The sequence below is a fragment of the Felis catus genome, chromosome X (assembly GCF_018350175.1).
Source record: "Felis catus isolate Fca126 chromosome X, F.catus_Fca126_mat1.0, whole genome shotgun sequence".
Taxonomy (NCBI): domain Eukaryota; kingdom Metazoa; phylum Chordata; class Mammalia; order Carnivora; family Felidae; genus Felis; species Felis catus.
Window position 1 is genome coordinate 93,878,430 of NC_058386.1, and position 144,179 is coordinate 94,022,608.

Sequence of the window (144,179 nt, forward strand, 5' to 3'; positions counted from 1 at the left end):
TTTATCAATCTCTACTCATTTTTTAATTGGATTATCAGGGCCTTTTTTAGTGTTGTGTAAGTTCTTCACAGATTTCGGATATTAACCCCTTATTGGACATTTGTAAGTGTCTTCTCTTGTCATTAGGTTGCATTTTTATGCTTTCCTTCACTGTAGAAAAGTCTTTTATTTTGGTGTTGTCACAATAGTTTAGTTTTGCTTTTGTTTTCCTTGCCTGAGGAGACCTATCCATAAATATGTTGCTAAGGCCGGTGTCCAAGAAGCTATTGTCTATTTCTTCATTTCGGAGTTTTACAGTTTTATGTCTAACACATTTAGGTCTTTAATGCATTTGGAGTTTCCTTTTGTGTTCGGTGTAAGAAAGTGGTCCAGTTTCATTCTTCTACATGTTGCTGCCCAGTTTTCCCAAAACCATTTGTTGAAGACAGACTGTCCTTTATCCATTGTACTTTCTTCCCTTTTTTTATCATAGATTAATTAACCATATAGGTATGAGTTTATTTGGGGCTCTCTGTCTTATAATTCTGGGCCTCAGCTTCGTAGTATAAACAATGAAACAGCAGCAGTACACAAATTGTAAAAGCTTTTATGGAATTAAATTTTTTATGATTATACCTAGGAGTGTATCATGAACTATTTCTTATCTTGTTACATAAAACACCTGGAAATTTTGGTGGCACACAATAACAAGAAATTATACCAGTACTTTGTATATCGGTACATTTGTACATTTGGTATATTTGTACATTTTATTTAAAAAAATGTATACGGCATATGGGGCGCCTGGGTGGCGCAGTCGGTTAAGCGTCCGACTTCAGCTCAGGTCACGATCTCGCGGTCTGTGAGTTCGAGCCCCGCGTCAGGCTCTGGGCTGATGGCTCAGAGCCTGGAGCCTGTTTCCGATTCTGTGTCTCCCTCTCTCTCTCTCTGCCCCTCCCCCGTTCATGCTCTGTCTCTCTCTGTCCCAAAAATATATAAACGTTGAAAAAAAAATTTTTTTTAAAATAAAAAATAAAAAAATGTATACGGCATGGATGTTGTTTCTTCACTAATAAGCATGACTATATGCAATTAAGTACGATTTTATAATTTAGGTTACACCATAACACTAATTTCTAACACTAAATCAATCTTAATTTTATTATTTAAAAAAAATTCTTTTAACGTTTATTTATTTTTGAGACAGAGAGAGACAGAGCATGAATGGGGGAGGGTCAGAGAGAGAGGGAGACACAGAATCCGAAACAAGCGCCAGGCTCTGAGCGGTCAGCACAGAGCCCGACGCGGGGCTCGAACTCACGGACCGCGAGATCATGACCTGAGCTGAAGTCGGCAGCTCAACCGACTGAGCCACCCAGGTGCCCCTCAATCTTAATTTTAAAGATTATGAATAAGAGACAAACTTCAGTAAAAGTATATAGATTTCATTATTTGTAATTCAATTAATAAAAAAGCATCTAGTACAATGTTTCACATGATTCTGCTCTCCCTTTTTATATTTAATTATTAACCTTCCCATATTTTCATCAGAGTAAATGAGTCATCTTGCCCCAGAAGACATTCAGCTGCCCTTGGTAATTCAGGCTAACTTGTATTTTAATTTGATTTTTAATGGACAATTTACCACATGCTTTGGGAGGCACTAAAATAAGTGAAATGATTCCAAATGTTTTAAGTCAATATAACTTACTTTACCATAAAAAAAAGGAATGAAATAGAGGCACCTGCGTGGCTCAGTCGGTTAAGCCACCAACTCTTGATCTCAGCTCAGGTCATGATCTCACAGTTGTGAGATCAAGCACCACGTTGGGCTCCACACTGACAGCATGGAGCCTGCTTGGGATTCTTTCTCCCTCCCTCTCTCTGCCCCTCTCCTGCTCATGCTCTCATTCTCTGTCTCTAAAAATAAATAAATAAATAAATAAATAAACATCTTTAAAAAAGGAATGAAATAAATAAATACCTTTTTCCATTTGTTCACAAGGGATGTAATCTGTAACTGAAAGTGTGAACTCTAATTAAAAAACCGTACATTGGGGCGCCTGGGTGGCTCAGTCGGTTAAGCGTCTGATTTCAGCTCAGGTCATGAGTTCACAGTTTGTGAGTTTGAGCCCCGCGTGGGGCTCTGTGCTGACAGCTCAGGGCCTGGAGCCTGCTTCGGATTCTGCGTCTTCCTCTCTCTCTGCCCCCTCCCCCACTTGAGCGCATGCTCTCTCTCTCTCTCTTTCTCTCTCAAAAATAAATAAGCATTAAAAAATTATAAATATTTAAAATTAAGTATGTATTTGTATGGGGCCCAAATTTTGTATTCATCATGGTAGCCTGAAAGAGTAAGTATGCTTTGAACTTCAAACCAAGAATTTCTGCCTAGCAAGAGGAGAATGGACTAACATGAACACCATGAAAAATAAGTGTAGTTTTCTTTCTAAGCATTCCAAAAGAGGAACATGCTTTGCGTTAATATTTGCTAATTTAACATTATATGAACTTGAGTTTTATAAATACTTATATTATTCTTCATGTGACTAAAATCACATGGTCATGTGTGCTTAAAATAGGTTTTAAAAGAAAATTTAAAAAATAGTATTAATCAGAGCATCAAGCACATCTCTTTTTTTTTTTAAGTTTTTAAAATTTATTTTGAGAGAGACAGAGACAGAGGGACACAGAGAATCCCAAGGAGGCTCTGCACTGTCAGCACAGAGCTCAATCTCATGAACTGAGAGATCATGACCTGAACCAAGATCAAGAGTTGGAGGCTTAATCCACTGAGCCACCAAGGCGCCCTAAGCACACCTTTTAAAACCATAAAAGAAGGGGAAAGCGTTGGTGGGGAATGGGTTAAATAGGCAATGGGGACTAAGGAATGCACCTGTCGTGATGAGTACCAGGTGATGTATGGAAGTGTTCAAACACTATATTGTTCACCCGAAACTAATACAACACTGTATGTTAACTAGCTGAAATTAATATAAAAACTTAAGAAAATAATTAAATAAAACCATAAAAGAAAATCCAAAAGTTCTTAATAAAGTAGAACACATTTCAGAATAGAGACCTATTAAAAAATGCTAAGTACCTGTTACCAAGACCTTGAATCATCACTTAAAATATCGAACTACTATTTGTATAATAAACTGATACTGACATAAAGCTTGAACAACCACAAAGCCTTATTACTAAAACTGGTCACTCAACCAGCAAGATCTGCATCACTTGGGAGCTTGTTAGAAATGGAGAATCTGAAAGCCCACCCCTGAACTGTTGAATCAACTGGTATTTGGTTAATAAGGTCACTAGGTGCTCCACATGCATATTAAAGTTTCAGAATCACTGTTCTGTATCCTATAGAATAATATTATTACTTCATAAATTATACAGCATTACTTGTTATTTCTTTGCATTAGAAGTGACTGAGGTATCTGAACAAAGTCCTAGAAAATTCAATTTCCTATCTGAAAAATCTATTTCTATTTATATATTTACATATGTACATACCTAATATATTTTTTGCCTATTTAGGTAGACCCTTGATGAATATTAATAGCATACAGTAAAAATGATTAACTTTCCTTAATCTTCAAGTGGCAGGATAATATTATGTATTTAAGAATCAAAGAAAATAGCCTGCAATAGCTTCTTCAAAATTTTTTAAAAGAAAAAATTTAAAGAATTTTAAAGAATCTTCTCTTTTACAAATTGTGGTAACTTTCAAATGATTCAGTCAGCAACTTCCCATCCTAAACTACTGATGTCAGAATTCTCACAGCTTGTAAAAACTCTGATTTTCCAATGCAGTAAGACTCTCCTTGGCTACAACAGACGAAGCCTTGCTTAACACATGCGTGCGTGCGTGCGTGCATGCACACACACACACACACACACACACACACACACAGAAGCCTTGCTTAACACATGCGTGCGTGCGTGCACACACAGACACACACACACACACTCACACACACACTCTCTCCCTCTTTCTGTGGAAAATCTAAGCTATTTTAACACCATAAGCACAGGGATTTTTTTCATGTTTTAAAATGCAGAAATAAAAAAGACTATGCCTGAAGGAAGAGAAGACATCTAGGCATTTCCAAATTAACTTAATATACATTAATGTATCAAAGGGCACCCAGTCTGTTACAGCACTCTGGATGCTGAGACAGGTTCCTGACAACCTTAGAACCACTCTTTGTATAACATCAATATTTATTAAAGCAAATAAAGACAATTCAAAATTCTGTGATAAAGTTAGGATACTTTTTTAACAACTTACGCTAAATGTTTACTTCTTTTCAAAAAAAAATTTTTTTACATTTATTTATTTTTGATAGACAGAGACAAAGCACAAGTTGGGGGAGGGGCAGAGAGAGGAGGAGACACAGAATCCAAAGCAGGCTTCAGGCTCTGAGCTGTCAGCACAGAGCCCGACGAGGGGCTTGAACTCACAAACTGTGAGATCATGACCCGAGCCGAAGTCGGACGCTTAACCGACTGAGCCACTCAGGCACCCCACTGTTTACTTACTTCTTAAGCACATCTTTAAATCTCAGACTTTAGGGTAACTATAAAACAGGGGCAATATCACCTTTAATAATAATATTTACCGGAATAAGCTTCCACTAGTAGGATGAATAATAATTATGAATAAATGACAGTCATTTTAATGAAATAGGTGGAGCTTTTAAAAACTGGAATTACTTGAAAATGAAAGATTTTTGGCACAAAAACAGACACATAGACCAATGGAATAGAATAGAAACCCCAGAACTAGACCCACAAACGTATGGCCAACTCATCTTTGACAAAGCAGGAAAGAACATCCAATGGAAAAAAGACAGCCTCTTTAACAAATGGTGCTGGGAGAACTGGACAGCAACATGCAGAAGGTTGAAACTAGACCACTTTCTCACACCATTCACAAAAATAAACTCAAAATGGATAAAGGACCTAAATGTGAGACAGGAAACCATCAAAACCTTAGAGGAGAAAGCAGGAAAAGACCTCTCTGACCTCAGCCGTAGCAATCTCTTACTCGACACATCCCCAAAGGCAAGGGAATTAAAAGCAAAAGTGAATTACTGGGACCTTATGAAGATAAAAAGCTTCTGCACAGCAAAGGAAACAACCAACAAAACTAAAAGGCAACCAACGGAATGGGAAAAGATATTCGCAAATGACATATCGGACAAAGGGCTACTATCCAAAATCTATAAAGAGCTCACCAAACTCCACACCCGAAAAACAAATAACCCAGTGAAGAAATGGGCAGAAAACATGAATAGACACTTCTCTAAAGAAGACATCCGGATGGCCAACAGGCACATGAAAAGATGTTCAGCGTCGCTCCTTATCAGGGAAATACAAATCAAAACCACACTCAGGTATCACCTCACGCCAGTCAGAGTGGCCAAAATGAACAAATCAGGAGACTATAGATGCTGGAGAGGATGTGGAGAAACGGGAACCCTCTTGCACTGTTGGTGGGAATGCAAATTGGTGCAGCCGCTCTGGAAAGCAGTGTGGAGGTTCCTCAGAAAATTAAAAATAGACCTACCCTAGGACCCAGCAATAGCACTGCTAGGAATTTATCCAAGGGATACAGGAGTACTGATGCATAGGGCCACTTGTACCCCAATGTTCATAGCAGCACTCTCAACAATAGCCAAATTATCGAAAGAGCCTAAATGTCCATCAACTGATGAATGGATAAAGAAATTGTGGTTTATATACACAATGGAATATTACGTGGCAATGAGAAAAAATGAAATATGGCCTTTTGTAGCAACGTGGATGGAACTGGAGAGTGTGATGCTAAGTGAAATAAGCCATACAGAGAAAGACAGATACTATATGGTTTCACTCTTATGTGGACCCTGAGAAACTTAACAGGAACCCATGGGGGAGGGGAAGGAAAAAAAAAAAAACAGGTTAGAGTGGGAGAGAGCCAAAGCATAAGAGACTCTTAAAAACTGAGAACAAACTGAGGGTTGATGGGGGGTGGGAGGGAGGAGAGGGTGGGTGATGGGTATTGAGGAGGGCACCTTTTGGGATGAGCACTGGGTGTTGTGTGGAAACCAATTTGTCAATAAATTTCATATAAAAAAAAAAGAAAATGAAAGATTTTTTTTATCAAATTGCTTAAGGGTAATTCAATCATATACCTCACACTAAATTCTACAATATAAATAACCACATATCCTATCTTTTATTTTACGTAAAAGTTTATCTGACATTTATGTATCTGAAGAGTCTAACTTATATAAAGGTGATTTATTTTGTGACGGTATCTTAGAACTGTAAAGAGAAATCTGAACTCTTAAGCAACTTACATGAAATATCCTCTTGAAGTCTATTTTTCCATAGTAGAGAATATAGACACAAGCTATCAAATACCTAGGAAAGATGGATGCTGTGATGTTGGGAGAAGAAGTAAAGAGAGAGAAAAGAAATCTCAGACTTTAATTTTTTCATTCAACTTTATCCACAGTTTGCATCGGTAATATACATTTAGTGTTCCATTTATTTTTAAATGCATCAGAAAATCAATTATGATAGATCTGTGACCAATACAAAGATTTCTGAATTCTTCAAAAAATTCACTTAGAAAAGTCGATAAACTAGCATTCTGTAAAGATAATTATTAAACAAATGGTAATGCATTTTTACTCCTTATTTCAATTCTAACATATCCAACATCACTTCTTTCTTGTGCCATACAGTAATAAAATTTAGCAGAAGTAGCTATCTACTACATTTTTTAGGGCCTAATAAAATATTTGCTTGCCTTATTTAACCCCTTCAAATCACAAATCCAATTCAAATAATTATAATCATTCTTAATTCAATAAGTGATGAAGTAAATATAAAATAACCATAAAAACCATTTAGAATAAAATTTACACTTATTTTAAAAACTACTAAAAGAAATACATCAGAGCCTTGATAAAATGTGTCCTTGGGGACTATGCTGAGAAACTGACTTAGACGTGGTGTTGCCTTTTGGCACTAGAGTAAATAGACTGACATGATGTGAACCTCAGATGGACCCATCTTAAATGGAATTTTGCTTTGCGGCGAAGAATGCTGTGAGTGAGGTTCTGGTGTATTTTCCCTTTAAAGCAATAACTGACAAGTAAGTGAAATGCAATAAGGAAATGGCCTATAATTTCAATGAGAAACAGGAAAATACCTGTAAAATAATTAACATCTAGACTGACTGAGAAGAGGAATCCTACCGCATGGGAACTATGAAAGCAGTATGAATGATTGCTGTAGCTCTTAATGGTCACTTGATTTGTAACGTTGTCAGATCTGTACAATAAAAACTAACAACTTGAGATCTTTATTTGCCATTTCTTACCTTTATTACCCAAGTTTTCACTAGGGAGATTGATTATGCCAATGAAGTTTTTTTTTAGATCCAACTGAAAAATAGTAACTAATTAGCTGAAATATTTAAAGTAATAAATTACTAATAATTTAATTTTAAACCTTACAGTTATAAGAAGCTTTAGTTCTTTAAAAGCTCCAATTTCACACTTGGGAAATGTAAAGAACACGTGTATTCTAATGCCAAAATGTAATTATATGGCTTCATTGCCAACTGATCAATAAAAGTAGAGTTGTTTCTAAACCAACCCTTATTATACCATTTGGCACACTAGTTTTTACCTTTTATATATACCCTTTGAAATACCCAGGCCAACACTTTTAATAAGTTGCATCCATATTAAGAGGTAACAAGTGCAAATAATCACATATTTAAGATATGGTACTTGCTTGGCTACTACAAAAGTAATTATACTAAGGTTCTTCTATAGCAAACTGAGTTATTACAGTAATGTTTTTGAAAAATTCCTGCACTCCTACCAACGTAAATTCACCCAGCTCCAAACTAAACAAGGACTTTAGGTAACATAGCACACTTAGGAAAATATTTATAGAATGGTCTGTGTTTAATTCAACATCATGTTCATTGAGGATCCTAAGATTTACAGGATCCACAAATGGCCAGATTCCAAATACACACCTATTCTTCAATGGCTGCTCTACGAATCTGAAAAAAAAAAAAAACAACCCAGCTAATGGCAGCATGCCGACTGAAAGTCCAGACACAGATCCAAACTTTGGCAGTTTTATCAAAGTGTCCTTGATAATGAGTACTTGGCTACTTCTCAAAAACCTTACTGCTTTGTGTAACATTTTCAATACAGAAATAAAATACTCTTCAAATAATACATATTAAAAGATGATTAAGTTTTGCAAAATTAAATAGCATAAATTAAGCATATTAACATTGTTTTTTTTTTTTTTTTGACAACATGACATAACCAATTTAAGGAAAACTGCAATGGACTAAATAAAAAACCACAAATGTCACCGTGTGAGGCACATTTAAATCCTCACATATAACTGACCTTACAAAATCTACTAAAATATTTTAAAGTTCCATTGATTCCATTAATACATAAAAAGAAATTGCAAAAATGCTTAAGACTATGTAAGAGTCATCAATTACACAGGCACTTCACATGTAAACAGTCTACAGTACAACTGAAAATATTTTGGCACTAACCTATAATACTAAAAGAATTTAATATAAAGCCAGAGTTCTGCATTTTCTACTCATTTTTTTCTAGAAAACTAAGACCAAAGATTGAAGAAACTGTGTATAAACTAGAATTAGAAGTGTATTCAATAACTCAAATATAGAATAGTTTTAAATCGGTAAAAAAATGATTACCTCATCCAGGTGTTTACTAGTATGCTCTGATATAAAAAAGTAAACCTAATGTGATTATTAAATTGCAACCACATCTTAAATTTAGTATCAATCTGGTTTTTGAAAAATAATGAAGGTTATCAACTGACTCAGTAAAAGGAGAATTTGAATTTATCAAAAACTCTTATTAAGTTAATCCAGTTTTTCCCCCAAAAGAAGTTTGGGCAATTCGAAATTTAACTTTGATGTTTTACCATGATTTTTTTTTAAGCTATGGATTGACCTAATAAAATTATTAATTTGGATTAGACATTCTTATCACGAATTTGAGATTTTTTAAATCACTTCAAATAAATGAAACTATACACTTATAATTTTGAAATGTTACATCAAGCTGTAGAAAGCTGAGATGCCTTGGTTGTAGGTAATTCAAGAAGAGCCTGCACTGTGACACCAACTTTCACAAGACCTCTCTCTTCCAGAATATGATGAGGCAAACAGAGTCTTTCCTGAAAAACAAAATAAATGATATCAGAACATCTGTTTTTTAATAGTGCAGTAAAGCCTGAACAAGTCAGAACTGGATTTTTAAAACATGTGTCCTGTAAAACTTCAAGTAGAAAGTACACAATTTTAATTAAATTCTAAACTTTTTATTCTCTTCTGGAGGTATAATTGCCACGTAACATTATATTAGTTTCAAGTGTAAAACATAATGATTTGAACAGCATTCTCTTCTCTGTATCTATAATGTACATTTTATTTTGTTTGTCTACTTGGGTTTTTTTTAGAGTCTACATGTAAGTGGAAACATACAGGATTTGTCGTTCTCTGTCTGACTTAATTTTGTTTAGCATAATTCCCTCAAAGTCCATCCAAGTCACAAATGGCAAGATTTCGTTCTTTTTTATGGCTGAGTAGTATTCCGCTGTATGTATACCACATCTGTGTCCATTCATCCACCAACGGTCTCTTCGGTTGCCTCCATATCCTGGCTATCGTAAATAATGCCACAATGAACACAGGGGTGTGAATATCCCCTTGAATTGGTATGTTTGTTTTCTTTGGATAAACACTCCGAAGTAGAATTGCTGGATCATATGGTATTTCTATTTTTAATTTTTGAGGATCCTGCATACTGTTTGCCACAGTGGCTGCACCAATTTACCTTCCCATCAACCTGACGCAAGGGTTCTCTTTTTTCCACGTCCTCATCAACATTTTGTCTTTTGGACAACAGCCATTCTAACAGCGGTCAGGTGGCATCTCATTGTACAAATTCTAATTCTAAAATGGCTCTTTCGATAGACTTTTAGGGTATGGGATTCTATTTTACGGGCTCTGTTCTGATCTGAGGTTGATCTGATCCACATAAATAAGCGAGTATTTTAAAGTGAGACGGTCATGCTAGAAGTTCCCTAAGCTCTTGTGCTGGAGTAGAAAGAGCACTCCATTTCCAGTCAGGAAATCTAAGGGCCATGCAATACGAAGTACTAAAGGTACTAAAAACTACCCAGAGACTCAGTTTCTTCAACCTGAAGAAAGGACCGTGTAAGAAACAAACTGAAGAGTGTAAACTCTTCAGTCCTGTACAAAATTGGCCTCTCTCGTTCATTCTACCAGTTCTGAGGTTCCACGGTCTCTACTATATGAAATGATTCAGTACTTTTTTTTTGTCTTACTGTTACTTCTTTCCAGCTGCTAGTGATCTTTGTTGCTTCTTAGTTCAGTGGTCTAGAATTTGAGAAGTAGCAACTGCCTCCTCTTGTAAGCACATCACATGTCATTTGACCTTAAAGGCAGCTTGGCATTAGGTTTCATTAGCCTTGGCTGATCCTCTTCTAACTTCTTTCCTTTTTGTAAGTTATCTCTACTCCCGACGTGGGGCTCAAACTCACCACCCCAAGATCAAGAGTCACACGCTCTACCAACTCAGCCAGCCAGGTTGTCCCTCTTCTAGCATTCTTGATGTTTTCAAGAGTTCTGTCTTCACTCTCTTCTCTTTTGTACTATATCTTCTCTTTGGTATTCTGAAAGCCTTATCAAAATTGCAAGGGTTAACTAAATAAATTTGGTAGCTATTTCTGAAGAAACAGGGCAGTCCACTGCTTCAGCTGGGTCACACATTCATCTCAGGAAAGTAAGCTAGTAATGGATAGCGTGGGCGGCAAACAGACCATCGACAGGACCCATCTGGTCCATAACTATACACTTGGTGAGCACAGTAGCTTACAAGTCTAGAAACATTACATTTTTTTTCTAAATCCACTGTTTCTTCAAACATGGGGGGCCTTGGCAAGACTAGGCCCCTATTCCCAAACAGTAATAACTATATCCTCCACGCTGATGACTTTCAAATCTTTATTTCCTGCCATGACCTCTCTATTGAGCTCCAGATACAAATATGAACATGATACAGCCAAATGGATGTCTAACAGGCAGATCAAAATCAATCTGTCCACAACCGAATTACATCATCACTAAGTTAAACTGTCCTTTTATATTCTGTACCTACGTCAGTAATACACTATTCAATTTCTCTCAATATAAACCTCGGAATCCTAATAGTCTTTTCTTTCTTCCTTATTCCCATAAACCATTCACCAAACACTACTGGTAATAATCCCATTTATCAGAAGCATTCTCAAAAACTATCTTCTTATCTCCATTTTCACAATAGCGCTTGCTGCCTTCCCAATGTTGTGTTTATTTATTCAAATAATCACTGAAATGTTAGAAAAGAAAAAAAGGTTTCAAATCAATGACCTCAGCTTCCACCTTAGAACTAGAAAAAGAACAAACAAATTAAGCCGATGGCAAGAAGAAAGAAAGAACATATGAAGTTGAGAGAGGAAAGCAATAAAATAAAAACCAGAAAATAATAGACAAAAAAAGAAAAAAAATCAGTGAAACCAAATGTTAGTTCACTGAGAAAATTTTTAAAAATTCATAACCTTCTAGCTAGGTTAATCAGAAAAAAGAAAATACACAAATTACCTACATCAGGAATAAGAGAAGTAACATCAGAAGAGATATTACAAATACTAAACTGATAATAAGGGGACATTATAAACAACTTTATAACAATAAGTTTGACAAACTACATGAAATAGACAAATTCCTTGACACACAGTATACCAAAAGCTCATGCAAGAAGAAACAGAAAACCAGAATAGCCTTGTATCTATTAAAGAAATTAGAATTGTAGTTAAAATCCTTTCCACAAAGAAAACTTTTGGCCCAGCTGGGTTCATTAAAGAATCTGACCAAATGTTTTAAAAGGAAGTAAGATCAATTCTACACAAAATTTTCACAAAAAGTGAGGAGCAGGGAATACTTCCTAACCTATTTCTTAAGGTCAATATTACCATGACACTAAAGCCAGGCAAAAGATATTAAAAGAAAAGAAAACTAAAGACCAATATCCCCATGAACATAGATGTAAAAAGTCTAAACAAAATTTTAGCAAACTGAGTTCAACAATATCAAAACAACAACAAAATCTATGATGACCAAGAGGGTTTATCCCAGAAATCTAGGTTTGAGTTAATATCTGAAAATCAACCACCATTAAGTCACAATACTGTGAAAGAAAAAGGATGTTATCATCTCAGTAGTTGTAGAAAAAGCATTTGACAGAACTCAACATCCGTTCCTGATAAGAACTCTCAACAATCTAGGAATAGAAAGGAATTTGCTCAACCTGATACAGTTCATCTATAAAGAAAAGCAACAGCTAACATTTGCAAAGCATGTATCTCATAGAGTACTTTTATCTGGAATATAGAAAAAAAACACCCACAACTCATTAATAAAAAGGTGAATAATCCAATTAATAAAGGGGCACAGGATTTGAAAAGACACCTCTCCAAAGAATGTATACAAATAGTCAATAAGCACATGAAAATGTGTCCCACATCATTAGCCACTAGGGAAATGCTAATTAAAACCACAATGGCTGTGGGTGCCTCACATCCAGTGAGCTATGCTAGCTTACTGTCAACTTCCCCTAGAGGGTGAGGGCCCCCAATCCAGCTGCACAGCTGTGGATGCGGGGGATTGTGTTGGATGTCCAGAAACAGTCAGGGGTGGCAAATGGGTCAGATCCACATTTCAGCTCTGGAGGAACTCTGGGTGCGGGGTGGGGCAATGGGATCCTCCAGCCTTTGCATCCCAGGCTCCCCCATCGAGCCCAGAGCCCAATCCCTCCCGAGGCAATGGCAGGACTGGGTCCCTAGCTGACCAGGCGCAGGGATGCTGCAGGGGAGGCGACACAGGCATCAGCCACAAGAAATCGAAAGCAGCAGCTGTGAACCTCTCCCAAGCACAGTAAATGATGTGACGTTCCCTGGCTCCTCTGAGAATCTCTGCCTGCTCCCTCCTCTTTCCCACCCTCAACTGTGTCCTTGGGGCCTAGGTATAGAATGAAGAAAGCTGAAACAAGTGTTCAAAAAAAAATTTGTTCATGAGTGTTCATAGCAGCATTATTCATAATAAACAATGAGTGGAAACAGCCCAAACGTCCATCAACTTACGAACTGTAAACAAAATGTGGTATAAATGTTAGTCAGTTAGTTAGGAGGTATCAGCCAGGAGGGATAAACTGGTGCTGGCCACACCCTCGGAGGCACCCCCAAAGGTTAACAGCCACACCTTCAGAGCCACCTCTAAGGGCTAACAGAGCAGGAAAGGCTTAGCCACAGAGTTGGCTCAAAAGGCACAAAGGGACTTCTAAGAACTGAGCAAGCACACAAAAGGTTGCCTTGTGCTATCCCCTGTCACCTTAGGTTACCTTAAAGTCACAGCAAAGCCCATTAAAACTCTTGAATATGCAGCACATAAATAAATACAATTATAACAGAATGCATCATAAGTAGGCACAATGCACAGAAGCCAAAATGTTACACAATCAGCAGCCGGCAATCAAAAATGCCAATCAAAGCCAAATTTATATGTAAACAAAGCAGGCTTATAAGGCTGTAGCTAGAGCTTCTCAGGTCCATTGCCATTCTTACTCCGGCAGGGGCCTGCTTTCACTCTTAAAAGTATACTATACTTATCTACTTGATAAACTCTATCTCCCTATTCTGGTCTCAGGTCTCTAATTCATTGCTGCATCCAGGCCAAGAACCTAGTGACCCAGTAACCTAGACATACAATAAAATATTCAGCCATAAAAATAAATAAAGTACCACTTTACACAACAACACAGATAAACCTTGGAAACATTATACAAAATGAAAAAAGCAGACACAAAAGATCCCATATTGTAGGACTTCATTTATACGTAATGTCCAGGATAGGCAAATCCACAGAAACAGAATGGGGTGCGGGGTGCTGGGGGTGGGGAGTATGGACAGGGAGACTACTAATGGGTAAGAGGTTTCTTTCTGGGAGGATAAAAATATTCTAGGGGAGGAGCTAAGACGGTAGAGTACTAGGAGGACCCTAGGCTTCCCTCATCACTGGAACATACCTAGATAACCATCAAATCATTCTGAATACCTAAAAAATCCATTTGAGGACTGACAGAACAAACTGCACAACTAAAGGGAGTGAAGGGGCCACATCATGGAAGGTAGGAGGCACGGAGCTATGGTCTGGGGAAGAAAAGTGCTGCAGAGGGGAGGGAGCCCTGGTTGTGGAGAAAAGAGAGAGAGAGAGAGAGAGAGAGAGAGAAAGAGAGAGAGAAGCACAACAGGGGGTAGCATAAGGAAAACACTTCTCCAAAGCTACTGACTGGGAAAAGGAGAGAGGCTGATTTTCATGAGTTTTCGCACCCAGTGGGGCTCAAAGACTGAAGTATTAGAGGTCTGTGGCACAGCTGGTCTAGAGCCCTGAGAGCGCTGCAGTGCTCCTGTAAGAGGAGATACGCAGGTAACCCGGGGGCAGACATGTGATGCGTGGACTGCCTGAGATGCACTGGCAGAGACAGTTCTCCATTCTTGGAGCACATCTGAGAGAGGTGGAGTTTCCTCTCCAGGGACAAAGGAGCCAGTGAACGCCATTTCCCACCCCTGCCCCCTGAGCATAGACACAGAGACACCCACTGAGGGCAGCCAGCCTAGGCACTGGTTCTTTAGCGCACTTGGCCCCTGCCCTTCTGGGCCAAACCTGCATCAATCCCAGTGCAGCAAGACCCTCCCCAGGAAGACCGGCACAGGTACCCCTCCCCCATACCTGGGTCCCTAAAGTTCAGAGTTTTAAACTCAGTGGGCCTGGCTGGGATAGAGTCCAAAGTGCACTGCACTGCTCCAGGCAGGCAAACAATCCAGACATATTGTGAAAACAGCAATCTGAAAAACACCTAGGGCACATGAGGGGAAATTATTAGCTCCTCTGGGAGGGCTTCCCTGACAGCAGTGAGCATAAACCCCTCTCTGGGGACAAAGGAGCTGGTTGGTGCCATTTCCCTCTCCCATCCCTCAGCATAGACTAACTTCAGTCAACAGCACAGTGCCAACACCCGCTGCTGAAATTACTTTCACTAAGCCCCGCCACCCTTCGTTGTGCTGGTACTGCTTTTCTCAGGCAAACATCCCTGAGAACTGATGCAGCAGGCTCCTCCCCCAGAAGACCAGCACAAAACCCTGCACAAACCACATCTACTGACCATAAAGATCTGCAAGGCTTCAGCTCTAGTGGAAAAAGCATCAGGTCTGTTAACAAGCAGACCACAGCACATGTAGATAGAACTCGCCACGCTCTGGCCAAGGTCCAAACACTCCCCACTGCAGGCAAGGAGCAACTCTACAGAGGACTAACGGATGGGATACAGCAGTCATAACGCGGCAGCAGAGCACATGTAGCATACGCCAGAGACACTTCCTGAAGCGTCAGGCCCTGAATGTTCTATGATTTCTTATTCATAGAGCCATTAACCTCAGAAGCAGGGAACATAACAGGCTTTCCTAACACACAGAAGACAGAAACCTAGACAAAATGCCAAGACAAAGGAATTCATCCCAAAAGAAAGGGTAAGAAAAAGTCATGGCCAGGGATCTAATCAAAACAGATGTAAGTAATACGCCTGATCCAGAATTTAAAACAACAATCATAAGGATACTAGCTGGGCTTGGGAAAAGCATAGAAGACATCAGGGAGACACTTACCACAGCGATAAAAGAGCTTAAAACTGATAAGGCCAAAATGAAAAGTGAAATAACCAAGATTCGAAACCAACTGGTTGTAATGACCACAAGGATGGAAGAAGCAGAGGAATGAACAACATATAAGATAAAATTATGGAAATAATGAATCTAATCAAAGGAAGGAAAGAAAAATCTTGGACCATGAATGTAGACTTAGGGAACTTGGTGGCTTAATGAAGTGTAGTTAACATTCATATCATAGGACACCCAGAAGAAGAGAGAGAAAAGGGGACAGAAAATTTATTTGAGGAAATTATAGCGTCCCTAATCTGGGGAAGGAAATAGACTTCCAAACCCAGGAGGCACAGAAAACTCCCATCAAAATCAACAGAAACAGGCCAACACCAAAATATATCATTAATTTGCAAAATACAGAGGTAAGGAAAAAAATCCTAAAAGCAGAAGACAAAAGAAGTCCCTAACTTACAAGAGATGACAAATAAGGTTAGCAGCAGATCTCTCTACAGAAACTTGGCAGGCTAGAAGGGAGTGGAATGATACACTCAATGTGCTGAATGGGAAAAATCTTCAGCCAAGAATACTCTATCGAGCAAGGCAATCAATCAGAAAAGAAGGAAAGATAAAAGAGTTTCCTAGACAAACAAAAATTAAGAGTTTGTGACCACTAAAGTAGCCCTGCAAGAAATATTAAAGGGGACTCTTTGAGTGGGAAAGAAAGACCAAAAGCAACAAAGATTAGAAAGGAACAGAGAAAATCTCCAGAAACAATGACAAAACAAGTAATAAGATGGCACTAAATTGATATCTATCATTACTCTGAATGTAAATGGATGAAATGCTCCACTCAAAAGACACAGGGTGTCAGGATGCATAAAAAATAAGAGCCATCGAGGGGCGCCTGGGTGGCTCAGTCAGTTAAGTGTCCAACTTTGGCTCAGGTCATGATCTTACAGTTCGTGGGTTCAAACCCTGTGTTGGGCTCCATGATGACAGCTCAGAGCCTGGAGCTTGCTTCGGATTCTGTGTCTCCCTCGCTACCCCTCCCCCACTTGTGCTCTGTCTCTCTCAAAAATAAATAAAACATTAAAAAAAAAAAGACCCATCTATATGCTGCCTAGAAGAGACCCATTTTGGACCTATAGACAGCTGCATACTGAAAGTAAGCAGAGGGAAAAACATTTACCATGCAAATGGACATCAAAACAAAAAAGCCAGAGTAGCAATACTTATATCAGACAAACTAGATTTTAAACTAAAGATTGTAACAAGAGATGAAGAAGGGCACTATATCATAATAAAGGAGTCTATCCAACAAGATCTAACAAGTAAATATTTATGTCCCCAACTTGAAACCCCAAACATATAAAACAATTAATAACAAACATAAAGGAACTCATTGACAATAATACAATAATGGTAGACTTTAAAACCCCACTCATATCAATGGACAGATCATCTGAACAGAAAATCAACAAGGAACAATGCCTTTGAATGACACACTGGACCAGATGGACTTAACAGATACATTCAGAACATTTTATCCAAAAGCAACAGAATATACATTCTTCTCAAGCGCACATGGGACATTCTCCAGGATAGATCATGTATTAGTTCACAAATCAGGGCTCAGCAAGTACAAAAAGACTGAGATAATACCATGCATATTTTCAGATCCCAACGCTATGAAACTGAAAGTGAACCACAAGAAAAATTTTGAAAATACCACAAATACATGGGAGGATAAAGAATATCATTCTAAAGAATGAATAAGTCAAGCAGAAAATTAAAGAAGAAATAAAAAACACACATGGAAACAAATGAAAATGAACAAGATGGTCCAAAAGATTTGGGATGCAGCAAAAGTGATCATAAGAGGGAAGTATACAGCAATACAGGGCTACCTCAAGAAGCAAGAAAAATCTCAAATACACAGCCTAACCTTACACATAAAGGAGCTAGAAAAAGAACAACATATGAAGCCTAAAGCAAGTAGATAGGAAATAATAAATATCAGAGCAGAAATAAATGATATAGAAGGAAGAACAAGAACAACAAAAAACCACAGTAGAACAGATCAAAGACACCAGAAGCTGATTCCTTGAAAAAATTAATAAAACTGATAAACCCCTACCTGGACTTATCAAAAAGAAAAGAGAAAGGACCCAAATAAATAAAATCATGAATGAGTGGGGAGAAATCACAACCAACACCACAGAAATACAAAGAATTATAAGAGAAAATTATAAAAAATTATATGTAAACAAATTGTGGACATTCTGGAATACAATCTGGAATAAATTCCTAGAAATATATCAACTACCAAAACTGAAACATGAGGAAATAGAAAAATTGAACAGACTAATAATAACCAGCAAAGAAATTGAATCAGTAATCAAAACTCTCCCAACAAACAAAGTCCAGGATCAGATGGCTTCAGAGGATTAATCTAACAAACATTTAAAGAAGAGTTAATAGCTATTCTTCTCAAACTGTTCCAAAAAATAGAAATGGAAGGAAAACCGCCACGTTCATTCTACGAGGACAGCATTACCTTGATTCTAAAACCAGACAAACCCATTAGAAACAGAACTACAACCCAATATCCCTGATGAACATGGATGCAAAAATTCTCAACAAAATACTAGCAAAGCGAATCCAACAGCACATTAAAATAACCATTCTCCACGATCAAGTAGGATTTCTTCCTGGTTGCCAGGGTTGGTCAATATTCACAAATCAATCAATGTGAAACACCACATTCATAAAGGAAAGGATAAGAACCAACGTGATCCTCTCAACAGACGCAGAAAAAGCATTTGACAAACTACAGCATCCATTCATGATAAAACCCTCAAGAAAGTAGGGATCCAGGGAAAGTACCTCAACATCATAAAGGTCATATATGAAAAACCCATGGCTAGTATCATCCTCGCTGGGGAAAAATGGAGAGCTTTTCCTCTACAGTCAGGAATAAGACAAGGCTGTCCACGCTCACTGCTGTTATTTAACATAGTACTGGAAGTCCTAGCCTCAGCAATCAGACAACAAAAAGAAATAAAAAGCATCCAAATTGGCAAAGAAGAAGTCAAACTTTCACTATTTGCACATTACATGATATCTATGGAGAAAACGCAAAAGACTCTACCAAAAGACTGCTAGAGTTGATACACAAATTCAGTGAAGTCGCAGGATACAAAATCAACATACAGAAATCTGTTGCATTTCTATACACAAATAATGAAGCAGCAGAAAGAGAAATCAAGGAATCAATCCCATTTACGATTCTACCGAAAACCATGAGACACTCAGGAATAAACAAATCAAAGAGGTAAAAGATCTGTATTCCAAAAACTATAAAACATTGATGAAAGAAACTGAAGACACCACAAGGAAATCGAAAGACATACCATGGATATTCTTTCCTGCTTTGTCAAAGAGGAGTTGACCATATAGTTGTGGATTCATCTCTGGGTTTTTTATTCTGTTCCACTGATCTATGTGTCTGTTTTTGTGCCAGTACCATACTGTCTTGGTCCCTACAGGTTTGTAATACAGCTTGAAGTCTGGATTTGTGACCCCCTCCAGCTTTGCTTTTCTTTTTCAGGATTTCTTTGGCTATTCGGGGTCGTTTGTGGTTTCATACAAATCCAAAAGCACTATTTTTAAACATGATAAATTTTACTTCAAAAAATATAAAGCTTGTGCTGTTTGGAAGATACTATAATGAGAGGCACCTGGGTGGCTCATTTGGCTAAGCGTCTGACTCGACTTTGGCTCAGGTCATGATCTCATGGTTCTTGAGTTCAAGCCCTGTATTGAGCTCTATGCTGACAGCGCAGCATCTGCTCGAGCCTCTCTCTCTGTCCCTCCCTCTCTGCCCTTCCCCTTCGTGCTCTCTATGAAAATAAATAAATAAACTTAAAAAAAGATACTCTAATGAGAATGAAAAGATAAGCCAAAGACTTGTGATACAATATTTGTTTATCACATATCTGGTAAAGAACTTAGTTCATAATTTATAGAGAAATCTCAAACTCAGTGACAAGAAAACAGCTCAAGTAAAAAACAGACAAAAGAGGGGTGCCTGGGTGGCTCAGTTGAGTAAGCATCTGACTCGATCTCGGCCCAAGTCTTGATCTCACGGTTCTTGGGATGAAGTCCCGCGTCAGGCTCTGTCACTGATAGTGCAGAGCTTGCTTGGGATTCTCTCTCTCCCTCTCTCTCTCTCTCTGCCCCTCTCCTGTGCACACATGCATGCGTTCTCTCTAAATAAATAAATAAACTTTGAAAAAAGAGACTAAAATAATAGAAGATTAGAATAGAATACGCCATAAAAGAAGCCATACCAATGGCAAATAAGCCCTGGAAAAGATGATCAACATCATTAGCCTTCAGGGAAGTGCAGATTAAAACCACATTGACAAACTGGTGCATACCTATCACAATGGCAAAAAATAAAGAAAAAAAACCCCACTATATTAAATGCTGTCGAGGATATGGAGGAACTAGAACTCTCATATACTGTTGACAGGAATGTAAAATGGTACAACTACTCTGGGAAACAGTTTTTTACTTTCCTGTAAGGTTAAGTACACACCTACCATATGTTTCATTCATGTTACTCCTGGGTATCTACTCCAAATTAAAGAATGTATGTATATATCCAAAGACTTGTGTATAAATGTTCATAGCAGTCTTATTTGTCTCAGTGGTCGCTAAAACTGGAAACAATCCAAATGACCATCAACAAGTCAAAAGACCAACAAATTGTGGTTCACAATGAAATACTACTCAGCAATAAAAAGGAATGATCTATTTATATATGCAACATCACTGATGAGTCTTAAAACAATTACACTGAGTGAAAAAAGCCAGAAAAAAAATCATACATATTCTATCATTCCATTTATATACAACTCTAGATAGAAAATGCAAACTATTTTTTTTATTTTTATTTTTTTTACATTTATTTATTTTTGAGAAACAGAGTGAGACAAAGCATGAGCAGGGGAGGGACAGAGAGAGAGAAGGAGACACAGACTCCAAAGCAGGCTCCAGGCTCCAGGCTCTGAGCTGCCAGCACAGAGCCTGACGCGGGGCTCGAACCCACGAACCGTGAGATCATGACCTGAGCTGAAGTCGGATGCTCAACCGACTGAGCCACCCAGGCACCCCAGAAAATGCAAACTAAACTATAACAACAGATAGCAGATTAGTGGTTACCCACAGAAAAAAGGATTGCCAAGGGACACACGGAAAGTTTTAGGGGTCATGAACATGCTCATTATCTTGACTATGGTGATGATTTCATGGTGTACGCATGTCAAAACTTACTTAATTGTATAGCTTATCTATATGCACTTTATTGTATGTCAATTATACCTCAAAAAAGCTATTAAAACACAAAAATCTCTTGGGGCTCGTGGGTGGCTTAGTCAGTTAGGCATCTGACTTCGGCTCAGGTCATGATCTCATGGTTCGTGAATTAGAGTCTCACATCGGATGAGCTTGAGCCCAACTTTGGGTGAGCCTCACTTCTCTCTCTCTCTCTCCCTCTCTCTGCCCCTCATGGGATTCTCTCTCCCTCTCTCTGCCCCTAGCTCACTTGCACCCTCTCTCTAAAAAAAATACAAAAATACAAAAGTACATTAAAATGAAATAAAAAACACTAAATGAAGAAACGGACTCTATATTACAATTTCTAAGTCAAGGAAAAACAAGAAGCTAATGCTAAAACTCTTTCCCCAATACCAGTAGCTGGGAAGTTTGAAAATGGGAGTTGAAAACTGGTCCTTCCATAGTCCCTCTTGTGGTAGAATGGGTGGGTTACTAACCCTTTCCTAAAACAAGCTAGAAAGAGAGTATTAGACTATGCTAAGTAGAATAGTTTCCGTTAAGACCTTCCTAATTGATGCTTCTTGCCTACTGTACCAAGAAGGTATCTGGAATATGTTGCAATGTCTTTTCTTTCATATAAAAGAACACAAATAGAGAGTATCCAAGCTTGAGGATATGTTCTAAAGTTAGATCACCTGGGTTCATAGCTTGGCCCCACTGTGCACTAAAGATGAGACCTTGGACAAGTTCTCTAAGCTCCCTGTGCCTCAGTTTACTCATCTGTAAAATGTGCATTCATTCGATAAATGTTTATCGAGAATGTCCCCCCAAAAAACTCTTAAAAATGATAAAACAGAAAAATATATATAATGTAATCCTAGCTAGAAAACAAAACTTCCTAATTTTTCTGTTTTCTCAGTAAGAGATTAAGAGTCTAACAAGGAAGAACTAACATAAAAATGTTTAAGAATTAAAATTTTAAAACATCATGTCAAGCATAAAGATGTAATTAGAGAACAGCAGCATGTAGTTTCGAAATTACAGGGTAATTCAACGGATTCTCTCTATATAAATTATATTTATTCACTTGAGGAAAGAGATTAAAGTGGAATCTGTCGACCAGATTATTAGGACACTGGTAAAAAGAGCTAAATGAGCACAACTCAATACATAAATGTATCAAATCAACACACTGCACACCAAACTTAATGTTATGGATCAATTATATCTCAATAAAAATCAATTTTTAAAAATAAAAGGATGTCAGCAAATTTGACAACTAATTATATTTAAAAAACTAAATAAAGAAAATAAAAGGGAAAAGTATCACAACTATATTGTGATCTGCTAACAACACCATGTCCTTTCAACGCCTGATCATCTTGATGTTGGGCCTATGATGTTTTCTAAAAAAGTAGTATTTTAATTATTTGTTTTCATTATACATTTACAATACTACTTTGCTAATTTTATAGTACTGCAATTATCACCTGAAACATAAGCCAAATTCTACAAATTTCAGACAAAGTTTGTCCCATGAGAAATTGTCGTAATACGTTACTAATATGTAGAATTCGACATTCTAAAGTTTAAAACGCTGTTCACCCTGAATGCAAATCTTCTGATGAGAGCCTACCCATGGATTTACAAAGCAGTCCAAATGTGTTTCAGCAGGAGAAATGAAAGCAGCAACTGCATCACAATCAACTTTTAATATAGCCACTAAGTTATGTTTTCTCAGTGATATGTATGATTACTGCATTTTTCCATATATGTAGCTATTTTATAAATGACTTTAAAAGCAGCTTTAAAACATTCATTAGACAGCTGCTACAGTTAAAGCTGGAACTCAGTAAAAGGTACCAAGAGAACGTATTCATTTTCATGTCCACAAAGCATTATTTGTTCCTATTGTGAAGAAGAACCCTGGTATGCACATAATAAGTTAATATTTAAATGATCATTTTGTTAGAAAAAGAACAGTTACCTGTGAGACACCCAACTTTTTACATGCATCAAGAAAATTTTCTACATTTCTTCGACATTTTGCCATGCTCAGTTTAGGCTGTGAAGTAAGGGGAAAAAGGTATTTTTCAGGCACATTTATACAAAAATTAATCAAAACTAAAAATTACATTTACTGACGTATATTATTTAAAGACAGTTTTGAGAAGCTCTATCTTCCTTTAGAGAATTACTGAAGAAACTTACCACTGCTGGTGATGGCACGTGAATACTAGCTACAGAGCGTGGCCTTATATGATTGGCTAAATGGCAAAGAACAACCCCATCCATCAGTGCAGCTCCAATGTCATCAGGCAAAATGACTTTTAACCTGGATTCGAGATTCTATAAAGAAATGGGTATAAATCACAGACATTCTATCTAAATATAAATGCTATATATTTGTATCAGTAACCATTATATAATCCAAAATTTTAAAAAGCTTTGCAAATAAAATGCATCTAGCTTGCTAATTTTCCAAGTTAAACTCATTTCTGCAAAGCAAATCTGTAAGGTCAATCTTGCTTACGTTGCGAAGTTGTCGTATTTGCTCTCGTTCTTCCCGGAGATGTTCCATCTTTCTTCTCATTGTAAATCCTGGATCTGCTGCCCCATATTCCTGACGAGATGAGCGGCTAAAAGCTATAAAAACAGACATTTCCTAGCTTATCACAAGGCTAACAGGAAGAAGCAACCAGCAGAGGGGAAAGAGGCATGATGAAAAAGAATCAGTACAAAACTACAAAAAACACCATCACTCAATACATTCTAAATACTTTTCGTAGAATATCATTGAAATCTACTTATGTGCATAACTGAAAGCAACAGGGAAGACAAGTGTAACAATTTCTACCACCCATACATGTTCTTATTTAAACATATGTTATTAGAAACTTATGATCCAGGTTAAAAATTGTTATTGAACATACATCAGCCGTTATTATCTTTAAAGAAAAAGGAAATTATTCTTGAAGGTCAATACAGTTATTCAGGAATAAAAACTATAATTCAATACCTTGCCAAGTAACATGGATCCATTTTCTTTTGGGCTTGCCAAATGCGAAAAGATCCCTTTTTAAAACCACAATATAATGGAGTGCTAGAATTTCAAACAGTGTTTGGTCTGCTGGCAGAGTGGTCATTCTAAGAGCAGTCACAGTAGAGTAGAAATAAGACTGCAGTATATCTAAGGCAAAAAGCTGAGGTTTCAGGAGCTTGAAGGTAAAGAGGAAGAAAGAAATGGGGGATGGGAATTGGAAAGACAAATAAGGTTAAGAGAAAATTACTTTTAGGAGAGGGGAAAGAATCTATGTGTACTTAAAACTACGGAATCAATCCCATTTAAGCAGGAAAGCTCTAGTTTCATACATAACCAATAAATTTTATTTGCAGAATATATATTTACCTGATCTAGGCTTCAAGCCAAAAGGACCATGTGAAAAACCATCAGTTCTATCATACTCCTAAAAAAAAAAAAAAAAGAAAGAAAGAAAGAAAATAAATAAATAAAACCACTTCTCTTTCCAAATAACCAAGGTAGTGATTTGTATCCGTTTCAATTTTAGAAGTATTTGGTTTTTTCCATGATTAGTGGAGCACAGAAAGGTAAACTGCATTTCAATTCAAATCGATACATTTCACTTTTAAAAGACCTACAAATATTTGCTAATTGATCTGACTGCATAAGCTTTTAAATACTTCTCTCTCATAGTTTAAAGAAAATTAAAAATTATTGAATTACATAAAATAAATAGGTATTTTTTGAATGGAGACCAGATTAAAGCCTCCGGAAAAAATGAAGTAAGCTTCAATGAAGAAATAAGTGAAATTAGCAACATTTACTAAGTGTCTACTACGAACTTGACATTGAATAGATAATCTGAGGCAAATCTACACGTTCACGGTAATAGGGAGTGACAGGTGATACCAAGAGATGACAAATTATCATCTCTTCTATTTTAAGGTTCATTGTTTCCAAGTGCATTTAGAGGTGTGCTATGGAAAGAACTGTGGTATGTTTTTAACGTCTGAGCTTGGAGTTAGAAAGCTTAGCAAAACATTTAATTTCTCTGTGACTATTTCTTCACATTGAAAATGGAAGACTGTTGTGAAGATTAACTGAGATAACTAAAAGAAAGCACTCTGGAAATTGTACAGCTGTAAGAAAACAATTTTAGCAGTAGCTTACTTAACACTTGCAACAACTGCAAGGGCCTCAGTCGCTTCCCTACCATTTATTGACTGGGATCTTTGGCAAAGGTTACCAGTCTCCTCAGCTATAAAATTATGAGGATAATACTCAGCTCATGGGGCTGCTCTAGGTTCAGGTGTACAGGCAAGCACTTTGTTAAAAGTAGAGTACTATAACTAGGGGCGCCTGGCTGGCCCAGTCGGAAGAGCATGCAACTCTTGATCTCGGGGTCATGAGTTCAAGCCCGACGTTGTGCATGGAGCCTCCTTAACATTTTTTAAAAAATGAAAATGAAAATAAATAGTATAGCAATATACTAAATGTTTTTACCATTTTGTTTTACAGATGAAATGGAAGTTATCAGAATTTCGGTGATTCTCTGAATCTTCTGCTGATTAGTATGGTACATGCAGTTCAAGTTGAATGTTAATGGAACCACCACCACATGTATTCATCACCCTATCCATCCACAAGCCTCACAATTTGTTCGTTATTTTGGTTAAAAGTATTATGAATTCCCCCAAATTTCATTTATCCAAATGCAAGCAAAATGTATTATAAAAGCAATATAATTTATCTGAGAAAACTGGCACTAATACTCTCTCCCCATGAGCATAGATCATAAAATCATAAAGCAACCTGGCAACTAGTCACTTACATGCTTACATTTTTATAACTGAAAGTAAAAGAAAGGATTAACAAAAGCATGTGACAAAGACTAATTTTACGATACCCTAACTTAAATTACTTTATAAAAGAACGCAAACCATTTTACCTGCCATACAAATAATTTAGAGATGTGTTTATAAAACTAACATCCAAGTCCATTTAAAAGGTTTATAATGCAACTCACCCAAAACAACAGACAAATGATCCGGGCTTTTTTAAAAAAAAAACTAACACCACCTATATAAAATGAAACACTACCTTTGTAATTAACCAAAGTTATATGGTGAATATGGATGACCCAAACATTTAGACAAAGTTCCGAATTCACCAAATGAATACACAATCATTTATTTACCAATGCCAACACACTTTTATAATACTAAATAAGGTCATCTGAAGTAGCAAAGATACTGCTTAGAATTGTTCATTTATCTCTTGTTGTAAAGCAATAGGTCTCACTAAATTAGAAGAACCAATCATTCAAACCACTAGAGTATTTGGGTAAGATCTCACAAACTCCACCTTTCATCCACCCCTCCTTCCCCAGGCTCGCCCTTAGGTCTAAGATGCCAGGAAATGTGTACCCTCCTGTCGATAGGAACAACCCACCGCAGGGATGTTTCTCGTGGAAAAAGGAAGTTTCTGTTGCATTGCTTTCAGACCTAAGTGGTTATGAGAAAAACCAAAGGTCATTGCACAATGCTGAAGTACTTCTTTCAAATTTAAAACTGTAAAGTTGCTCTTCTCATTTCAAAATATAGATGAATTCTAAAACACAGAATTTTATAAAGGGAAGTGTTTTCTGTGCTCTACAGGCATTTTCCAATTATGATTATGAACATTTGTACAAAAGATGGTGTCCTCAGAATTTTTTTACAGACTAGGTTTGTACAAATTAACCTACTGTGGATTTTTTAATATGAGTGAATAAATTGTATTGTTTCAAAAAAAAAAAAAAAGAAAGATGAGGTTACAGAGAAGAGACAAGGAAGAAACCTATGTTAACACATATAAAAACAGAACTTGTACCTCAGATGATACTGGAGATTGTGGTGACATATAAGCATTATCACTGTCTTGCTAAAATATAAAAATAAAAAGATGAAAGATGAAATTAAAATACAAATGATGATTTAGACATATAAAAGAAAAACTGAAAACTGCTTCTGATCCACTGCTAAAGGAAGAATCTAGAAAATACCACCTACCACCTTGCCACTCAAAGTGTGGTCGGTGAACCAACAGCATCAGCACCCTCTGGGAGCCTGTTAGAAATGCAGAATCTCAGGCCAACCCTAGACCCGCTGAACCAGAATCTAGATCAATAAAATCATAAGCACTTTAAGGTATCAGAAGCACTGTCTAGTCATATCAAATATTCCTGTGAATTTATGTCCTTTAAGTAACACAAATGAGGAAAATCTTTCTTTATTTCTTACAAGAGATCCATATATTAGGATTAATTCAAAATGCCAACAATACGCGACAATCTGAGAGAAGTACGTGGATCACCTCAAATAAGAACATTTACCTGGAAAATTACGTGTATCTACTATAGGCTTAGAAATAAATACAAAAGATTTACCTGCCTAAACTAATATTAAATGGTCCATGTTTTTTTAATGACCACTAGCAACCAAACTGAAAAATCTTAACATTTAACCTTGAATATGCATACCATAGGACATCATCATTTCCTTCAACAGAAGATTACCGACTACCTACTGTATGTCAGACACTGTGCTACCCAGTGGGAATATTAAAACTTAGTAAAATATCATCCACTCAAGGATCTCTCAGTCTAGGGGGAAAATAGATTCATTTGTACAGGCAATACAACCTTCTCAGTACGATGACAGACCCATGGCCTGGCATATTAGGAACCGCAGATGAGGGGCACTTGGGGAAATGGTAGGGGTGGTGGAGAAAGGCAAATTTCCTGGGAAAGTAAAAAACTGAGTAGGTGTTTACCAGAAACAGAAGGAAGGGAACAACATTCCAAGACGAGAGGACAAGGACGAAGGCACGGGAGGAAAAATGAAAGGATGAGGCAGAAAACCCGTGAGCAGTTCATACTGCTGGACGGCACAACGAAAGCGAGAGAAAGCAGGACAGATCATGAGCAGAGGCTGGTGTGGTAAACAGGGGCTTGATCAGGAAGGCCCTAGAATTTACCTTCTAAGTGACGGGGACGCATTGAAGGTTTCTAAGCAAGGAGAGAACCTGCTCGCATTTCTGTGTTCTTTGGAGCAGTCACTGTGGCTGCAGGGAGGAAAATGGACTGGAGAAACGGATGAGAGCAAGGACGCTATTGTGGTGGCACAGGCAGAAACTGTTAAGGGCCTGGGCCAGGGCAGAAATAGCAGAAGTGCAGGTGGGGAATGTATTCAAAACATTTCAGTATCAAAAAGAAACAGTAGGTCTTGCTAAGTGATTAGATATTGAGGTAGGCAGGACCAGAGTGGATATAAAATATAAAGGGACAGGGACAATAGCCAAGCTGAGCGTCTAGCTCAGGGTTCAGCAAACATTTTCTGTGTGGTCCCATTTCTCAAAATTGAAGTATTCAGAAGCCCTGCCAAGTACTCAACACCAAATTAATACCAATCCCTTCAACCAAAAATACCTAAAGCTGAAGTATTTATGGTGATGACACTGTGTCATTCCAAAAATGCTAGGTTGCTGCATAACTTAAAATGGTGAGGTAGAAAAATTTATAATAAGGCACAAACCATAGAAATCTAATTTCAGATGTTAAAATAGTACACAGAATTTGCAGAAAAAGATTAACAAATTCCAAAAGAATCTCAACTGACCACAAGGTTGGTTTAGGGAGACAAATGATGAGAAAATGTAAAAGGTAAATGTTAATAAAATTCTAAAACCGAACTATTAGATGGGGTGCCTGGGTGGCTCAGTCAGTTAAGCGTCTGACTTCAGCTCAGGTCATGATCTTATGGTTCGTGGGTTCGAGCTCTGTGTCGGGCTCTGTGCTGACGGCTCAGAGCCTGGAACCTGCTTCTGATTCTGTGTCTCCCTCTCTCTCTCTCTGCCCCTCCCCTGCTCTCACACTTGTCTCGCTCTCAAAAATAAACAAACATTAAAAAGAAAGAACTGAACTATCAGAAATTCCGTTCGAGGTAAAAGATATATGGAAATTACATAATTAAATCAATAACTGCATGATGATGTTCTGTTTGTATTATTGGAAAAAACCCACGTATTAAATCACTAACAAACTGACAGATGTATTACATTTTACTTTCATTGAACCAACTACATATGAAAAGTAAACATTTTAAAGAATTGCTTTACCCTCTTTTCTCACCTCATCGTTTTCATTGCCACTTGAACTCTTCCTTGATGATTTATACTGAAAAAAATTTAAAACATATACTTTACTTTTCTTTGAACATACGAATTCTCTACTAGTAAATGCTATGTGAGGTTTATTCATATCTTATTAAATTCTCTGATACTTTTGTTAAATTACCTGATACCAAGTTTAGATATATAAGCAGTTAAATAGTCCTTGGCGCTTATTAATAGCTAACATACAGTGCTTTCTATGTGCAAGGCATTGTTCTATATATCTAGTAACATTTCTTTCCTGAGCCGATCCATTTCCCATCCATTCAGGTTTGCTATCTGAAGGTTGTCTTAAGTTCTCCCTTTTTCTTAACCCACCATATCCAAGACATCATTGTCAATTCTTTCTGTAATCTCTCTCAGACTTACTTCTTCTGAATTCTTGTAACTACCAGGGTGCCTGGGTGGCTCAGTCAATTAAGTGTGCGACTTTGGTTCTGGTTATGATCTCACGGTTTGTGGGTCCGAGCCCCACGTCAGGCTCTGTGTTGACAGCTCAGAGCCTGGAGCCTGCTTCAGATTCCATGTCTCCCTCTCTCTCTGCCCCTCCCCCACTTGTGTTCTCTCTCTCTCTCTCTCTCTCTCTCTCTCTCTCAAAAATAAATAAACATTTGAATTCTTACAACTACCAACTTATCCTGGGCCCCCATTATCTCACATTTTGTCTGTAATTTCACCAAAAATGCAACCTATTGCTAAGAAGCCTACTGATTTCAGGTAAGAAAAAATACCATACTAGGTGTTTATATTGACTATACAATAACAGTAGTAGCAATAATAGCTAATGCTAATATTACTGCTTCCTATAGCCCAAGTACTGAAAGAAGTGTGTTTACATGTATCATCCCATTTAATCATCGTAACCACCCTCAAGTAAATACTATTATCTGCATCTTATACTGAGGCACAAAGATAATATGCTTAAAATAAAAAATGCTACTATGTGAAAAGGTGCTTGTTTTTACAATCAAGAATTGAAGAAATGCAGTATGACAACCACTAGTGTTCTTATTTCTAAGTCCTCCTCACCACAAATAATCTCGTAAATCAGTGGCAGATTACAACACTTGAAATATTGGGGCGCCTGGGTGGCTCAGTCAGTTAGGTGTCCGACTTCGGCTCAGGTCATGATCTAGCGTGGGTTTGAGCCCGGCGTCCGGCTCTGTGCTGACAACTTGGAGCCTGGAGCCTGCTTCGGATTCTGTGTCCTCCCTTTCTTCCTGCCCTGACCCTGCACGCGCTCTCTCTCTCTCTCTCTCTCTCTCAAATAAACATTAAAAAAATTTTTTTTTAAACACTCGAAATACCACTTGCAACTCAGGATTCTCCTATTGGAAAACCGACTTGCAAATTTCTTTGCCTGGCACTCCCATGTTTTATTTAATGGCACCCTTTACTTACGCAGCTTTAATTCCCTAACTCTTGGGAAACGAGATAACCTACCTGATAGCTCAACCACAGATTGGTGAATGAGCACTATTACGGATTACAAATACGAGACCTAAGTTCCTCCGTTGTCTCTCCAGTGATTTATGACAACCACCACTAACCTACCAGGGTGCTTTTTCAAGCTGACCTCAGACATAGTCTCAATATGTTTGCAACGCGATGTTCCAGAGACAGCCCCTGAAGGCAGCCGGCATGTGCGAGCAGACCTATCTGCCATTTCTAGGCTCAATGCTCACTGGCAGCATGTATTCTTGGTCCTATTCTACTTTAACAAAAGGGTGACATTTGCACAGCAGACCCCAGGACCTGAAGATGGTGTCAGTCATAGCAATAACGGAGAAGAAACGCATGGATGTCAAAACGGAGCCGCTGCCGGGGCGCCTGGGTGGCGCAGTCGGTTAAGCGTCCGACTTCAGCCAGGTCACGATCTCGCGGTCCGGGAGTTCGAGCCCCGCATCAGGCTCTGGGCTGATGGCTCGGAGCCTGGAGCTTGTTTCCGATTCTGTGTCTCCCTCTCTCTCTGCCCCTCCCCCGTTCAAGCTCTGTCTCTCTCTGTCCCAAAAATAAACGTTGAAAAAAAAAATTAAAAAAAAAAAAACGGAGCCGCTGCCAAGCTGAATACTGATGCAGGATCTCACCCCTAAAGGCACTGTTGGGAGGGTTTCAAAGAGGTTACCACCAGTACCACAAGTATGTCAATGCGAAGAAAGGGAGCATCGTGGGGGTTTCTATGTCGCTGGCATCTTACATGCTTTTCAACTACTGCCGTTCATACAAGGACACTCAAACATAAGCAGCTACACAAGTACCACTGAAGAAGGCCCAGTATGGATTCCTGCCTTCCTGACCATGACCTTCTTTGCCAGGCACCCCTGATAATTTGCTGCAACCTTTCATATTTTAATTGAGAATGAATACCCGATAGAAGATGACTCCTGCAAAAACAAAAACTAAAACAAAAGAATGACATTTGAGTGAATAATAAGCTAATTTTTATTAACTGTATACTCTGTGGCAAGTGCTTTTCTAATAAGCACTTTATATTATTAAGTAATTCATTAGTGAAAATAATCCTGTAAAGGAAGACACTATTCAAGTCATTTGAGGATAGAAAAAAATTAAGCTTAGCAAGGTTAGGTAATTTGTCAAAGTCACACAGTTAGCTGATCTCCCAGTTAAACACTGGAACCAAAGTGGTTTGATTTGACAAGCCAAGGATATTAACCCCTATGCTATACTTCCATCTCTAAATCCCGAATGATTAGCAAAGGTTTGCCAGGAATACAAAGGGCTAGTGGGCATTCTCAGAAGAAGGAAAGCACAGAGGAATAAAAAAGCTCAGTCTGTGCAGAAAACAAAGAGTAGCAGTATGGCTACTTGAGAAGAGTGAATTGTGGAAGGTAGTAAGACTTAGAGAAGTAGGGAAGCCTGGCGCCTGACATTTTTTAAAAGTCCAAACTTGGGGTGTCTGGGTAGCTCAGTCAGTTAAGTGTCTGACTCTTGATTTCGACTCAGGTCATGATCTCATGGTTCATGAGATCGAGCCCCATGTCAGGCTCTGCACTGACAGCACAGAGCCTGCTTGGGATTCTCTCTCTCTCTCTCTCTCTCTCTCTCTCTCTCTCTCTCTCTCTCTCCCCTCAAAATAAATAAATAAGCATTAAAAAATTAGTTTAAATAAAAAAATTCTTAAAGTGTCCAAGCTTTCTGTTATTGATACTAGAGAGTCAAGAAAGTCTGGCCCTAAAATAAAAAAGATAAGGCAACAGCTGCAAGGGGAATTAGGGATAACTGTAGAGGTCTAAGCACATTTATAAGATGGAAAGTAAAGAGACAGAAAGGATGTAGGGAAGTGAATAATTGATAAAGGAAAGAAACAGAGGATGATGAAGTCAAGAACACAGATAGTAATAATATTACCTACTACTCAACTATACTTCTAATGAAAACCTTTCATTACAAATGAAAACACAGAAAGGTACTACTTAGTTTGCATTACTGCACAGATTTGAAAGTCCTAAAACCCCAAACCTAATATATACACAGATTTGAAAATATTCTAGAAGTCCAACTTGTACTGAATCAACGCAGCTGCCCTCAATTAGTATTAGTCTGAATAACTGAAGCTTACTATATCTAAATTCAAATAATAAAGACCTGTTTACAAACCAGAGAAACAAAAAGGTCGATTCACTTTTGAAATTTAAGTTAATTTCACAGGAGAGACAGTAACTAGTGCACAAACTCGAACTCGGAACAAATCAGGTTATTTCACAAACCCAACTGGCTTCCCCATCCCAGTATAAAATTAACCATGATCATAGAAAATATACAAAAATATTTTCCTTGGAGTTAGCCTTTAAATTCAAACATTATACTATATTTATGCAATCAGATAGGTATTTTAAGGGTCGTTGTAATGTTTTAGCGCAACAGCAATAAAATACCTTTGAAGACAAATATGTATGGCATTTCGATAAATCAAATCATCCTTAAAACTGATATGTTACAGTTACTGTAATGCTTTATAACTTCTTTGTTTAGAAATCAATCATCAAATGCATTTAGAAATTCATGTGTTATCATTCTTAGAAGAAATTAAAGCTACTAATTTATATTAATGTAATTTATCAAAAAATCAGATGTTCATATTTTGTTGTGTATCTCATTAAAAAGGTTGACACGTTTCTGTAAAGTGTAAAATACATTTGCTTTCGTAAATGATTTTTAATAAGGTAATAATATATTTCCTGAAATACTTTTACTTTGAAAAATGCAGTGACTTTATTTTGGCAATAAGGACACTAAATTTGATTTAGTAGAGTAGTAATCTGCACAAGAATGGCCTGGAAGCCTAGAAGGGTTAGTCAGTATCACTCTGCTGTAGTGATTTACTTACTCAGATAATCTGACCCAATTTATCTTCTTGTTCACATAATCTGGCTAATATGTTGAAACATTTTTTACTTACTTTCAGGGGCTTACCTGAAAAACCTTACTACCCAAATTCAGTCTTGGCAACTAGGAAGCAGTAACTGGAGAGATCCACATACAACAAACATTCACACAAACGCTTTCAATAAATATACTGAATAACAACACCATTAATAATTTACCATGGAACATAAAGAAACCTTGTGGCTTAGCCATTTATATGTCTTAGGATAAAGTGGCAACAAAAGCTCTGTATGTTTCTTAACACAGAAAAGCTAAAGGGGCCATCACTGAGTGAGCCTGGTGATATTTTGCTATGAATCTCTAGAGTAGTGCATTTTAATGTTGAATGAACTATAAATCCAGATTAAGTTCAGTGCTGTATCCTATGAATAACCCTTTTGATTCCTGGGAGATGGGTGATTAAAAGAAATTTTGTTTTTTTAAATAAAGACACTTCACAGCTGTCAATGATGTTTCAATCAAGAAAATCCTGGCAATTCTGAATAATGGTTTTGACTTAGAAACTATCTCAGGGTTTATATATTTTTTTTTTACATCTTAGGGAAAAAATTGTTGACATTCCATTTTTTTTGCAGTGTCCTAACACTGACATCTTCTGACTGTTGAGGAGAACTACATATCTCCTTAAAATTTCCCAGTCACTAAAACTTATCTTTGCACCCACTTTATTTTAAAGTGGAAGACATTAACATTTGTTGAAAGATAATAATGTAATGGACATTTCAAATATTATCTCATTTGATCTCTTAGCAACTTATAAAAGAGAAATATTACAGGAGATAATTTAAGCCATAAAAAATAAAATCCTTATCAACAAATGATGCTATTAACTCAAAGAACTTTTTTAAGAGCTCACTGAGGCTTCTATTAAGACTTTATTGAGAAGTTCAGTTGGGGGCGCCTGGGTGGCTCAGTAAGTTTTAAATGTCTGACTTCTTTCTGCTCAGGTCATGATCTCATGATTTGTGGGTTTGAGCCCCACGTCAGGCTCTGTGCTGACAGCTTAGAGCCTGGAGCCTGCTTCAGATTCTCTGTCTCCCTCTCTCTCTGCCCCTCCTCCACTCGTACTCTCTCTCTCTCAAAAATAAATAAACATTAAAATTTTTTTTAAAAAGTTCAGTTGGGTTACCATAAAATATTTTTTAAAACAATAAAACTGTATTGATTTGCAAGTTTAATTTGATATTAGGCTATCCACAGTAGATAGACAGCATAGCATAGGCTCTGGGTTCAAATCCTGACTCAGCTACTTATTAGCTAAGTGACGTGGAGCATACTACTTTGCCTCTCTGTGCCTTGATTTCTCCATTTGTAAAATAGGAACGATAAGGTACTTACTTCACAGGATTGTTATGAATATTAAATGAGTTGATATTTGTAAAGTACTTAGAACAGTGCAAAGCACTTAGTACATGGTGTGCACGAGTTCTGATAAATTGTCAGAATTTATATGCTTTTACTTTACTAGTAGATCAAATAAATATCAAAATCTCATTCTTTAGCCAGAAATACCAAAATTTCCCCCACATCATCACTCATTCATCAGGTTTTCTCTACTAACAAATTTTATCGAGTGCCTTTGTTCGAGATCCTATAAACTAAAAGAGGAGACTTTAAAATCAATGTCAGAATGTACATAAAACTGCAGATCTGTAGAGACATGGGATAAACAGACTTACACCATTACTGATCAGGGTTCTACTTTAGAGTGTTTTTCCTTTTTTCCCTATATCTTTTATTACTTCATTACCTCTCACACTGACCAGGTAACATGAAGCGCAATAAAAAGATTCAGTAATTACTTGTTGAAAGATGAAACTTGCTATGACATGTAATGTTTCTGTTTTGGTCATATGATACTACTTCCATATATGCTATACTCCCATATAAGGAAACAGATCAATGTGTATAGATAACCACTTCTACCAAAGAAAAACATGAAATATGATCCTACCCATTAGTGATATAAACTTCAAATTACCTACCCATTAGCATAGAGCAATGTCATTTACATAAAATGATTATTATTAGATAAAAATTAGGCTTCAGGAAACAGAAAAGTACACAAAGACAACAGAATTTGCTATTCATGGGGCAGGAAGCTTCCCTGCACTGTTCATTTGAGTCAGAAATTCCAATAATGGATTCTGATTAGTACTGAATATTACGCTAATTCCACAGGCATCTACAAACATAGCGGACTTTAACCACAAATGAGTAATACTACAATACTTACAAAGGTATACCCAGTAAAATTTCATTAAAACACTCCTAAACTAGAAATCTGAGAGAATTCGGATAGGCTAAGCTTTCCAAATTTATCTATGATAAAAGATCATCTTAAGAAATCTACTAAGGTAGCAAGAAGAAAAAATGAGGGACAAACACTTTCAGGCATTTTTAAGAGCCATGTACACAGCATTTATTTAGACAGAAACAGTTAAATGCTAATTGCAAATATGTGTGAACTACATACCGAAACAAATCTAATTAAAGACCTTTTCTAAGTAATTCTTCTAAAACATTACTACATATTGCTACAATTAGCAGGATAGCAACCATTCATCTTTCTTGTCAAGTATTTGGTAAATCACAATTCAGACTGATCTACTCATCCTTAGTTATTCTGAAATATTGAAATTTTACCTATTTAACTGGATCATAGTATCCATACTCTTGCATGGGGGAAATCAAGACAAAATAACATATTTACTATATGTAACTAGAGTTCTAGTCTACCTTATTAACACAAAACTGATAAAATCAAAACTAATAATTACGAAGTAAATTTTGCAATTCAATAAAGTACCTTGAAATATTCTTTTCTAATCTGTTTGCTCCGCCTCCTTTCTTCACTCTGCCAGATTATAGGTTGAGATTCTGGCCACTGCTGTTCATCTATTTGATCCTTCTGATTTTCTAAAGGCTGTAATGAGACAATTTCTTTTAACTAAATAAATGAGAACAAAATATTAGATATAACAGTAATTCATTTTCCTCTTACCTGCCATGTGAGAGGTGATAACGGTGAATTAACTTCATCTGCTGAGACACTACAAAATTAAAGATGCCTTAATATATTAAAATCTTTAGAATTACCCTTAAGTATTTATTATGAGCATTATAAAGTTGTCTCTCTCTCTCTTTTTGTAGCAGAAATCTAAAGAATTTACCCATGTCTATGGTTTGAACTAATAACATAAAACTTAGCTGACAAAAACATATTTAAGTTCCCAATCACTTATATTCCTTTAAAAAACATTAAAACGAGTTTACTTAATATCATCCTATGCACAGAACTCCTCTAAGGACTTTTTAGAGGCCAAAAGAAACGTGACACCTAGACAAACAATGAAAACACAGAATGTTTATTGTATTACACCATTACCAAAACCAAACAAACAAACAGAAACTGAGTAATTTCTTTATACAAATGTCTTTTGTTTAAATGCCAAAGAGAATAGGGGAGCAATTCTTTTTTGACTATTGAATTACTGATTATGAACCTCTAACCCTTCATTCTGACACACAGGGGCTATGGCAGAAATTCTTTTCATCTATTTTTGTGGGGAACAGTAAACCACACATGCTGTTGTTAGGTAGCCACTCTGAACAAGAAGTTCCTTTGGAAAAAATACACAAGCAAAATTCCCACAAGAGCTATTATTATTCAACACTGCTATAGAACTTCTCTATAGTACAGTTAGAAAAAAACATGTAAAAATTAGAGAGAAAGAAATAAATTTTCAAAATTTATAGAAAACATAATTATCCAAAGGAGGTAAAATCTATTCTTACTAAGAGAACGTTACCAGTTATAAAAAATATACAAAAGTTAATAGCCTTCTCATATAACAATTATAACAAGCTATAAAATTTATTAGGAAAAAACTCATTCATAAAAGGAAGGAAAAGCAAAAATATGGAAGAAACTGAACTTAAACATGCATAAGACCTACATGAAAAAAAAAAAAAAAACTACCAATGTCTAGTAAGGAACTTGAATAATTGGAAAGTTCTTAGACAGAAAGACTAAGTATTATAGGTGTCACTTTTACTTCAAATTAATGGACTCCTGAAGTGAACTATAATAAAAAACCAGAAAGTATTTTGGGGCTTGTATTAGAAATGCAATAGGGGCGCTTAGGTGGCTCGGTGGTTTAAGGGTCTGACTTTGGCTCAAGTCATGATCTCGTGGTTCACAAGTTCGAGCCCCGCGACAGGCTTTGTGCTGACAGCTCAGAGCCTGGAGCTTGCTTCGGATTCTGTGTCTCCCTCTCCCTTTCTCTCTCTCTCTGTCTCTCTCCCACTTGTGCTGTCTCTGTCTCTGTCTCTCTCTCAAAAGTAAACATTAATTTTTTTTTTAAATAAAGAAATGTGATAAAAGAATTTCCAAGTTGATTTGGAAGAACAGATGATCAGGAAGAGAAAAGTTATATAATAAAAGGGACTTCCTTACTAGGAAATTACATATATTCTATTAAATTAGAGTAATTAAATACTACTAGATCCAGATTTTCCAGGGGAAGACAAGTACAGGACCACAAATATAACAACTTTTGATTTAAAAATATGAAATTTACAATCACCGTAGAAATGATAGGTTATGTAGCAAACAGTGTTGAGACAACTGGTTAACCAATTATAAAATACACACAGAAAGAAAGAAAAACAGAAGGGGAGGAGGAGAGGGCGTGAAAAAAGGAGAGAGGGAGCAAGAGAGGAAAAAAAAACCACTAGATACCTTACTTTTTATCAAATACCAAATTAATGACTAAAAGATTTAAATATAAATAAAGATAACATCACAAGCATATGAAAAATATGGGCAGTAGAAGTTTTTAAACATTGGGACAGACAAGGTATATGAAGAAGCAAACTAAATATTGACAAAACACACAAAATGTAGGAATTATACTTTGTGTCTGGCCAAGACAGAAGTTAACAGTGATCAGATTTATTCCCTGACTAAAAACACTAAAAGAACAGACAAGATATATAAAATTCTACCTTCCAAGATCCTGAATATCAGGCAAAGCCAAAAAAAAAAAAAAAAGACATTTTTTTTTTTTCCTGGACAGATGGCTAACAAACAAGTCAAACCCCACAACTGTGCCAGGTTGCTGCAGAAAGAGAGCTTCCAGGCTTCAGGCTTCAGCCCACAGACCAGGAACCAAAGCACGGCCCAAGGGTATCCGTGAATTAAGGAAACCGAGCTGGGACCCAGAGTGAAAGAGGTAGATGGAATTAACAGGACAAAGTAATAAAGAAAAGAGCAACATGCAGAGAAAGAACTTACGAACTCTCACAAATTTTCTTCAGATTTTCAAATTTCAAAATCTTCAAATTTTCAGCTGAGTACTGATCACCGATCTTATACTGGGCAAAAGAATGAATCACCAGAAAGATTCGACAGAATAGTTCTCAGACTCACAGAGGACTACAAGCAATACGGGTTCCCACAAGCCAGACCGGAAAAGCATATAGTTGATGGAGCATCAGCCAGAGTACTAAGAAAGTCTTGCCCCACTAGGGGGCCAAATCTGGCCCCAGACTAAATGTCACACTGATTCCACGTAACAAGTCATAAAAACCAAGTCCCCAAAATATCAAATCGTTGTCAAGTAATTTAACCACATCCGAGAACAAAGTTCCAGAATATTTACAGCAATGCTGTAAGATCCAGCACCCAAGAAGGTGAAGTTCACGGTTCAACCAAAAATTCAATCAGGTAATGTTCAGGAAGCTCGAGGAAAAGACTAAACATGTTAAGTACAGACGTGATGGACATAAAATAGGTAAAAATCAAAGTTCAAGAGATGCCAAGTACAACATCTCTTTCAAGTACGAAGAAAATGACACTACATGGAAACACAAAGGAACACGGGGCACTAGAGATGGTGACGAAGGGAGTAAGGATAAAAGGCGTTATTCTGATTATTTAAATCTCTTTAAAGAAGTAACTGACTATTTAAAGCAAAAGTATAACAATGTACTATGGGGCTTATGACATGTATAGAAGTCAAACGTGTAGCCGCAACACCACAGAGGCCAGAAGGGAAGAAATAGGATTCTGTTTTGAAGTCATGCAATGTATGAGATGGCCTAATAGCACTTGGGAGATAGACTGTGAGATGTTCAAATACTATACTGTAACCCCCAAGATAATAACTAAGGTATGATAACAAAGAGTTATAGCTAATAAGCCCATGAAGGAGAGAAAGAGGAATTTTCAAATAAAATTTAAAAGACAAGAGAAAAAGAAGAAAGATGGCTACAAAGAACAGATAAGACAAAAATTAAAACACATTACAAGATGACAGATTTAAATCCATTAATACCAATAATTCCATTAAATATGAGCAATATTAACGCTGCCATTAAAATTCAGACTGTCAGATTAGATAAAAAAGGAAGGTGCCACCATATGCTAACTATAAGAAACCCACTTTCTTCACAAGAACACAAATAGGTTAAAAATAAAAGGATGGTAGGGGCGCCTGGGTGACTCAGTCAGTTGAGCGACCGACTCCAGCTCAGGTCATGATCTCAAGGTCTGTGAGTTCGAGCCCTGCGTCGGGCTCTGGGCTGACAGCTCAGAGCCTGGAGCCTGCTTCGGATTCTGTGTCTCCCTCTCTCTCTGCCCCTCCCCTGCTCATGCTCTGTCTCTCTCTGTCTCAGAAATAAACATTTTTTAAAAATTCAAAAAAATAAAAGGATGGAGAAAGATGTATCATGTGCTGAGATGACTATATAATATCAGAAAAGTAGACTTCAGAGCAAAGAACATTACCAGAGATATAAAAAATGTCATTTCATAATGACCAACGTATAAACTCACCCTAAACATTTATGCAGCTAATAAAAGCCTCAGAACATATGAAGGAAAAATGATAGGACTTCAAAGACAAATCCCCGATTTGTGCTGGAGATTTCAATAGTCTTCTCTAACAACTGATAAAGCTGACTGACACTGACGTGTGCCAAGGGGGCGGTGGGGTAGTGAAGACAAACAATGAACAAATAAAGCAATACACATTCAGGATGCCAGATGGTAAAAAAGTATAAATTTAGAACGTCAGAGGGTTCTGTGGAGAAAAATAAACCCGAGATATGGATAAAGAGACAGAAGTGGGAGAGGCACGGTCTTTTATTTAAGTTGTTCAGGGAACCCCTTGCTGCTGCTGCAGAAACCTGACGGCAGAGCATAGGGCTTATCCGGTTACCTGGGGGTGAATCATTCCAGGCAGAGGCAAAAGCCTTGAAGGAGTGGAAAATGCCTGGTATATTGAGATTCAACAAGGAGGCCAGTAGAGCTAGAGAAGAACTAACTAACTAGGAAGACGGAGGCGAGAGAGGAAGACAACAGGGAGCCAGATGATGTTAGAGGTTTCCGAGTCCTCAAAGGGCTCTGGTTTCTATTCTCAATGAGATGGAAAGTCATTAAAGAATTACTTCTGAAGGGTGACGTGATCTGACTTACATTTGAAAAAATACCGACCTGATGCTTTTTCGAAAAACAGGCTAAAGGAAAGCAAGGCGGGAGAAATGTTAGGAAGCTACTGTAATAAATGAAGTAAGAGAAGGCCAGGGCTAGGGTGGTAGGTGTGGAGGTGACAAGATGTGATCGGATTCAGGGTATATTTTGAAGGTGGCATCAACAAGATTTGCTCGTGGATTCGATAGGGTGTGTGGAAGAAAGTGACGAGGTTGACTCTGAGGTTTTTGAGCTGGGTAACTACAAGGATGAGTTGACATTTTCAGAAATGGGAAAAAAAATACAGGAAAACCAAGTTTAAGAGGTACAAGGAGGGAGATTAAGAGTGTGGTTTTGGAAAATTAAGTTTCGTATGCCTATTATACATCTAAGTAGAGGTGCTCAATAGGCACCGGGTCATACAACTCTGTGGTGTGTGCACACACGCACACACAGATGAAAAAAGGGCCTCAAGGGAAAAATACCAAAGTACTATAGCTTGTCATCTCTAGAGAGATGGACAATAGGTGATGTTTATTTATGTGTTTGCTAAATTTCATAATTTTTCAACAAAAAAGCTACACTAATCTTATAATCAGGAACAAATTTAAATTATTTTTTGTTCTTAAAAAAAATATTGAGGGCCGCCTGGGTGGCTCAGTCGGTCAAGCGTCCGACTTCGGCTCAGGTCACGATCTCGCGGTCCGCGAGTTCAAGCCCCGCGTCGGGCTCTGGGCTGATGGCTCAGAGCCTGGGGCCTGCTTCCGATTCTGTCTCCCTCTCTCTCTGCCCCTCCCCCATTCATGCTCTGTCTCTCTCTGTCTCAAAAATAAATAAAACGTTAAAAAAAATTAAAAGAAAAAAAGAAAATATTGAGTGTTTTGAAGATGAGGAAAGTAGAAGTAACAGTTCTATGGAGGAGAGGCCAGGATTACACATCACAATTTTGAGGTCTGAGTAACTGGGGCTTTCTCAAGAGAATGTTAGGAACCTGGGGAGGAAGCTTAAGATGGGAATGAAAGGAAGTGACAGGGAAAGTGATAACACAAACTTTACGAGAGCAAACATGTAAGAAAACACAATCAGTTTTCAAAAAGGGAGGGAGTGGGTTAAATCCAATTAATGAAATTTGAGTAGAGGAATGTTTCTAGACTGGAGTATAAAAAGTCATCTTAGGGGTGCCTGGGTGGCTCAGTCAGTTAAGCGTCCAGTTCTTGATTTTGGCTCAGGTCATGATGTCACAGTTGTGAGATCAAGCCCCGCGGTGGGCTTGGCACTGGGCATGGGGCCCGCTTGGGATTCTCTCTCTCCCTCTCTTTCTACCTCTCCCCAGATCACTCATGCTCTCTAAATAATCAATAAACGAACTTAAAAAAAAGTCATCTCACACTTGAACTCAGAATTCTGAAAGCCCAAGTGAAAAAAAGAAGGGCAATCCCAGTAGAGAAACACAGTAGGATATAGAACACAGATATATGAAACCATGCTAGAATAAAGAAGAAAAAGCACCCTTCCAAACGGCAAAAGGTGCCAGTGGGAAAGCACATGATAAGGTTCTTGAGGTAGGCAGAAACTCACTTCAATCTTGCAGGTTAAGTCAAACATTTTCAGCTTTCTCCTGAAAGTTATAAAGAACCAGTAGAAAATAATAAATGGGAGGCACACAGTTAGATGGTTTTAGAGCCATCACTCTTTACATCAGTGCAGAAGACAAATTTAAAGGTAGGCAAAAGTGAAGAAAAGAGATGACTGGTGACTGCTGTAATAATCCAGGAGGAAAAGGATGGGGCCTAAACCAACACCACTGTGCGAGGAATGGAGAGGTTGGGATAGATGCAAGTGATGTTAAGGAGCTAGAATTTTCTGTGATTGACTAGATGACTGACTAGATCGGGAGGGGTGCCTAACAGAGAGAAGTTTCCGATGATTTCAAGGTTGCTGGCTTGGGTGACTAAGTAGTGACACATTCATTCAGGCTAACCCTATGAGAAGCAGTCACGTCGGGAAAAAGTAAGTTCACTTTAGACCGTGAGGTATCCAGGAAAAGTTATCAGTGGGATGTGTGAACCTCGAGGAAGCTGAATGTTGTTACCATATCTTACGATGAGGGGTTCTGGAACCAGACAACCTGGGCTTGAATCTTCACTGTACCACTTAACTAGCTGTGTGACCTTGAGCAAATTATGGTAATTTCTGAGCCTCAGTTTTCTCCCCTACAAAATGGGGTAACAACAGTAACGAACTTCACAAAGAGGATTAAATGAGAGAAGACATCTAACACATCAGAACAGTTTGCATATAACAAGCATTCAAGAAATGTTCGTTCTCCCTGTATTTCAATACTCAGCCTACCCCTAGCCTCGGACCTCTACACTCCTGGGGGAATGACCCAGGAGTTGAGCCTGATGCAAATTTTCAAACCGCCATAAAGAATAAATCGAAACTTTCAAAGTCTTCTAGTTCTGTGGAATTCATATATATTAACTTAGACCCTGTATTCATGTAGAAGAATTTAGTAAAACCCAATTGAAATGAAACGAAAAAGGGAACAGTAACAGAGAATAAACACAATGATGAAGAAAAACATTATTCCTGGCAGTAATAGTAATCCAATAAATGGTTTGCTGAATTAATAAATGAATAAACGATTCTATCACCAAGACAGAATGCAGGTATGAGCACAAAAAGAGATCAAACAAGCATTTTTGGATCCGTTTGTATGAAAAGTAAATTCAACTGGTGCTGTCAACACATTTCCCCATTAAATTATCTAGTTATATTAAATCTATATCATTTATTCAATTAAAGCCCACACATGGGAACATCACTGTTAGAGAATCAAGTTTCATTATACAATACTAAATATAAGGACTAAGATATTTATATACCTCTTTTCGCATTCCACAGTTTGTTTTGGCTTGTTTCTTGGGACAGAAGTTGAATGGTTAAGAATCCTAGAAGTAAAGCAATACATTAATTTCAAAATACATTGAAAGTATTCTTTTTTTTTTTTGCACACGATAGAATAGATCTCCCTAATAAACTGCATCTGGTCCATGAAGATCTCTGCTAGAAAACAACATTAAATATTATTTCGATCTAATGCCTATAAGCGCACTGGGTATTACTAGGGAATGAAGCTCACCGACTGTTCCATGCATCTTCTTTCATAAACCCTTTCTTTAAGTTTGGGGATCTTCCAACCATGCTATTGCCCTGCGTATCTAACTTTTGGCCGAGACAGAAGATAAACAGATGCAGGTTGTTTAGGTACCATCATGATTGATTTCATTTTCCCAGCACAGCAAATGACACGAGTTATATTGATGTAACAGATGACTATTTTGCTAAAAGCCAAATACATCTTAATTCTAAAGGCAAAGCCATGTTGAAGTTCCATTCTTAAAAAAAAAAAAAAACACAAGTTTATTACATTTTTAATACCCAAATGAAATGGTATTTGAAGAAAACAAAAAAGAAAAAGAATGATAAAGCATTATATGAGAGAACTATTTGTCCATAATTTTATAGAATTCTAAATATTATTCTCAAAGTCAAAAGTAATGAATTAATACATTTCTTTAGCATAAGTCACCAACATATTTAATAGTTCTTAATATTTATCTAGTTACCATAGATATAAATGTAACTTTTCAATTTTAAAGTTTAGTCTTATAAAGAATAAAATACATCTTTTATTCAAAACTTTTTGGAGGTCAACTATCAAAATATACAGGAGAAAACACTTAAAAATTAAAACTACATATTAACTACTAAAATATATCATAAGCTAAAGATAAGCTGGTAACTATAGAAAGATGGTTGACATAAAGAAGCCAATTTCTATGACCCCCCGCATTCCTCACTAGCTTGGATGTATTAAAGCTCCCCTGGGGAAAGTCACATGAGAGGCAAAGGACAAGGAACACAGGCAAAGGAGTGTAGCTTTGCACCAAAGAATTTCGAGATTAATGACATCTTTATTCTTCTTAGTATGGGCATGTAACTAAAATTGCACTTAATCCCCAAATGCAGAAGAATCAGGGTAAAAAAATACCCAAGACTATTAAGAAGAAATACTTTTTTAAAGAGTGATTTTTAAAAAAGAGATATAACAGTGAGAACTATCCTGAGGGGTGAGTGTCAGAATTATTGTTGGGGGGGGGGCCGGACGGGGGGGGATCATATTACTATGCCCTCACTACAGTAAATTCTGAATTCTCCTCAAACCACACTTACTAGCATTGTGATCACTGATGCATATAAGTCATACTGGAGGAGAAAGAAAAAAACAGTTGAGACCTACTTACCTATAAAATGTATTTCATACACTTAAGAATTCTCCTATGTAAATGTTTGTTTGTACGTGGATCTTTAATGTTTTACTCTGTGATATTAAAGGTCAAAATAAACCTCTGCTTGGGGCGCCTGGGTAGCTCAGTCAGTTAAGCTGTCCAACTTCAGCTCACGTCGTGACCTCCCAGTTCACGAGTTCGAGTCCCGCGTCGGGCTCTGTGCTGACAGCTCAGAGCCTGGAGCCTGCTTCGGATTCTGTGTCTCCCTCTCTCTGCCCCTCCCCTGCTCATGTTCTGTCTGTCTCTCTCTCAAAAATAAATAAACATTGAAAAATAATAATAATAATAAACATCTGCTTTATCTAAATATCTATTCTAGATTATTAACACATTTCCCTAATCTAGTTACCAGTACTATGTTTTAAGTAAAAGACTATAAAATTCAGCTGTACCCACCTGGCCCCTTAACACTTAAGGCTTCCACAAACTCTATAGACACCCTGATGCATGCCCTGCTGCTCTGGTCCTCTGGAAGAGGTTTTCACTGAACGATGCTCTAGAACATAAAGGTCTCCGTCTGTATTCACATCTCCCGTACATCACCCAAACCAAAAGACGGAAGGGGTAAGATTAGGGGGAGAGGACAGGGAAGTCATTAGTAAAGCAAACAGAAAAGAAAGAATGGATGGATTTCAAGGGTTGAGAGAACTACTTAATTAGTTATAACAAGCTAGAGGTTAACACTGGACTACTTGTATGGTCAGAAAAAAAAATCCCATGAAATTGGTTATGTACATAATTTCAAAATTCCAAACCAAAGTAATGAACTTCTCAAAATCTGATTTTCCTTTCCATGATCCTTAGTTATACATCAATAGAACGTTTCAAAATTGCTTTTTTTTTTTTTTATTCAGCCGTATCACATAGTACTCAGAAGTACATCTTTCCACAATAAGTGAAAACTCTCAGGACACACTTAACAGCAAATAACATAATTATTAAAAAGAAAGATATAATAGAAAATAGCATACAAGTTAAGAGGAATGAACATGCAATGGGAACCGGTCAACTGAAGCTATTCATTGCAAAAGACCCACATATATTGTAATCCTTTCTCGATGATGATAACCAAGCAAATTCTAAGGAGCCAGCTAAACGTCAACTTATTATAAAGCCACATAATAAGAAAATCTGTGTAAGAAAAATAACAGTAGCCACCTCTCTAATAATAAGATAGATAAGAAGGACTGGTGGAAATTTGAAGAATTAGCTAAATAATTTAGGGTAGAACATTAAGGTAATTTTTAAGACAATAGTATTTTTTTTTTAATTTCCCAAATTACAGCAAATGTTGAAAACCTGCAGAATAGGGGCGCCTGGATGCCTCAGTAGATTAAGCGTCCGACTTCAGCTCAGGTCATGATCTAATGGTTTGTGAGTTTGAGCCCTGCATCAGGCTCTGTGCTCACAGCTCAGAGCCTGGAGCCTGCTTCCTATTCTGTGTCTCCTTCGCCCTCTGCCCCTCCCCTGCTCACACTCTGTCTCTCTCTCTCTCTCTCTCTCTCAAAAATAAATTAAAACATTTTTTAAACACTTGCAGAATAGCTATTTTAATATGGACAGCTTCACTGATTCAGAAGGACTTCAACACACTCAAATACAAGTAGAAATAATCCAGTATTTTGATAAGGGGGATAAAGATGAGCTTCTAAAAACTCAACAGTAAACTGCCAATACAAAGTAGCTTAACCTATGCAATTCAGAGAGGAAACAGTCTTCTAAAAACTAGGCTTCAGACTTTGAACACGTACCAGTTATCTACTTGATAGTCTATTCGATCTCCTTTCCCACTCTTTTTGACTATTAATTCTGTGCAATACCCTCTTGTTATTTTCCTAGGGTATTGCATAGTATGTTTAACATACTAGGCATGTTTATACCTAGTATTAGTATAAACATGCGTAATGAACAAAAGACATTCTTAAAAGTAGCAGGAACTAAACAACTGGCAAAGTTGCTTTAAGAAAATCATCGCTGAACCCAACCTAAGCAGCTTTTTAATAGCCTCTCGTTTGGGAGTGCGCACACAGCTTCTTTCAGCTCAGAGCTACCACTGCATTTACCTTCAACTAGTAGCTAGCTAAAGAACATCTAAGTAGTATACAGTCAAAACAGGAGTCCGAGGTGGTACTTCCTGATATGCGAGGGTAACCTTACTCTAAATAAATTATTTTAAATCGTGACAAACAACAAACAAAAACACTGCAACGACTGTGTTACAACCTAAAGAGACATGTTATAACTCCTGGTTGATCTGCAATTTTAAATAGCATTTCAGATTCTTTATTAATAAAGTTGGAATCTACAATGCAGTATGGAAGAGCAATCTACAACCAGAGAAGGTGTAAATAACATCAAATCCTCTAAGGGATGGATATATCCTTATAGAAGATCACTTCTGATTTTCTTGGACTCACTCCAATTCAAGCATTGTAATAGTAAACAAAAATCTTAATTATCTATACCTAAGAGATGTGAGCAATAGCAACATACTTTAGAAAAAGGGAAGAGATTATTTAGTGGAGAAAATGCTAGGGTTAGCATAAAAAAATTCTGAGATCAATTTAACAGAACTGGCCAAGGATCTAATTAAAATTGTTTATAAATTATACACTTCAAAAGTACAATGTGCTCCTTACATTATGACCAGATATGATAAATATTTTAATGCCTTCCAAAGCTAGACATAATTATTACATTAATGTCACTGCATATTAACGTTTATCTTTAAAAAAATCTGTACTCCTATGTGTTAACATCTGAAAAGGGAGATGAAGAGAAACATCAGACATAAATTGCTTTTGCACACATCTAAAAAAATAAGTTATTTAGAAAGGACATCACTAAATTAATAGTTCCTATTAGCTTTACATTTGTTTACCTCATCTTCCAGCAATCAGTTAACTAATAATATTACTGAGTACCTACCATGTACAAGGCACAGTGCTAGGTGCTATTTTGTACAGATCACAAAACTATCACACAAAAAAACCCTAGGAAACATCATTGGATGTTGTTTCTATGCTAAAAAGAATAATTCAAGCCATAGGAATAGATTAAAAACTAATACAGTAGTAGAAAACTGGAAAATATAGAAATGATATATAGGACGATGTTAAAATCTAAAATTATGTACTCTGGTGCTATTCTTCACACAATCAGAGAAATACTGTCGTGGGTTCTTTCAAAATCAGTATTATCTGCTCATAATGATAAATACAATGATTTCACCCGCCAGGTACAAAAGATAGAAACACAACTATTTCTTAAGCTACACAGAGCAGGTGATGGCTTGCTTCAACAAACCTCTTAAACCATGGGGGAGATCAATACTCGGATTATACTGGAAGGGGAAAAACATACACTAGCACTCACAAGTAGCCAGTATAAAAAGAGGCCCATTAGAAATGAATCATAGGAAGAGATTAGAAAATAAATTTCACAGAAAAGGGTGATAGAAAGTTATCGTAAAAGAAAAACATGAACTGGGAATGAGGATACATTAGCTATAGAAGGAATAAGGATGAGTGATATTTTCTAGTATGGTTTTTAATTCTATAAATGTAGTAGCTGCACACATGCACAAAAAATATTTAGTAATTATTTTAAAAAACATAGTGGCCCTTAAAACCACACATCTGCAATTTGCTAAGTCTTAACAGCCATTATTCTTCAAAGCCTATCTAAGCAAATGCCAGTATACATCCTAAAACACGGTCACGTGAGCCACAAACATTTATCGTTTTGATTAAGAAAAACAAAATACTCATTAGTTACCCACACTAATAAATGTACCAAAATTATCCTTTTAATTTTCTCAAAGCAAAAAACCACTCAGATCTTCTTTATCATTCCAAAACTAAACTAAATCATGCAGATGCACGAAGAGCTGACCCTGAGCAGCACGCAGAACTTCTGTAATTAAAAAGGGACTCGCACTCATTTCATACTCCTTCATATAATGTCTTTCTTATGGCCAACGGCACGTGCATCTGGACAAAGTCCAGCCAGAGGGAGAAACCCTCCCTGACCAAGAAGCAGACCAAAGTGAACCTGTGACCTTCAAACCATAATGCTGATTCAATCAACAATTATGTAAGTCCATTCAATTCTAAGGAGTTTACGCATATCCCAAGTAATCTGGAATTTCATAAAAAGCATACTACACACACATGACATGGGGAAAAATGCTTATAACGTCTCTAAGGCTATTGTGAGCTAAAATGAATACCAACACATAAATCAGTTACTATTATTTAGCACACAGGACTCAAAAAGAGACACCTACACAGTAGTTAAATAAAATGACTATGTGGGTATAAACCATTTGTTAATTGTGGGTGTAACTGGATGCTTCTCTCCTAAGTATTTCCTAGCGTCTTTTAATAGCCCCTTGACACAGATCTTAAATGGTCCTATTGTTTACTGGAAACTTCATTTGATAATCTTTGAATAACCATTTGAGGATTATAACGTCTGCCTATTTGAATCTCATTACTGAAAAAAATACCTGTTCTTCTGCTCTTGCTGCAATAACTGAGCGGCTATTTTCCTCAAATCAGTTACTTCCTTCAAATCATCATCCTCTTCCTCTGCAAGTAACTGTTCTTTCCCAAGTCTGAAAGGTGACACAAACATGGTTATCCAGAAAGTAAGGCAGATGACATTTTATGCCAGCTTCCAGAAGCAGAAACCATTTGTTCGTTTTTAATATCAACTGAAAGCTAAAATCCTAATGTCCTTGTACTTGAAACATTAAAACAAGAAATAAGGAATATTTAAGGAATATAAAAACATACCTAACCTCTAGTCAATAGGAAATGTGTCATACTGGTGATATTAATAAATGGCTAACAAAGTAAACTGTATTACCGTTTTGTAATTTCTGAAATGTATAATTTAACAACACATACTCCCCAGTCTTGAGTGTAATAAGAACTCCAGAGCCCTATATGCCTGTCTTTATAAATATCAAATGTTATCAGTTTATCAGTTTATTCATCGTGACGTTAAAAGTCTCTATGTAAGATGTTTAAGTAGAGGAAATGCAAAACAGGTCCAAGTAAGACTGGCGAATTTGCAGGAAAATGCTCATTAAAATACATAATTTTTAATCAAAGAGAACAAAGGAATTTTTCAATAAGTTCTCCAAACTCCAGTGATTTTATCCCAAAGGTATTTCATTTACAACGCAGTATCAAACCCTAAGACTCCGTATCTTCACCATATCTTGTATGTCACTGTGACCCTCAAGTTTAGGCAAAGATCTTCAGGAGATAAAGTGAGAAAGTAAGAGAAGAATGACATATAAAGAGTGTAAGACAAAGCAATGTACCTCCTTATGGGGTACCAGAGATGATTAATTCAAGATTGCTTAAAAAGTTACCAATGAGGTCATTTGGAGGAAGCACAATGGACAGAAAAGAGAAAAGCTTGGAGATCAGAAACAGCTAGGGTCACACCGTAGGTTCTAGTGGACGCCATCTAAGTGGTTCTAGGCAAGAAACTTTAGAGTCACCCAAGCTTCATCTTCCTCATCTGTAAAAATGGGGATAGCATTAACCCTGCAAGATTTAGTGAAGATTAAGTAAGAAACATGAGGGGCACCTGGCTGGCTCAGCTGGGAGAGCACGAAACTCTTGATCTCAGGGCCATGAGTCTGAGTCCCATGTTGGGTTAAATAAATAAAACTTAAAAAACTATATAATAATCTTTGGGACACCTGGCCGGCTCAGTTGCAAGAGCATGCAACTCTTGATCTCAGGGTCATGAGTTCGAGGCCCACACTGGGTATAGAGATTACTAAAACAAAATAAAAATCTTTAAAAATAAATAAATAAGAAACACGGGAAAGCACACAGCACAGATCCTGGTACATGGTAGGTATACGACAAATGTTCCTTCCTTCCTTCCTTCCTTCCTTCCTTCCTTCCTTCCTACAGCTGTATAGCAACTTTAAGGAGTGACTGAATGAGGCAGGTCACACTCCATCATTTCCTAAGATGATACCGAAAAGATCTCAAGTGCATTATTTTCATAAAACAGAAGTAGATACCCTTAAAATTACTATAACCAGTCTGATGAAATGGAAAGTGTAGTAGACAAAGAGTTGGAACATCTCAGTTCCAGACATTTGAAACTCCAGGTCTATATCCTTATTGGCCAAATGATGCAAAAAAAAAAATCATTTATTTTCAAGAGTTGCTTAATAGCTCAAATGAAGCAATGAATGTGAAGGTACAGTCGTCCTCGGTAATAATAGAATTATTACACTTCTTAGCCAGGGTGGTGGGGGGATGTATATACTACACTGAGCTTAAATGCTTACTATCATCTTCAGTTTAATTGAGGAATGCAGACAAATGTTTCGTGTATAAGTTACATTTCAATTGGAGGATTCGTGTATGCTTACCTTTTTTCATCTCCCAATTCTTCATTTTTCTGAGATTTCTCAGGACCTTTTTCTTTGCCCTTACATAAAAGAAAGTTACCATTTTAAATCTGTGTGGTGTACTTTTGTGAGATAAAGGAGAGTATGTTATTAATATTTGTTCAAAGTTTTCTTTACCTTAAGGAAAGAGACATATGATCCAATATGTGCATCTCCTTGTTCAAGAACTGCTACATCTTCTGTGTTGGGATCAATAAAATCATACACCTCCTGGTCTAAGTATAGATTAGTAATTATTAGAAAATATAAATAGTAAGCAGTATGCTTTCATACTGTAGTGTTTAGAATAAAAGTATATTTTTTCAATAAAAGAGGTGGCCAAAGACATTGTAACTTTTCGAAATGCATTTTTGATTAAGGGCAATATACATGAAATAAAAATAGGGGTGCCTGGGTGGCTCAGTCAGTTGAACATCCGACTTCAGTTTGGGTCATGATCTTGAGGTCCGTGAGTTTGAGCCCCACGTCGGGCTCTGTGCTGATAGCTCAGAGCCTGGAGCCTGCTTCAGATTCTGTGTGTGTGTGTGTGTGTGTGTGTGTGTGTGTGTGTGTGTCTCTCTCTCTCTCTGCCCCTCCCCCACTTACGCGCACATGCTCTCTCTCTCCCTCTCTCTCTCAAAAACAAATAAACATTAAAAAAAATTAAAATAAAATAGCAGGCACCCATATGAATTACCTTTCTGAGAATCAGGTTTGCTTCCAATTGAGTGACTGTCATTTCTTGATGTCTGTTCTCTATTTGACTCGGAGACTTGAGAGTGAAGGCTGATTGTGTCGTCATCTGATGGCTGAAAGGAATAAGCACAAAGTACAAATGAGGCACTTGAAACATAGAATAAGGATTAGGTTATTTTAATTTCACATAAGACGCGTAGAGTATCTGCTTTACATCTCGAGTTCTCAAACCAAAAATTAGTATGTTAAGCTTTCCTGTTCTGCTTCTAAAAATGTGCATGTCCTTTTCATCTGAAGTCATTAAATGCAATAATGATTGTATTTTTAAGCAAAATAAATCAAGTGTGCACAAGTGTCTATGTATTTCAAAACTCTAACAAAATTTATAAATAAAATAGATTAGCAATAGAAAAGACTCACTTCAGTTGTAGATAATCGTTTCTCTCCATTATCACTTCCAATCCCAGAGTCAGGGCCATGATTTTTATTTGGATAAAAATCTTCCATACTATGGAAATAGAAATTCTAAGGACAATTAGGGTTTTCTTCTTAAATCAATACAGACTTGACCTAAAATGTCCCTAGATAATACAGAATATATACTCTTGGTGTTTAACATCCTTAAGGACATGAAGGGAAAGTATCAGAAACCATCTGATAAAATATTTTATTCATATCCCTCATGTAATATTTTCCCTTCATGTGCTCTGTTGTAAAGTGTCAATTGTTAACAATAAACTATTACTTCTCCTGAGAGATTCAGAAAAGCAGAGTCCTGCTAAAAAATACTCTTAATGAAAGCCCTTTCTATTTTTCTCATTGCTTTAACAAATTTTACCATAGAACACTGAAATATGTTTTTAACTTCATAGTTCCTTCTTCATTAGCTGCAAAAATACGCTTTCGCTTTATAAATAATGCCCATCCGATAATTAAGAGAAAATGCAAAAAAAAAAAAAAAAAAGCATGCAAAGCACTGAATAAACAATTGTTTTGGCAGAGCTGTCCTTGAAAATTTCGGAATTACACAACACAACAGTATGCTGCCCAGGTTGCAAGGTATTTTTCGCTTTAATTTGCAAATTTACATACGCGCAACCTTGCATACACTCCATACGGACCATTTATTATGTGCCAGGAATTAAGCTAAGTGCTTTAAAGACAATACCTCACACACGCCTTGTGAAAACTCTAGCAGGTTGGTGGTGCAGTCTCACACTGCAGATGAGAAAACTGAGGCCAGGAGGGATTGAACAACTTTTCCATGACACGCAATTTGCAAATGGCGGCTTAAATGTGATCCCAAGATTATCTAACACTGAAGTCTCTGATCTTAATCACGATGCTCTTATTTCTTCCCCAAACGCCGATCCGTACACTTTCCAGGAATGTATCAATATAGGTGCGCCGCCTCCTCCCCTCCGTACGCAGAAGGCTGGGCGGGGCCCGCGCGACGCCCCGCCCCCCCCCCATCATCAGGCCGTGACGTCGTCAGGAAGCGCACTCGTGAGCCACGAGGCAGAGCGAGCGACCGCGCGCCGGGAGGAGGCGGCTGAACGCCGGGAGGTCGCATAGAGCGAACGAGCGAGCGCCCGCGCGTGTGACCTGTGTGGCGTGAGGCGTGAGGGGAAGCCGCTGCCTGCCCCCTTCGCCTTCCCTTCTCTCCTGTTCCCTGCGACCGTGACCGCGACCGCGGAGCAGCACCATGTGGGCGCCGGCGGCCGAACTCGATAAAAAGCTCAACTCCAACCACGACGGGTCCGGTGAGACCACAGAAAAAGAACAGCAAGAAGCGATTGAACATATAGATGAAATACAGAGTGAAATCGACGTACTTAATGAACAAGCCAGCGAGGAGATCCTGAAAATCGAAGAGAAATACAACAAACTCCGCCAACCGTTTTTTCAGAAGAGGTCAGAAGCGATCGCCAAAATCCCAAATTTTTGGGTAACAACATTCGTCAACCATCCACAAGTGTCTGCGCTGCTTGGGGAGGAGGATGAAGCGGCGCTGCATTATCTGACAAGAGTTGAAGTGGCAGAATTTGAAGATATCCAGTCAGGTTACAAAATAGAGTTCTATTTTGATGAAAACCCTTACTTCGAAAATAAAGTTCTCTCCAAGGAATTTCACGTGAATGAGAGTGGTGATGCATCTTTGAAGTCCACCGAAATCATATGGAAATCTGGAAAGGAGCTGACGAAACGTTCAAGTCAGGCACCGAACACCGGCAGCAGGAAGAGAAAGTATGAAGAACCCGAGAGCTTTTTCGCCTGGTTCACTAACCATCCTGATGCAGACGTGGATGAGTTAGGTGAGCTCATCAAAGATGATATTTGGCCAAATCCACTGCAGTACTACTTGCTTCCTGATACGGATGATGATGATGAAGAAGAAGAAGAGGAAGAAGAAGAAGAGGAAGAAGAAGAGGAAGAAGAAGAAGAGGAAGGAGAAGAAGAAGAGGAAGGAGAAGAAGAAGGGGAAGGAGAAGAAGAAGGGGAAGGAGAAGAAGAAGGGGAAGGAGAAGAAGAAGGGGAAGGAGAAGAAGAAGGGGAAGGAGAAGAAGAGAAGAAGGAAGAGGAAGAAGAAGGTGAAAATGATGACAAGGGGGAGAAAGGCGAGCCGGATGACGACAAAGGTGAGTAATGGAACGCGGATGGATGCCAACCTTCCTTTTTCAGTTTTCTCCAGTCTCTGGGAGCAACTTGCAGTCTTCCCCACCCCCATCCCCCCCACCCCCGCCCTTCTCCTCCTCTTGTGCTCATTTGCCCTGTTTTTTGTGTACTTCATTTTTTTAAAAATGTTTGTTTGTTTGTTTTTCAGAGAGAGAGCCAGAGACACACGCAGCGTGAGAGCCACAGGCGGAGAGAGGGGGAGACGCAGAACCCGAAGCAGGCTCCAGTCTCCAAGCTGTCCGCGCAGAGCCGGATGCGGGGCTCCAGCCCACAAACCGTGAGATCACGACCCGAGCCCAAGTTGGACTGAGCCACACAGGCGCCCCTCGTTTGCCTTATGTTTTGAAGTCTCTTTTCTCTCCCTTTATGCCATGGTTCTCTACTTATTGGGGGGGGGGGGGGGAGGGGGAATACGTTGAGCAGAATACACTGGGAAAAGAATCTCTACCCCTTTCTGTTCCAAATTCATTTTTATCCCTTTAAAAATTTCGTCTCAACAAAAACTTTATGGAATCGGCACTGCCATGTTCTGTGGGGAAAAAAGGGAAAAAAAAAAAGACAAACGTTCTGCTCCCTTAGCTCTGCTGGAAGCTGGAGGGTGTTTAGGCCCCTGTGTAGTAGTGCATAGAATTCTAGCTTTTTCCCTCTTTCTCTGTATACTGGGCTCAGAGAGTAGTACACTGTGTCTCTGAATATGGACAGTTAGCATTTACCACCATTATCTACTTTCTCTTGTTTAAAAAAAGAAAACTTTAAAAAATAGGATTAGAGAAGGTCAGCAAAGGGTGAGATGTTTGGGTGGGTTGAGCGGGCATTTTGACCACATGGCTTCTGCTCTGGCAGGTTTATAACTGTGATGTTTAACAGACATCCTTGCAGCTGAAGATGACACTCTTACAACAAAATTCTCTCCTGATGATGATTTGAGCCCTGCCACTTGCCAGGAGAGTCGGCAGAACCTGTAGGATCTTATTTAGAATTGACATTCTCTTGGAATTTTGTTCTTCTTTATTTTTAAGTATCTTTTTCTTTCAGTGGAAAGATGATGCTCAGTTTTAAACGTTAAACGTGTACAAGTTGCTTTGTTACAATAAAACTAAATTTCTACAAAAAGGATTTGATGCTTTTCTCTCAGAACAGATGTATTTCATTATGACTTTGCAAGTTTGAGTCATATAATGTATTGTCAAACTTGGTCACCCTGACTCCGTATTTTTTGACATGCACTTTGCCGGGGGACCTCAGGGCTTGTGTGGACTGAGAGAGGGATTTGAATTAATGGGTACGATTTGCCATCAGCTTCTGAAATCTTCCACCTCAGTTGGGGTACCAGATTGCTCAAAAGTCAGTTCTGATTATGCTGTGCCCTTGATTTGTATCCCAAATTGGCGTTTTTCAACGTTTATTTATTTTTCGGACAGAGAGAGACAGAGCACGAACGGGGGAGGGGCAGAGAGAGAGGGAGACACAGAATCGGAAACAGGCTCCAGGCTCTGAGCCATCAGCCCAGAGCCCGACGCGGGGCTCAAACTCACGGACCCAAATTGGCGTTTTTAAAAATGGGCCTTTATTTACCTGGATATAATCACAGTGCCTGCCTCCGCGGTCAGACAGACCTGGTGCTGTAATGCCGAATTACACGAAGGGCAGTTGCTGGCCTGTCTTCATTGGCACTGAGATGTGGCCGAGAAGACAGACTCTCAAGAGAAGTCTGTGCTGGTGGTGAACTCAGGAGTACTTTCGTCTCAAAGTACTAGCTATTTCGCGCACAGCTCTCAAGCGAGGCCTGTCTGTGTGAATCTGGGTGAGAATGACCGGCTCGGCTCTGCTAAATGCCATTGTGCGCAGACTAACATTTTGGGAAGCTACCTAATGCATAAGCTTTTTCATGCTGTAAAGGATGATAGCTAAAATTAAATGCCACTTAACTTTTTCAGAGAGGAATTTGTGGATAGCCAGGTCAAATTCAAAGTTTTCTGATGCATGAAACTTTATAAATGGAACGATTCCATCGATAGGCAAAGGGTAATGAAAACCTGTCTAGATGGATAGCACGTATAATTTCTGCACAGGTCATGTTTAGTAAGTACTACGTCAGTGTATATGGGTCAGGAATCTTGCTCCAATAAAGGAACATAAAGATTTAAAACTATATATGTATAAAAAATTAAATAAACTCAGGTGAGCAATTACCAAGTGTCAGACACTATGCTGAATGCCTGAAAAGATAGGAGATGCATTAAACAAATGTTTGGCCTCAAAGGGCTCTCAGCCCAGAGGGGAAGTGTGTTTATATATTTTGAAGACTATGACAAAGGTAAATATATCAAGTAACATGAGAAAAGAGTGATCAATTAATTCTCCTTGGTAAGGTTAGGAAGGGCCTCACCCAAGAAAGTGGCTTTGGAGCTTAGTCTAGAAGGATGAAGAGAGGCAATAATTGCTAGCATTTATGGAGTGTCCTTATTAGCTACTGTGCCAGGTACACATCATATTTTATTTATAATCCTTACATTCTGCAATTCATGCATCATTTCTTTTCATAAATGAGAACAGAACTTCTAAAAGTTACCCTCCCAGGGGGGAAAAACAGAACCCTTACTGAATATCATGTCTTGAACTAGTTGCCGAGTGAGTACACATTTAATTCTCACAACAAGCTTTTGAAGTGGGTATTGTTATCATTTTAAACAAAGAAATAGGCTCAGAGACAGTAAACAACTTATGCAGGCAAAAGAAGAATTAAGAGGTTAAACCATGATTAGAAGCGAAATCCACCTGACGCCACTGCACAATAATACATCCGTGTACTATACTAAAATCTATGCGTATCTGTGATAGTTGACAATGATAACAATAAGCTATTAGTTGAGGAACTGTTATGGGTAAGGCGTGTTAAGTGCTCTATATACATTATTTAATTTAATCCCGATAGCATCCGTATGATTATTTTCCTTTTTACAAATGTAAGAACACTGAGGACTACAGACATTATGACACAAGGACATGAAGTTATCAAGAGTCAGAGAAGGGCTTCATGGGTATATTATGCCTGACTGCAAAAGTTGATATACCTAACCACTGTAATGCTTATCTATGTAGAATAAATACTTTACAAAATCGCCAAGGCACAGAAGGCTATTCTAGGTAGTAAGAATCAAAGAGACAAAGGCATAAGCGTAGAGGTGGAAAGTGCACACAGGAATTTTCTAAGTAGTTCAAAAACAGCCTGTGAGTAGAAAATCAGCACGCCTAAGAGTCGCTTCATAAGTAGATTCAATTGACTTGTACTATCCTATATAGTAGCCACTAACCATCATATGGCTGTTGAGCACTGGACATATGGCTAGTCTAAACTCAAACGTGCTATAAATGAAAAACACACACCAGATTTCAATGATGTAACAGAAAAAGAATGAAAAACCTTACATTTTTTACAGGGATTACATGTTGAAACATGTAATTACGGGTTTTGGATATCCTGGGTTCAGTAACATTAAAATTAATTTCACCTGTTTCAGTTTTACTTTTTTTTTTATGTGTATTTATCTTGAGAGAGAGAGAGAGAGTCAGACAGAGAGAGACAGAGGGGGAGAGAGAATCCCAAGAGGGGCTGGATCTCACAAACCGTGAGATCATGACCTGAGCCGAAATCAAGAGTCGGACGCTTAACTGACTGAGCCTACCCAGGTGCCCCATTTTTGCTTTTTTTTTTTTTAATGGATTACAAGAAAATGTAAAATTACACATGTGGCTTATATTCCACTTCTATTGGACACCAGCGCTAGAGACCATCTCTAAAATATATCTCCGTTCTTTCCACTCCTTTTCATCTCCACCGCACCCACCCTATTCCAGACCCCTTGATCTCTTGGCAGTACTTCAACAACCTAACTAGTCCCTGTGCTTCTACGTTTGTTTACTTCCAATCTATGCTCCTTTCAAAAGCCAAAATAGCTGTTTAAATATAAACCAGATCATGTTATTCCGCGGCTCATAACTGTCTGCTGACTTCCCACTGCACTGTAAGTAAAATTCAAACTCTGCACACCACAGCCCCCGAAGCCCCCACGTGACTTGAGGCCTGACTACTTCTCCAAAATCAACTTGGACGTCTTTTTCTTCAGCCACTCTGCTCCGACCGTGCTGGCCTTTCAGTTTCTTTAACACACCAAGTTTCTTCCTAGCTTCGGGTCTTAGCGCGTGTCGTTCTTTTCTGCCTGAAATGTTCCTCCCTTAGTCTTTACGCAGCTAGCTTTTCTCCTTTCAAGTCTTGACTGAAAACCTCACCTTCCCAAAGCGACATTCCCTGACCACACTCCTGAAACATGTTCCTCTCCTTTGTAGCCCTTGCCACAATTTGAAGTCGTATGTGTGCATGTGTGTTAGGTTTCTTTGCTTCGTTTGCTGGCTGGCTCCTTCTCCACTAGACTGTGGGCTCCATGAGGGCCGACACCAAGGTACAGGCCATTCAACAAAACATACCCTGAACCTGCCAGCAGGCATCTGACTGCTATTTGGTGTTTGTTTCAACTGATATTGGTACAATAAACAAATGATTAATATAATCAATGTCACTACTAAAGAAAATTCATTTTTACATAAACGTAAAGCAAACTAATAGAGATCACAATACGAACAAAGCCTAATTTTTATAGAACTGTTTGGTTTATTATCACTCATAATATTAAACAGAATAATCTTTAGGAATTAAATATAATGTGTAAATATTTAATTCTACTGAGGCAACAGAAATATTCTAGAAAACATCCCATTTGGGAATTCAAAAACACTACTTAATATACTGCCATTCCAATTACTCTAAACTTTGTCACAAATAAAATGACAAACCTTTAAACATTTCAGGCAGGAGTGTAGTCTCCCTTTCTGCAGTCTCACCCCATTCCACATTATTTCCCATACTACTTGGTGGAATTGTACTTTCATAAAATCTTTCAGACATCCCGAAAGGATGAATCAAAAACAGATAGTCAAATCTACCATTTCAAAATCTCACGAGGAGATAAACACCAGTGTCGTACAGAATATCAGTGATAAGTCATCTTTAATCCAGACATAAAGAATATGAAGAAAAGGAGAAAGGTACCCTAAAATGTCTCACCCCCAAATCAAATTCTACTAGTTATTACAATACTAGTTAGTACAATAGAGGGATTATCATAATAAATTAACAGTTGCCAAGGGCTGAGAAATTAGTGTTTCTGTAATATAAAGTCAAACATTTACATTTTGCTACCAAAATACTAGTAATACTTAGTTTTTTGAGAAAATCCCAGATTTATTCTAGTATCACAGAATTCTATGATGGTGATATTTCACTTCAGTCAATTGTTGATTTTAATCCTGGGCCAATCAACCTAAATATATTCAGTACACTCAAGATGAATCTGTATCTTTTACCTACAGAGAAGACAGCAATCATGAAATGAGACTGTATGAATATTGAGAATATTACATTACCTGTCTGTGAGAGGCTGGGAGGGCATCCTTTTACTCAGCGAGGGAAGATCCAGAGAATCTGGTTTCTTATCCATTCTGCAACATGCTTGGATATTTAAGTATTTAAATATGTGTACTTTACCCTTTAAACATATCTGTCAATAAATAATTGAGAAAGTAGATTTAGTTATATAGGCCCAAATATTAGTCACCTACCAATTTATTTATATGTGTGTGTGTGTGTGTGTGTGTGTGTGTATATATATATATATATATATATTTTTTTTTTTTAAGTTTATTTACTTTGAGAGAGACAGAATACGAGAGGAGGCGGCACAGAGAGAGAGACAAAGTGGGAAGACAGATAATCCCTAGCTGGCTCCACAGGGTCAGCACAGAGCCTGACGTGGGGCTCGAACTAACCAAACTGAGAGATCATGACCTGAGCTGAAATCAAGAGTTGGACATTTAACCAACTGAGCCACCCAGGTGCCCCTATTTATATATTTCAATAATCTTAAATTATGCTGAAACATCACAATCACAATAGAAACTTTACATATCTGAATCATTTGTACTTCTGACAGTTTATGAAAAAATCTGACAATACCAACTAAAAGTCTACTGCCATTTATAAGTTAATTTTTCTGTACGTGACTAAAGTTTTCTTGCTAAAAGTACAACAAACCACTAAATAATATAAAATCTATAATTCACGAAAGTTGCTTATTTTATTTTATTTTATTAATGTTTATTTTGAGAGAGAGAGAGAGAGAGCAGGGAAGGGGCAGAGAGAGACAGAGACACAGAATCCAAAGCAGGCTCTAGGCTCCAAGCTGTCAGCACAGAGCCGATGCAGGACTCAAACTCAAACCTCGAGATCATGACCCGAGCCGAAGTTGGATGCTTCACCGACTGAGCCACCCAGACGCCCCTCACAAAAGTTGTTTTTATTAGAAAAAAGTGAGAAGAAATATATTCACTGTAGTGATGAGAACAGAAAAAAAATACTAATAACCCATGTAATTCTTTAAAGTAATCTTATCAGAACCACAAAGTTGTTTGGTCCAAACACTGGAATACAGTTAATCAAAATAATATAAATATAGGAAAAATGAATTTGTTGAAAGGTGTGATAGCAGGCCAGTTAGAATAAAATAATTTTTCAAATGGTCAATTCAACTAAAATATTGTCCTGAAAAGTTACTTTCATTGGTGGTGGAGAAGAGGAACAATGAGGGGTAAAATACTATGTGAAAGAAAGTATTTTACATAAAAAAGACAATGAGCAGTAAGAAAACGGTAAGTTAACTTCAGTCACCATGAATAATATCAAATAAATATTTCTCAAAAACTATAATCATGGGGTGCCCGGCTGGTCAGTCAGTAAAGCGTGCCACTCTTGATCTCGGGGTCCTGAGTTCAAGCCCCACATTGTGTAGAGAGCTTACTTTAAAAAAATTTTTAGGGGAGCCTGGGTGGTTCAGTCAGTTAAGCCTCCAACCCTTCGTTTCCGCTCAGGTCATGATCCCATGGTTTATGAGTACGAGCCCCACATTTGGATCTGCGCTGTTGGCGTGGAGCCCATTTGGGATTCTCTCGCTCTGCCCCTCCTCCTCTCCTGTGCGTTCTCTCTCTCTCTCTCTCTCACACACACACACACACACACACACACACACACACACACACACTTTAAAAAATGAAGACAAATAAAAAATAAAAACAGTTTTTTATAACTTATTCAAAAATGTTTTGGAAGGACTGGCTGGCTCAGTCGGTGGAGCATGGGACTCTTGATCTCGGGGTTGTGAGATCAAGCCCCACATCGGGTGTAGAGATTACTTAGAAAGTGAAATCTTAAAAACCATGCTTTGTTTTATGGATGGTCTTACATAACCTACAAACATGCAAAAACTAATCAACAAAGAAAACAGTAAGAAACAAACAAACAAAAAAAACCAGTAAGAAAAGTACATGAAACAGTAATTATCATTCCAGGCATAAAGAATGTTTCTTAGATAATTGTAACAGATACAAGACCTGACCACTGAAAAACTTCATTTAAAAGGAAAAACTCTGAGCTATTAGAATATAAATAATTACCAATTAAAATATATCCCATTATCTGTGTAAACCAAAAAACAATCATCTTTCATTACCAAATTAAATACCGGTGAATTCTTTTCTTCTGTAAATTTTTTATTGCAGTAATTCACATACATAATTTAAAATCAAAGAGAATTACAAAAGTGGTAACGAAAAATTACTCCCCCATTTCACTCCTTTCAATCTCCAAGACTTAGTCCCCACATACCAACTCTTTCGAGCAGTTTTCTGCTATTTACCTTCATATATATATCAGTAATATGGTTCTGTTTTACTTCTTAGCTATAGATGTTATTTATTGAGGTCTTACTAAGGAAAATGAGGACTCAGATTTCTTACATTACCACTGCCCACCACTATCACATATCATCACCGCCACCATACCATCCTCCCATCTTCAATCCCCATCAATTTATTTCCTCCTTCAGAAGTATAGCCTAGTGGTTAGAGCACAGACCCTGCAGTCAGACTGCCTTGCTTTGGAACCAGCTGTACCCACGCTAGCTATGTGGCATTGAATAAGTAAGTCCCGTAACTTCTATGCTTCTGTTTCCTCATATATAAAATGAGATATAATAGTACCTATTTTACAGGGTTACTGTAAGAATCAAATAATTTAATGCATGTAAAGCATTTCGATAGTGCCTGGAACACAGTAAGCACTAGAAATATCTCTGCTATTATTACTCCTATGTCACAATCTCTCATTAAATCGAAATACAGTATTATGACAAGAAAATATTCTGCTGAGGCCAAGAGTGATACACATTTGGCTGCTCAGTTATGGAAGAGAATCTGAGAGAATCTACCTACGCCGTAGAATAAACCCCAGGCTTTTGCTAAGGCAAGTGAGGGCTAGGCATGCGACTACAGAGCTAAGGGCAAGAATCCGAGGGTGTAAATCTTTTTTTTTTATTATTTTTTTTTAACGTTTATTTATTTTTGAGACAGGGAGAGACAGAGCATGAACGGGGGAGGGTCAGAGAGAGAGGGAGACACAGAATCTGAAACAGGCTCCAGGCTCTGAGCTGTCAGCACAGAGTCCGATGCGGGGCTCGAACTCACAGAGTGCGAGATCGTGACCTGAGCCGAAGTCGGCCGCTTAACCGACTGAGCCACCCAGGCGCCCCCGAGGGTGTAAATCTTAAGACCTGTAGTGTCCAATATGGCAGTCACACTAGTCACATGAAGCTATTTCATCTAAAATTAATCAAGATAAGATTAAATTTAAATTTAGGCTCCTTAGGGGGCGCCTGGGTGGCTCAGTCGGTTAAGAGTCTGGCTTTGGCTCAGGTCATGATCTCACGGTTCATGAGTTTGAGCCCCACGTCAGGCTCTGTGCTGACAGCTCAGAGCCTGGAGCCTTCTCTGGATTCTGTCTCCCTCTCTCTCTGCCCCTTCCCCGCTAGCGCTCTCTCGCTCGCTCTCTCTCTCTCTCTCTCTCTCAAAAATAAATAAACATTAAAAACAATTCTGGACAGCACAAATCACAGAACATTCCTGTAGCTGACAAAGTTCTGCTGGACAGCACTGCCTCAGACATTCTACAGACTTTCACAGTTCCAGTCTTTCATCCTTCTATTCAGTTACAGCTCTGCTCCAGTACCAAGCCATTCCCAGGTCTAACACAGCAAGTAAATCAACCTTCTGGTGTTGCCCTCTCCCATAGCAGACCCAAGTTCCAGCTTTCCCCTGCGCTGCTAAGGCAGCTACTACCAGGACACCAGGCAGCCCTCATTTGAATTAGAAAAAGCATCCTCTTTGGAATGAGTGGAATGTACCTTTGTAGAAAGAAAAAGGCAACCCTTCTTCTGGAGCAGAGCGCCTGCTGGCATCTCACTGCCACGTGCCTCCTCAGCCAGATCCTCTCGTGCCAGTGTAAGGAAAGACCCCAGTTCCCACTATTTCATCTGTCTTCCATGTTCCAAAATTCTGTTGCCATCCCTCCCCTGCTGCCCTCTTCCCTCTCATTCTCTGGCCTTATTATGGGTTTATATCTTGGTACATTCCTTTACTGTCATTTTAGTAGATTCCATATGGATTGACTCCTCAAACTAAAAGGCTGAATTAATTCTTTTCCACTTGTATCTTGTTCTTTCTGTTAGGATTCCATCTATCGGTGTTGAGAATGCGTTCCGATCAATCATACAACAAAAAGTCAAGTAGATACATACCCGAGTAGGATAGAGGCAGAGACCCTCCACAGTCTATGTTTTTAAAGGAACGCTGACAAACAGAATTACGCATCTGGGCATTCTAAATTCTGTGCTCCAGAAGCGAAACTAAAACTCCTACCAAAGTGAAAAAGTCACTTCGCAGAAAAACTCCTTTGGCCAAGAAGGCCTCAACAACGAATTGACTCCTAATTCTGATGCTTTCTGATTTAGCAATCTGATGGATAATTATGAAGAAAAATAGAAGGAACACGTACTGTATTTTTATTACAAACCTGTGCTGGTGGTACTTGCAATGGATTATTATCCAAAATCATTACTTGCAAATGATGCAGCTTCCTGTAACAAACTGGAATTTCGGTCACTTTATTACAGGAGAAATCCAGCTTGACTAAGGGAAGATCTCCTAATTCTGTTCAGAAATGAAAAATCATTAAATTAAATTGCATATAGTTGCTCTCTTGTTCATTTCAGTAAAAAGATTGAGCATCTTACCATCTGGCAACACGTGAAGATTATTTCTTCTGATATTGAGCTCTCTAAGTGAATGTAATTTTCCCATTTGTTGGGGAAGGACCTGAATCTCATTGCAGCTGATATCCTAAGGAAAATAAGAAAATAAAATGATAACAAACTAACTGAGAAATACAGACGTATTTCCAGTTTCAAATTAAAGCACATGGCTAATAGCAAAAGCTACCTCAAATGTCGTTTCTCTGAAAATGGATTATCTGGCAGATTTCTATTAATGTTTCATCATAAAGTCAAGGTGGCACAGTTAAATTTTTCCGTGCAAAACTGTGAATAATAACTTAGGACTACATAATTCAGCCTTTTGAAAATCGCAGCTGAAGACTACTCTCACCAGCCAAAACCAGAAGTAAGGATAATCCAGGCACTCCTCATTCAGAGGTAAAATAAAAAACAACGATCAATCACTTTGATAATCTGTCAATTATGGTAGTTTTGAATTGCTCTGTTGGACAGAAGCTGAGAAAGTCAAGGATTTACAGACGTGAGCTGGAGAACCAAAGGCTATGGTCAGAATCAATTTAAACCTCTTTCTCAACGGGACACAAAATATGAGGGGTTACAAGCCCAAAATCTTGCGGCTCACATCATAACGCAAAGACTTTCCAGGAGATCTGAATCAGAAATGTCTCAAGGTTAAACTAAAATGCAAGTTCCTGATTTAAAGGTAAATGACACCACTTTCCCATAACAGGAGACAGCTGAAAGTAACTGTGCTCTCCTCCCTTCTCCCCTCAAAGAAAAATCTGCAGCGTGAGCTCATACAGCAATCATTCCAGACACACGGCAAATGAAATTCACATTCTTCTGCAACTTCTTCCAATTTCCAGCTTTCACTGGAAATGATATTAGCTTGAAGGGAACAGAGTGGCACATATATTCAGTTTTATCAAAAATTAAAAAGGCAAGAGGGTAAATTCTGAATACTGAAGCCACGTAGGGAAAAATCCAATAGAGCTAAGACGATTGGAAAAATGTATCCCGGAACACCTGGATGGCTCAGCTGGTCAAGTGCCTGACTCCTGATTTTGGCTCAAGTCATGATCTTACGATTCGTGAGATCAAGCCCCAAGTCAGGCTCCGTGCTGACAGCACCCGAGCCTGCTTGGGATTCTCTCTCTCTGCCCCTCCCCTGCTCACACGCTCGTGCTCTCGCTGTATTTCAAAATAAATAAATAAACTTTAAAAAAAAGAAAAAATGTACCCTACGTACTTCTTTCAAACTATACCTAAGGCACCTTCATTCAACAATATCTATTCATTAAATACTATTTGCTAAACCAGGTTCTAAGTGCTGAATTTAGATTGTCTCATGGAGAAGCTGGTATTTGAGCAGTCTTGTCAGAGCTGAAAGTATGAGCCATGCCAATATATAAGAAAGGCAAAAAAGAAGGAACTTAAGGAAAAAAAGAAGGAACAATAAATGTAAAAAGGCTCGTGAGCAAAACATGCCTGACTTGTACCAAAAAACAGTAAGAAATTCAGTGTCACTAGAAGAAAGCGGGCAAGCAGGAGACTAAACTGGGGGAGGGGTACAACTTAGGCCTTTACTCGGAGAGGTGTGGGCAGGAACCAAAAACTTATAAACAGAGGTATGACATGATCTGACTTCTATTTTGACAGGACCTTTGCTGCTACGGTGAGAATAGGCTATTATCCAAATGAAAGATAATCAAATTTGGAGAAAACGTCCTTTAAATTAATACTATTGCTTCCTGCAAAAAGTATCCATTACTGGAGAGTTCTATATAAAAAAATCCATTGAAATTTGATAGCCGCCCAGAAGAAATAAACCCAAACACAAAAAACTGACCCACTCACCAATAGGTACTCTACAAAATACTCTGCGGGAATTGGAGACCTGAGAAGACTTCCTAGGTTTCTAATTATAGAATCGCACTATAGTTGGCCACCACATTCTTGCGGAATGGTGTCACGGGAAATACTCCAATGATAGGTAATACCCACAAATTCATTACGTGATTTACCATTATCAATTAGCCATCTTAATGCTATCTATCCACTGTTACTGATTTCAAGAATTTAAATAAAAGCATGATATTTTTATAGTGTCTAGTAAAATACAATCTTTAGTAGCTTTAAAATATTCTATTTAATAACTAAAAATACTAGAATAATTCTAAAAATCCTAACTATTCTTAAAATTTTATCTATCCCAAAACCATCTCATGTAATATAATTTAGAACATAGGGCCAAAACTAAATGACAAAAAAAAGAAAAAGAAATTACACAGCCACAGAATCTTAAAGTATAATATTTATAAAATCTTTAGAAATATTAAATATCTAGGGGCACCTGGGTGGCTCAGTCAGTTAACCGTCCAATTCTTGACTTCAGTTCAGGTCATGATCTCAAGGTCCATGAGTTCGAGCCTCACCTCAGGCTCTGCGCTGACAGCGTGGAGCCTATCTGGGATTCTGTCTCCCTCTCTCTCTGCCCCTCCCTCACTCACTACACTCTCTCTTTCTCTCTCCCTCAAAATAAATACACTTAAAAGAAATATTAACAGTGTCTGGGTCAAGCTAAATATTGGTCCGCTTTTTACTATGAATTTGTTAAATCACATCTAGAATCTTCTGTTCATTTGTGAGTATAATGTTAAAAGGGATCTTAATAAAGGGAAACATTTTCAGGATAAAAATAGCTAAAAATAGTGAGGCACCTGGGTGGCTCAGTCGGTTAAGTGTCCCACTTCGGCTCAGGTCATGATCTCACGGTTCATGGGTTTGAGCCCCACATCGGGCTCTGTGCTGACAGCTCGGAGCCTGGAGCCTGATTCAGATTCTGTGTCTCCCTCTCTCTCTGCCCCTCCCTTGCTCATGCTCGGTCTCTCAACAATATATAAATGTTAAAAAAAAAAATTTTAAATAGCTAAAAATAAAAAGTAATGAAGAACAGAAATACAGAAAATATAGAAAGGAGTAAAAGTAATAAAGATGTTTAAACTACAGAAAAATAGGCCTTAGAGTTTGGTGAAATGGGAGAGTAAACACATGACAGATTACAAATACTTGAAGGGAAGAAAAGTTGTCATTATCTATACTTTTTCACATGGTAGTCCCAGGACCAATGGATAAAAGTGGTAGGGGGCGTGTATTTTAGTTCCAAATAATAAAGATAACAAATAGGAGTTTTGCAAAAGAGAATAAAGGATGCCTCGGTGACACACACACACAAGATTTATCCACCACTGAAAACGTACAACTAGATGTGTTGGGGATTCCTATGCTAGCAAGTGGTTAAAATTCTATGGTTCTAAAACATAACAGGACTAAGTTCAAGGCAGTCTCCTTGTGTTATAATTGCACATGCAGGTATTCATTACTGGATAAAAGAAATAAAAGGATGATGTTCCTGAAACGTCTGTTCATAGCATTCTATTTGCACATTAATTTGCCCCTGAAGAATCATGGATAAGTTCCTCAAAAAAACTTTTGGCCCTCCACACATAATAAAGTCCTACTTAAGAATACTTTCGTTTTTTTTACCGTTTACTTATTTTGAGAGAGAGAAAGAGAGAGGGCAAGACAGAGTACGAGGGGGGGAGGGCCAGAGAGAGAGAGAGAGGGAGAGAGAGAATCCCAAGCAGTCTCCGTGCTGTCAGCGCAGAGCCTGAAGTGGGGCTCAACCCCACAAACGGTGAGATCATGACCCGAGCCAAAATCAAGAGTCAGACGCTTAACCAGCTGAGCCACCAAGGCACCCCAATACTTAAGAATACTTTTAAAATGTCCGTATATCAGGAAAGCATTACTCCAGACAGAACAAAAAATAGAAATAAACAGCAAGCTATACTGTGTGAGGTGGAAGCATTGGCGAGAAAGAAATGCCTTTCAAAGTCCTTCTAGACGGACTAAGAATCAAACTGACATGAGACAAATTAACAGGAGAAAATGAAATCCCGTTTCGTAAGTACGGAGAATCCACACCAACATGAAATTCCCAAGACAGGCAAGAAGAGGCTTATATGACATCCTGAGCTAAGGAGAGGGGTAAGAGTCTGGGGATACAAAGGAGGAAGAGCATTATTAGCAGGAAGGTGAGAGGACATGTTTGGAAAACAAAGTGTGCTGGATTATTCAAATAACTTTCTTAGGCAAAGAGGAACCTCTGTTAATAGTGCCTATCCTGGTACAGGCTCTCCTTTCCACTGTAAATTTAGACAGTTGAGGTGGGGGACTAAAGAACTTTTCTTAAATCTGTTGGATGGATTGCTTTTAACTCAAAAGAAGCAGGCCAAAGTGCCCTTGGCCCCTCCAGAAAGTAACAGAAAGATGAGAAAACGGGCCAATGTTTTGAGGAGATAATTATGTTTCTCTCAAAGTTCAATGTCCTTTAATACCTAAAATGTCCTGTATAAGGTAATTACTTTATTCCTTTATTTCTACAATCAGTTGTACACAATGGCCTCTTTCTATCTTGGTCCCAAAAGTTTTGTAAAATCACATGAGAATATAGAAGCGCGAGAGCTATTTTATTCATTCTACTTTGCAGGCATTACACTCTCTTCCTTTATTCCCTTTCTCTGAGGCTTTCATAGCAGCCCCGGTCGAAGACCTTTACTGCCCCCAAAATGCACAGACAAATGCTTACTGGTTTGAAAAGCATTTCTCAAAGCTTATAAGCAAACCTTCTGACCTCACTAGGACTGAGAAACAGCCAGGCTCTTAATGTGGCTGTGAGCTAAAATCAGACATAAGCAATGGGATCTCAAAATTTTACTACGGTGAACACAGACACATACCAAGTTATTCTTTAAAAAAAAAATTACACTGAAATTCCATAAAAAGCAATCTTCCAAAATACATGTTACGCATATTACACACAATATATTATTATACACGATCAATACAACTGTTTTACTCACCAATTCCATTAAGTCTTTTAACTTCCCAATTTCTTCTGGAATGGATACCAGTTTATTATTACTGACGACCAAAACTTTAAGGGGAAGGTCAAATAGGTATTTTGGCAATGTTGACAAAAGATTTCGACTGAAAAGAATAAAAGAGTCTCATTATGAGGTATGTCTGAAATTTCTGCTCTGTTGAAAAACAACAAATCACCTGAAAAGTAAATAAAAAGCTTCACCAAATAATAACTATCATTTAATGAGTGCTTACTCTGTATCATACTAAAAGCCTTAAATGTAGTATCTCCTTTAATACTCACATTAACCCCGTAAGGCAGGTTAGCAGTACTCTCTCTATTATACAAATAAGAAAACAAAGGTTACAACTGTGTTAAGTGACTTGCCCAGTCACAAGAGACTGCAAAGCCTGTGTTGTCACCTATGATACTGTCTTACATGCCATCAGGTCTCAAAACCCAGAATCATTCTTCTGCGCCAGAAAATGCCAGAACCTTGTTCTCTGGTCTCATTTCACCGCATTCAATACCTCCATACCTTTACCTAAGGAAAAGTCCCAAGGATAAGTTTGCACATGCCACCATGTTAAAACGTTTATAAAAGAATGACTGGGGCTACATGTTCAAAAACATGTAGTAACCCTAATCCATTCCCTTTTCTTATGAGTTTATGGTGTAAGGGCCCACCCACACCTTTATCTCGGATCAAAGCTGACAGAACATTCCTATCTCTGTGGATATAGCACAACTAACATTAGCAACAACTAACCTAAATACAGCAACAACTCGCATTTATTGAGTACATACTACGTGTCGGGCCACGGTCAGAGTACCTCCCATGAGTTAACTTCGCTAACCCTCACAACAACCTGCTTTAGGAAGAGAGAGAATATCACGATGCCCATTTTACAGACGAAGAATCAGTCAAAAAGAGATTAAGCAAACTGCTCCAAGTCACACAGCTGGGAAATAGGAGAGCCAGGATTCAAATCTGGGCAGTAAGGCTCTGGGGTCCTTCCCCTCAACGTACATACGGTGGGTCAAATTCACATACCAATGCAGACTGACCCAAATGATCCCTGCTATAGATTCAATGTTTGTGTTCCCCACAAAATTATAATGTTGAAACCTAATCCCTCATGTAATGGCCTCTGGAAGTAGGGCCTTTGGGAGGTGATCGGGTCATACAGGTGGAGCCCCCATGAACGGGTTTAGTGCCCTTATAAAAAAAATACCTCAGAGAGCTCCCTTGCTCCCTCTGCCAAGTGGGGACAGCTAGACGACGGCCGTTTATGAAATCAGGAAGCAGGTCCTCACCAGACACCAAATCTGCCGGTGCCTTGACCTTGGACTTCCCGCCTCCAGAAATGTGAAAAATAAGTTTCTGTTGTTTACAAGGCACCCAGTACATGGCATCCCGTCAGAGCAGCCCAAACAGACTAAGACAATCCCCCTACTAAAAAAATATAAAGTATACCATTACATTTACACACTAACAAGTATTCATAAAAATAAGCTATTATTTTTCCTGTTTTTCAAAGTGGCAGTGATAGACCTGTACCTAGCATTGTGCGGAACGTACACAGCAACAAAAACCCAGTGGCAGCCCAAGGAAGAACATCAGGACCTCTCCCTCCCCATGTTATGCCTGCAGAGGACATCCAGAAATACTAGATTGGCTTTAATCACAAGGAACAGACTTAAAAAAATAGACAATGCCCCTAGACCAGCAATCCTGGCCAGGCTGCTGGAATGTCAAATATGCCAGGAGCTTGTTACAATTCTTGACGCTTTCAGGATCAAATAGAATCCTTGGGAAGGTGCCCTTGTGGAGCACACAAGGATCTTCCTACAGAATTCTCCTAAAAAAGGGAAGAGCACACAGGAAGAGAGAGCTGAAAAAGCATCTTACAAGTTTCTCAAGGTATTTTCACCAAAATAAAAAACAAAGTAAGTGAGGAAAATAACAGCACATACAAACTCATTCTAACCTTCCCCAGACCAAAAAAAGTTAAAAATTGGTCTATTTGGGGGGGGGGGGAGCACCTGGCTGGCTCAGTGGGTAGAGCATGCGATTCTTGATCTCAGGGTTGTGAGTTCAAGCCCCACGCTGGGCCTAGAGCTTATTTAAAAAAAAAAAAAAAGCCTATTTTCCTCCTTTAAGAAGGTTCATTGAGTTAGCAGTCAGCTTTCTCCAGAGTCGAATTTCTTTATACACAGCTACTAAGTCATTAATCTTCACTTTTTTGCCATGTTTTAGAGACAAAAGAAATCAGAAACAAGGACTAATGTTATTTCAATAAAGTTTGTTCAAAACTGTTTGTGACTATACACAAAAATCGGGAGGTGACTTTTAGAGATCAAAACAGCAAAGAATCAGAGAAAGTTTTAGTGAAACTATTTTAAGATTACCATACATTTCTATTCAAATAGAAATTCAATTTTTGACAAGTTACTTTTTTCCATAAAAGAGCAAACTGAAACAAAAACAGAGACAAAACTTAAACTAAGGCCTTACTTGCCTCAAACCTCTCCCCCAAGCCAGGCCAAGGAGATATTAGAGAATTAGAAAAGAGCAACCCAAATGACTACATCTATGAAAGGAATTTCCTCTCACACATTTTCTTTTTTTTTTATTTATTTATTTTTTTTGTTTAACGTTTATTTATTTTTGAGACAGAGAGAGACAGAGCATGAACGGGGAGGGGCAGAGAGAGAGGGAGACACAGAATCGGAAACAGGCTCCAGGCTCCGAGCCATCAGCCCAGAGCCCGACGCGGGGCTCGAACTCACGGACCGCGAGATCGTGACCTGGCTGAAGTCGGACGCTTAACCGACTGCGCCACCCAGGCGCCCCATCCTCTCACACATTTTCAAGTATAAAGTTTCAGCTAAAATAGTTAAGTACTGCTAGATGACGTCACTGAGGGAGACACACAGAAGGATTAATACATCGCAGCGAGGAAGGAGCATTATTATTTATATGTATTAGTATTTCCCACTTCCCTATATGGGAATTTAGACAGGTCATTTTGTTAAGGAGGGGGAAGAAATGACCCTTACAACTAAAAAAAAAAAGGAACGCAAAAAAATGATTCTACTTTTTTTGAAGATTTGATTTTTTTTAATAATGTCTACACCCAACATGGGGCTCAAGCCCACACCCCCGAGATCAAGAGCCACACATGTCACAAAGGCGCCCCGAAAATGATCTTAAGCATAAGTCACAACATACCAGTTTCCATTCAATGTCACTCATTTGACAGGACAATCTTTTTCTTATACTTATCGAATGGTGACTGGTATAAATAGAGGGTAACAGCTAAGAAAGAGAGTTCTACAGTCATACTGCTTTGATCTGAATCTTGGCTCTATCACTTGCTGTGTGTGTGTGTGTGTGTGTGTGTGTGTGTGTGTGTGTGTTATGTGTACACATACACACACACACATACACATGACTTTGGGCATACGGTTTCCCTCTGCACTTCAGTTTCTCATCCGTAATGCAAGGATAATAATAGTACCTTTCTCAAAATGCTGCTGAGGAGATGATGTAACATGGATAACATATTTGTAATGTCTGGCACACAGTAAGCATTATTAACATCAACTGTTATCTACTTCCTAACATTCCAACGCTCCCATCCCAATCCATCCATCCTTAAAGTGGCAACAAGAACTCACAAGAGTGTGAAAAACAGAGCTCAAGAACTGTTTCTTCATAATGGTTCACTTTAAGGGGCGTCTGGGTGGCTCAGTCAGTTAAGTGCCCAACTCTTGGTTTCGGCTCAGGTCATGATCTCATGGCTCGTGAGTTCAGGCCCCTCATCGGGCTTTGAGCTTGGGATTCTGTCCCCCTCTCTCTCTGCCCCTCCCCTGCTTGTGCTTGCTCTCTCTCTCTCTCAAAATAAAGAATAAACTTAAAAATAATAATAATAATAATAATAATGTTTCACTCTGAGGATGCATATAAATAAATCTGTAGTGTGGTGCTATGGTTTCAGAAAAATACTTCTGCTCTAAAGCCTTGCTACCCAAAGGGATAAGGACCAGCAGGCATTGGCATTACCAGGGGGCTCGCTAGATATGCAGATAATCAGATGTTTTAATCCCCAGGTGGCTCCTGTGCAGGTTAAAGGTTGAGAAGCACTACTCTCAAGAACAAGACCAAAAACCTATAAAGTAATGTGAACACGTAACAAACATAAGTAAGACACTGCTGAAATAAATATGGGTTACACAGCCAAACCAAACACAATCCTTTGTTACTGGAAAGGGTTAGAACTGTAATAAAAAACAAAATCTACAAAAAAAGAAAAAAAGGTTTCCTTACCTAATGTTAAGGTATGTTAACATCTGCAGGTTTTTAATAGCTTCAGGAATGGTTTTGATGCAATTATGATATAAATTTAATGTTTCAAGAGGTGCAAATAACCAAACATCAGAAGGAATTTCTGTAAAACGGTTTCTCGAAAGATCTGAAAAAGAAAAGTAATATTTGAGTATCAAACATAAACCTGTATCTATTAACAATTAACAGAATTATTTTCATACTTGCTGAATCACTTAGAACCTAAGCAACTACTTAAAATATCATAAAATATGGGGCTCCTGGCTGGCTCAGTCGGTACAGCATGCGACTCTTGATCTCAAGATTGTGAGTTCAAGCCCCAGTTGGGTGTAGAGCTCACACACATACATACGTACATACATACAATATTATAAAATATTATCCAAAAAGGCAAAAAAAAACCCATGTAGAAACATACTCATTTAAAGCTTATTTATTAACAAATTGTATTTGATATGCTTTGATAGCTTTAAAATTTATCTTTTAAAATACCAATGAAGAATTCTCTCCGATCCTTTCAAAAACACAAAACGTCCTCCCCTGATCCCACATCCTCCTCCACCTCTTCCTCCTTCACAGCCAAACTCACATAAATCTACAACACATCTAAATTTCTTACTTACCATGCATTTCTCAACCCACTGTAATTTTGTTTCTATTCCACTTTCATGCTCATCAAGGTCACCAACAGCCTCCATATCACTAATGACTCATCCACCTGGAAACATTTCCCGTCTCTTGGCTTAGAAGCCTACATTTCTGCATCACTTCTTATCATCTCTCTGGCTACTTATTAGTCTCTTGCTAGATTTTCCCCTGTATTGTAAACGTCGATGTTCCTAAGAGCTGTGACAAGATATTCTCTCCATCTTAAGATATACACTTTAGCGGATGATTCCACCCAGTCCCAGGGCCAAAATATCTTTATATACCGACAAGTTTCAAATTAAAGCTCTGTCTCAACACCTATGTTCTGATCGTCAGAACTTCTCTTGATAACTCTCAAGCACCTCAAATTCTACAAAATCTGTACAGATTCTGTAAAAATCCGAACTGAAGATCTTCTTCCTCACATCTGTTTCTCTTATCTCAGGTAATGTCACCAACATCCTCCTGTTGAGTTGCACAAGCCAGACACCTGGTATTCATTCTTGATTCCTTCCTCTCCTAAATTATTCCCCATACACACAAACATACTTCCATTCATTTCAATTTTCACAAAAATAAAATCGTGGAATTATTATAACCATTACACCTCCTTTAAAGGTTTGTTAAATGGCATTTTGAAAAAAACTTAGGACATCATGTGGCAGGTTGAAAAAAATACCCTAAAAGCATTTCTTAAGTGAAGCACTACTGACCTTTTAGGGGGCATGACGATTTGTTGTGTGAGGCTATCCTGGGTGTTATAGGATATTTAGCAGCATCCCTGCCATCGATCCATAAGATGCCATTAATACCATCTAATCATGGCAGCCAAAAAATGTCCCCTGGGGTTCAAACCCCCCTACACGTGTTGAGAACCACTGCTACCTCATCAGAGAAGTTCACTTTGCTTACATTAATTCATTATACTTATTTGGTTAAAAACATAAGAATATTATTTATCTGTGTCAGGGAGAACATCGATAGTGTACCTTCACCCACCAGGTATCATTTGGCATGCGATCTGCCCTCATGAGAAGAACAGCCTCCTATCAATGCTCAACTTCCTCACTCTGAAGAATGAGACCCATTTACTTAGCAATACAGTAGATTCCTATTTGGAATATTAATATACATGTATTAATATATGTTTGTGTGTGTATAAACACGTACTCACCTAATGTAAAATTTTATAATAGGCAAAAGAAAACATTAGTTATGATTATTTGAGGATTAATTTGGAAACTTCTTCCTACAACCGTAAGACTCTGAATGACTAAATAAAAGGATAGACGGAATTACTAGAAACCAAAATCTGAACTTGAAACAGAAGTTTCTCAATATCCTGGCTTACTTCCTCTGGATACCCAAGCATCATGGAGGACAAATGAATTCATTATTTCTTTAGTTTAGGATGTTTCTTTTACATTTAGGGTTCTACCTCTTGCTCTTGTAACTTCAGAATCCCAGGAGTTGAAAATTACTGTTTACAATTAATTTTAAATCCTAAAAACAAACTTTGCCTAGTTCATTATTCTGTATAAGTATTATATACCCACAAATAATACAGTGGTCCTAGAGCTAGATGATGGAAGCTTCAATTAAGATTGCAAGAATAAGGGTAAGAAAATTAGGTAGAATTTGAAATATATCTTGGCATTAGTACTTAACAGGGATTGGGCAAGTGATTGTCTTTGCGGGATACATAAGAGGCAAGAATCAAGGATGGCATCCAGGACTCTGACCTAAGCAACTAAAAATGATGCTACTTAATAAAAGAGGTGGGGGTAGAACAGGATTTTTGGTTTTCTGCTGGTGGAAGTTTTATTTTGTTTTTTGAGGCAGAGGTTAGAATCGAAGATTCTATTTCATATTTGTATAATGTGAGATATCTGAAAGAGAGCCAATGGAGGAGTTAGTCAGATGATTATAGATCTCAGAAATGAGGTCTGGGATGGATATATAAAACTGAAAGTGGTGGGAACGTGGTCAGTACTATAAAATCATAGAAATGGAAGACATCACCAAACATCAGAGTATGGAGATGGAAAAAGCTCAAGAATGGGCCATCAGGATAGCCAATATTTACAAGCTGAGTAGAGGGGGGGAAAGCAAGCAGAGAAGACTAAAAATAATGGTCAAGAGAAAGAGTGCTCTAAAAAGTGACGGGAAAAAAATATCAAAATTACTCTTTGTTCAGCTCCAAGGTAGAAGCAATCATAATCCTATTCTTGATTTGCTTTATCAGCAGACAAGCTAACTGTTGGTCTGATGCGTAACTGTAGCCCCAAACACAAGAGAAACAAAATGAGTGTACATTTATTTCCTGACAATATAAAAAAGCCAAAATATCAGTATTAATAAAAACAATGATTTTAATAAAATAATTTAAATACTATGAACACATTATTTTAATAAGTTACATATTATTGTGTGAGGCTTTATGTTCTTTCCCCTCTAAAAAAAAAAAGATTATTTAAATTACCAAGTAATATTGAGAGTTCCCTTAGGGAATTTAATTAAATTTGCAATAATAACCTATTTTCTGGATGAGCTAATATACTTGCTTAGTAAACACCACTTAAAATTACAATTAATTATTCTAATTTAATTGAGTGAAATCAAAGCATAATAAACTCAAAATTAAAACTCAAGCCATTATCAAGCCCTTAATTAAGAATATCTTGTTCTAGGGTTTTTCAGATTTTAAATCTCTATAAACATCCTTTCTAGGAATTCGGTAAACAGAATAACAATGTCAAAAGAAAAAAAATACGACCAAGGAAAGAAAGATAGGGAATAACACAAAACAATCTGTATCTCAATTTCTTGAAAGATCACACACTAACAGCAGCTCACATTTTCCTTCAAAAAAGTACAAATGGACTTTTAGATAGACACAATGGATAAAATTCTAACTTCTAAATTTTTCATCTTGCGACGTACAATGAAAACATAAAGGAATTTTTACAACATTCAAAATCATTTAATTAACACGTACAGTTGGGCACCTAGACTAACATGACTGGTGACGAACATACTCAAGAAACACATGCAGAATTGGTATCGTATTTAATACGGTTCCATCCAAAGATGAGAAAACAAAGTGTTAATTTATTCCTTATGGGGACGTTCATCTCACAACAGCCTTAAAGCCTGCCTTCTTTGGGGGTAAACGGGACTTGAGAAAAGATAATTATAAAGATGTTCCTGCTTTCCCCCCCACACACACAAAAGAAAACTAAAATTCGTTCCGTATCTTCCTGAAGTGAGTTGAACGGTGGCCCTCCGAGACACCAGGCCCTAATTGCTGTGAACGCTTACGCGGTAACATCGTGCAGATATAATTAAGAGTCTTGCACTGAGGAGACTAACCTGGATTGTCCAGGTGGGCCCTAACTTCCCCCACAGGCATCCTGATAGGAGGAAGGCACGGGGAGGTTGGACACACACATAAGAGGAGAAAGCCGTGTGAAGATGGAGAGAGAATTGGAGCGATGCAGCCAAAGAATGCCAGCAGCCGCCAGAAGCTGCAAGAGGCAAGGAAAGAATTCTCCTGTCGAGCCTCTGGAGGGCGAACAGCACTGCTGAAATCTTGATTTTAGCCCCATAAGACTCACTTCCTATTCTGGCCTCCAGAACTGTAAAAAAAATAAATAATAAGCTTCTGCCGTTTTAAACCACCAAGTTTGTGGTAATTTGTTACAGCAGACACAGGAAACTAACACACTCCTCATCAAAATAGTTTATCAGAAGTAATGAGAGAATGCCTGCAATTTTTCTTTTTTAAATGAAATAGCTGCACATTTTTTCTTCCTGAAGCAGGAAGGTGATATCTCAGTTAATTAGTGTCCTTGGAGATAAGCACCTTTATAACCACTGAATTATTTTTCTTTTGTCTTGGTGTTAATCATAAATCGTTACCAAGCAGTACTGGCAACAACTCAACAGCAGACAGACTGCTGTGTACTGTTTCCTGCCTTCCTTCAAACCTCTCCCGGTAAAACTGCGAGGAGCCTTTTAGAGATGTTAATAGGTCATTTTACATAATCTGCTCTAAATTATGTCCTGTATCACTCTTGGGCTTCAGAGGTCAAGGAAGCCAGGGGAAGGAAGGAAAGGAGTCAGATGGAATGGAAATCTGTTTGCTGTCCCCCAGGCTGCAGCCACAAGAGCCACAGATGGGTCCATATGCCAGCCAGTGCCATTCCTGGCCCACCGGCTGGCATTCCTGCCAAGGTATAGAAAACGGCTTTCAGAAATTATACTATTATACCATAGTAATTATACTAATTATAGTTTGATCTTATTCCGTGTACAAAAGAGTGTACGGTTTTTGTCACAAATTGTTGAAATTCAAACGAAGATGCGTGAGTCTTCTTTAGGTGATATTTAATAATATAGATTACTATAGCCCCTCTTATTAAAAGAATCCTAGATAGTATCTGAAAATCTGACACATTTCTACCTCTGGAAAAATATCTAATAATGAAGCATGTTGTTGGAACACACCCTCATCATTAACAGAGATATCATCATAGAATTTTCTGCTTAAAGAAACATGAGGAGGGCACCTGGCTGGCTCGGTCAGCAGAGCATGTGACTCTTGATCTCGGGAGTCATAGGTTTGAGCCCCACGTTGGGGGCAGAGTTTACTTAATAAAAAAAAATTTTTTTAAAGAAACATGAGGATTAAGTGGAGAAATAATTTGAAATGAGAACTCAAAATTCACACCAACAATAACCTAAGTGGAACTGGGGTGACTATTTCTCTCTCTCTCTCTCTCTCTCTCTCTCTCTCTCTGTTTCTGTCTCTCTCTCTGACACACACACACCCTGCATATGCTAGATCAGAATACTAGAGGCCTTGCATAATTATGTTTAATCCTCATAACAGCCTTGTAAGGTAGCTATTATTCCACATTATATGGATGAATCAAAAACAGATTGAATGTCATGCCCAATGTTAAAAAACTAGTAATAACCGACAGCACCAGGGTTCCAAACTCAGATGGGACTTCAAAGCCCACATTCTATGTGTGGATTTCCACTCCTTCAACACACTATTATGACCTCATGTCCCAGATTTCAAATATTCTGTTCCACTGGAATCAGAAAGCAGGGTCAGAGAAATTCTCAATCTCCTAGCCACATTCATAGGTTAGGTTACTTCTTGCAATAGGAAGCAGTATGTAAATCTTAGTTCAAGTCCAATTTTTAATTAAGAAAATAATGAACACCTTTATAAAGCTCTCAGCTGTTCCTAATTTACCAATTCAGAAGTGTTTGGTCTGAGCCAACACATAGCTTTCTTGGCTCCTTGAAGAGTGGACTCTACTAATTTTTCAGTATTTTTAACCAATCCAATGAACAAGGATTAAAGAAAATGAAACAAGTTTCTTCAAAAGGTAAGTAACATCTTATATAGGCAAAACCAGTCAGCTGAGTACCTGTCAAAAACTCTGAAGAATCTGAGACTTTATCCTACTTGCAAGCCAACGAGTTAGCCTAACATAGTTGTATGGATGCTGGATGAAGGTAGGAGGTTCCTGTGAGACAAAGGACTTTATTACTCACAGGTGGCAGAAGCAGCATATTTTTATCAGTTCTCCTTGCCTCCCAAATCCCACCAGGGCAACACAGAGAAGTACAGATGAATGCTTACCCACATAGTATATCGTGTTATAGGAGAGGAACTCTGAGCTGGGAGAACCAAATCTTTTATAATAGACAGTAAGCATGCATGCACTTTGTTCAAAGGGAGGCATTATCTTCATAGTAGACATTAAGCACAACTGTCCTTTGCTCTGCAGAGAGAAACTATCTCATTTTTCCAAAAGACAGTCCTGAACAGAGAGCAGTTAGTGCCTCACTCACAAGCTGTGCAGAAACATGAAGCCCATGGAAAATTATCTCCCAATAGTACCACGTACATTCCTTATCAAGCAGGGATTTGAAGTTGCAGCCTCACCACAGAGACTATACAAGGTAAAACAATTACCTTAATTCTCAAGTTCGCTGTCGTCCTGCACTTACTGTCTGTGATAGAGGCAGGCAAATCCTGATCCTCACCTTCTAAGCCCCATTCTCTTTATTTCCTGGGCAGCATTCTGACTGGACTCATTTATTCAAACAAAATTCTCTGAAGCACTATGAATTAGGCACTAGGTGTTAAGGTAGGTAAAAAGCCCAATCAGACACCAACCCTAAGTAATCCCAATTATTGTTTCACTCTAGCACCAAATATAATCTACTTTGATAATAACAACTCACTGAAAGAAGCTATACAAAAAGAATCACACCCACTTAGTTCTACTAAAATTGTAATTTTTATAAAGCTGTTGTGGTGAGACCAGTACTATATCATTCGTGGAGTATATCTCAAAGTTCACACAAAGACTGACAGCATGAAAAGGGAAAGGTAGCCACTATTTAGCAGCTGAGCACTAAACTGGATCCGAATATTCTGATTCTACTGATTACTACCTATAAAACATTGCCAAAGTCACTTATTTACTATTCCTCACTCACTCAGAGATATTGGAAAGGAGTGAATCTTCTATGAAAAACCTAAAATCCCAAGAAACAATAGAAATGAAGGGAAAATTACCAACTTGCACCTAGTGATATATAGATAGATATATATATATATCTATCTATATATATATATATGCTAATAAAGATACAAAATAAAATGATAGAAATTGATCATTATATTCAGTTCTTATGACATGGAAAATATGTACCAGAATTCTATGTCTTTAGGGTGTGGATAAAAATCAGCCAACCCAAAAGCATGTATCCTAACATGAAAATTTTAAAATTAAATTTTCTGTGCCCTTTGGTAACTGATATTACTCAAATGTAAGCAGTTACAGTATGTAAAATCTCATTAATATGCTCTCAAATATGAATGCTTCCTTACCTATTTTTCCATCTAGAAGAAATGTCAGGACCAAAAACAAAAGCAACAAGAAACCAGGAGGCATCACAGCTGTCTGTTGATGCAAGAATGGAGAGTGTCTTTGAAGTATCAGAGACTCTGATGTTGGAGCCTGATGGGAAATGACAACCCCGTGGCTCTGGCATCTGCTTTCAACAGATGCCCTCTGCAAAGACAGGTGATTTCTTGATTCAGTATTCCCTAGAAGGGTGTTGGGCTGTCATTCGGGACAAGATAATGGAAAGTCCATCTAAAACTCTGAAGCCTTGTTGAATGAGTAAGACGTATGGGTAACAGAATTTCTAAGCTCCGTGGTGAGTTAAATTGCTAACCGTAAGTACAGTGGAGAGAAAAAAAAAAAGGGGGGTCAAGTAGATATGTGAAAAAAAATGAAGAAAAAATGCTTTAAAGCCAACAATTATGAGAAACAATAACAGGCAGACCTCACTGGCCTACAGCAACCAACACTGGAAAGCTCTTTTGGAGCACAGGCACTTTGAGAAGTAAGGGTGCAAACAAAAACAGATGCTACAAGGAGAAACCACAGCTGCTAACCAGAGGGTAGATTACATGCATGCTCAGTGAGAAAAGGACTGTGAGTCATACAACTATTAGGCCACGTGGAAGTATGAGACTTTATTTAAAAAAAAAAAAAAAAAAAAAGAGGGGGCAGCTCCATGCAGTTATCTGTAGGAAATCCTGCGAAGTGTTTTAGTTTCGCCAAGAATTAACGACTAATTAACCGTGCAATGACACTCCAACATCAAAGTAATGTTTAAAAATGACACTATACTTCAAACCTTATGAAGACTTATTCTACTGTACATTTGGCATTATGAATCTATGCGGTATTATTTATTAAATGGTTCTTGGAAAACCTTTATTTTCAAAAGACAAATGTTATAGCCTCATCATATAACTTTTACTAAAATAAATTCCAGATGGAGGAAAAAGATAAAAATGAACCAGAAAAAAAAACCCAGAAAAACACTGTAGTGAACAGTCACTATTACAATGGGGAAGGACTTGCAAAGCATTAAATAAGGGAATAATTCAAAAATGAAAAGATTTTTAGATTTAGTGACATAACAAGAAAGGAAAACTGAAGTAAAAAAAAAGCAATACATATATATATATATATATACACACACACACATATGTGTGTGTGTGTATATATATATATATATATGTGTGTGTGTGTGTGTGTGTATATATATATATATATGTATACACACATCCCAATAGCTCATAGGTAAAACCTGGGCCAAAGACATAAACAGAATCAAAAATGAATAATTATCAATGACCAAGATGCCCATGAAAATATGTTCAACCTCACTGTCAATCAAAAGAAATGCAAAGAATAAGACACCATAACTCACTCATCAAATTTAAAGGTTTTTAAAGGTATCGCTCAGTATTGGCAAGGCATTTCCATACACCACTGATGGGATTTCAAAATGAGATAACCTGTCTAGAAGGCAATTTGACAATATGAATCAAGGTCCCGAAAAATGTTCATACCCATTGATCCAAGAAATCAACCTCTAGCAATTTTTGAAACCAAATAAAGATACATAAGAAATTATGTACATTGGCAGCACCTGAGTGGCTCAGTCGGTTAAGCATCCAACTTCGGATCAGGTCATGATCTCACACTTCTTGAGTTCGAGCCTGCATGGGGCCGTCTGTGGTCAGCACAGAGCCCACTTTGGATCCTCTGTCCCCCTCTCTCTCTGCCCCTCCCCTGCACTCTCTCAAAATAAATAAACTTAAAAAAACCTTTTAATTAAAAAAAAGGAAATTATGTACATTTAAGGATTATTTAAAACAGTAGAAAATTAGAAACAACTTAAATGTCCAACAGTAGGTAAAGGCTAAGTAAAATATGGTATATACTTAAAGTAGAAGATCTTGCAGCCTTTAAAAATTTAATTTTAATTAAATTTAATTTAATTAATTTAATTTTAATTAAATTTAATTAAATTTAAATTAATTCCTTAATACGAAAATAAGAATACTCACAAAATAACTAGAGCATTTTAAATATCAAGCTGTATACACAGTATGAACCGTTTCCTTTAAAAAGGTACATTTTTAGAAAGTACCTTTTATACACTCTTTCATACACATATAAAGGTAGGGAGTGTGGGAGTATGAAGTAAATATACCAAAATGTTAATATTTATTCAAGGTTGGTGGAATGCGGAGTATTTTGTATTTTCTTCCCTATGCTTTTATTTTCCAGGTTTTCTACAATAAATAAATGTTTCTGTTATAAGAAAAACACAACATTATACTATTTTAAAGGTATTCGACTGACTACACAAGGTAAACTGAATTCTAACCATATACATCCCACTCATTAAAATGGTATGTGCAGACAGTTACAGGCTTGGTAAGCTGGTATTATACATAATCTTCTCTTTTGATGGGACACAACTTGGTCCTGCTACCACAACCTCCTACAAAGCATCTATCACACGTTATCATCTAAACATGACGCTGAGTCATGTTATACTGACTCTACTAAACATCATAATTTATTAAATTACCAGGAAAGTATGCAACTTTTAATGGCAAAATCATGCTTTCATGTCAATCCTTTTCTTTTTTTTTTAAGTGTATTTATTTTTGAGAGAGAGAGATAGGATACGTTTATACAGTATACTTTTTATTTGTCTTAATTTAGACACCTTAGTAGCTTCCTACTGCATGAGAAAAGAAAAATCTAATGTAATAAGAGAACAGTCTGCATTAAATGGACTCCCCAGAATAGTAGGCTTTGGATTCCAAAACAAAAGTAGTTCTTTAAAAAAAGAGGCAGGTGAGGTCACCTGGCTGGCTCAGTAGGTAGAGCATGTGACTCTTGATCTAAAAAGGGTCATGAGTTTGAGCCCCACATTGGGCTCAAAAAGTACTCATAAAGTAGAGCTTACTTTCAAAAAGCAGTCCTGGAGGGGTGGTGGGGGGACACCTGGGTGGCTTAGCTGGTTAAGCGTCTGACTTCGGCTCAGGTTGTGATCTCACAGTTCATGGGTTCAAGCCTGGCAACAGGCTGTGTGCTGACAATGCAGAGCCAGCTTGGGATTCTCTCTCTCTCTGCCCCTCCCTGACTTGCACTTTCTCTCTCAAAATAAATAAATGAATTTAAAAAAAAAAAAAAAAAAGTAGTCCTAAGGGCACCTGGGTGGCTCAGTTAGGCATCTGACTCTTTGTTAATTTTTTTTAATCTTTTTATTTTGAGAGAAAGAGAGATCAGGGGTGGGGACAGAGAGAGAGAAAGGGAGAGAGAGAGAATCCCAAGCAGACTCCATACCGCCAACATGCAACCAGATGCGGGGCTCAAACTCATGAACCACGAGACCATGACCTGAGCCAAAATCAAGAGGCAGAGGCTCAACTGACCGAGCCACTCATGTGCCCCCATAAGTGGACCAACTCCTGATTTCAGCTCAGGTCATGATCTCACGGTTTCACCGGTTCGAGCCCCATGTCGGGCACTGCTCACTGACCATGCGGGGCCTACTTGGGATTCTCCCTCTTTCCCTCTCTCTGCCCTTCCCCTGTTCACACTCTGTCTCTCTCAAAATAAATAAATAAACTTAAAAAAAAAGAGGCTAATGACCGCTTCTCAGCCTTTTGATTAAGATCAAGTGTCAAAAGAATGGCTAATGAATTATCTTTTTTAAAAAAAGTAGTCTTTGAGGAGGGTTAAAAACAACAACAACAAATCCAAGAGCAAGCTAAATAGATACAAAACCATCCTAAATAAAACTAACTGCTTCATCTTTGATGAATCCAGATTATGAGGAATTTTACAGGCAGTATACTGTGCTCTTTAAGAAAAAGTACTGTAGAGAGCAAAGATCATGCTTACTTGAGCTGTTTCACAACAAAGCACTAAAATATCAGATGCTGAAATTTTTTTTTAATTTTTTTTTTTTTTTTTTTTTTTTTGAGACAGAGAGAGACAGAGCATGAACGGGGAGGCTCAGAGAGAGAGGGAGACACAGAATCTGATGCAGGTTCCAGGCTCTGAGCCGTCAGCACAGAGCCTGACGCGGGGCTCGAACCCACGGACCGTGAGATCATGAACTGAGCCGAAGTCGGATGCTCAACCGACTGAGCCACCCAGGCGCCCCTGGATGCGGAAATTAAAAGCAAGTTACAGCACATTAATCACAAAGTAATGACAAATTCCACAAACCAGGCCAAAGAAGACTCCATCCGTTCGTGGTAAGTGGTCAAGCAACGCCTACAGAGCAGCACACTGGCAGCTATCAGTAAGACCGAGTGAATTCACAGGCACTTTATTGCTAACAGAGAAAGCATCGTAGGAACGCTATCAGTCCCCCACGTCTCAAGTCCTACAGGACACAACCAAACTGGAGGGAGGGACCAAGTGACAGACCACAGGCACAGTGGGCCGCCCGTTCTGGAGACGTCAATTCTAGACTGGATTGCAGCTCTGCACTTTTATGCTCACAGCTATACCTGGATGTCCAACGTCCCAAAATGAGAGAAGAAGATAATAAACTCCCACATGATAGGGAGGTGGATGAGAAATGACCTCACGTCATCTGTCTATGTGCCCTGTACCGGGGAGGAGTCTTCCCCCAAGATATGGGTCAGACCGTGGTCGAGCCCGGAGTATGTGGACTATGAGGAAACGTGCAAGATCACCAAGGTACCGTAGCAGAGCCATTCCACTAGTTTTTAGTAAAAAAGAACAAGAAGTCCGTACATAAAAGAATATACCATGACGTGCTCCTCCCCACAATTTTAAATCCAGAAATCTGACAACCATTGCAGAGAAGCACAACACGGAACCAAACACTATAGGGAATTTTTGTATCTGCCCTCAAAGCATTTAAATTCCTCTCGGGGCAAGCAATTTAAAGCCAAAAATACAATTGCACCTGGCTGTCTACTCACATTAAATAGTCACTTAAAATTCTAACAGTAGAAGATGGTTAAATAAAATACGGTACATTCATACAATAGACTGTTGGGCCGTCATAAAAAATGTTATAAAAATTTTTCTTCAATGAACACTGGCATAAGGAAGACTCAGGAAGAACAATTTGGAAGAAGACTGTACAACAGACTATAATGGGAAGACTTTTATGGCAACATTACACAGATAAATGTTGAGAAAATTCAACGATGAGGTGATGAGGCTTTTTACAAGAGAAGCACTGAACATATAAAGAGTTGTTTATGAGGGCCTTTAAGCTCTGATCCTACTGAGGATGATAAACTTTGCAACTCGGAAGTGTAGACCTTAGCTTTGCCTAAGGCAAATGGAGGACGACAGACGAATCATGTAAGAACAGAGTACTGGACCAAGACATGCAAAAAATATAGTTTTAAACAATTTAGAGCTATACTACCAAGAAAACTGCTAAATCTAATCATAAAATGTGCATTTATCTCCCAATTTTTACGGGACTTCATCTACCAATGTAATTTTCTTTTTTTTTTTTTTTAAATTCTTGTTTTTTTTTTTATTTTTTTTTTTTAATTTTTTTTTTTCAACGTTTATTTATTTTTGGGACAGAGAGAGACAGAGCATGAACAGGGGAGGGGCAGAGAGAGAGGGAGACACAGAATCGGAAACAGGCTCCAGGCTCCGAGCCATCAGCCCAGAGCCTGACGCGGGGCTCGAACTCACGGACCACGAGATCGTGACCTGGCTGAAGTTGGACGCTTAACCGACTGCGCCACCCAGGCGCCCCTACCAATGTAATTTTCAAAACAGAATTTGTTAAACCAACATAATAATCCTCAAAACATTTTATAATTCAATATTTTCTGTGGGGGCTGGGCTTAGGAATCCCCCGGGCTTACACCAATGGGTTAACAAGGCACAAAGAAATACAAAGCCATAGGATGCTCACGCCCGAGTTTGGGTAAACCAGATTGGCACACTAAGAATAGGGAGGTGTAAAGGCACCCCAAAATTGAGAGGGGATGCAGAGCCCCCAGAATAGAGAGAGAGGGGCAAAAACCCAAAATAGGAACGGGCGCAAAGGTTCCCAATGCAAAGGTATATGACGTAAACCAGATCAGGCGTGCGGGGCCAAAATGCCCCCCAATTTAGTACTATAGCAGAAAAGCTGCTTTCACAGGAGGGAAGGGCCAAGTTAGGTAAACTGATACACTGGACTATAGATTGCTGTGCTGCAGGCGAAGCAGCCCACAGTGGAGATGGTTAACAAAAGAAAAGGTGCCTTGTTAACCCTGAGGTTATTCCCCCTATCTGTCTCATCCCCTAGGCTAGCTAAGATAAACAAGCACAGCGCCTCCTGTCTGCCCTCAACAACCATCTGCCCATCTGCCCGGCGCCAGGATTTTGTTTTGTAACTGACCCAAACCCCAAACACCGTATATCTTCAAAACCCCCCTTTTCCCTCATGTCCCCAAGTTAATGTTCACTGTCCCTTTGTCTCTTTGTGCACGCCCATCACGTTTGTAAGCCTTCTGATCTGAATAAATACAGGGCAAGGACCCTTATTTGGGGCTCTTGTCTTTTTCCAGACATTAGCCATCTCTCACTTTAATCCTGCATCCCGCTCTTTTGCTGACCAAAAGAGAACTTTAGACTTAGAGTCTACCACAGTTTTCAAAAATCAATTTTATTTAGTTAACCTAAATATTTAAAGGTAGTCAACTATTCTGTGGAACACCTGGCTGGCTCATTTGGTAGAACATGCAACTCTTGATCTCGGGATCGTGGGTTCAAGCCCTATGTTGGTCATACAGTCTATAAACAAACAAACAAACAAACAAACAAATAAAAGCTGTCAATTATTATAAAATAAAAACATATCCCATGCTACAATATAACAACATACAAAAACTATAGATAAAATAAATACACTTTTTTTTTTTTTAGAAGAGCATGACTCTTGATCTCAGGATCATGAGTTCAAGCCCCACACTAGGTCTAGAGGTTATTAAAAACATAAAGAAATAAACTTTAAAAAAAACTATAGCTAATGTACAATAGTTAAAAATTAAATAATCATATTTCTGCGTATGAAGCAATAATAAACTTATTTTTGTAGTGACTGGCTGGCTCACCCGGTAGAGCACACAACTCATGATCTTAGGGTCGTGAGTTCAAGCCCAACGCTGGGCATGGAGCCTACTTTCAAAAACTAAAATAAAAAATAAACGTATTTCTTTTCTTCTAATAGTTTTTCATTTTTTTAAATAATAACAAAGCAATTATTTTTTTTTAATGTTTATTTTTGAAAGAGAGATAGCGTGACTGGAAGAGGGGCAGAGAGAGAGGGAGACACAGAATCTGAAGCAGGCTCCAGGCTCTGAGCTGTCAGCACAGAGCCTGACACGGGGCTTGAACTCACGAACTGCGAGATCATGACCCGAGCCGAAGTCGGACACTTAACCAACTGAGCTACCCAGGTACCTCAATAACAAAATAATTAAAACAACATCAGGGAGACAATGAGAAGTCCAATCTGACTGGAGAACAGGGTACACAGATGAGTAGTGGGAAATATAGAGGAAAAAGAAATAGACAAAGTATGGGATAACTGAAAAGGCATTCAGGGTAAGAAGTATGCTTAATTGAACAAATGTGTTAAACACCTACTATGCACCACACACTCTACTTTAGTGCTGGAGTGGCAGCAAAGTAACTACATTCAAATAACTCCAAAATCAGTAAAAGGAAATGTAAACAAATACCATATTTCTTTGATTTTATAATGCCCGTTTTCTTCTAATGTTAACATTTCTGAAATCCACGTGTATGCTTATTGTGGAAGTTTTCTTTCCAGAAAAGTTATTAAATTGATGGTGAATGCTACAACAAAGGAAATACATTAATTGCAATAAAGGATCACACCTGTTATAACAGAAGTATAGAGTAATCACCATATGTGGAAGATGAGAGGACAGGAAACAAATAAAGACCTGATCTGGGATACAAAAGATCAATAGGAATTCACAAGGTAGAAAAGAAGGAGAAGGACATTTAACAGTAGGTGGTAAAAACATGGAAACCTAGAAGCTCATGATATGGGGCACCAGGGTGGCTCAGTCAGTTAAGTGTCCAGCTCTTGGTTTCAGCTCAGGTCACGATCTCAGTTTCGTGACTTTGAGCCCCACACTGGGCTAATGTGCTAGCAGCGTGGAGCCTGCTTGGGATTCTCATTCTCCCTCTTTCTCTTCCCCTCCCCCGCTCGTGCTCTGTCTTTCTCAAAATAAACTTAAAAAGAAAAAAAAAAAAAAGAAGTGCATGATACCGTCAAGGAACAGCATGTAGTTTGGGAGACTGCACTGTGGAGTCTGGGGGCAGTATAAGACTAACTTGAGGGGTGCCTGGGTGGCTCGGTCGGTTAAGCGACTGACTTCACCTCAGGTCATGACCTCACGGTTTGTGAGTTCAAGCCCCATGTTGGGCTCTGTGCTGACAGATCCGAGCCAGCTTCCGGTTCTGTGCCTCCCTCTCTCTCTCTGCCCCTCCCCCATTCACACTCTGTCTCTCTCTCTCTTTCAAAAATAAATAAATATTAAAAAAAAAAAAAAAAGACTAACTTGAAGAGCAGTAAGCCAGGAATGCAAGGGGGATATAATAGACAAAAAAACAATCAATGCAAGCATACCATATTAATGCAGTAAAAGACAAAACCCGTGTGATCATCTCAACAGACACAGAAAAAGCATCTGAAAAATCCAACACCCTACTGTGATTTAAAAAATTTTTCAAAAACTTCGGTATAAAAGGCTTCGGTATAAAAGGTTATTCAAGGGGCGCCTGGGTGGCGCAGTCGGTTAAGCGTCCGACTTCAGCCGGGTCACGATCTTGCGGTCCGTGAGTTCGAGCCCCGCATCAGGCTCTGGGCTGATGGCTCAGAGCCTAGAGCCTGGAGCCTGTTTCCGATTCTGTGTCTCCCTCTCTCTCTGCCCCTCCCCCATTCATGCTCTGTCTCTCTCTGTCCCAAAAATAAATCTCTCTGTCCCAAAAATAAATTAAAACGTTGGAAAAAAAAAAATTTAAAAAAAAAAAGGTTATTCAACTTAATAAAGGGCATCTATGAAAAAAACAGAGCTAACACCATATTCAATGGTGAAAGACTGACTGCATTCCTCTTAAATTCAGGAACAAGGCAAGAATTTCCACTCTCACCATTTCTACTCAACATTGTACTACCAGAAGTTCTAGCCAGGACAATTAAGTCAGAAACAAGTAAAAAGCATCCAGATTTAAAAAAAAAAAAAAAAAAAAAAAAAGTAAAACATTTCTATTTGCAGATGACATGATCTTGTATACAGAAAAACCTACTGAACCATTAAAAAACTATTAGAATGAAGACACTAGCTCAGCAAGGTTGCAAGATAAAAGGTCAGTATATAAAAACCAATTAGGGGCGCCTGGGTGGCGCAGTCGGTTAGGCGTCCGACTTCAGCCAGGTCACGATCTCGCGGTCCGTGAGTTCGAGCCCCGCGTGGGGCTCTGGGCTGATGGCTCGGAGCTTGGAGCCTGTTTCCGATTCTGTGTCTCCCTCTCTCTCTGCCCCTCCCCCGTTCATGCTCTGTCTCTCTCTCTGTCCCAAAAATAAATAAAAACGTTAATAAAAAAAAAAAAATTATATTTCTATGCATTAGCAATGAGTATCCCCACAACAAAATTAAGAAAAAATTTCCATATTTACTCAGCCATAAAAAAAAATCTTGCCATATGAAACAATTTGGATGAAACCAGATGGTATTATGGTAAGTGAAATAAGTCAGCAGAAAAAGATAAATACCTTGTGATTTCACTTATATTTGGAATCTAAAAAACAAAACAAATAAAACAAACATAAACACAGAGAACAAACTGGTGGTGGGAGGAGGGATGGGCAGAATAGGTGATGGGGATTAAGAGGAACAAATTTCCAGTTATGAAATAAATAAGTCACAGGAATGTAAAGTGTGGCATAGGGAATATAGTCAATAGTATTGTAATAACTTTGTAGGGTGATGATAACTACACATCATGGTAATCATTTTGTAATGTTTATTAATGTCAAATCAGTACACTGTAGAATTGAAACTAATCTAATATTCTATGACAAGTAAACTTTAAAAAAGAAAAATTCTATTTACAGTAAAATCAAAAAAAAATAAAAACTTAGGAAAATTATAAAATGTTGAAAGAAATGAAAACTATAAATAAGTCAAAAGACATGAACATTTGAGACACCCGGGTGGCTCAGTCGGTTAAGGGTCCGAATTCAGCTCAGGTCATGATCTTGTGGTTTGTGAGTTCAAGCTGTACTGACAGCTCAGAGCCTGGAGCTCACTTGGGATTCTGTGTCTCCCTCTCTCTCGGCCCCTCCCCTACTCATGCCGTGTGTCTTTCTCTCAAAAATAAATGAACGTTTTAGGAAAATTTTTTTTTTAATTTTTACAGACATGAATATTCACAGGTTGGACAATCTAATATTAAGACAGTGAAACTCCCCCAAAGTGATCTAGAAATTCAATACAATTCCTATCAAAATCCCAACTTGCATTTTCTAAAGAAATGGACAGGCTGATCCTAAAATTTATACAAGAAGGCAAGGGTCTCAGAACGGCCAAAGCAATCTTGGAAAAGAACAATGCTGGAAGACTCACACCTCCTGGTTATAAAACTTCAGACACAGATCACTACACAGCTACAGAAATCAAGAGAGTGTGGTACTGGGACAAGGACAGAAATATATATATATATATATATATATATATATATATATATATATATCAGAAATAAAGATCAATGGAGTAGAATTGAGAGTCCAGAAATAAACATTTACATTTACAATCAACTGATATTCAACAAAGGTGACAAGACAAGTGGATGAGGAAAGAAATTTATTATCGAGAAATGGTGCTAGGACAACCAAATATCCACATGCAAAAGGATAAAGGTGGACCCTGATCTCACACCATACACAAAAAACTAAAAATGGACAATACACCTAAATGTAAAAGCTAAAGCTATGAAATTCAAACAAAAACATAAGGGTAAACCTTCATAACCCCGGGTTAGGCAATGGTTTCTCAGGTATGGCACCAAAAGCACAAGTAACATAACTAAAAATAGATAAAATGTGCTTTGTCAAAATTTCAAAATTTTGTGTTTCAAAGTAGAGATCCCACAGAACAGGAAACAAATATTTGCAAACCATATATCTGTTGAGGGATTTATGTACGGAATTAAATAAAAACTCTTATAACTCAGTAAAGATGAGACAGCCCAATTAGAAAACGGGCAAAAAGTCTGAACACATATTTCCATTAGGAAGATATACACATGAGATGCTTAACATCATCAGTTATTAGGGAAATGCAAATCAAAACCATGAGGAGATTATACTTCACACCCTAAGATGGCTGTCAACAAAAATACAGCTAATAACAAGTGTTGTCCAGGAGGTGGAGAAATTAGAATCCTCACGATGTAAAATGGTGGTGCTAGCACTCTGGAAACAATTTAACATTTCCTCAGATTGTTAAACATAGAATTACCACGGGATTCAGGAATTCCACTCCTACCTATATACACAAAAAAGTGACAAGAGACATCTACACAAAAACTTGTACATCAGTGTTCACAGCAGTATTATTTATAATAAACAGCCAGAGTGGAAACAATCCAATTGTCTATCAATTGATGAATGGATAAATAAAATGTACAATGGAATATTATTCAGATTTAAAAAGGAATGAAGTACTGATACATACTACAACATAAACGAACTTTGAAAACATTATGGTAAATAAATCTGTCACAACAGGCCAGATACTTTATGAATCAATCTATATGAAATGTCCAGAATGGGCTAATTCTATAGAGACAGAAAAGAGATTAGCAGTTAACTAAGTCTGGATGAGGGGAATGAGAGGGTAATGGGGAGGGACTGCTTATAGTTATGGGGTTTTGGGGGAACACAATGGAAATATTCGAAAATTACACTGTAGTGATGGGTGCAGAACTAATAATCAATAAACTATACACTTTAATTTTTTTTATTCTGTTTTTTTTTTAATTTAAGAGAGCTTGCAGGCACACACACGTGCATGCAGGGGTGGTGGAGGGGTGGAGGGAGAGGGAGAGAGAGAATCTTAAGCAGGCTCCTTGCTCAGCATAGAGCCCAATGCGGGGCTCAACCCCATGACCTTGGGATCATGACCTGAGCTGAAATGGAGAGTCGGACGCTCAGGGTGCCTGGGTGGCTCAGTTGGTTAAGCGCCAGACTTCGGCTCAGGTCATGATCTCACGGTTCCTGGGTTTGAGCCCCACAGCTCAGAGCCTGGAGCCTGCTTCAGATTCTGTGTCTCCCTCTCTCTTCTTGTCCCCTGCTATGCTCGCTCTCTCTCTCTCTCTCTCTCTCTCTCTGTCTCTAAGAATAAATAAACTAAAAAACAAACAAACAAAAAAGAGACCCTCAACCAACTGAGCCATCCAGGTGCCCCTATACTATCTATATACTTTAAATGGGTGAATTTTTGTTATGTGACTTATAACTCAAGAAAATGTTAAAAAGAAAAGGAGTAAGCAGAGATAGATCTGGAAAAAAAGATCTGTGTCTTAAAATATGAAACTGGACCTCATTCTATTATATAAAAATCAATTCCATATTGATTAGGAACTTAAACATCCAAAACAACCCTTTAAAACTCTTAGTAAAAAAGGTAGATGAATATATTTCACACACTCTTAAAACAAGACGCAAAAAGCAATAACTATAAAGCATGGACAAAGTTGACTGTATTAAAATTTTGAACATTTGCTCATGAAAAGACTTCTTAAAAAGCAAAAAGAGGGGCGCCTGGGTGGCTCAGTCGGTTAAGCGTCCGACTTCAGCTCAGGTCATGATCTCGCGGTCCGTGAGTTGAAGCCCCGCGTCCGGCTCTGTGCTGACAGCCCAGAGCCTGGAGCCTGCTTTGGATTCTATGTCTCCCTCTCTCTCTGCCCCTCTCCGGCTTGTGTTCTGTTTCTCTCTGTCTCTCAAAATAAATAAATAAACAAATGTTTTTTAAAAATGTAAAAAAAACAATTTAAAAAAGTAGCAAAAAGACAAGTGATAAACTAGGAGAAAATATTCACAATATGCAAAGTTGACAAATGAGTAGTGTAAGGAATACTTTTTTTAACTCATAGAATTCTATAAGAAAAGGACAAACAACCAATAGAAATGGGGCAAAATACACAAAAAGTTATTTCACAGTACAGGAAACAGCTATGGCCAAAAAGACATTTGAAGGTATGTTAACATCACTCGTGATCAGAAAAATGTATACCAAGAAACACTTCACTGAAACACCATTTTAAACTCATTTGGTCAAAAGGTGTAGATCTGACAACATTATGTGCTGGAGATCTGGATTCGTAGGCTCTCTCATACATGATGAAGGAAATGTAATTTTTTTTTCATTTCAGAGAGAGAGAGAGAGAGAGAGAGAGAACACATGCACAGGGGAGAGGGGCAGAGGAGCGAGGGAGAGAATAGGGAATGCTAAGCAGGTTCCTCGTTCAGCGTGGAGACCGACACAGTGCTTGATCCCAGGACCCTGGCATCATGACCTGAGCTGAATCATGAGTCTGGATGCTCAACCAACTGAGCAACCCAGGAGCCCCAAAAGAAATGTAAATTTTACACCAATCTGGCAGTCTCTCAAGTCGAACGCTGGCATGCCACATAACCCCGAAATTCCACTACCAAGTGTATACGCAAGAGAAATTCTTGCACGTGCACCACAGGAGACATAATAATACTTACAGCAGCACTGTTCACAAGAGCAAAAACGTGGCAACAACCCAAATGGCCATCAGAGAGAAAGTGAATGGAGTATAGTATAGTCACACAATGAAAGATAAATATTAAGTAACACAAAATTTACCAGTCATATAGAGCATAGTGTATGCGTTAGCTTTTTTAAACGTTTTTTTAAATATTCAAGACAAGGAATAAGCAAGGTATTGTTACGGAGCCAGCTTCCTGGCTCCAAGGTGTGTTAGCAGCTACGAGTGACAATCAGATCTGCATATTAGAAAGAGTGCTGTGGCTACAGTGTGAAGAATTGGATTTGAAGCATATAGGAGGCAGAGAGAGATCATTCAGGAAAACTGCTGATAAGTCCAGTTAAAGGTGAGGGGAGGAGGACCTGAATAACAACAATAGCAGCGAAAATAGACAGGAAGGAAAGAGATCTGAAAGCTATTCAAAGGGCTATGCCCAACAGGCCTTAGTTCCTAACTAGATATAGAAGGGAAAGGGAAGAGTCGAAAATCATTCCCAAGTTTATGGTCTGGGTGGCCAGGGGGCCTAAGGTCAATAGCAAGAGCTGGTTTTTTAACTTATTTTTTTAAGTTTATTTATTTATTTGGAGAGAGAACATGCACACGAGGGAGGTAGAGGCAGAAAAAGAGGGAGAGAGAGAATCCCAAGCGGGATCTGTGCCAATAGCAGGGCTTGATCTCACGAACCATGAGATCCTGACCTGAGCCGAAATCAAGAGTCAGAGGCCTAACCAACTGAGCCACACAGGCACCCCAGGAGCTGATTTTTTAAATATACTTTGAGTTTGAAGAGACTCTAAGATGTCAATATTTATGTAGTTTCCCTCTTCATGAGTAACTATAGAATCTGATCCTTTCCCCTACCTCCAATATCCTCTATAAAGCCCTCTCTGATGTTCTACCAATGCAATCAGATGTCACCTCTCCCTCTTTGAACCTGCACTGTGGCAGCCCTCTCTACACACTACAGGATCCTTAGGGGATTCCAGGCCTCTACCCACTAGATGTCAGTAGCATTCCAAAGTTGTGGCAATCAAAACATCTCCAGATATTACTAAATATACTCTAGGGCAAATCTTCCCTTGTTGAGAACAATTGATCTAGCCTATACAATAGATACGTGAGTACAAATAAGTATTTATTTCATAGCACTATGAAATCATAAATTCCTTTAAGGCAGCAACTTTACAATCTTGTCCATATAGGTAAAACAGATATGAAAACCCCATTCTTTTTTTTCTTAAACAAATGTTCCTTTGGGGCACCTGGGTGGCTCAGTTGGTTGGGTGTCCAACTCTTGGTTTTGGCTCAGGTCATGATGTCTCAGTTTGGGTTCGAGCCCCACATTGGGCTCTGTGCTGACAGCCTGCTTTGAATTCCCTCTCTCCCTCTCTCTGCCCCCTCCCTCACTTGTGTGCTCTTTCTCAAAAAATAAACTTAAAAAAAATTTTTTAAATAAAAAAATAAACAAGTGTTATTTTTTTAAAGTTCATTTATTTTTGAGAGAGAGAGATACAGAGTGCAAGCAGGGGATGGGAAGAGAGAGAGGGAGACACAGAATGTGAAGCAGGCTCCAGGCTCCAAGCTGTCAGCACAGAGCCCGACGCGGGGCGCGAACTCACAAATCACAAGATCATGAGCTGAGCCAAAGTCTGCACTTAACTGACTGAGGCACCCAGGTACCCCATGACAAATCCATTCTTACATATTAAGGCAGGTTAAGTTATCTATGTTCATAGGGTGCCTGGGTAGCTCAGTTGATTGAGCATCTGGCTCTTGATTTCAGCTCAGGTCATCTCACAGTTTGTGAGTTCAAGTCCTGCATCAGGCTCTACACTGACAGCATGGAGCCTGCTTGAGATTCTCTCTCTCCCTCTCTCTCTGCCTCACTCCGGCTTGAGCTCTCTCTCTCTTAAAATAAATAAATAAACTTAAAAAAAAGTTATCTATGTCCAATTTACTATTTTTAATTTATAAATATCTTTAAAAGTAATTGATTTCTTTTTAAGTTTTTATTTATTTATTTTATTTATTTAACTACACCAAACATGGGGATCGAACTCTGACCCCAAAATGAAAAGTCACATGCTCTTGTGAGTGAGCCAGGCAGGTACCCCTAAAAGCAACTGATTTCCCACTGACACAGACATCCCCAACCAAATAGCTCAAAGTATTAAGGATTTACATATTGTAATTACTTTTTTAAGAGAGGAAGAATTCTAGGGGTGCCTGGGTGGCTCAGTCGGTTAAGTGTCCGACTTCGGCTCAGGTCATGATCTCACGTTTCGTGAGTTCGAGCCCCACATCGGGCTCTGTGCCTGGAGAGATTCAGATTCTGTGTCTCCCTCTCCCTCTGCCCCTCCCCCGCTCATGCTCTGTCTCTCTCTGTCTCTCAAAAATAAAGATTAAAAAAAAGAGAGAAAGGAAGAATTCTAGGCTGTGCATTCTAGAGCCTCTTTGGGGCATAACCATCTAATGAAGTGATTTTTGAATGCAATCCAAATTCACAAATGTTCTAGAACTGGTTAGTCTCCATAGAGTTCAAATAAAAGTTTATGCTGCAGTTAATTATTTCTGTCTTTTGTCATCTTGGATCCCTAATATTATGCATAAAATTCTACTGAAAAAGACTGAAGTGATCAATTTAAAGGTAAAGTGACAAAAATCTCTGTCAAAAATCATACAAGAGTACATAAAATTAGATTTACGTCCTTACTTGGAAAAAAACAACTTTTAAAATTTTTCGTATCAAAAAATACATTAGAAAACAGCCATTGTTTACCCATTAGAGGACACTGATATTCTGTAAGTGGAATGCTACCAACTTACAATTTATTTGAAACAAGAGAAATGTAAAGATTAAAATTTAAAACTTGACCTTTAGAAGACTTGAGTGCACTAGTTTTTAAGTGAGACTAAACATAAACTTAAATTACAATTACAAAACTGTCTTGTACAGGGGCATCTGAGTGGCTCAGTCAGTTAAAGCGTCTGGCTCTTGATTTCAGCTCAGGTCATGATCTCACAGTTCGTGAGTTCGAGCCCTGTGTCCAGCTCTGCACTGACAGCACAGAGCCTCCCTGGGATACACACACTCTCTCTCTCTCTCTGTCTCTCTCTCTGTCTCTCTCTCTCTCTCTCCTTCTCTGCCCCTCCCCTGCTCATGCTCCCTCTATTTCTCTCTCAAAATAAATAAACATTTTTAAAAAATAAAATAAAACTGACTGGTACAGCTTTTATTATATTAAATGGTTCCCTGGAATGTAAGGTGTTCCTTTCTATAAAGGGAAGCAGACAAAACTTTCTGAAACTTTCCAGAGTATTAAAATGATTCAAGAAGTACCCAAATATACCAGAGTGTAACAAAACAGAGAGAACTAAAAGATTTCCCCTCTAGGTCATGATGAAAAACTTTGGGGGCGCCTGGGTGGCTCGGTCGGTTGAGCGTCCGACTTCAGCTCAGGTGGTGATCTCACAGCTCGTGAGTTTGAGCCCCGCGTCGGGCTCTGTGCTGACAGCTCAGAGCCTGCGGCCTGCTTCAGATTCTGTGCCTCCCTCTCTCTCTGCCCCAACTCACTCGCGTTCTGTCTCTGTCTCTCTCAAAAATAAATAAAACATCAAAAAAATTAAAATTAAAATTAAAAAAATAAAAACTTTGTAGAATAAAGGGTGGGTATCACACAGTTTAAGCATCCCTTAGAGTGAGCTGTTGGGATGGTCTAGGAAAATGATATGCCCTTCTGCACAGTTTCACGTGCCTTGGAAATTAAACAAATACTACGTACCAGGGAATCAATAAGCTGCAAGTCTTCAATTATTTCCATTGGTGAAATATATTTTATTTGTGAAAAGTATTCCCAGCATCATCTTTTATTTTGTCCGTATGCTTCTGGATCTTGTCCCACTTTATGCTTTGATGACAAATAAATGCTTCAGGGTTTGTATTACAGATAATCTAAATCCAAGTATTAAATTTTAAACTTTAAGCAAAGTGTCCCTATAAATCCAATTCCAAAATATCCCGATCAACCACTTCTGTTCTTTTACCTGCCACAGAGTATATATATTTTTTCATAAAATATGATAAGCTCATATTTTCCAAAAGCTACTAATTTAGCTGCTTACCACACAGTCCTAATTCTAACCTGTGGCTTCTTCTCCAAATTGATTCCTTAAAGCACTATGCTCTACTGAATACCTTTTCCTACGCTCATCAACCTTTTCCCTGATGACACTGCCTCAGTTCTTTACGATTAAAAGTTAAGACATTAGCGTCCCCAGACATCTAACTTCACTTGCACCTTAGTCAGGCTACTTCTCCCATCCTTGGCTAACAGCTCCCCACCCTGTTCTTGCTTCCCTCGCCCTCAAATAAAGGTCCTCTCTCCTCCTCCTCTTGCATTTTAACACCGAACTCTCCACCAGTTTCCTCCTCTCAGCCTCTTAGTATGTTTGCGAAAACACAGAGTAAACCTTCGGTTAACATCTGCCCTTAACACGCAGTGTCTATTCTCAACTCTGTGTTCATAACAGTTTTTCCCCTGAAATTCTGCAACTGCCCCTCCTACCTAACCATAACTTGATCCCATGCTGATTGTTGATCTCAAGATTCAGCATACATCTAACTTTAAAGGAAGCTTTCTCAAACTAACTTCACCCCCACTAAAAGGAAGCCTTATGACACAGTTTCACATCACTTATTTGTAGATTTTATAAAAGCATACAATTTCGAATATTCTCATGTAACTCTTTTCCTTTTTATGAATATTTTAGTAAGTTTCTTTTTTAAGTTTGTTTGTTTATTTATTTATTTATTTATTTATTTATTTATTTATTTATAATCTCGACACCTAACATGGAGCTCCAGCTAAGCCAGCCAGGCACACCTATTCTTTTATAATTGTCACACATATTCCTGTACACATTCAACTACTATGTTACAAACCCTTCAAGGACAAGAACCATGTCGTCTTCTTTTGTACTGGCTAGTCATGTTTCCAAAGTTGGAGTTCAATAAAGGCTTTCTTAATGAATCTCTTCTAAATCCGTCAGAAAGAGAAGCATGGCGACAAGCTATGCAACTATCACGCCACACAGAACAAAACACACTGCGCCACGAGCGAAAATTATATGACCTATGAAGTTAGGTAAGCATTCTCCAGAATAAATACTCTATTAGTATAGTTGAACTATACTATAGTTGAATTAGAATAGTTTAGTTGAACGAGAGTTTTATTATAAAGGCAGAATGTGTCACAATGGAAATAACACTGTAATGGTGAGTGCTACCGGCGGAAAACCTAGGCTCTGACCCACACTTTGTCATACGCTGGCCATTTCGCTTTGGGCAAATCACGTAACCTCTCACAACAACAAGGAGTAATTACTATGTATACCCTGCCGAGCTCACAGGGTTATTATTAGGATACAATAGTATAATGTACATGAAAGCGCTTAGAAATTTATAAAGAACTATATAAATGGTAATATTTTAATGATGAACATACCCTCCAATTTAAGATGACATTTTATTTTAAAATGTGAACTTACAAAAGAAAGCAATTAGGGGCACCTATTTATGCTGTAGAAGAATTCATCACTGAATAAAATAAATCGCTGCAAGGTCCAGCAACTGAAATTCAATCTAGAGCAAGTAAACGATGAGTTAACTGTCAAAAATGTGCTTCACGTCCAATTTTCCAGGAAGACGCTTATTACATAAAGCAAAGTAGATACCTGAATCAGTCCACAAAATCACAATCACAGGTCCATTCCACTGGATGCACTGAGAGGACCTTCATCTACAATCAGATGCTGCAAAGTTTATCTGGCTCCATTGTACAACCTGATACAATGCACCATATGCCCCGCAGTTGAAGGGGTGAACCAGCACATGTAGGAAATAGTACAGTTGACTCCAGGTTTACAGGAAAACATGTGATTAACCAGGACACAGCACGATCTGATGCGTGTAAGAATTCCTAACTCTGTTTCACAGACCTATTGTTTATGGACATAAAGGGGTAGGAAGAAGCAGAGGGAGCAGCTGCAAGTAGGCTGAGACTTATTTGTAGCATTGGTGACAAAGTCAAAGATGAAAAGCTTCAAGATTTGTTTGGGTGGCTATTAAATAATTTTCAAGCTCTCTTAAGGTCAACAAATTATCACAGTATCCACAGAGACGAAAAAGTTCTAGGTAATTTCCCTTTGCCTCGCCAAGTCTACCTATAGACCGTGGAAGACAAGACATTACAACAAGAGTCAGCTACTTTCCTGAAATGGATTACCAGCTTTCTCATCCCTGTTTTTATGTCTTTATATAGACGAGGACTTTAACCAAGAAGAATCTCAAAGGCAGACATCTTCAAAAAGGTCAGGAGCACAAACCACCAATTGAAGATTCAAGTAAATTAGCAAACTCTCCCTTTTAAATATTCATCTCCTGAAAAGGCTGCATAATTAGTTAGCTTTGGGCTACATCAGAGCAGAAGAAGGGGAGTCAGCTAAAGAGGGGAAAAGAAACAAGGAGAGCAGGCGGGCAGGGCCAGGTGAAGAACACACACCAGAAATGCAAAAAAGGTAATGAAACATCAAAAACAAACTTGGTCAACAGCTACCAACTATCCATCTTCCCTCACAGCAAGACTATTAATAGAGAAAACAAGATTTTGCTGCTACGTGTTTTGGGGGCACTATTTTCTTAACGCAAAGTTATTGAACAGTATTAAATATAAACCAGTGCAAATATAAACTGAAGAAACTATAGCTTCTTGTAAGTTTCTACTCATTAGAGGCATGATATAATGGAAAAAAAATATGTCTCTGCTTCACCAAGTCTAATAAAAATAATACTGAGGGGCGCCTGGGTGGCTCAATCATATATAAGCATCAGACTCTTGATTTCGGCTCCGGATTTCGGCTCTGGTCCTGATCTCAAGGTGAGATCAAGCCCTGAGGCAGCTCGGCGCTGACAGCAGGGATGGAGCCTGTTTGAGATATTCTCTCTCTCTCTCTCTCTCTCTCTCTCTCTCTGCCCCTCCCCCACTCATTCCCTCGCACTCTCTGCCCCCCCCCCCAAGTAAATAAATAAACATTAAGAAAAGTTTATTCCTAGGTATTTAAAAACTAATAAAATAAAATGAAAAGAATACTGAACTAGATCTTGAATACATAGCTCCTAATTTTGATTTTGACCCTCTTGACAAGTGACTTCGGTTTAGTCACTACATTCTTATCCATGTTCTCATTCACTTAAACAGTATTTCCTGAGTACCTTAAAAATGAGCTATTTTAGACTTTCTCGGCCCTCACTACACTTTAGGATCATCTGGGAAGACTTTAAAAACAAAACAAAAAACGAGCCTCTTGGCCCCTGAGATTCTGATTTAATTGGTCTGGGGTGGGGCCCAGTGTTTTTAAAAAACACTCCCTTGCGATTTTAACGTGCAGCCCAGGTGAAGAACCACAGGTCTATCTTGTCTTGCGGATGTATATGTGAGAAACAGCAAAATGATGCAAAAAGCCTTCCCTGCTTCCTTTGAAATTTATCACTTTTCCCTTCTTATCCAACTTAGTTTTACCCCCAGATTCTCACCACCTCACACCTAGATTCACAGAATACCTTCCTACCTATTTTCCCTTCCTCCAGTCTCCTCCCAATCCAATAAACCATGATATGCTTGCCTAACTAATGAGTTTGGTTCTGAAACATTATCCCACTGAGAGTCGTTTTAAGTGTAACAATACCAACAAACAGAACTGTTTTCATCAAACAGAGGATACTTTATGTATACATATGTGTATGTATGAGCGTGTGTATGTGTGTATGTATCATCTCAAACGTGCTCTATTCTTCTTCAGTTTCAGTGTACCCACCTTCATTTATACATAACGAATAGTAGTCCCCTAACATACAAAAATATTGCCCCTAAATAGTTCATGACTGAATGTTGTCAAAAATGAATGGAAATGAGTCACTCACAAATTTCTCATTTAAATCTGGAAGGGTTCCCACAAGGAACACGCATTCGACTGAAAAAAAAAAAAGTACAACGAGGTGGAATTATCTCAAACCCTCTGTCTTACAGTAGACACCAATAAAGTTTATGACAAATGAATGCTTGCCAACGACAAATACGGTTCTGCTTTGTGTTAAAAGCTCGCCTCAAGAAAACCAACTGAAGGCTTAAAAGCTAAAGAGTATAAGCACACAAGATGATACTGATGCGTATGAAAAATATTATCAAGTACAGTATAAGCAATATACAAAGAGAAGACGAAACAAGGAAATGACCTATCCCCTGCCTTTAAGTAGCTCCCCATCTTCTCAGGCACCACATGACACAAACATAAAAAGAAACTAAGGCCAGCACTAACAACTATGTGGTAAAGATAGTAAGTACCATAAAGACTCAAAAACAGGGAGACTGCTATGGACTCAGGGAGTCACAGACAGCTTCTTGGAAAAGCTGGGGCTTGAACAAAACTAAATAGGTGGAGTAAAGGAAGAAATCCCAAGCATGTGGGTGACCTTCAACAAACATGAGGCAGAAAATTCATTAAATACATTTGAGGAACGGGGAGTTGACTTGGTCAGAACAGAGGGTTCTATGTAGGAGTGTTTGGGGTAATAAGGTTGCAACAATAAACTGGAGCAGACAGTGAAAGCCCTGAACGCCAAGCCAGGATGCTCCAACTTTGTCCTACAGACAGATCCCTTACAGGTTATAAAGCACAATAAGCAAAACAGTGTAGCCTTATAATGATGCAGTCTGAAACCATTTTTCTCGAAGCCTTTGAAGAACATACCAAGTACTATAATATTTTGCCAATATATTCATGAATATGTGAACATATTGTTTATGAAATGTGTTCAGAGTGAAGGAGTAAATACTCAAACATGCTTTCCAAAATACAGAATCAGCGATCGATTACGCATTCATAGTTCTTAGGGTAATTCCTAAGAGAACACTGGGCGGAAGGCTTCAATTTTAGGTTTTCCTCCTCTCTGCACCCTCCTCCAAACACATATCTAAATTTAATATCCAGAAACTGAACACACTGAAATAGTGTTACTCCGAAAATAAGAGGCCTTTTATTACTTCTCATTATGGGCGAATTTACTTGCTGTACTGTTTCAAAATTACTACATCTATTCAAATAATTTTATCCATGATCTCTTTCAGCAAAGCAAAAAAAAATAGCTAACAAATGTAAAGATTATGAAAAGCAAAAAACCCTTCATGAAACCAAAACACATTTAAAACAATCAGCGCTGATTTATAAGACAGAGGGGAAAGAGAGTATGTTCATAACAAAAAATGCCATCCACAACAAAGAGTACCAGAGAGGGTACGAAGAACATTACAATAGCCAATTTCTCAACCAAAATGATAAGCCATTAGCCCACAACTCCCTGAAGAACAGAGTTCATTCTGTCTCTCAAAAATGCCCTTCAATGTTTTGGCTATTGCTGCTATAAAAATTAGGACTCTTAACATAACTCAAAAGAAGGATCCTTTCCCCTAGTAACCAGACACGTTAGTGATTGATGATTTCATTTGCCACTGCAGCAAATACTAATTTAACCACCACTACCTTCTCAACACCAGGAAAATGAAAAATCTCAGTCTTTACAGGCATACGTGACAAGAAGGCAAGAATATTCTCGGATGATTCACACACATACACACACAAAATAAGAACACAAGAAAACCGTGGCTGTCGCTGCACTACGAAAAGGAATATGCCATTCTTACAGGCACGTATGCCTTTAAAGAATATGTAGCAATTGTGATTTTATGTATTGTCTTTTTTTTTTTTTTTTTAACCCGTCCGGGGAAAGATGGGAACATCCAGGAGAGTTGGAAGAAGTGCATTAAGGAAGGTGTCAATACCTCCCTCCCTACTCCTTACTGGACAAAGTCGCTTTAACAATAATGCTCTTTCACCCCTCACATCCCGCCCGGTTTCCATACATCCTTCAATCAGCACACACGCACGCGCGCGCGCGCGCGCGCGCGCACACACACACACACACACACACACACACACCCGCCACCATTCCCTCCTCTCCCCCTCACATTCAGGAGAACAGGCTGCTCCGACTTTGTCAGTCTCGCCGCCCCCGCGAACCCGCCCAGACCAGCAGAGTCCAACAACGCAGCCACGCAGCCACCTACTCCCCCCACCTCCTCCATCCGAGCCCAGCTTCCCCTCCCCGCCCCCCACCCCGTCCTGTCACCTGCTTGGGTGGTGTCCGTCAGGTCGTAGCCGCTGCCGGGGAAGTCTCGGAGTTTCCTACCGCTGAGGCTCAGGATGCCGGAGTTGCCCGCCTCCTCCAGGGCCCGGTCCAGGCTCCTCACCGTGTGCTGAGGCTGCAGGCTCCCCGGGTTCCACTGCGGCCCGTTGGGGAACGGCTGACCGAAAAGAGTCGGTACCGGGATGGGCACCACCAGGGTCCCGCCGCCGCCGCCGCCGCCTCCCCCTCCGGCTCCGCCACCTCCCCCTCCGGCTGCGCCACCGCCACCGCTACTTCCACCTCCACCACAACCGCCGCCCCCACTGTTAACACCACCTCCCTGACTCGCCGCCATGTTCCTGGGAGAGAGAATAGCCCCCGACAATACTCTCAGCTTGTGCCGCGAGTGTAGGGGATTCTTAGGACGCATGCGCAGGCTGGGGGGGGTGGTGGCTGAGGGGGGGGCGAGGTTGAGGGTGGGAAGGAACCAGGGGGCGGGCTGGGAGGAGGTGTTGGGTAGAGAAGAGACGGTGTTCAAACGTGCAGAACGCTTGCTTTAAGAAATGTGTGCTCAGAGGAAGGATGCTAAATCTCGGTTCCGCTGCTTTGGGTACCAAAATCTTGCGAAGCGACACCAGCTTAAACACAGGTCAGTTAGCAGTGGGTCTCCAAATCTGGAAATTGCTTCACCTTTCTCCCTCTGCAAAACAAAGGCAAATATATCAGATAGGGGTGAAAGGGTTTCGTTTCAGAATATATTGAAACAGCATTCAGAAGGGCTATCAGTCACCTTATTGAAACGCTTACCGCACATGCCTCAGGAATTGTTTACCAGTGTTGACACGGAGAGAAACGGCGGAGGGGCATTTGGGGAGGAAAACTGGTGCAGAATTGAGTTTTAAGCATATATGAATTTTGCCATATAATTTAGACTTCCAAAATAGGAAACGACTTTTTAAATGTTTTCAAGTATGTGTGGGTCCCAGCCAAACTGCTGCCTTCCAAAACTTGGAAAAGTTCTCTGCATGCTGTTCTATCACTCTTTGAAGTTGTGCCAAGATCTCCAAAATATCTCAGGTTTCTTCTCATCATGTCAGTATGGCTGATGGAAAACTCTTTGATCGTTAAACAACCTTAAAGTTTATTTTTGGAATGAAGGTTTTGGTTTTAGGTGGAATTCTGTGGGTTTAACACTGAAGATAACAAGCTAATCAATCTTGGATTTTAGGAGGTCATTCTTAGAACCTGAACCCAATCATTCAGGCCACTGTTACCTCTCTACCTGCACTCAGAGTATTCAAGTCTTTTTCATGAAGAGTCAGTAAAGTTACCAAAAAAAAAACAAAAACAAAAACAAAAACAAACCTATCAGAATGCTTGGACATATTCGGTTATCATTAATTTGAATATCCATTGCATCTCTTTTACATGCATTTCAATTTGAGCAATCTGCTAACAATCTCATTTTCTTAGAGCTATCTCCACAAAAGTTTATCTGCCATTGGCTCTACTTTGGGGAAAAATGCAGGAGAAATTAACAACTTGTCTAAATTGCTTTGTGGCCACACAGGCTAATTAAAATTATGTTGTCAGAAATTACATTTGCCATATGCATGACCCACAGAAGGAAGAGAACTGAGAATCAGACCCTACGATGAATTAGCAAGTGAAATCAAATTATTTAAACCCACTGGTGTCCAAAAGGGATGCTGTACCTTATATCTCATCTTTATATCACAATTCAAATCAAGTATTAATTGAGAACTTCCAGAATCAAGAAGGGTAGGAGGAGAAACTAAAGTCATTAGTCAGAGAAAAGATTAGGAAAGGAACGCTTTTAATAATTAGCCAATAAGAATTTTGACATTATTTAAAACAATGTATTGGACTCCAGGAAAAATAGGTCTTCAGGATCAGGATACCCATCAAGTGAAAATGGCCATGTACAACCAAATTTAGAAGTAAAATAATCTTTTGGGGCGCCTGGGTGGTTCAGTCACTTAAGCATCTGACTTCGGCTCAAGTCATGGTCTCACGGTTCATGGGCTCAAGATCTGCATCAGGCTCTATGCTGACAGCTCAGAGCCTGGAGCCTACTTTGGATTCTGTGTCTCCCTCGCTCTCTGCCCCTCCCCCACTCGTGCTCGCTCATTCTCTCTCTCTCTCTCAAAAATAAATAAAAATGAATTCTTAAAAAAGAACTATCAAAGAATTAAAAGAGAGTCTAAGTACAAAAAGCAGGAAGCCTGCAAAGTTGGCTAGATATACAAGACAATCGGACAAAATAACACATTCCAGAGCTCTTTCACACAAATATCAAGGCCATAAGGAGTGTTAAAAGGTAAACTGAGGCATACTTTAAAATGTTTAGAGTTGATCTGAGCACTCATCGACTTAAATTAGGCAGACTACCAAACCAGAAGGAGCTCGGCCAACAGGAGCCAGGGGAAAGACAAGTAGAAAAAATGCGGAAGCAGAGAAGGGAAATTATCTGATTGGCTATGACTTAACACTTCCTTGGCTGTTTGTGATTGGTTGTCCTTAGCATTTTGATTTCATAACCTCGAGGCATTTATAGGCTTAAATTCTGGTTTGCTTAAGTAAGTCGCCTTAACACTAGAGCCACCTCAGTCTGATGGCCTCCTTGTTTCATTAATTTCACAGGAGAGAGAAGGTTTAGAGGAAAGAATATGAAATTTAGAAATTCGTTCCAACCACGTAGCTGCCTCTGGAATACTCAGAAAGGTGACTTAAAATCTCTGTACTTCAGTTTCCGCAAAATGACACTAAAAAATGACAAGACGAAGAACAAGGAGAAGAAAATTTAAAGCAGTGCTTACTATTTACCAGGAACTGGTCTCATTCCTTTACATATACAAAGCCATTCAGCCCTCATAACGATCCTGTAAAATAAACCCTATTATTCTTCCATTTAATGGATGAGATAAAACAGTCTGTGCTTTACATAGGATTGTTCTGGGAATAAATAAGGTTACTTATGAGCTATTACGCTGTTCCAGCAACTCTTCTCTGCAAGTAATAGTATAGCATTAGGTACTCAATAACTGTTAATCTCTTTATTATATCCTTGCCCCTCTCAACAAAGAAAACTAAATAACAAGGAATATACAAATACAGGAGCCAAGGGAGAAATCAGTTAATTTGTTGATAATTGTGGGCAAAGAGATACTTGACATGTTGCATGATTCTTTTTTTTTTTTTTTTTTTTTTTTTTTGTATCAGTCTACACGAGAGAATATTTTACAATGATGACCACTTCAGTGTTATTTCTGATATGGACATGTTAGCCATTGGTTAAATTGCAGTCAATAGTCAGCATTATCCAAGCCAAACTTAGAAAACAAATGTTGGTAGGGACACGTGGGCGGCTCAGTCAGTTAGTGTCTGACTCTTGATTTCTGCTCAGGTCGTGGTCCTCAGGGATTCCTGAGTTCGAGCCCCACATCCGGCTCCGCACCGACTGCAGAGTCTGCTTGGGATTCTCTCTCTTTCTCTCTCTCTCTCTGTCTCTCTCTCTCTCTCTGCCCCTTCCCAGCTTGAGCTCTGTCTCTCTCAAAATAAATAAATAAACTTAAAAAAAAAATGTTGATAAATCACCAGGACTAGATGACACATATCAAAGATTACAGAAGGAAGACAAGGGATTTTGAACAAAATATGCAGCCTCTATCAAATAAAGCACTGGCAAATGACAAATGTGATTGTATTCAAGAGAAGTCTAAAGGGACCTTCTGAAATTCCAGGTCCGTTTAGAGTCACTGCTATTCCAAACAAATTGGTAGTTACTCAACATCTCCAAACAATATGGAGGAGGAAAGGCACAGTCCAAAACTCCAAATTCTTCTATTAGAGAACAAGATTATTGCGATAGACTACAGGATGTTCTTAACCAGTTTGTAAATGAATCAAAAGTGAGATATGTTTTATCTCAGGATCTAGAGCAAGTCAACGAACCTGGGGATTAAATGGACCAAACTATAGTATGAATTTTTTTTTAATCTTGATCGGAAGCCAAGAAAAAGCCCTGTGAGTCTCTGCAGTTTGTTCCCTGAAAACATCAGGTCAATTACATGCTAATTTCGGGGGAAGGGGGTGCAGGGGGCTAGCTGGCTCTATTGGGAGAGCATGTGACTCTTGATCTCCGGGTTGTGAATTCAAGCCTGCCTGGGGCATAAGGCTTACTTAAAATCAATAAATAAACAAATTCAGGGAAAATAAGAAATGGTGGGTATCATCAAGATATATATCAGAAGCCCTAAAAAAAACCTATTTTTGGGGTGCCTGGGTGGCCCAGTCGGTTAGGCGTCCGGCTTTAGTTCAGGTCATGTTCTCACTGTTCGTGGTTCGAGACCCACGTTGGGCTCTGTGCTGAGAGCTCAGAGCCCAGAGCCTGCTTCGGATTCTGTGTCTCCCTTTTGCTGGCCCTCCCCCGCTCACACTCTGTCTCTCTCTCTCAAAAATAAATAAACGTTTAAAAAAGATTTTTTAAAAAACAACCTATTTTTTAAATCAACAAAGATATATTTTTTAAGATTTTTACTTTTAAGTAATCTCTACACCCAACACGGGGCTCAAACTTATAGCCCCAAGATCCAGGGTCACGTGCTCTACTGACTGAGCCAGCCAGGCACCCCTGGAAAAGCCATTAATATACTCTGTACTGAACTACTTCACAGCTGCAGCTAGAACGAGATGTGCAGTTCTGCTCACTCCAATCTCAGCACAACTCTTGAATTGGAGAAAGCCCTGAGAAGTGCACTTAAAATGATTGGCGACATGGGGAAAGGGGAAACTCACTTGGTCCTCTCTCTAGTAACTTGATCTTTAGTCCCTTCCAAAATCCCTGTTCTGGTATGGGACTTTCAGAAGACTATACGTTAACTTATTTCAGCATAATTTATAGCACACTATTTACAACATCCTTGATCCTCCTTTGCCTCTCTGTCCCTGCTTCTACCCTTGCAGCTAACCCTTTGCACTGCTGTAACCGATCTTGACAAACTCTCTAATCCCAAAGTTAATATTTATTAACTCAAAAGAGATTTTGACAAATGTATCAGTGATCATTATTACTTAAAAGAAGCTATTGCATACCTAATCTTCAGTGTCGACATCAACAAGCACTATTTTATTCTGTCGTGGTCAGAATCCCTGCTATGACACTTACAAGGTACGAGATGGACAAGTCTTACCTCTCAAGCTTCAGACTCCTCATCTAAGGACCAGAAATCGTAACATTATTAGCTGTTTCATAGGATTGTAGTGAGGATTACATGAGAAAATTACATAAAACACCTACCATATTATAAAGGTTATTATTATCTTTTTTCTAGGTTCACTTTGCCAATAGGACACTGAATTGAGTGAACCATGAATTACCAGCATGGCAATTCTTAAATTCTTCTGTATTACTGTACCACCAGCGCTAACAGACATTTTCCTCTGTGCTGCTGTTGAAGTTATATCCTTGTTAACTCACTCCAAATTTCTGCCTCTCCTAACTTTTGTGTCACCACTATGATCCCTTAACCTGATTCCAATTCCTGTTTAATGTCGCTAATGCAATTCCAGATTTTGACCTCTAGGTTTCTAGTATGTTAACCTGATATCATGAAATCCATTTAAATATCTGTCCCAGGGGTGCCTGGGTGGCCCAACTCTTGATTTCAGCTCAGGTCATGATCCCAGGGTCGTGAGATCGAGCCCCACATCGACTTCTGTGCTAAGCATAGAGCCTGGTTCAGAGTCTTTCTCTCTCCCTCCGCTCTTCTCCCCCACCCACTCATTCTCTCTTATTTTATTTTTTTAAGTTTATTTATTTATTTTGAGAGAGACAGAGAGAGCCTGAGCAGGGGAGAGGCAGAGAGAGAGGAAGAATCCCAAGCAGGCTCCACGAGGCCAGCACAGAGCCAGATGTGGGACTCAAACCCACAAAACTGAGATCATGACCTGAGCTGAAACCAAAAGCCAGACACTTAACCGACTGAGCCACCCAGGTGCCCCTCGCGTTCTCTCCCTCTTAAAAAAAAAAAAAAAAAAAAAAAAAAAGTTTAAATATCTGTTCCAAATCCTTCTCAAAAATATACCTTAAAATGCAGCTCAGTGAATAGAGCATGTGACTCTTGATCTTGATCTTGGAATTGTGAGTTCAAGCCCCACATTGGGGGTAGAGTTTACTCAAAAATAAAAAACCAACACAGAGGCGCCTGGGTGGCGCAGTCGGTTAAGCGTCCGACTTCAGCCAGGTCACGATCTCGCGGTCCGGGAGTTCGAGCCCCGTGTCGGGCTCTGGGCTGATGGCTCAGAGCCTGGAGCCTGTTTCCAATTCTGTGTCTCCCTCTCTCTCTGCCCCTCCCCCGTTCATGCTCTGTCTCTCTCTGTCCCAAATTGAAAAAAAAAAAAAAATTAAAAAAATAAAAATAAAAATAAAAAACCAACACAAACAGAGAGGGAGGGAGGCAAGCCACAAGAGACTCTTAAATACAGAGAACAAACTGAAGGTGGATGTGGGGTGGGGGTGGAGAGGGGAAAATGGGCGGTGGGCATTGAGGAGGGCACGTGATGGGATGAGCACTGGGTGTTTTATGAAAGCCAATTGACAATACATTATTTTAAAAGATAAGATTACAAAAAAATTAAAAAATAAATAAAAATAAAGCCTATATATATATTTTTTTGTATATATATTTTTCTGTATATATATATATATATATATATATATATATATATTTGCTTGTTTTGTTTTATTTTGTTTTGTGTAAGCGACACAAGTCTGTTAAACATCCTGAAAAGCTTTCTTATTAGAGGAGCATGTAAAAGATACAGAGCATAGAGCACAGAATTTTGCTACTTTAGCTTGGCCGAAAGAAAGTATATAAAGCATCACACTAGATTATTAAAACTGTAATTAGAAAACATAAGGTTGAGGAAGATTTTTTTTTTTAGTCTTCTTTAGTATTACATTGGAAAGTCTCCTCTTTATATATAAACATGGAAACATGCCATATGCCTTTTGGGTAATCTTGTCTTGTATAATTTTCTTCTTCTTCTTGCACTATGTGAAAGAGAATGATGAAGTAGGGCCTTTTTGAGCAAAATCCAAATTCCTAATAGGAAAACCTAGGCAATAATCATGCTACCTATAAGCAGGCTATGCCTGTGATAGAGAAAAACAGACATTAGTGGCATTTAAGTAAAGCATATTAAAGGAATTATGATATCAAGCTAGATTAAAACCTCAGGAGAAAATATAAATGCCAGCAGGGTTTAGATTCTTTATGTCCTTAAATAGAATAAGATAGAAACATTTGGCCCAAAATCTGTGTATAAAATGAAGCTTGTGGGGCGCCTGGCTGGGTCACTGTCTCAGTCGGTGCAGCATTAGGTGGTGATTTCCAGATCATGAGTTTAAGCCCCACGATGGGCATGGAGATTACTTAAAAAAAAAAAAAAAAAAAAAAAAAAAGGTTGTGATGAAATGATGAAGAATCAAGTTGGACATCTACACATCTACGAAAGCCTAATTATATTTGTTTACCTTAAAATTTGGCTCAAAAATTTTTTTGGTTCAAGAGTGCCTGGGTGGCTCAGTCGGTTGAGCGTCCGACTTCGGCTCAGGACATCATCCCATAGTTCGTGGGTTCCAGCCCCATGTCAAGCTCTTTGCTGACAGCTCAGAGCCTGGAGCCTGCTTCAGATTCTGTGTCTCCCTCTCTTTCTGCCCCTCCCCGACTCATGCTCTGTCTGTCTCTCTCTCAACAATAAATAAACATTAAAAAAAATTGGGGGGGAGGGGGTTCAAATCTTCATTATCATACATAGCATTTATTTCATGTGAAGAGTGGCTGGTTTTTGGTTCCCTCTCTCTCGATCACGTAAATGTAGGACATAAATCTCTGTGGGACTGTGACTGAGGTATCACCTGGTGACGGTATACCCAAACTACACGGGTTTTTTGCTTTTTTGTTGGGGGCGGGGGGTTTGGTTTGATGATGAAATTCCTTTTATTTTTTTTTTGAGTTTATTTATTTTGAGAGAGAGCGAGAAAGAGCACATGTGCGTGCATGAGAGAGTAGGGGAGGGGCACAGAGAAAGGGACAGAGAATCCCAAGCAGACTCCATGCTCAGTGTGTAGCCCAATGCAGGGCTCAATCTCATGACCATGAAATCATGACTTGAGCTGATATCAAGAGTTGGACGCTTAACCGACTGAGCCACCCAGGCACCCCAAAATTCCTCTTAAAGACTAAGTCTACAAACCTAAATTTCTAGGGTTGCCTGGCTGGCTTGGTCGGTAGAGAATGTGACTCTTGACTTCAGTCAGGGTTATGAGTTCGAGCTCCACATTGGGTGCAGAGATTACTTAAAAGATTAATTAAAATCTGATAAACCTAATGCTCTAAAGTGATAACTGGGTCACAAATGACCCTAAACTCCAGTTTTTCCTCTCCATGTGGCACCAAGACTATTTCTTCTTGGCCACTGCCATAATCATGACCCCAGTTAGCCTACTTGTAAGTTGTCAGAAGGAAGGGTCAAAGCTGTGTTCCCTGAACAAGAGAGGGTATGATCAAATATTGCAAGTTATTTTAGATGTGTCTCGTTTTGGTGAGGCAGTCAGAAATTTCAGTCTTCACTAACATTATAGGTTTAGGTTGGCAATGCTAACCCTCAAGAGCTATTTATTTCTGCTTAAGTACTTTGTCTACAATTATGGTATGATTCCACAAAGTAGGAGAAAATATATTGGTTGCGATGACCTCATGTTTTACACTTCCTGTCTTTAACACGAGTAGTTAATGTAGAAAACTAACACACTTTCCCACTCTTTTGTGGTTGTAAAGGTCTCTTTATTGAAACAGCTAGCCATAGTCATTCAATAACGGAGTAGATAATTCTAAGGTACTACTGAATAAACAACTAGGTTATCCTTGATGGCTTCATTGACTTCTCTATTTTGTGCAAGTTGAACACTCCTTAATAAATTCTTCACCTTAAATACTTCTACTTAGATTAAAACTTTTTTTTTTTTTTTTAGGATACAGACATACAGTTCCAGAGGCCTTTAAAATTTTCTTAGCTAAATAATAATAATAATAATAATAATAATAATAAAATAATGAAATAAGATTTTCTGAGCTGGCAATGCCTTCTCCTACCGGTCATAAACAATAGCCTTTTGATAGGTTGGCAAAACCATAAATGCACCATACTACGTGAATACTAACATCGTCTCTACTGCCGTAAACTTCGTTCAAGTCATTATTTTCTCTATTGTAGTCTCCTCACACTGGGCTTTCTGCTTCTATTCCTCTACAACTTAGTAATTACCTAAGGGCGCCCGGGTGACACAGCTGGGTGGCTCAGTTGGTTCTCTCTGCACTGCCTCCCTCACACCGCGTCTCTCTCTGTCTCTTGGAAATAAATAAATGTTAACAAAAAATTTTTTAATTAATAATAATTATGTAGTCTTGGGCAAGTACCTTAGCTTCTTTGTGTCCCCTTTTTCTTATCTGAAAAACAGGTATGATAATCCCACCTACCTTACAGGGATACTGTGAGGATTAGAATTATTTAATACATGTAGAGCATCTAGAAGAGTATCTAGCACATAGTAAGTCCTCAAAGAACATTTGCTAGTATAATTGCCATTATCATTAACATACTCTGCTTGCTACTAATACCTAGTAAATGATCTCTCTTAATTGCACAAGGGTCCTGTGGAGTAGGCATTCTTATTAAACCCATTGTATTTATTTACTTACTTACTTACTTACTTATTGTTGAGAGAGAGAGAGAGAAAGAGCACACGAGCAGGGGGAGGGGCAGAGAGAAGGGGTGGGGCAGAGAGAGGGAGACAGCAGCAAGCCTGACATGGGGTTCAAACTCACGAACTGTGAGATCTTGACCCGAGCTGAAGTCTGCCATTTAACCGACTGAGCCACCCAGGCGCCCAAATTATCTCCATTTTATAAGTGAGGAAACTGGTTCAGAGAAATTAAGTAACTTGTTCAAGGTTTCAGTTGAAAAGTGGCAAAGCAAAAATTTGAACAGGAATATGATTGACTCCTAACCCTAGGTTCACTTTTTTAAAAATTTTTTTGAAATGTTTTATTTTATTTTTGAGAGAGACAGAGCGTGAGTCGGGGAGGGGCAGAGAGAGAGAGGGAGACACAGAATCCGAAACAGGCTCCAGGCTCTGAGCTGTCAGCCCAGAGCCCGACAAGGGGCTCGAACCCAAAGACCGCGAGATCGTGACCTGAGCTGAAGTCGGACGCTTAACCAACTGAGCCACTAGGTGCCCCTAACCCTAAGTTCTTAACCACTGTAACTTCTGGCAGAAAAATCTCTGCATTAGTGTCTCTTCTCAGTCCAAAAAATTTTGGCTACTTAAGTCCTTCAAAGTTATCTCCATGTAACAGTTACTACCAGTTGCTAAGTACTGCCTGGTTAATTTATATAAAATCATTACGTTTACTCATTAACAATTTCCATCAATTTTCAAATCAACCAACTTTCTTATATGGACTTATATTGACTGTCTTCTCTTTTGAAATCCTATAAACCCAAGATTATCACAACAGATTTGTTAAAGGTTTTATTATTATTATTATTATTATTATTAAGAAAATTTACCCTTAGCCCTGGTTCACAGAGACAACCAAAGGTATGTATTTGGTGATAATATTTTTATACATTTGATTCCAGGTTTTCCTGTAGGCATAAATTTTTATTTTATTTATTAGTTATGATACATATAAATATCTATAGTATTTATTTTATAAATTGATATAAGCATTTTTATTATTATATACTCTTTACAGATATTATTTTAAATGTTAATTTATTTATTTAAGTAATCTCCACATCCAATGTGGGGCTTGAACTCACAGCCCCCAGATCAAGAGTTGCATGCTTTTCTGACTGATCCAGCCAGGCACCCCTCTTTACAGATATAATTATATACTGCATATTATATATTTCTCTATATTATATAACCATATACTGCTTGATCTGTACATCTGTTATTGCGTGTTAGGTTCTTGCCAATATTCCTTTATTATGCATAACCTTGCTATTAAGATTATTACTAATAAAGTGCTTTTCTTATGTATTTTTTCCTTACACTAGATTCCAAGAAACTCAGTTACTTAATCTTAGGGTAGAAGTATTTTAAGTCTCTTAATAAATATTGACAAGTTGCTTCCCAAAAGGTTGTACCTATTTACATTGTCAAAACAATGTAAGTAAGATTATTTTGCCAGTACTAGGAATGTTCAGTTTTTTTAAATATCTTTACTATATTATATATGGCAAAAAAGAGAAAAGAGTCTTAGTTCTTCTGCTTAAAGCCAACATAGCCTAAAGACACCAGATTTATTGTCCTACCTGAAATAGCCAAAAACTTGAACAAAGTATATGAAACTATGGTTTTCAAGACACTGAATATCAGTCAACAAAAAAAAGTAATACATGAGGTATGAGACACAAATGAAGTAAGACCTGCAAATGCTCAATTTTATTGCTTTGAGAGAATTTCCAGAAACTTCCTCGACTGGAATAAAGAAAATCTATGAAACACCTACAACTAACCATAAACTTGATGGTGAAAGAAGGCTTTCTTTCTAAGATCAGGAACAAGAAAAGGATGCCCACTCTCACCAACTCATTGAACATTGTACTGAAATTTCTAGACAGAGTAAGATGGCAAAGGAAGGAAAGAAAACAAAAGAAGAGAAGAGAGGAGAGGAGAGGAAAAGAGAGGAAAGGAGAAAGAAGAGAAGGGAAGAGAAAAGAGAAGAAAAGAAAAGAGAAAAGAAGGAAAGGGAAAGGAAAGGGAAAGGGAAGGGAAGGGAAGGGAAGGGAAGGGAAGGGAAGGGAAGGAAAGGAAAGGAAAGGAAAGGAAAGGAAAGGAAAGGAAAGGAAAGAGGCAGGCCTGGGTGGCTCAGTCAGTTGAGCCTGATTCTTGATTTTGACTCAGGTCATGATCTCAGTGGTGAGATGGAGCCCCTAGTCCCACGTCTGGCTCAGCACTGGGCACGGAGCCTACTTGAGATTCTCTCTCTCCCTCTCCTTCTGTCCCTCCCCTGCTCATGTGCACTCTCTCTCTTTCTCAAAAAAAAAAAAAAAGAAAGAAGGAAGGAAAGAAGGGAGAGAGAGAGAGAGAAAGAAAGAAAGGAAGGAAGAAAGAAGAGAAGGAGAGAGAGAAAAGAGGACAGGAAGGTAGGAGGGTGGGAGACAAGCTGGAAAGGAAGAAAGTAGGAAGAGAGGGAGGAAGGGAGGGAGAGAGAGGGAGAGTTTGAGGCAGATAATCATCTGGATTGGAAAGAGTCTTTATTCGTAGATGATATGATCATCAATGCAGAAAATCCAATGGAGTCTACAAAACAGCTACAAGAACAAATAAATGAGTTTGACACAGTTGCAGAATAGAAAATCTGACAAGGATGTGAAAGACCTGTACACAGAAAACTACAAATTAAATACGTCATAAATGGATACATATCAACTCTAAAGGGTTGGAAGACAATACTGTTATGATGTCAATTCTCCCCAAAGCCTCAGAAGGCATTTTTGTAGAAATTGGCAAGCCAATTCTCGAATTCATACGAAGATGCAAAGGATCTAGAATAGTAATCACAATTTGGAAAAAGAAGAACAAAATTCAAGACAAAGCTACACTAATGAAGGCAGTGTGATACTCATTTAAAAACAGAGAGAGTTGGGGCGCCTGGGTGGCGCAGTCGGTTAAGCGTCCGGCTTCAGCCAGGTCACGATCTCGCGGTCCATGAGTTCGAGCCCCGCGTCGGGCTCTGTGCTGACAGCTCAGAGCCTGGAGCCTGTTTCAGGTTCTGTGTCTCCCTCTCTCTGACCCTCCCCCGTTCATGCTCTGTCTCTCACTGTCTCAAAAATAAAAAACGTTAAAAAAAAAAATTAAAAAAAAAAGAGAAATAGATTAATGGCACAGAATAGAAAGTCCAGAAATAAACTCATATATACAGACAAATGACGTTTGACAATGGTATAAAGGCAAATAAGTGGAAAACAAGACAGTTCCAACAAATGCTGCTAGCACAATTAAATATTCATCTGCGGGGGCACGTGGGTGGCTCATTCAGTTAAGCATCTGACTTCACTCAGGTGATATCAAGGTTCCTGGGTTTGAGCCCCACATCAGGCTCTGTGCTGACAGTGCGGAGCCTGCTTGGGAGTCTCTCTGTCCCTCCCTCTCTGCCCCTCCTCCACTTGCATCTGTCTCTCTCCCTCCCTCAAAAATAAACTTAAAAAAATAAATAAATAAAAAATATTCATATGCAAAAAAGACAAACATAGATCCATACCTCACATCACATATAAACGCTAACCAACAGTGAATCACAGACCTAAATGTAAAACCTAAAACTTGAAATAAAACATAGGAGGAAATATTTGTGGCCTTGATTTTAGGGAAAGATGTCTTAAACGTGACACCAATAACACAATCCATTAAAAAATTAACAAATTTGACCTTATCTAGATTATAAATCTCTGCTCTTTGAAAGACAAAGATTCTTGTTGAGGGAATGAAAAGAGAAAGCACAGAATGAGAGAATGGTATATTCACCAAGTTCATCATGGTGATGGCTGCATGAGTATGTACATATGTCCAAACTTATCAAATTGCACACTTTCGTTATGTGTACTTCATTGTATGTCAATTACGTCTCTGTAAAAATGTGAAAATTGATAAATATTCATTGTAAAATGAACATGGAAAAAAGTGCTTAAGATTAAAGTTTCAGTAAAATAAAAATACAAAAAATATTAAAATGTTTTAATAGCATTTAATAGAAAATTGATCAAAGATTTAAACTGGGTTCATTGAATTCACTCTTAATATGCTTTCTCAACAAAAACAGTCAGTGAAATGTAATTCGGAATCAAATGTTTGTACATACAAGTAAGAAATCAACATGTTTGGGGTGCCTGGCTGGCTCAGTCCAGTGGAGAGAGTGACTCTTGATCTCAAGGTTGTGAGTTCAAGCCCCATGTTGGGCGTGGAGCCTACAAGAAAGAAAGAAAGAAAGAAAGAAAGAAAGAAAGAAAGGGAGGGAGGGAGGGAATGGAGAGGAGAGGAGAGGAGAGGAGAGGAGAGGAGAGGAGAGGAAAGGAAAGGAAAGGAAAGGAAAGGAAAGGAAAGGAAAGGAAAGGAAAGGAAAGGAAAGGAAAGGAAGAAATCAACATGTTCTTAGAGTTCAAATATGTACTGTAGCAAAATCGGTGAAAATGTTAGAATGAAAATGGCCTGGACCCAATTGGGATAATTGAAGCAATATTGAATTATATCCCCTTGATGAGTTTACAATGTAGCTAAAGAAGTAAGACTTGCATATAATACACTGTTAAATAATAGTTAAATTATCTATAGGGTATATGTTTCCATTTATAATCGTAATGGGAAATCAAAGAACTAAGAAAGTTAAGGAAATCTTCATGGCAGGGTTGGAATTTGATCTGAGCCATGAAGGACAGTGGGGCAGACAGAGCAGATAGAGTATTACACCTCAGGAAGGGACAGAGACAGAAAAGAGCATGTCGTGTTTTAGGAACAGGCCGCAGCATGGCCTGACCATAGGGGGCACGTTGGAATGAGTGAAAGATAAGCTTGCATAGGTAGCATGGAACTAGATTATAAAAGATCTTCAGGTCAGAAAGAGATGTTTTGGTTGGATTTATTAGACAAATTTCTCAAAGAGGATATGATATCATTACACTGGATGAGTTTAAACAGGAAAAAATTGGTATAGAGGAGATTTAACTATTCTGGAAGACTAAGGTAGTAGTGTCAGAAATGTTTAGGAGACAAATTTAAGAGAGATTTTATAGGAGGACTCAACAAGGCTTGGAGACCTATTAGACATTTATTTCCATCACATCATTCGTTCTATTCCTTGTTTCCTTGATATTTGATTGATATCTGGTGTTGATCTAATATTTAAGTCTCCTTTCACATCCATAGTTAAGAATAATTATATAGTCACATTTATATAATCTAAGCCTGGGATCTTTTCTATTCTTGTTCAAGCATAATCTATCATCTAACTCTTCCTGATTAATTTATTCAGTATTAAGCATTCTGAGTTCAGTTTTATTAACATGCTTTATATGATGGGTTTATTGTAACCTCACTTCATAATCTGATATACTGCTTATTCTGTTTATTCTGTTGTTGTTTTTTTTTTTTACAACAAGATTCATTTTTATTTTTTCATTTATTTTTTAAGTAAGCCCTGTGTCCAGCACGGGGCTTGAACTCATAACACTGAGATCAAGAGTCCCATACTTAGGGCTCCTGAGTGGCTCGGTTGGTGAAACGTCCAACTTTGGCTCAGGTTGTGATCTCAAGGTTGGTGGGTTCAAGCCCCAAATCTGGCTCTGAGAGGCAGTGTGGAGCCTGCCTCGGATTCTCTGCTCCCTCTGTCTCTACCCCTCCCCCATTCTCTCAATCTCTCTCTCTCTCTCTCTCTCTCTCTCTCTCTCAACATAAATAAACATTTAAAAAAAAAAGCGTCGGGGCGCCTGGGTGGCGCAGTCTGTTAGGCGTCCGACTTCAGCCAGGTCACAATCTCGCGGTCCGTGAGTTCGAGCCCCGCGTCGGGCTCTGGGCTGATGGCTCGGAGCCTGGAGCCTGTTTCCGATTCTGTGTCTCCCTCTCTCTCTGCCCCTCCCCCGTTCATGCTCTGTCTCTCTCTGTCCCAAAAATAAATAAACATTGAAAAAAAAAATTAAAAATAAATAAATAAATAAATAAATAAATAAATAAATAAATAATAAAAAATAAAAAAAAAAAAGCGTCGCATGCTCCAAGGGCTGAGCCAGCCAGGCACCCCACAAGATTCATTTTTAAATGGATATATTGAACTATAATTTTTTAAACTTTTGGACTATAATTTTTAAAACTTTCTTTAGTATTATTTTTAAAGCAGGCCCCACACCCAACTTGGGGCTTGAACTCACAACCCTGAGATCAAGAGTTGCATGCTCTGTCGACTGAGCTAGCCAGGTGCCCCTAAAACTTCCTGTAGTGTTTTAAACTTAATTTCTGTGATAATTGTCCTAATAATTTAACATTTATTCTAGTTATTTCTTCTGACTGTTCCTGTATGTACTGAAGTCAATATCATTGTCAAATGCATTCCATACCTCTTCCGGACTCTTCCTTTGTAAAATAAACAGATTTCTGGCCCAGAAAGTTTCTTTTTTTGTGGGATTGCGCAGAGGGTATTTGGGCATTTGGAGAGAGGAAAAGAGACAGCTGGCAGAACCTTTCTCCCCTGCTCTGGCCCTAGCTTGCTTTATTCCCATTGCACAATTGCCCAGAGCAGGCTGAACCACATTAGTTATTAACCCTCCACGATAGGCTAAGCGACCAATGTCGGCAAATGGTTACCCTTGCAAGCTGAGCAGAGAAGAGAATATTTTTCTTTTGCAAAGGACGTTTTCCAAATGATTTTCATACCCTCTCTCTACTGCCACCACATCCGCCACTTTGACCTCAGGGTCAAACTAAGGTGTGGATCAACACAAAACGAGGACAACACAACTCTGTCTGAACAGTCTCTCTCAGACTCAAACTCATTGCCTTCCTGCCATCCCCAGTGCTTCCTCTTCGTTCAGACCCCAGTCACAACATCCTGAGCTATTACAGCAGCCTCCTAACTAGTCGCCCTCCTTCTGGTCTTGCCTCTTTCTGGTCCTTTCCATTCTCTACACTGCAGCCAGAGCACCTTACCAAAATGGTCACTTACCAGCTCCCCTACGGCGTACAGAAGAAAGTCCAGCAGCCTTAGCATAGCATACAGGGCCTTTCGTGATTTGGCTCCTGCCTATCTTTCCAGCTCCATCTCTCACCACTCACTGGCTTTGTACTTCATGCTCTGGTCTAGTCCTCTTCGGTTACCTACATTTCCTGCCACATACCATGCCGCTCCCCTTGACTGAGTTGAACTCCCCGAACTCTTTCCTCTGGCTAACGCCTACTCATCTTTCAGGATTCAGTTGAGGCATCGCTTTTCCAAAAAGCCTTTATTCAACTTCTCATCAGCTGGCTTCCCTCCGGCTCACTTTGTTCTCAATACGTTCTGGGCTTTTCTCTAATTGGTTATTACCGAGTTCTGGTCCAGGGGCACCTGGGTGGCTCAGTCGGTTGAGCATCCAACTCTTGATGTCAGCTCGGGTCGCAATCCCAGGGTCATAGGATTGAGCCCCACAGTGGGCTCCACGCTGAGCCTGGAGCCTGTTGGAGATTCTCTCTCTCCCTCTGCCCGTCTCCCCCACTCGCCCTTGCTCTCTCTTTCTCAAAACAAATTTTCAAAAATTAAAAGAGTCTGGTCCCAACTCTTTTTGAGGTATGCATATATGCATGTGAGAATTGAAATCACTTCATCCTAACATCTGCAGTAGAAAGATCTTTTGGGGGTGCCTGGGTGGCTCAGTCGGTTGGGCTTCCGACTTCAGCTCAGGTCATGATCTCACGATTCGTGGGTTCGAGCCCCGCCTCAGGCTCTGTGCTGACAGCTCGGAGCCTGGAGCCTGCTTCGGATTCTGTGTCTCCCTCTCTCTCTGCTCCTGCTCGCGCTTTGTCTCTCTCTGTAGCTCAAAAATAAATAAATGTAAAAAAAAAAAAGAAAGATCTTTTTTTTCTCAGACTCACATTCTAAACTCGCCTCTCTTCACATCATAGTTGAGATCATGGCCCCATCCTTGCATTCTCCACAAAGCTGCCATGTTTCAAAGTTTTGTTGCTTGCAACCCCAAGTCCCTTTCAGACTTCCAGTTCTATCTGAAGACGCTAACAACTAATTTCACCCAATGTGACTGTTCCCCCCCTGGATTTCTGGAAGCCTCAGACTCCAGCCTTGTGAGCAGCTAAATTCCACTGCTTACTGCCCTAAGGCCAAATCCGAGAAAGGTTTTCTGGCTCATAAATTTTTCCTGCTGTTTGGAGTAGAGAGCACAGAGCCTGGGTGTCATAACAGAAAGTGCTAATCTGTACACCGGGTGTACTGAAGCATGTAAAGCCAATTCATAACATTCTATGACACTTTTATGAGCTTAAAAGCATCTTGCCAGACCTATTCAAATTGTATGCATGTGGGAGAATTGTGCTCATAGCTATATTTAGAGTTTTAGATCATCTTTTACAAATATGCCAAGGTACCCTCGGTAGTCTGTGAGATATCAAAAATGTTTCCGAAGAAGTGTGCCAAGGTTCCAGTTCCTTCTGATGTGGCAGGGCTGCTTACAGAATAGTGATCCTTATTGTGGGTTAAGAGGTTGGGCACCTGGACAAGAAGGACAGCTTTCTAATAAGACGTAAAGCAGATTGTTAATCTGCTGAGACTCCAGAGAGAGGATCAGGAGGTGACGGGGGGGGGGGCAGCAGTTCCCGCAAAAGGCTGGCAGGGGGACATCTCAGGGGCTCAGGGGAAGTGGACTTACCCAGAAGTCAGTGTGCCACCTTTAGCGGGATACTATATATGGCTGCCCCTCTTCAGGATATGCCTTTATCTACTGTCGTCTCACCCCATTCCCTCTGTCATTTTTTGTTAACGTTTACGTGTTTGTTTTTGAGGGAAAGAGAGTGAGCAGAGGAGGTGCAGAGAGGGAGAGCGAATCCCAAGCCAGCGCCTCACTGTCAGCGCGGAGCCCAATGCGGGGTTCGATCCCACGAACCGTAAGATCATGACCTGAGCTGAAATCGAGAGCCAGATGCAGACGCTTGACCTGCCTAGCCATCCAGGTGCCCCTTTCTCTTTCTTTCTCATCTGTGACCTTCAGGTTATCCATTCCCTGTAATCCATTCCTGCCCTAACGGGTTTTAGCTAACAACAAAACCACAGTCAATAATGTGACACGTGTACAGTTTCAGAAGGCACAGAAAGCAGGTTAATGGAGATAATATCTTCACTCCACTTCTAATTAATCAAAATACACCCGGGGCGCCCGGGAGGCTCAGTCGGTTGGGCGTCCGACTTCGGCTCAGGTCGTGATCTCACAGTTTGTGGGTTCGAGCCCCGCGTCGGGCTCTGTGCTGAGAGCTCGGAGCCTGGCGCCTGCTTCGGATTCTGTGGCTCCCTCTCTTTCTGCCCCTCCCCTGCTCTCTCTCTCTCTCTCTCTCTCTCTCTCTCTCAAAAATAAATAAGTGTAAAAAAAAATTAAAAAATATACCTGAATATTTGGTTCTAGCATGGGGGCTACACTTGAAGAGAATAGACACAAATATCTAGTGACTTTGAAGACCAAGTCTTACAAACACCATTTATTGGAAATTTTTAAAAATACATTTTCCTAGGCAGTGTCTCTTGACAAGTAGTCTATGGACTATCCGTATCAGAATTCTCTGGGATACTTGTTAAGATTTCAGATTCCTGAGCTCAATCCCAGACCTATTGAATCAGAGTCTCTGGGGATAGGACCAGGAGATCTACATTTTTTGCATGTTCCCCAGGCAATTCTGTTGTACATTAAATCTTGAAAATTAATGGTTTAGAAAGTACATAATAATGACCTTCATCTACTTGGAAACGTTCTTATATGGAAAAAGGAAAAGATTAATTTTGAGTTGCTGAAGAAAGGAAAAGATTAGTTTTGTGCTGCTCAAGAAGGCAGAAAATTAAAAAAAAAAAAACAATTAGTCATCAATAGGAGTAACTTTCTTGAAAATCAGTGTGTTCTTCACCTCTAGAAGTGTTCATATAGAGGGGATAAAGGGCTGTCTTTAAGGCACGATGTCGTATGGTTTTTACATTGAGTGGGAAGTTGAACAAAGTGATTTCTTGAACCCCTTCTAACTCATGCACTTGATAAATTTATGCAAAAAGCTTCAAACTAGTGAGATTATGCCATGGCCTCCAAAATTGATAATGCTGATTTCTTTGGTCTTTCCTTTTTTTATTTTTTTAATTTTTATTTTTTAAAAAATTTTTTTAACGTTTATTCATTTTTGAGAGACACAGAGACAGCGTGTGAATGGGGGAAGGGCAGAGAGAGAGGGAGACACAGAATCCGAAGCACGTTTATTTACTTTTGAGACAGAGAGAGAGACAGCATGAACGGGGGAGGGTCAGAGAGAGGGAGACACAGAATCCGAAGCAGGATCCAGGCTCCGAGCTGTCAGCACAGAGCCCGATGCGGGGCTCGAACCCATGAACTGTGCGATCATGACCTGAGCCGAAGTCGGACGTTCAACCGACTGAGCCACCCAGGCGCCCCTCCTTTTTTTTTTTTTTTTAAGTTTATTTATTTATTTTGAGGAAGAGAGAGTGAGCAGGGGAGGGGCAGAGAGAGAGGGAGAGATAGAGAATCCCAAGCAGGTTCCTTGCAGGTTCCAGTGCAGACCCTGATGCTGGACTAGATCCCATGAACCATGAAATTATGACCTGAGCTGAAATCAAGAGCTGGATACAGAAGCTTAACTGACTGAGCCACCGGCGCGCCCCTCTTTGATCTTTCCTTTATTTAGCATTTGCTTGTGAGCAACTAGTATGAAATGAACACTGTGTTAAGTTTGTAGAGATACAATGGTCAACAGGCAGCAATGTTCCTGTCTTCATGGAATGTACAGTGTAGTCAGAAAACAGGATAAAGGTCCAATTACAGAGCAGTAAGTTCTGTGATGGAGGAAATACAAAGTGTTAAGGGAACATAAAGAAGGTGCACCTCACTGGATTTGGGAGTCCGGAAATGCTCTCTGGAGGACATAATATCTAAGCTAAGAGCTCAACAATTGGCAGGAGTTAACGAGGCACAGAGACAGAAGAGCCCATGCAAAGGGCAGGAGGCAAAAGATAGCAAACCCACTCAGGGAAATGAAGGCAATTCAGAATGGCTAGAATAAAAGTGCCAGGGGGCACTGGCACTGAAACGGTATATGGGGTCCAAATCTGAATGAGACTAAAATAGTCTAGGGGGTCCAAATCTCTCTGGGCCATGTAGATCACAATAAAGACTTTGGATTTTATATCAAAAGGCAATGTGGAACCATTGAAGGGTTTTAAGAAAGAAAATAATAGGATCAAATTTTTAGTTTACCAAAAAATATTTTTTAGTGCCCAGAAAATATTGGAGAGCAGGCAAGACTAAGGGCCTGGACACCAGTTACAAAAGGCTTTCTTCAGTAGTTTGGAAGAAAGACAACATTGCTTAGACCAGGGAGAAGATATTGGAGATGAAGAGATGTGAATTATTTGAGAAAGATTATAAGTTATCTTTTTATTTTTTTAACGTTTATTTATTTTTGAGACAGAGAGAGACAAAGCATGAACGGGGGAGGGTCAGGGAGAGGGAGACACAGAATCTGAAACAGGCTCCAGGCTCTGAGCTGTCAGCACAGAGCCCGATGCGGGGCTCGAACTCACGGACCGCGAGATCATGTCCTGAGCCGAAGTCGGCCGTTTAACTGACTGAGCCACCCAGGCACCCCTATAAGTTATCTTTGATAGGAGTTGACGATTGGATGTAAGGGTTAAGGAGAAGCAGGAACCAAGGACAGTTCTTAGGTTTATGGCTTGAGCAGCTGAATGGATGGTAGCATTGCTCAGTGAGACAGAGAAATAAGGGCCATAGGTTCTATGCAGAGAAGGTGGACAGGATGAGGTCAGTTTGGAACATGGAGAATTTGAGCAGCCTATAAGGTATCCACATAAAGATAGAAAATAGGCAATTGCATATGTTGAAGAAGGAGAGGGATCTGAGCCAGAGATTAGGTTTGAAAGTCATCAGCTTTTGAAACCACATGAAATAGACAGAATCACCCAGGGAGAGTATAGTAAGTGAGAAGATCTAGGAGAAATCCCTATGAAAACTAACAAGCTACAGATGAGAGAACAAAGAGCCAGGACACCTGGCTGGCTCAGTTGGCAGAACACGATCTCAGGGTTGTGAGTTCAAGCCCCATGCTGGGTGTGGAGCCTACTTAAAATAAAGATTAAAAGAGAGAGAGAGAGAGGGAGAGAGAGAGAGAGAGAGAGAGAGAGAGAGAGAGAGACAGAGCGCCTGGGTGGCTTAGTTGGTTAAGCGCTCGACTTCAGCTCAAGTCATGATCTCACAGTTGGTGAGTTGGAGCTCCGCCTCCAGGCCCTGTGCTGACAGTTCAGAGCCTGGAGCCTGTTTCGGATTCTGTGTCTCCTTCTGTCTCTGCCCCTCCCCTGCTCACACTCTGTCTCTCTCTCTCTCAGAAATAAACATTAAAAAAGAGAGAGAGAAAACAGCCTACAAGGAGCACTGAGAATGTCCAGATTTTTTATTCATGCATTTGTATTATTTTTTATCTCCAGTTGTGAACCACTGAACTCTAATAATGGTTTGGTATACATTAAAAGGCACTCTCTGTCGGGGAGCCAGGGTGGCTCAGTCGGTTAACTGTCCAACTTCAGCTCAGGCCATGAACTTGCAGTTTGCGTGTTTAAGCCCCACCTCAGGCTCTGTGCTGATAGCTCGGAGCCTGGAGCCTGCTTCAGATTCTGTGTCTCCTTCTTTCTCTGTTCCTCCCCTGCTTGCACTTTGACTCTCTCTCTCTCTCTTTCAAAAATAAATAAAGATTAGGGGCGCCTGGGTGGCGCAGTCGGTTAAGCGTCCGACTTCAGCCAGGTCACGATCTCGCGCTCCGTGAGTTCGAGCCCCACATTGGGCTCTGGGCTGATGGCTCGGAGCCTGGAGCCTGTTTCCGATTCTGTGTCTCCCTCTCTCTCTGCCCCTCCCCCGTTCATGTTCTGTCTCTCTCTGTCCCAAAAATAAATAAACGTTGAAAAATAAATAAATAAATAAAGATTAAAAACATTTTTTTTTAAAAATACACTCATTGTCCCATTTGACTACTTGGTTTTCTGATCATTTCCTTAGTACACAGAACAGTCTCTTGCTCTGACTTTCAGCAATAATGTTCTGGAACCCTACTTGCTTACCTAGTGCCCAGCTGGCTTTGATCTCTGGCACAATGTTTCCTATGACTATTACCTACTTTCTGATTACTACCTCACCGCCATCATTCATATAAAGTGGAAGGTAAATGTGTGGATACGCAGCCACACAGACTGATCTTGAGTTACTTATGCAACCTCTCTAAGACTCAGGTAAGTGGCTCATGACCACCAGATCATAAGCTCCATAAAGACAAGAATCTTGTTTACTATGACAGCCCCAGGGTCTGGTACATTATTATTACTCTGTTAATATTTGTTGATTGAATAACAAATCCATAAAATGTGGATTTGGGCACATACCTATCCCATTGTTGTCATTAGTATTGAAAGGGAGAACTACGTTACAAATATAAAGCCCGAAACATAGTGAGGGTCCAGGAGTAATGGTTGTCACTGCCATCATGATGTCTTGCTGCTCTTGACTCTGGAACATCACCTTATCACCCTAGTCTAATGTAATTTACAGTCATGGCTGGACACGGCTGACCCTGGCTTTTCTCCTCTTTTGCATGAGATTGCCAGTTTCCTCAACACCTGCTAAAGATTTCCGTAACTGGGTACTGTATTTCCATAACTGCGATTCTGACTTCATCCAAACCAAAAAAATTAATAGCAATTTTATTTTGAAAATTCTAATATTATATTAAGACTGATGCTAAAAATTCATGATTCAGCATATTAGGAAATACATTGTTTACAGTCTTTACAATAATTATCTTCTCTTTTTCTTTACCTATTTTTTAAAAGATTTTATTTTTAAATAATCTCTACATCCAACATGGGGCTCAAACTCACAACCCTGAGGTCAGGAGCCAGCCAGGCGCCCCATAATAATCTTTTAAATGGGAGTTATATGATGTAATTAAAAATAAAAGGAAAAGGGGCGTCTGTGTGGCTCAGTCCGTTGAGTATAGGACATCGGTTCAGGTCATGACCTCCATTTCCTGAGTTTGAGCCCCTCATGGCCCCCTGCTGTGAGTGTCCGCTTAGGATCCTTTGTCCCCCTCTCTCTGCCCCTCCTCCCCTCTCTCTCTCCCTCTCTCCCTCTCTCTCTCTCAAAAACAAACATTTTTTAAAAAACTTTATAAAAACAAAATAAAAATAAAAGGAAGATGAATCAATCCAAACTAAGAAACCATGCCTTAGACATTAGTAAAAGAGAACCCTTTCAACTAATATCGAAACTGGTGAAGTTCAAGTTTGGTTTCAGCTACTTGTATACACTAGGGATGCTCAAATCCGTAAAGAACAAAAGCAGAAGATTTGGAAATAGTGATGATGTGAATCAAACTAGGGAAAGATGGATTTGGCGAATTGCTTTCTCAGCCCTGAGGCAGGGAATGGTTCTGTTTACCAGCTGTCTGCCTATTTTCCTAATGTATCTGTTGGGCATTTGCTGTAGAGAGGAAAACAAACAAAAGTCTTGCCAATATAGGTGAAATTCTGAACAAGTGACCTAAATAAAGGTAATTGGTGTGGTGAGACAAAGAATAATGTTATATAACACTTCCCCGGATTATGTATATTTAATGGCTTAACCACGGGGTGGTGGATAGAAATGGATGTGAATTTGTGTAGGCCTAATAGCAATAAAAGTTTGGGGAAAAAAATTAAATTGTCTGAAGGTAAAAGTAAATGACTAGAACGAGGAAAACATAGACATTTTTGACTGTCCATTGGTCAGGTCAACACCAGAGATCAGGTTGAGAACACTCTTACGGAAGCAACATTGTAACACGTGAATGTAAATTTATCTAACTATGTTTCCGACGTAGTTGATGCTACATAAAAATGTCTAATTGTTGTGTAATCAGGAGAGAGCCAACCCTATTTTGCCCCAAACTCACTTGATAACATTTTATTAAAAGAGATTTTAGATATTCCCTCCACATGCCAAACCTTTTCAGAGTAGAACCGGCTTCATAAGTCTATCAACTGGATGACATTGTAAATCCTATCAAAGAAGATCCTCCCAAGAGCATAAATAGATTGTAAATTCATTATTTTAGAGTAGGTATAAGCAACAATCACAAAAACACAACAACAAGAACGCACGCAGGATGACACTTACCAAATGAAAGGTTATAGGCGGAAAGATGTCTCCCCAAGATTTGGTAGCTCTCCCTGTAGAGGAGACAGACTAAGCAAATCTCTCCTTCCCTCATCTGCCGGTCCAATCCTGAACACAGGCCTTATTGTCAAAGCTAACTAACATTCAGGAAATGATCTTGTGTCTTCCCTCTAAGGTCTTTCACAAAGATAAAATATAGACTGAGGTAGAGCGCAGAAGAGAGAAACACAAAAATGTGTCGCTGAAACGCTGTCAGAAAATCTCTGATAAATTCAAGCGAAGTCCCATTTATTTGTGACAGAACCAGTTCTGGAAGTCTACAGATACCTGAAATGTATTAAAAGAACCATTTTCCTATCCATCTGATTTGGCAGTGGAGTGCCTCTTAGTGTCCATGGTAACTCCCCTAGAGTGGTTTGGAAATTTATCATTAAAAGGCTTGCACATTAAAATATAATGGGTCAGCCACAGTCCGTAGGTAATGTTCAGTTTCTGAACTTCAAAACAAATTTAAACCATTCTATACCTTTAGGAACATATTATCAGCCGAATCCGTATATAAAAACTAGCCAATTTTTAAAGTCCACAGCAAAATGATTTTTCAAGTATTACAAAGTATATAGCTTTGTAATATAGAAAGGGTAAAAACAGGAGCGTATTTGGAAATCTAGTCTCCTGTTTCCTTAAAAAAAATAAATAAAAATAAAGCCTTCAGAAATGTTTTCTTAATATAAAAATGAAGGCTTCAGAAACATTGTCTTAAAAAATAGGCTCACAAAATACAAAATGTATATATAAGCTGTAATCATAGAAATGTTAATGAAGAAGTAGGAGAACTTTTATTAATGTCCTCAACTGGCTTTTTTGTTTGTGTTCTTTATTTCATTTTATTTTATATGTTTTTATGTAATGTTTATTTATCTTGAGAGAGAGAGAGAGAGAGAGAGAGTGGGAGCAAGGGAGGGGCAGAGAGAGAGGGAGACACAGAATCAGAAGCAGGCTCCAGGCTCCGAGCTGTCAGCACAGAGCCCGACGAGGGGCTCAAACTCACGGACTGTGAGATCATGACCTGAGCTGAAGTAGTATACTTCACTGACTGAGCCACCCAGGCACCCCTTTAATTTTTTATTTTTTTAAGTGATCTCTACACCCAACGTGGGGCTCAAACTCACAACCCCGATACCAAGAGTCTCATGCTCTACCGACTGAGCCAGCCAGTCACCCCTAAAGTGACTATTTCCAACTCCAAAACTCCTAACATTTTTTTGGTTATTCTTTCAGCATTAAGAAGCTAACTAAAATTGAAGTAAGGCGAAATTTAATGTAGTGGGTTGAAACTAAAGAAATCTGTCTTGGTTCCCACCTATAACCCTTCCTTGACAGGTTTCATATTACAATTTGAGAAATTGGTTAAATGCATGGAAATACTTCATTGGTCTGCTTGAAAGCAACTGACCTTTACCCGGCCTGTTAATCAGTGAGTGAAGTCAGTGAGATGTGACTAATCCCAGAGAAACAGCTTTTGAATATACCTTAGTGTGAGTAAAACCTGGCAGGAACTCGGGATGTATTTAGCTGAAATTGAAATTAAGAATACAAAATGTTAATCTTTTAGTGGTTGGAAATGCATTCTCTCTCTCTCTCTCTCTCTCTCTCTCTCTCTCTATGTATATATAAACTTAAAAAAAGTATATATGTTTTTTATATATATATTATATATATTTAGTATATATTTATATATAGTATATATAGTATAGTACTTATTATATAAGTATTTTATATTTAGTATATATATATATTTCTTTTTTTTTAATTTATTTATTTACTTTGAGAGAGAGAGAGCACAAGCGGGGGAGTTGCAGAGAGAAGGAGAGACAAAATCCCAAGCAGGCTCCGAGCCATCAGCACACAACCAGATGCGGGGATCGATCTCACAAATCTTTAGATCATGACCTGAGCCTAGATCAAAAGTCAGAGGCTTCACCGACTGAGCCACTGGGCCTCCCTGCATTGTATATTTTTTAAAAATAGATATCTCCTTGGGGTGCCTGGGTGGCTCAGTCAGTGAAGCCTCTGACTTCGGCTCAGGTCATGATCTCGCAGTTCGTGAGTTTGAGCCCCGCGTCAGGCTCTCTGTGCTGACAGCTCAGAGCCCGGAGCCTGCTTCAGATTCTGTGTCTCCCTCTCTCTCTGCCCCTCCTCTGCTCACACTCTGTCTCTCTCTCTCTAAAAAAAAATAAACATTAAAAAAAATAAAAATAAACGAATCAAAACCAAATGGATAAAATTAATCACCTGGGAAAATATTTTCAGGAAAATAACCCAGGTACGAGGTGATTTCTGAGTATGTTTATAATTGGACTAGGGGGCTCTTAAGTCGGAAACACCCCGTTTAAAAGACGGTGTCAAGTTAAAATGTAACAATGAGCTATAATCAAGGCCACGTAAAACATGTCTCTCATGAGGAAAAATTAAAATGGACAAAAGTTGTGATAATTGATAAAGAGATATAATAAAGTAAGAGATTCAGTGTGTAGCCATATGTCCATTTCTCTGGTGCCATTCAGTTTTTCTTTATTTTTCTTTTATTTATTTTTCTTTATTTTAATATAATTTATTGTCAAGTTAGCTAGCATACGGTGTATAAGAGTGTGCTCTTGGTCTCGGGGGTAGATTCCCGTGATTCATCGCGGTTTTTCTTTACAGCCCTATCCCTATAAAAGCAGTGGATGCATCTGATTTTATAACTGGATTACCCTAGCCATTAAGATAATTCAATCCTTTATGCTTCCTTTATACCAAAAGAGACTTTTATCTATCACATATTTCACTGTGAACATTACCCCTCAAGCCCCCGATAAGTAGACGCTGTAATGCATTATGGTTCTCCCTCCTCCCGCCACCATGAATAGACCTGCTAAGCAGCCAGCTAGACTCCCCCTGTGCCACCTTACGGAAAACGTGGATATGCTTGAATTGATGCTCTGCTGTTGGGAACAGGCTTCTATAACTCCATTCGAGAAAAATATTCTTGGGGCGCCTGGGTGGCTCAGTCGGTTAAGCGTCCGACTTCGGCTCAGGTCATGATCTCACAGTTCGTGGGTTCCAGCCCCACGTCGAGCTCTGTGCTGACAGGTCAGAGCCTGGAGCCTGCCTCGGATTCTGTGCCTCCCTCTCTCTCTGCCCCTCCCTTGCTCAAGTTCTGTCTCTCTTTCAAAAATAAATAAACATTAAAAAAATTTTTTTTTAATTTACAAAAAGAAAAATATTCCTTATTTTCAAAACGTATTGAAGAAATTAGTACCTTACACTGCGGCACCTGGGTGGCTCAGTGGGTTGAGCCTCCAACTTTTGATTTCAGCTTGGGTCATGATCATGGTTTGTGAGTTCAAGTCCCGCATTGGGCTCTGCGCTGACAGTATGGAGCCTGTTTGGGATTCTCTCTGTATCCCCCTCTCCCTCTGCCCCTCCCCCACTCATGCTCTGTCTCTCTATCTCTCTGTCTCTCTCTCAAAAATAAATAAACAACGGGGTGCCTGGGTGGCTCAATCAGTTAAGCGGCTCGGATCACGATCTCACAGTCCGTGAGTTCCAGCCCCGCGTCGGGCTCTGTGCAGACAGCTCGGAGCCTGGAGCCTGTTTCAGATTCTGTGTCTCCCTCTCTCTGCCCCTGCCCCGTTCATGTTCTGTCTTTCTCTGTCTCAAAAATAAAGAAACAGTAGAAAAAAATGTTTGTTTCATAAATAAACTTTAAAAAATTAAAAAAAAAATCTCTAAGAAATATCTACACCCCCACATTCACTAAAGAATTATTCACAATAGCCAAGACCTGAACAGAGCCTAAATGTTTGTCAATGGAGGAAGAGATCATGAAAGTGTGATATATGTAAAAAATGGAATATCATTCAACGTTACGAAAAGAAGGAAATTCTGACTTATGCTACTGCATGGGTGAAGCTGGAGGGCATTATGCGAAGTAAAGTTAAGTCTGACACACAAAGACAAATATCGTACGATCTTACTTATATGTGGAACTTTAAAAAGTTGAACTCGTGGAGCTAGACAGTAGAACGGTGGATGCCAGAGTCTGGAGAGTGGGGGATATAGGAAGATGTGAGTCAAAGGCTACAAATTTCCATTTACACGATGAATGGTTTCAAGATCTAATGTACAGTATGGTGACTCTAGTTAACAATACCACGTTGTAGACCAGAAATTTGATAAGTGAACAGATCTTAATTAAGTATTCTCGCCACACAGGCAAAAAAATGATAACTCTATGAAGTGATGGATGTATCAGTTAACATCATTGTGGTAACCACTTCACAATGTATATGTATATTAAATCATCGTGTTGTATTATCTTTTTAAAAACCACATTGTACAACCTAAATATATACAACTTTGGTCCATCATACCTCAGTAGCTAGAGAAAAATAACTGGATCTTGCATTTGATGAAAAATGGGGTATATCCTGATTTGAGAAAATTCAATGACATATATATATATGTATATATATGTATACATATATATGTGTATATATATACATATACATGTATACATATATATGTATATATATACATATACATGTATACATATATACATATATTTGTATACATATATACATACATGTATATATACATATATATGTATGTATACATATATACATATGTGTATATATACATATATGTATATACATATATACATATATACATATATACATATATATACATATACATACACATATACATATACATATACATATACATATACATATACATATATATGTATACATATATATACATATGTATATATGTATATATGTGTGTATATGTGTGTATATACATGTATACATATACATGTATATATACATATATATGTATACATACATATATGTATACATGTATATATGTGTGTGTGTGTATATATATATATATATATATATATATAGTAATCTCTACTCCCAATATGGGGCTCAAACTCACGACCCTGAGACCAAGAGTCACATCTTCCACAGACTGAGCCACCCAGGTGCCCCTTCAACGACATATATAAACTCTGAGAAATAAGTCCACTGACCCAATCAAAGGAGGGACGCGGAGACTGGGAGCACAGTGAAGCAAGGCTTTAGTCAACGTTCTTGCAAGAGCAGATGTCTGATGGACAGGCACACCCGGGGCAGTTACAGCAGGCAATTTATCTCCTAGCAAGAAGTCCCTCCCCTGATTCCTCATTGGCTGAGTACCACAGAGGTTACAGCCTTACCCAGACATTGCATTTGCCCATGTAAGGCAAAAAGTAGTCTGATTGGATCAAATGTGCATTCCCTAAGGTGATGCAGAGACTTTCAGTCCCTCCTTTGTTCTTTGGCACATGCTCATGGCAAAGCCTGGGAAAATAAGCCCGCAAAACTGGAGGGAGGAATCAGGAAGAGAAGTGTCCAAGGGTTTGGGACTCCATTATGGGGGTGGGGGGATTCATATATATTTCCATTAGGTTGTAAACCTACTGTTAACTAGATAGCACAGCTTTAAAAAAAAAAAAAAAAAACCTCAATGTTTCTTTTTGAGAGAGAGAGACAGAAACGGAGTGTGAGCGAGGGAGGGAGGGCAGAGACAGGGAGACAGGGAATCTGAAGCAGGATCCAGGCTCTGAGCTGTCTGCACAGAGCCCGATGCAGGGCTCGAACTCACAAACTGTTAGCTCATGACCTAAGCCAAAGTCGGACACTTAACGAACTGAGCCACCAAGGCACCCCTAGATAGCACAGCTTTTAATAGGTGTTTCTCGAAATGAATCATCTCCCTCACTTCTCATGTAAACAAATAACACCAGAAACAGAAATCAGGGAGTGAATAAATTATTTAAAGTCTTTTTCTTACAGATTCACTGTGTGTTTCTTGTAAATAATAAATAACTCTTACAGATTTCAAATGTCAGTGAGCTATAGACATAACTTTTTAGAAATGTTTCTAATATTTCAAGTGAGGAACAACTTCAAAATGTGTAGAGCATTTGGTAATCTTTGACATGTTTATTTCTCTTACATTCTACAGCCAGTTTTGCTTCTTCAAAATATACTCCAAATCCAACCACTTTGCACTGTTCCAAATCACCATCATCTCTCACCTAGATTATTGCAATCGCAGACCACTTCTCCTTACTTTCTGCCTCCATTCCTGTCCCCTAAAATCTTTTCTCAACCCAGCAGCCAGAGTGATTCATATTTAAAATATTTTTTTAAGTTTATTCATTTATTTTGAGAGAGAGAGAGAGAACAAGGGGCAGAGACAGAGAGAATCCCAAGCAGGCTCTGCACTGACACACTACAGAGCCCGACGCTGGGCTCGAACTCACAAACCTGACCCAAAACCTAGTGTCCGATGCTTAAACCACTGAGCCACCCAGGCGCCCCAGGGTGATTCATATTTAAAATAGAGGTCAAATCACCACCTCTCTCCTCGGTTCAAAACCCTACAAATGGCTTCCCATCTTAGTCACAAAAACAAAACAAACTGAACCAAGGTAGTGAAGTGTAGCAGAATATATCACCCCAAAAGGTGCCTCTTTGACATAAGGATTATTTTGAGCTGATTATTTTGAGAAAGAGCAGACACAGCAGAAGCTCTACAAACAGAGTAGAAGTTACCCTTTTGTAAGGACAATTTACATTTATAAAGGAAATCTCCGTGAAGGTATTGATTTTTTAAATGTGGTGCAGTTCCTTTATTTTTCACTGGTTTCCACGATCGGAAACCCGGAAACCCGAAAACCCAAAGATGGTGCCTCTCTTATAAAACATCGGTTTGGTACGCAAGGCTGCAATTATGGCCAACCCTTTTTGTATTAAAAATGAGAACAAATGGTGAATGTTACTTAACAAAAGTACTTGAGCCTGAATAGACTTAGTGGAATGTTTAATGAAAGGAGGAAGATAATTGTGATTATTATTATGTGGCATTTTGTATAATAGTAGAGAGACTACAAAATGTTCCCTGCTATTCATTTGCAGAAGGTTCTTAACAAAGAGCTCATATATTCCTAAGAAAACTGAATACAGGAGAGCAACAAACAGGATTCAGGCCAGAAAATGAAGCAGTCATTAATGAGGGGTGTAGATCTCTTACTGAATGCATTATTTTATCCAAAAACGTCGGTATTTGATATCACAGTCGAGAAATAGGGAAGAATTGAAAATGTTTTTCCTACTAAGAAAAATATGTTTCTTTGAAATTTTTAGGAATGAAATTTAAAAAAAGTTTTTCCTTTGATGTTTATTTATTCTGGAGACAGAGGCAGAGCATGAACTGGGGAGGGGCAGAGAGAGAGACAGAATCTGAAACAGGCTCCAGGCTCTGAGCTGTCAGCACAGAGCCCCACGCGGGGCTCGAACCCATGAACTGTGAGATCATGACCTGAGCCGAAGTCGGACGCCCAACTGACTGAGACACCCAGGCGCCCCAGGAATGAGATTTTTAAAATGCCATGTCTCAAAGGTGGCTTTGGGGCTAGATACTAAATTATGAAGCCTGAACAGAAATGCCCAGGAAATAGGATGTCAGGACTGAATCAATTTTCTGATGAAACGTAGGTAAATTTATTTTTGTTCACATTTTTGCGTAATAAAAATATTCTAAAGAATATTGTTTCTCGTGGTTGAATTAATAAAACCAAATTCAACTGAATTAGATTAATAAAAAACCAAAAGAGCTTTTTTCATGCTTGACCATGTGGTACATTTTTGGATTATCATTTTGAACAACGATCACTCTCCAGTGGCCTAGAAATAGAAGGTGAATTTGTGTGTTCGTTTGCTGTGTTGTTAACAAGGAGAAGTAAAAATCTCTGATAACAGGTTTATTGTGATGCTTCATTTTTGTTTGTTTCAGATTTTATAAATCTGAACTTTATCATATTGGGCTTGTCTTTTTTTTTTTTAATGTCAAGGCTGTTTTAGCAGTTGTTGTTGTTTTTGTTTTTTTGTTTTTTTTTTTTATTCTCAAGTTCGTTAACACACCGTGTCGTCTCGGCCCCAGGAGTAGATTCCAGTGACGCATCACTTATATATAACACCCAGTGCTTCATTTTTTATTCCAAGTGGAAGACAGCAAACACCCCCGATGAATCAGTTGGAAGTGGTCGTTAAGTAGATAAAGAAAATGTAAGATTTCCCATATATGAAGCCGATTGACAGAAAAGAATTTCAATATTCGATACTTGGACATTTTTATCCTTTTTCTCAGCTTTGTGCATTTCCGGCACGCAGCTACGACAGGAGCTCTGTGCCCCGGCCCCAGCTCCGGTTGTCGGTACAGGTCAGGCTACACGCCGACAGCTAAACAATTCACCAGCTGTGTATCAGACTGTGTGCCACAAACTATCCCCATTCCTTGCAGGGGAAAGATGAGGGACCAAAAAAAAAAAAAAAAAAAAAAGGAAATGCATATTTTTCTGAGCTCTTCTCTAGGACGGACCTCAATTACATCTCTTCTCTCTGTCTGAGCTTCAATAATGAAACACACGAACGTGCGATCCTGATGAGAAAAAAAAAAAAAAAAGGCTGCGGGTGGGGGAGGAGAGGCACTGTGTCCACTGTAGTGGAAAGAGAAAAGAAGCAACGACAGTAGCTTTAAACAGATGAGAACATGTGAAGCATGGTGTTCATGAAACGCCTTATCATGGCCGTGAATCGATGTAGCCAATACAATTATGAAAAGTAGATTTTTAAGGCCGCAGGATAAAATGCAAGGGGCCAGAAAAACAACAAGTGCGCTTGATTATTTGCCCAGTTGCATTTTTTGGATACATTTGTTTTCACCTCCCATTTCCCCGAGGGTAGGTATTTCAAAATGGTAGCAAAATTCTCATCGCAAATGTAAACTGCTTAAGTTTCTACATTTTAAGGTGTGTTCTGACAACCAAAAAAATGACAATAAAATATCCCACCGCCTTCCTCTGCCATGGTTTCCCTGATAGGTAATGCGACTCAGAAAACTAATTCTTTTTTTTTTTTTTTATTTTTTTTTCAACGTTTATTTATTTTTGGGACAGAGAGAGACAGAGCATGAACGGGTGAGGGGCAGAGAGAGAGGGAGACACAGAATCGGAAGCAGGCTCCAGGCTCTGAGCCATCAGCCCAGAGCCCGAGGCGGGGCTCGAACTCACAGACCGCGAGATCGTGACCTGGCTGAAGTCGGACGCCCAACCGATTGCGCCACCCAGGCGCCCCAGAAAACTAATTCTTTAGTTTTCCTCTGCCAATTCCTACCTGTGTTGTGTGAGACAAAAAGCTAACCTCGCTGGAGTTAAGTGTCTTTACCTCTAAACTAACATGGCTGGACTGGACTCTACTCAGGGCTCTTCTCCACTTCTATCCTTTTTTTTTTTTTTTTTGGTAAATGTTTATTTGTTTCTGAGAGAGAGAGAGAGAGAGAGAGAGAGAGAGAGAGAGAGGAGGGACAGAGAGAAAGGGAGACAGGACCCGTAGTGGTTTCTGCACTGATAGCAGAGATTCCGATGTGGGGCTTGAACTCATGAACCGCCAGATCATGACCCGAGCCGAAGTCGGAAGCGTAACCAACTGAGCCACCCAGGCGCCCCTAAAATTCTATCCTTTTTAAGAATTATTATTTCTATTTTGGAGCTGGGCCTACTTGGTATAGAGCAAAAGAAAGATCCAGAAGAAAATGAGTTTAAAAAACAACGGTTTAGGCCAGGAAAGAATTGTAGACTCGTATTATCCAAACGCACCTAAAAGACGTAATTTCTTAAACTTGCCTTCACTTTGTAGTGCATAATTGCATTATTTTGTAATGCAATTAATAATATTCAGAATGGCTCCATTTTGTGGAAGATTAAACTTTTTTTTTTTTTTTACCAAAATATCACTTCTTTTACAAACACAAAACACCGTTAAAAATACTAAAATGGCAAATGTGATGGTTACTGATGTGGAAATGTTGGGGTTGGGAGCCAATGGCCAAGGAAGAATTCTTGAGACATCTTCAGTGCACAAAGGTGGTTTTATTAAAGCACAGGGACAGGACCCATGGGCAGGAAGAGCTGCCCTGGGCTTGTGAGGAGATACTGATTACATAAGGTAAAGTCCAGGGGAAGTTTCCAGTGAGATTTTCATAAGTTAAAGAAGAGTCCCAGGATACCGGAGGCCTGGCTATTGTCAAGCTAAAGTTGTGTTTCCCTCCAGCAGAGCATTAACATTTAGACGGCGGGGAGTTCCTGGAGGAATGTTCTAGTCTGCCAGCCTCAAGTATTTATCAATGGGCTGCACGTTATAAAGAAACTCAATTTGATCTACCATTTCCCTCTGCCTTTGTTTCCCACATCATTTCCCCCTGAGCAGTTTTGACCCTTAAATCTTTAAGTTTGCAAGGGGGTAGAGATGTCCCTACCTATGAATGGGTCAACGTTGGTCAGTTGGCAAACCATACATACATAGGAGCTATCAAAGGCAGAGACAGCCAACCCAACATACATGAACCTCCTTGAGTAGAAAAGATCATCTATCAGCTAGAAGTTATGGCAGGGAAGGACTACTGGCACCAGGCAGGGAGACATACAAGAAAAGACGACAAAAGAAGGAAAAGAAGCCCGAGTACAAAGACCTTTGATGCTTAACTAAAACTTTCCTCCAGCCCTTTATTGCCGTTTGAAGAGAAATTTGAGATCTTCCACAGGTTCACAGGAATAATACGGCACGTCAGCTGGTATGTTAGATTCCTGCGAGGAAGGTACAGGTTCAATTCTTGATATATGAGTCCATGAGGAACGTCGTTCTAATTTTACTGCAGTGGGAGTACCTGGTATGCTGCGGTAGGGGCCTTTCCATTTTGGAGATAAGTCCCCTACTGTATTAGACTCTCCTTCTTTTTTTTCTTTAATTTTTAAAAAAATGTTTTATTCTATTTTTGATACAAAGAGAGACAGAACACAAGCAGCGAGGGGGCAGAGGGAGAGAGGGAGACACAGAATCCGAAGTGGGCTCCAGGCTCTGAGCTGCTAGCACAGAGCCGGAAGCGGGGCTCCAGCCCACGAACCGTGAGATCACAACCTGAGCTGAAGTAGGACGCTTAACCGACTGAACCATCCAGGCGCCCTGTATTAGGCTTTCAATTCTTTAAATAAACCAGGTCTCCTGGGTTTATATGGGGTAGGTTTTTAGTAACTGCCAGATCGGGTTTAGGGAGGGTATGGTTTGCATATTCATTTAGACATTTATGAATTAGCCCGGCCGCAAGTGAATAATTTAACAAAGCACTATTGTCTTTATCTACAAAGATGCGTTATTGAAACATGATTTTCCTCTCTGTAATAAGCCTCATTTCCAGAGATAGCCAAAGACTAATTCATCTGTAAAACGATTTTAACAAACTGAGCCTAATTATTTACATAAGCTTAGCAATAATTGTGATTGATTATAGAAGTCTCCTAAAATTTGCTTTGCTGGAACTTTTATAATACTTGCCTTCCAACATGCCTGTAATACCTGTAGATTTGGGTGTATTCCTCTTCTTGAGGTCCCCAAACATCCTAAGGTTCCTGCACCTGCCAGGAAGTGACATTCTTTACTCACCTGGTAAGGCTACTGGGAACTCTGTAATCAAGGTAACAGGCCAACCATTTCCAAGGGGCTTTATGGCTCCATGTTTCCTGAAGTCAATCTTAGTTCCTTAAAGCTGTCTAGTCATATCTGTCGATGCGTGTCTCTCAAATAGGACATTCCAGTCAAAGCCTTGGTAAAATAACCAGTATTTCCAATGGTGTCCTGTTACAAGGAGAACAGATTCTTACTGAATTTATGCAAATGCCCATGATTGCCACAAAAGAAAGAACACTCAACAAGAGTTTGAATTTCAGAGGGTTCAGGTAGAGAGAAAAGTTAAACACTTCAGTTCGTTCACAGAGGAATACTTTATCTTATTTCTGTAAGTCATAGATATCTTAAGAGAAAATTTCCTTAATCTGGAGGAAGAGGGGCCCCTGGGGGGCTCAGTTGGTTAAGCCTCTGGCTCTTGATTTCGGCTCACGTCATGATCTCAGGGTTTGTGAGTTTGAGCCCCGCATTGGGCTCTGCGCTGACAGTATGGAGCTTGTTTCGGATTCTGTTTCCTTCTCTCTCTGCCCCCCCCCAACTTGCTCTCTGTATCTTTTTCAAAAATAAATAAGAAATAAACGTAAAAAAAATCTGGAAGAGTAAATGTTAGAGAACCAGCAATGTTTCAAACAAAAGTCACAAACACTATGATCTTCTTCCTTAATTTACTTAGTCCCATATTACTAATTCTTGTTCAGTTTGAATGCAACTTGTAGTTAGTTGTAGAAATTTTTATGCATTCTAATTTTATGATCTTAAAGAAGTCAAGTACCTGTATTTGTTCTAAAAGTCCTTTTGATAAATCTCCTTGAAGATGAAACACGTTTTGTAAGAGCATCAGAACAATTAACTATACATGACAAAAATCTCAGAGATGGGCATTGTTAACAATCTGATGGGAGATTTCATTATGATGCA

The 144,179-nt window shown here is 38.9% G+C and overlaps 2 protein-coding genes and 1 non-coding gene across 5 annotated transcripts; 1 reads left to right on the top strand and 2 right to left on the bottom strand.

Annotated features, from left to right (window-relative positions):
- Nucleotides 1-6,460: 6,460 nt before the first annotated feature.
- Nucleotides 6,461-106,966, bottom strand: LRCH2 (leucine rich repeats and calponin homology domain containing 2). Of its 3 annotated transcripts, XM_004000812.5 has the most exons (21): nucleotides 106,600-106,966; nucleotides 74,944-75,088; nucleotides 70,609-70,735; nucleotides 65,684-65,789; nucleotides 65,464-65,600; nucleotides 60,930-61,063; nucleotides 53,193-53,280; nucleotides 52,774-52,885; nucleotides 52,215-52,312; nucleotides 52,059-52,117; nucleotides 50,157-50,264; nucleotides 44,180-44,245; nucleotides 36,819-36,867; nucleotides 36,624-36,740; nucleotides 29,367-29,411; nucleotides 27,068-27,118; nucleotides 24,584-24,641; nucleotides 23,708-23,820; nucleotides 23,386-23,523; nucleotides 23,162-23,239; nucleotides 6,461-9,234 (listed from the first exon to the last, which is right to left on the bottom strand). In XM_004000812.5, exons 1-21 carry the CDS (start codon nucleotides 106,949-106,951, stop codon nucleotides 9,115-9,117), a joined length of 2,301 nt encoding a protein of 766 aa, XP_004000861.1. In that variant the 5' UTR covers nucleotides 106,952-106,966; the 3' UTR covers nucleotides 6,461-9,114. The 3 variants fall into 3 exon arrangements, with proteins under 3 accessions (XP_004000861.1, XP_023104646.1, XP_019679756.1); XM_023248878.2 differs by lacking the exon at nucleotides 50,157-50,264; XM_019824197.3 differs by lacking the exon at nucleotides 27,068-27,118.
- On the bottom strand, nucleotides 26,615-26,743 carry LOC111558862. Its single transcript, XR_002739988.1, has one exon. It is a non-coding gene; the product is annotated as a small nucleolar RNA SNORA35 (small nucleolar RNA).
- Nucleotides 54,263-55,656, top strand: LOC102900824 (protein SET-like). Its single transcript, XM_011279388.4, has 2 exons — nucleotides 54,263-55,411; nucleotides 55,597-55,656. Exons 1-2 carry the CDS (start codon nucleotides 54,478-54,480, stop codon nucleotides 55,623-55,625), a joined length of 963 nt encoding a protein of 320 aa, XP_011277690.4. The 5' UTR covers nucleotides 54,263-54,477; the 3' UTR covers nucleotides 55,626-55,656.
- Nucleotides 106,967-144,179: the final 37,213 nt, after the last annotated feature.

Excerpts from the sequence above, each read along its gene's own strand:
- LOC102900824 (XM_011279388.4), top strand. The coding sequence starts at position 54,478 with ATGTGGGCGCCGGCGGCCGAACTCGATAAAAAGCTCAACTCCAACCAC. Across the intron at positions 55,412-55,596 it reads CGAGCCGGATGACGACAAAG|AGAGAGAGCCAGAGACACAC; the intron begins GTGAGTAATGGA and ends TTTGTTTTTCAG.
- LRCH2 (XM_004000812.5), bottom strand. The coding sequence starts at position 106,951 with ATGGCGGCGAGTCAGGGAGGTGGTGTTAACAGTGGGGGCGGCGGTTGT. Across the intron at positions 61,064-65,463 it reads TGCAAGTACCACCAGCACAG|ATATGTTTAAAGGGTAAAGT; the intron begins GTTTGTAATAAA and ends ATTTATTGACAG. Across the intron at positions 36,741-36,818 it reads TATCACCTCTCACATGGCAG|CCTTTAGAAAATCAGAAGGA; the intron begins GTAAGAGGAAAA and ends GTCTCATTACAG.